Source organism: Leguminivora glycinivorella, chromosome Z (assembly GCF_023078275.1).
Source record: "Leguminivora glycinivorella isolate SPB_JAAS2020 chromosome Z, LegGlyc_1.1, whole genome shotgun sequence".
Lineage (NCBI taxonomy): Eukaryota > Metazoa > Arthropoda > Insecta > Lepidoptera > Tortricidae > Leguminivora > Leguminivora glycinivorella.
In genome coordinates this window covers 14,979,523-15,123,701 of record NC_062998.1, presented here as the reverse complement: position 1 = coordinate 15,123,701, position 144,179 = coordinate 14,979,523, and the positions used below count along the sequence as shown (strand labels likewise).

Below are 144,179 nucleotides of genomic sequence, written 5' to 3'. Positions count from 1 at the left end.
GCGGCCCCACCAATGCCGCTACAGCGGAGCTGCCTCGCCAAGGTCGCAGAGGGTAGGGAGAGTGTCGGCTATACCATCACCCCTGCGATCCCACCCCAGCTACCGAGGGAGGGCACAGAGCGGCAGGCATCCCATACTGCCGGATCTTCCCTCCCACCACAGTCCTCCCAGACGCGTCTCAACTCAGTGGGCTTTACAAGCTTTACAAGCCCACTTAGAGCGACCACCTCTGCCAGCCAGCGCCCAAAACATGCCGCCCCTGGGTACCAACCATGGGCTGACTACTGGTAAAGTGCATAAATATTTACGAGTTCGTTCCGCCATCTCTGACGTGGTCTACCTCTTGGTCTTGTAATTTGTGGCAACCAACGGGTGGCTGTTTATGCCCACAGGGCCACAGGTCATCGCCATTTGAGCCTGGCGGCAGTGTAAGCTTGAATTGAATTTTGATTTTGACAGGAATTTGACAAAAACTTTGATAATTCCAGCCCGAAATATGCAAAAAGGCTGACCACTGGCTACGATGTTGTTTATTAATTAATGTAGGTATACCATATAAGTGCTTTGGTGTAACACTGTAAACTTTTGTGTTAATACATACATACATACATACATACAATCACGCCTGTATCCCATAAAGGGGTAGGCAGAGCACATGAAACTACATTAATGTTTTAAATAAATGTTTAAATGGCTGGGCACTGGTGCTTTTACCCTATGGACTAAGAGCCCAGAGCCCCCAGACCTTCCTCAAATTCTCAAGGATGAAACATTGGGATAATGTGGAGTTCGTATCGACGTTTAATGTCTGCATATTACCTAGTTCAGCCCGTCGGCCATTTTTTTGATATAAGGTTTTTTTTAAATACACTTACTTTCCTTACATTCTCAAGGCTGATTTTCATTTATGTCATAGAAAAGACTATAAGGATTTTAAAAACTGTAATTATAATTACATTGTCCCAAAGTTTCATCCTTGAGAATTTGAGGAAGGTCTGGCGGCTGTGGGCTCTTAGTCCACTATACCAGGTGACGCGCTCTCTCATTGAACAGCTTCAACAGTTCAATGTTTGCTTAGAACAGATTTTAGAAAGATTCCAGCATTGTCGCCTGTAATAAACGTTTAAAACCACTCACATACTTATAATTATGCTTCCAGACGTTCCAGTAGCCAGAGCTACGAGCGCTCTAAAAAAGACCTAAAGCTGAAAATATCATACGTACTTGCTTTAACTTCGTTACAACAAGCATACCATGCAGAATTGTATTGGTACCTGGTCGGTTGTTGTACCATGCCAAACCCATAGCCCATAGAGTCATACCAAGTTAAATTGGCAGCGATTTGCCCCGCAGGTGCTAAATGTAATTTTAAATTTCTATGAAATTATGACGTTAACTCAACCATACAGAGGTATGGCTATCAAATGCCAATCAACTAATAATCCACTCAAATGAACAGTAAACATATTAAGCTTTGTTAAGGTAGTTAAGGTACACCATCAGTCAAACTGCAAACCGGGAATCCGGTAGACCATGTCAGCGATGGCGGAATAACTTGGACTCCTTTTTGAAAGACTGGCCAGATATTGCTCTAAAAAGGAATGAGTGGGAAAAGTGGAGGGAGGAAATAATAATAATCCCCCTGTAGTAGTGTAATGTGAATAGTAGTAGTGCCCCCGGGCAGCTTCTGGCGAACTGAATGGGATGGGCGTCCCTTGGGTCAGTGTCAGTGCCCTCCCTCCGGCATGCCTTCAATGCCTTTATTGGCCGGCAGGAGTAACTGAGCAGGGGCCGCAGACCAGGGGGCCGATTTTTGAATCTCACTTTCACTAAAATACCGGTTGAAAACGGTGAATTGCCTATTATTTTCAGTGACAATTTTCTGAATTCGAATGCCGTGAGACTCAAAAATCGGTACCCCCAGACCACAAGATACAATATTGCTTTTCTTGCACAAACAATAGATGGCGCCAAAGCACGCTTTGTAAGCTACTTGTTTACCTACTTGGTACTGCTACTCACCAACAGATGGCTGACATTCAGATCGTCGTTCAGAAAAATCATCTCGATTTTTTTGCGTCCAATCTGTTCCCTCAACATCAACAATTCACAAGACAACATCAGCTACGACAGCTACATCGAATGCAGTTCGCATTCACATCAATACGTAATTTTGTACTTTACAGTCATTATTTCTAATGTTTTTATAATCTTGGTAAGTTTTTCTATTCTTATATTCAATAATTTATGTACTTTACTTACGAAATAGATGTAATTTGTGAATTTACCTAGAAATGGCGTCTTGAGGTTAAGTTAGGTTTTAGTGTGTTTTCTCTACGTCGTCTCAGTTTCCGTTTCTCCGATTTATTCATGAATATTCTATTGTGAAGCTAGTTTTACCTTATTTCTAAAGACATCTTAGAATTACATGCAATGCGAACTCTGTGAATTCTGAACTAACGGGGTTTACGCGAGCTGCAAAGAACTTATGGGCCTTCCTTAGTTGCGACATGTTATTAAAATTCTACCAGTGTAATTAATGGTGAAACCATACAATTTTTGAAACAAAGGTGGACATTAACCTACCTTAATGTCCACTCTAGTTTTAAAGTTTTCAAAGATCACTTTCTAACAACTTTTTAAGGGAAACTTGATTTCAGCAAGACCTACAATTTCAAGCATAAGTTTTCAAATGGTTTTCACCAATTGAATTTTGTGTTTTTGTGTAAATGCAAACGTATTCACCTATGCTTGACGGGAACGGCAACCTATATAGCGAATTGTAATAGTTTTTGATTGTGTAAGCTTATTATGTTTCAAGAATTTAATTCCTTTACAGAATGCCTATATATCCAATGATTATTGTTTGTAGTCTTTTAATTTGTGTCACTGTCTATTAATTTTTACTCTTTGATAAATTGATATGTACCTGTGGTACATAGAAATGAACTTTTACATTTATTTATATTCCTCTTTATTTCTTTCAAATCTTAGGCTAGGTTATTTATAATACGAATATAAAAGTAAAATACAAAACCACTTACAAAACAATAAAAAAAATATAAACATATTATAAAAAACCTAACCTAGGGTGCCGCCAGCAGCGGGGCAGGGCCCAAGCTGCCGGTGGTTAGGGCTGCAGAGAGAGGAACCGTCGGACTATCCGCGCTGTGTCCAAAATCACCGCCTTCTGCATCTGACCCTTATCCAACCACCGAGCGAGAGTCTCTTAAGATGTTGGTCGAGACTCTTCGCTATGAGACCGTTCGCTGAAACGACTATCGGGACAATGATCGTTGAATCAACATCCCACATGGTGGTTATCTCGTGAGCCAAGTCTAGGTACTTACTGGACTTGTCCTTCTCGGCTTTCACGAGATTCTCATCATGGGGGATGGTGATGTCAACGAGCACGGCCCGGCGTTGCGGTCGATCTATTATCACAATGTCAGGCTTATTGGCTACAATAGTCCTGTCAGTGATAATAGATCGATCCCAATAGAGCGTGGCACGGCCATTTTCAAGAACTGGCGCAGGTAAGTACTTGTAGTACGGTACTTCGCGGTCCACAAGGTCGTATTGAAGAGCAAGCTGCTGGTGAATGATCCGGGCTACGAGATTATGCCTGTGCAAGTACTCACCGTTAGCAAGATGAGAACAACCGGAAATGATATGCCTGAGTGATTCTCCGGGACGGCGGCATGCCCGACAAATGTCGACCGTGCCGTCCTTCAGGATATATTTCCGGTAGTTGTTCGTCATCATAACTTCGTCCGCAATTGCACAGGCAAAACCCTCAGTTTCTCCGAAGAGGTCCCCGAATCGTAACCAGTTCACCGATGCGAGCAGGTCTACATCGGGTCCCGTGAGGGCCTTGTAGAACCGCCCGTGTAGCTGCTTGCTCTTCCATACCGCCTTGCGGTCCGCAGCACTTAGTACCACAGGTTTGCGCCAGTTCTCTTTCGCCAAGGAGAGCGGCGTGAGGTTTCCGTCCACTGCCACCACATCACGATGCATGCATGCCATATTTATATTTATTGTTACTTTTCTTAATATTTACTGTGAGTTTGAATATGTGCTTTAGCGAATTAACATCAGGGGGGTAATGTAGCTAGTAGTAGGCCACCCTCAGTCCTCATACTGTCAACAACTCTTCAAAACATCTGGGGTTCTGGCAGTTAACAATTTGGTGTTTCATGTAGTACTACTCAGTTTATTGTATTTGATTGCATAGCGTTATTGCAACTGCAAAGTCTACTTTGTGATTGGTGAACATTTTAGGTACTATTAATTATCTCAGCAAAAATCATACATTACATGTGCATCAACAATAAGTAAAAATATTGTGTAGACCTGTTATTATTGATTTCTTTAATTTAAAGGAAAGGTTCTTTAGGTTGTTGATAATTAATTTCTCTGAGAAACTAGTGTCTTAGCCCTTAAATGCATAGTGATGTATATACATAATGCATCATATATTTTTGACTCTCATCTTTATTAAACACATCATATATATTCAGACGGGCGATGGCTGAAAGACAATACCAGTATGTATATCTCATGCATTTGTTATGATTAATAGGAATGAATAGCTTGAATGGCTAACATGGTCTCATGTAATCAATCCAAGCCAAAATTTAAGGAAGTTTTTGGAAAAATAAAGAAAATATCAAATGTCATTCTGAATTATACCCACTTTGCCTACTTTAGTAGACACACAGGAAAAAGCTTGGGTTAGATAAATACCTTCAGTTTCTTACTGAAAATGTTCCTCCGAGACAATCAGCGATATCTAAAGCAGATGAAAACCATACACACTACTACATTGCATTTCATTCGTATTTTAATTACTGTATGATCAAATTCGTCCAGAGCCAAAAGTACTGATATTTATACATATAATCATAATCATAATCATTTATTTCTGAGAATATGGTACAGTTTTTGTTAGTAAAATAGGTGTTAGAACAGCATATTCTGCCGGCATGCAACGGCGTAGAAATATTTACATGAAGTTGAAGGGGAAAATAATGTAACATAGAATTAACATAATCAATTAACTACATAACAACATAATAATAATTCTAAAATTATTGAATAAAGTACAGCAGTAACATAATATGTCATAAAATTAACATAATCATAATCAACACAACATAATCAGTAAATAAAAACATTCCAAAATTAGCATAATCAGCAAAGTCATTCAAAAAGTTCGTGTGCCGAGTAAATATTTTTATAGCCATATGGTATGCATTTGACTTTGACACTTTCAGCTTTTGCATAGGTTGAAATTAGGGATGTCACGAATGTCGCATGTGTCACATTCGCGAATGCGAATGTGCGAATGCGAATAATATTGCTGAATTTCATAAAAAACCAAAATAAAAACCAAGCAATCACCCACAACCCGCTGGGTAAAAATGCTTACTATTGGTCAAAATGCCGAGTACGAACTTTACGCCGTACGAATTTGAGCTATCTGCGCATGCGCGAGTCGACAGTCGACAAGTAGCAATTGGAGCGGCCTGCGCGGGCGAGGAACAAGCTGCGACTTGCACATATTCGCATTCGCAAAACATTCGCATCGTTTGAAGCGAATGCGAATGTCAATGCAAATGTTTAAAAGAATACGAATTCAAATATTCGTAACATCCCTAGTTGAAATAGCTGAAGTGGCCTTCTGCTGGGCCTTTGCTTATTTATACTCATGTAAGAAAATAATTGTACGATCATTGATATGTTATTGTCTGTATGTTGTACGCCATGAAATTAGCTAAAAGTTTTCCAATACAACTGTGATGTTAAGTTTAAGGGTAAAGAAATTATGATAGAAAGTTTATTTTATACGTCGGTGTATGATGCATTTTGTCCGGCACTGTAGGTCTGTATCCCTTCCCTCCCTCGTACTCCCTCCCACCTCCTCGTATCATATCCTCGTACCCTCGTATCCTCGTACCCTCGTATCCTCGTACCCTCGTATCCTCGTATCGTTCCTCGTACTTCGTCCCTTTTTTAACCCCCGACGTAAAAACGAAGGGGTGTTATAAGTTTGATGTGTCTGTCTGTGTGTATGTCTGTCTGTCTGTCTGTGTGTATGTCTGTCTGTCTGTCTGTCTGTCTGTTTGTCTGTCTGTCTGTGTGTGTGTCTGTCTGTGGCATCGTAGCTCTCGAACGGATGAATCGATTTTGATTTAGTTTTTTTTGTCTGAAAGCTGAGTTAGTCGGGAGTGTTCTTAGCCATGTTTCATGAAAATCGGTCCACTAGGTCGCGGTCGGGGGTTTTTTCAAAATTTTAATTTTGTGGTTAGGTTATCTCAAACGTGAAGAAAAAGGGCATGTATAATATATGATCATATTTCTATGATAGTGTACTATCGGCCTAACACAATTTTATCGTTTCAGTTACCAGGATGGCAATGGACCAGGAGGTTGATGTTAAATTATTTATAACATGCCGCTTGTGCTTGGATGAACCTGGATCGTACCAAATTGTACCTTCCATTAAGGGGCAAATACTTTTCTGCTTTGGGATAGAGGTGAGATAAAAGTTTTCATAGCAATTTGATATACACCTTGTCCAATAAGTTTGAATACCATGCGAGTCCATACTTCCATACTATATAATATTATAAATGGGAAAGTGTTTGTCCGTCTTTCACGTCAATACGAAGCGACGAATTGACTTGATATTTTAAGTGGAAATAGAGGAAGGTATGGAGAGTGACATAGGCTACTTTTTGCCTCTTTCTAACCTCCCACTTACCTAAAATGGAGGGGGTGGACGTTTGTATGGAGCATTACGGTTACGGTCCCCTGCGTCACGCTGGTTTTATGCAAAATTATGCTACTTAAACCATGTGCAAACATGTATTTTTCTGGTGTTAACAACTCTCCTCAATTTGCCACCTACAAACATGGACTACATGCATGTTTGCATAATTTCAGTACTATAATTTTGCATAAAACCGGCGTGACTCAGGGGACCGTAACCATGGCAATAACAGGCAAGAAAAAGTTGATTCACCCTTTAAATAAGAATTTGATAATCTGTGATCCTTATATCTTTAGAGCTGAAATATTTAGAGGTAAAATATGAGTATTCGAACTTATTGGACATGGTGTAGAGTTAGTATGTTAGTTACCATTCAGCGCTATTTTGCATCCATATGACGAAAATTTTAATAAAATAAAAACACTCTTCACAATACTATGGTTCCTTCTTAGTAGACTATGGAACCCTAAAAACCCAATAAGTAGGCTACTCCTTCATAATTAACATGTATAATTCTATCTCCAGATTATGTTTTCAGGTTGATCCGTTTGATGGATTACCACAGCTGATCTGCAAAAAGTGCAAGGGCATGTTAACTGATTATAATGCTATGAAAACATTATATGTTCATAAGCAAAAACAGCTACATGAAAAGCTGTCTAAAAACGTAAGTATACCAGATAAATCCTAATAAAAGTGCCCAACAAACTCTTCAAATATCAAACAAAGAGATCATGTAAAACTCGGGTTTTACATGATCTCTTGCATGCATTAATAGCAGAAGCATCAATAAATTATTTTGTTGATTTATGATCAGGCATCGGTAATTCTGCGTACCTACATATTTACCTAAAGTTGCCAAAATCTCAACAAAAATTGAGCAATTATGGAGTTGCCTTATTAATTAAATTATTTTAACACGTTCGGCACCAAGAACCTGCCTGGTGGGCACTTGTAAACTGCTCGGATGCCGTGGGCACTTCTCGCCATACAAGCGGGCTGTTGCAAATTACGACCGGTTTGTGACCTAGTGCGCCGTGCGCCATTTTTTGTCCGGTAGTGAATGTGTATATACAAAATACAAATAATTTCCGGGATTTAGTAATCAATACTACTAATATATAATATGATAAAATTACTTTATGAAATCGTGATATAATAGAGAGCTTTTCAGTTAAGAACCGTGTTTAGCCCACGAAGCTTGCTGAGTGATACGAGAGTGAACAGCTTGATTATATCACTATTGTATACAATACTTTTTCTATGAGACATCATCATTATTATTAGAGAGCGGATTTCAGGTAGCCATTTAAAATATTAATAGGGATATGAGTCGCATAATGTATTATTTTTTCGATACAAAAAAAGGTATCGGACATAGCTGGGCACCGTTAATCAAATAGTTAACTTCGATAATCGTTAATCCGTTACTAAAAAAGTTAACTTCGTTAATCGTTAAACCGATACATTTCGACAAATTTAACGTAAGTTAAAGTTAATCGATAATCCGTTAACACGTGAAATAAATAAAATTTTACTGTAGGTATTTAGCTGTATAAGTAATTCACTATTATACATATGTATTACTATAAAAGCCCGAAGTACATCAAGCCTATTGAACTCTATGCTGCATGTGGAAGGCAGTGATCGCCTGAGCTACTGCCGAGAGCTGTGTCAGGAGGGCTGCAAGATCACAGCAGGCGGAGGCGTGATGCTGGTGGTGTCGGGACTGTTAGGGCACTTGGTGCGGTAGAGACTAAGGAAGTGAATCGCGATCGACATCGGCAAAACCTAGGAATTACCGGTAAACCCCAGGATTTTCCGTATTTCGGGCTTTTATAGTAGCGATCAGAACGTGTTTTTTCGCAGCACAGATGGCGCCTGCCCTGCTGGATTAACGATTAACGGACTCGGAGAAATTTAACGGAAGTTAACGAGTCTGTTAACACTTTTTGAAGTTAACTTAAAAGTTAATCCGTTCATCGGAACGTTAACTTCGTTAATTAACGGATTAACGAGTTAATGCCCAGCTATGGTATCGGAACATAAAAGCAAAGACACATATAACTCCGTATAGACAGATAAAGTCTAAGAAAAAAACGTACTTCAGTGCCATACAGAAAAAGGTACGGTGGCCTAGATGGCATTACACCTTTGAGGTACGCTCAGGCCCCAATTTCATATAGGTGACAGGTGCGACAATTGTCACAAAATATTACATATGTAGAATTATTGGTTTCACCACGCTGACAGGTGCGACAATTGTAGAATACAATTGTCACGCCTAACCATAGGGACAAATGTATCAAATTATTAATAGTAGTTGACTCAAATGGCAATAAGTAAGTAAATTTATTTAATGGATATTTTTATGTTTATTGGCTGACTATAAATATAAATGCCTTTATTAACTTCGATAAAACTTATTTAAAACTATTCATTACCTAAATCCTCTCCCACCATTATATAATTTTCTTCGGTAACATTATTTATGTGTATCAAGTAGGCATTGGTTATGTGTTAGTATTTTGCTTCAAAAACAATATTGCAGTATGGATATAATAAGAAAGATGACTATCTTAAAATTGATTTCCGACCGCAAATTCGTGTTATTTGATAAATTTGATAACAAATTAACATCCGCAATGAAAGTTAATACTTAAATATAAAGGAATAGCTCAACGTTTGATTGAAACGGGTGTATGACAAAGAAATATCTAACGTATGCGGAATGAAATTTGCACAAAGTTGGTAACCTTATAAAATACAAAAATCTTTAATATAGTAATAAAAAATATGTATTTCTATAAATGATATACTACAAATTTTAGTGTAAAAAGTAATTCGGCCCCATGCGTGCTGCTTTTCGACAGTTTGCTGGTACTTGTCCAAATAACTGTACCTAAACTGTACTAAACTGTACTTATAGCGAAAAAAACTGTACCTCAAGCAATCACGCATTAAATAGATAGCTACATGGACACGCCATTCTGACGTCAGGTTGGCGCGCATAGCCGTGTATCGCCCGAACGTGTGGGAACTATGTTCTGGATCATATATCAATAAACTGTACCTAAACTGTACCTCATAAAACTGCCAAAAATAATATTTAAATCACACGTGATATCGGTCAAATCAACGACAAAAAATTTTACTGCTCATTATGTTATTATGTATGTTTTGCCTATCAATTTGCAACAGGCGCTTGTTTTCTCGTAATACATGACGTATTAAATGCACATAAATTATTCATTACTTCTGCCTTAGTGCGTTTTCACATTATCCGATCCGATATCGGATGTCGGACCGTTATCCCATACATTACAGGCATCATATTGGATTTTTTCTATTGAAATCCTTCCGACATCCGATATCGGATCGGATAATGTGAAAACGCACTTACCTACGCATTAAAAATAATAAGTATCGTCAAATGCTGCAACTTTGCTTACCCAGCCTTCTATTCAAAATAGGTGTCCAAATCGAAGCCTTGGGAAATAGGACAGTGACCTCCATTATTAATAGCTAATTATAAACGGTTTTTCAGCTATAAATCACTATTTCTGTACATATGTAAGTATGTATATCGTCGCTTAGCATACCCATAGTACAAGCTTTGCTGCGTTTGGGGCTAAGTTGATCTGTGTACGGTGTCCACAATACATATTTATTTATTTATTTTTTGAGCAGAGTAAAAGCATTTGGCGGTAATAGTTAAATTCTTATCAAACATCACATTTGTGTGTAATTAGCTAACTCTCTCCAAACATGAACATAAAATAAAACCGCCTTCAAAAATAAGCGCGTTACAAAACACGGAGAAACTAAAAAGCAAAAAATAATAAACCTTTGAATTCAGATTTCTTATCGTATTGCAATAATCTAAACATCCAAATTATAAACAAATCAATTAAGGTCGTTACAAGATGTAATAGTCTGTCGGTAGATGGCGCTAGACGTCACCCCAAGACATGTGTACAAAAGGAAAGGCATGGAAAGATTTGCGAAGTCCGGCGTGGCTTCCGTAGCTCAATTGGTAAGAGCATTGCACGGATTGCAAAAATGGTGCGGGTTCAAGTCCCGCCGGAAGCGTAAATTTTTTCCATTTTTTCCTTTAATATAAAAATGTTTAGAATCGTTAGCAGACGTTTCTGCTTAATAAAAATTAATTTAGTATGGGTTAGCACATTGTTACTGGTGAATTCTCAATATAACTTGAGACTCCAGTGCCGTTACAAGATGTAATAGTCTGTCGGTAGATGGCGCTAGACGTCACCCCAAGACGTGTGTACAAAAGGAAAGGCATGGAAAGATTTGCGAAGTCCGGCGTGGCTTCCGTAGCTCAATTGATAAGAGCATTGCACGGATTGCAAAAATGGTGCGGGTTCAAGTCCCGCCGGAAGCGTAAATTTTTTCCATTTTTTCCTTTAATATAAAAATGTTTAGAATCGTTAGCAGACGTTTCTGCTTAATAAAAATTAATTTAGTATGGGTTAGCACATTGTTACTGGTGAATTCTCAATATAACTTGAGACTCCAGTGCCGTTACAAGATGTAATAGTCTGTCGGTAGATGGCGCTAGACGTCACCCCAAGACGTGTGTACAAAAGGAAAGGCATGGAAAGATTTGCGAAGTCCGGCGTGGCTTCCGTAGCTCAATTGATAAGAGCATTGCACGGATTGCAAAAATGGTGCGGGTTCAAGTCCCGCCGGAAGCGTAAATTTTTTCCATTTTTTCCTTTAATATAAAAATGTTTAGAATCGTTAGCAGACGTTTCTGCTTAATAAAAATTAATTTAGTATGGGTTAGCACATTGCTACTGGTGAATTCTCAATATAACTTGAGACTCCAGTGCCGTTACAAGATGTAATAGTCTGTCGGTAGATGGCGCTAGACGTCACCCCAAGACGTGTGTACAAAAGGAAAGGCATGGAAAGATTTGCGAAGTCCGGCGTGGCTTCCGTAGCTCAATTGGTAAGAGCATTGCACGGATTGCAAAAATGGTGCGGGTTCAAGTCCCGCCGGAAGCGTAAATTTTTTCCATTTTTTCCTTTAATATAAAAATGTTTAGAATCGTTAGCAGACGTTTCTGCTTAATAAAAATTAATTCTCGGATTATATGTTAGGATTTGAACTTACCTATACTTACTTTGTTGGCGCGACGATCCAAAGTGAGTCTTGGCCTCCAATACAAGAGCACGCCTGTTTACGCGGTCCAGAGCGACATCTCGCCAGTTCTTGCTGACGCCGAGTTCACGGAGGTTTGCATCCACACTATATGCCCAAAGATATTTATGATGGCCAGTAGGACGGCGCAGCGTCCCAGGTGGACAACCCAGGTAGGATTTGAACTCGGAGGTTCAATCAGTCATAGAAGGTCACAGAAGACATCGTTAAGCAGTATTTGTTTTTTTTTGGGACATTGTCAAAATAAAATTATATAAATCACACGTGACATCGGTCAAATCACCACATTTTTTACTGCTCATTTATTAACATGAATGACATGTCATGTATTGCATGTTTGCCGATCAATTTGCACCAGGTGCTTGTTATCTCGTAAGTAATACACTTGGTAGGTATACATAATTATAATATTCTGTGGCAATACATATGTATAATATTACAAGCTTTTGCCCGCGGCTTCGCACGTGCAGAAAAATACTGTAATTCTTAATTTATGCATCTTTTTGTGCGTGTATTCCCAAACGTGGTAGGCAGAGCACATGAAACTGCTCAAGGGTAAGTGCCATTCTTCTTAGCCATTAATGACATGAAAGAAAACGTTACTGTGATATTGATGTGACAAGTAGCCAGCCCATCGCCCACACCCCAACGTTGAAATTATTTTTCTTCCATTTTAATTTATTACCCTAAACACGAAGTTTCATGTTCATATGTCTAAAGAAACCTAGGTCCCCATAAAACATTTTAAACATGTATTACGAGAAAACAAGCGCCTGTTGCAAATTGATAGGCAAAACATACATAATAACATAATGAGCAGTAAAAATTTTTGTCGTTGTTTTGACCGATATCACGTGTGATTTAAATATTATTTTTGGCAGTTTTATGAGGTACAGTTTAGGTACAGTTTATTGATATATGATCCAGAACATAGTTCCCACACGTTGGGGCGATACACGGCTATGCGCGCCAACCTGACGTCAGAATGGCGTGTCCATGTAGCTATCTATTTAATGCGTGATTGCTTGAGGTACAGTTTTTTTCGCTATAGGTACAGTTTAGTACAGTTTAGGTACAGTTATTTGGTGCAAATTTTGTGACGATTCAGACATCGTTCACGCGATCCTGACGGACACTGGTACTTTACTCATGGCGGTTGTGTAAGTCGATGTTGGCATTTTCTTTATTTCTAATTTAATTTTTCGAATTAAAGCCTGTATAGTTTTCGGTCGGAAATTATTTGCATAAACACGCCTTTTTAAATTGGCCCAAAAATCTTCAATCGGACGAAGTTGTGGTACGTTAGGCGGATTTGAATCCTTTGGCACATATGGGATTCCTAGTTCGTCCATTTTAGCCAGGGTCTTTTTTGAATAATGGCTGGATGCTAGATCGGGCCAAAATATAACATTAACTCGTCTGTGATGTGTTTTCATAAAATCACGTACAATTGGCAAGCAACCCTGCATGTATCGTTCAGCATTGACTGCTAAACCAGACTCAATACCGGCTTCGACATGCCGCGAGGACTAATTGCAAGCCATAACAAAACTTTTTTTGGGAACTTAGTATGCTCCACGTATTTCACTGATTCTTCAGCTGGCTCATTGCCCTTTTGGAAAAAAAAGTTTCCCTGCCATTCATTGCCGTCTAAGGTGAAATAGGATTCGTCGTCCATAATGCACTCTACGTCGTTTTTTGCATGAAATATGTTTTGGACCAAAGTTGTCAGTCTCCTCTTTTGGGTAAGTTTTTGGTTTTCGGACACGGTGGGTTTTACTTTTCGTGCTCGTTTCACAATGCCCATTTCATGTAGATACTTTTTCACTGTTTTGCCATCACAATTAAATTTTTTTCCGAGTTCTCTGTAGGATTTAGCTACCCGACCTACCGTAATTTTCTTCAGTTGGCTTCTTTTCAAAGATTGGCTTAAAGAACACAGTTTGCCTGAACCTGGTTTTCTAGTAGTCGTATTTCGAAGAGAATAGGTTGATAATATATTATAAACCGTCCTTCGGCTCTCCCCCATTTCTGTAAAGTGTTTAACAATCCTCGACTTCGGCCAGTCTGGATGTGTGTCGCGAAAATTACACACGTTTTTTCGACGTATTTCTTCGAGATTTGCCATATTTTTTTTATACAAATCCTACAAGCGAATGAACTGTACAATACTTTGACAGATAATACAGTAAACAAAAGATAATATCTAATTTTAAATATGGAATCATTTACTCTTTAAACTTAGTATATAAACTTTGTGCAAACTTTATTTCGCATACGTTAAGATATATACCTAACTTGGCACTATACTAAGTATTTAATAAGTTTGAATTATTAATTATTAAGATATATAAAATTTATTTCTTATAAACGTGAATAAAAGAAGAAAAAGTAAAAACATTGACCATTACTACAATAAAAATATACAAATAAAACAAATTAAAACTAATCTAAACTAATAGTTAAAATGCTTAACTAAACTAAAAATATTTGAATTTGGAATTCGGTGTACCTAAATACGAAAGTAACTCGTTCATTTAAAAACGCTCAAATTAATTTGAGGGTATTTGTATAAAATGATATTAATGATAGCTATTTAGGTACATAGGTATTTAGTATTTTTTATGATACATAAGTTTAAAAACACAATTTAGTATAATAATACATATAACGCAGAGAAATCTCAAAAATATACCTAAGTACTAATAATGTTACGAAGGGGCCAATAGCGTTTACTAACAGCAACACTCTTAACTAATCATCGGTAGGCTTTATGCCCTTGTAATAAGGTAGTAACATTGCTGCCGACGGTACAATGATAAAAATAAATTGAGATATCCGTTTGCTACAAATTTAATTTCATATTTACGTAGCATTATTGAAACTTATATCGACGGTGAAGTAACAGGAACTCCTAACTATACCTTGTACTTTTAGCTGTTGAAAAAAGTGTAAACAAACCGGAGCCGTCAAATTTGACAGTTCCAGGGGTAGTGAACCTTTTCTTTTAAGGCCAGATCGAAGAACAAAATTGTAGGTCGCTACTTACTTGGTACTTTTTATTCATGGTGAGCCAATTTTAATGATTATAAACGCATAAATGGTAAGTAAGGTGAGAGTAACAATGCGATTCCTTGTATTTTTGAGTATTTAAAAAACTGTTAACAAACCGTCATATAGTTGTTTATCAGTAACGTTTGGTTCCTGTTAAAATTTTCGTATTCAAAAATAAGTAATTGACCTCACTAGTGTAGTCCGTTCCATTCCAAAAAAATATACCTACTTTCGCTTAATTTTACCAAATACACATGTACAATTAGACAAGACGAATGTAATTACAAGTTTATAATGGGTCGGCAAACGCATATTGCTAATGTGAAACCAGAAAACTGGAGAAGATGCGAAGAACATGATTGTCATCAAGGAAGAGAAGAAAATGAAAGAGTTAGACAACAAGATTGACGATTTAGCCGACAGAATAATAATAAATGTGACAGAATCATCTTCGTCTTCATCTTCATCATCTTCATCGTCCTCACCACAATAAAATAACGTGTATATAGTATTGCGTTTTACTTAAAAATATACATACATATATTTTCACCATTAAAAAATATGTCGTTCTATTCTATAATAGAACATATTTTTTTTCATATTTTTTTATTATTTCATGCACAGATAATCTTAATTTTATTTCTATCGCTTTTTATATTATTCTGAATTTCATCAAAATTTAGTGTGGTACCTATAAATATTACTGAATCAACTAAACTACATCTAGTATAAAAAAATACAGAAATATAACAATCATCATCTCATACGGAGAAACGGAAGCTCGAAAACACAAATATCAAATTTGGAACAGATGATGATGATGATGATGACGATGATTGATAATAAGCATGTCTAAATGTCAGATAAAATTAAAAATCGCGTAAGTGTTACACCCAGATTAAAATGCAACCAATATGAGTTTTAAACCTCTGCCAAATTGGGTACTTTTTGGTTGAAGATTTCCTGAAGAAAATAATTATATTAATTAAATGTAATGACGATATGCTTGTATTCATGAAGGTGTATTATGTTCGTCAAATTAAACGAAATTACATGTTAGTGGAATGAAATGGAAAATAGTAGTCAACTCAATTTATTTTTAAATAGAGAAAAAAAATCAGGAACCAAACGTTACCTAAAAAACAACCCTCAAATTTGACAGCTCCGGTTTGTTTACACTTTTTTCAAGAGCCAAAAGTACAAGGTATAAGTACGAAAACCTAAGTATATATGTAGGAATTACTGTCACTAATAGTGTCACTATACTACTCGCATGGGCAGCCATTTTGAACAACGCGTATGTCAACCACAAATTACTACAATTGTCACACAATTCGACACATCTTAATCCTCCTGTCGAGATTCACCGACAATTCTACAAATATGTCGCCTAGAAATAATAATTATTGTTTCACAACATCATTGTAAATATTGTAATACATACAATTGTAGCAAAATGCCTGTCATGTTTGTAAGCAATTCTATAGAAAATATTTTATAAAATTGTAATTTGTCACCTGTCATCGACAATTGTCGCTCGACATATGTCACTGACAATTACTTCCTTACAACTCAGACATTACTAACAAGAGACGGAAAGATTTGGTTTGCAACCGGCTGACTGACCAAAAGCATGCCTTTTCACAGCGGTTCTACATATGTCTGGGACCGCGACTGTACAATAAGTTAAACGCAGATTATCACATATATCATCTATGCTACGCAGAATGTAAAAAAGTTACAAAGAAAGCTCTAGAACTAATGTCTTATGAAGACACGGAAAACTTATTAACAGTTCTAAAATAACTAGAAATAACCTAGACAGAGCTACTTAATGTTTACAAATAAATACACCTACCTATGTATCCTTACGCTGATGCGATAAAGTACAACTGTTGACTCATTAAAATGCTAATAAGCAATAAGTATTACATATGGCTTACCATCTTTTTTTGCTGTACTTTTAGAATTATGATAGTTTTAAGTAGGTAACCTACTCTATTTATAAATCTGTAATGTAACTTATTTATTTTTTAGTTGAATACCTATGCAATGCACAGTAGCCTTTTTAACTGAAACAGGGGCCAGGTAGATGGCGCTAATATTAATATATGACATATCAAGCTAAGAATATGGGCCAAATTGTCAAAACTGAGGTCCAATAGTTTTAAGCCTGTGTCGAGAGATGGCAGTCTATGCACTGTGATTACACATTTTACTTCGACAGTAACTCTCTATAATACTCGATCCTCTTTGATAAAAGTAAACCCTTTTTGGATGCTTTTGTGAATATTGTTCATCTTTTGTGATTATGATGATAATAAATATATATATATATATATATTTTAAATAGTTTAGTCAAAACTTCTATTACGACTCAAAGAATAGAAAAATGAAAGATAATTCGAAAAGAAAAATAATTCGCTTCCTGTATACAAACTCCTTTATTTGGAATAAAATACTTTTCTTTAAATGCAGTTTGATGCAAAAATAACATTAATTTAATCTAATTATTGAGCGAAGTTTAAGGTGTGCAATGTAATGTAATAATAACACGTGACATTACATGCAAAAATCTTAAACTAACTTATATTATAAATATTCTAAACTACATCACTAATAATTAACTAGGATAACCCAATCATAACAAGAACACCCCTGTTCCGCCTGCGGCATGGTGCCGACACATCTCGGACACTGGCGATCAAATATGAAAGAGGCGTGTTCCTATTAGCACACATTCTAAGCTCGTGTAGGTGAACGCGTAGCATGCTTGTATGAGTGAGATATGACAGGTTGACTGTTCGCGTTTTGACAGGCGGTAACTGTGAGGTAACCGAGAGGGGGTGGGCAGCGCTTTCAGTGGGGAGCGGGAGTGGCCAAACTGTATGATAGTACTCTTTATTATACTGTGGTGCCGATTACGCTAGCAGCATATCCCCGCTGTATCGCCAGGGCAATACGCTGTGAGAAGTACGCGCCAGCCCTGGGGTCCCCTGTGGTGTCCACCAGCCGAGTCGACAGAGCCCTCACAAAGGCCTTCATGTCTGCTGACCAAGGGTCCAAATCGTTGGTGGTACCGTGACGGTATATACGGCCGGCGCTTTTTGCGCAAGACAGGCCATGGCGGCCCAGCTGATCTACCCCCTTGCCGCAAGCACACGTGTGGGGAACACATATCCTACACCCAAGCCTCAAACCAATAGCTATTCTTAAGCTGCTCGGGTCCAAAACAGTGCCTATTGGTTTGGAAGGGAGAGCCTGTAACCAATGGCCCGACTCGGGGGCCGAAACCGCCAGGGCGACAAATCGTCCTGGCTGCTTTCAATGAGCGAGGCATGAACTGCTTCCAGACGAGGGAAGTCCCAAGCCCGCTGAACGTGTCTAGCATCTGGGATGTCCGCACTCGGGCACGACTAGCACCATGCTTCTCTGGCCTCCGTGAGGCCCGCTGCCTCATCATCGAGTATCTGTGGAAGGTTTAGAATGACACCGATGAGAGATAGAGAGTCGTACACGGAGGACAGAAACGCAGGTAAAGCGGTACTAGCCGAAGTGCGAATTCCGAGCCCGCCAAATTTAATTGGGAGAACCGCCTGTGTCCATTGTCTAGTCTCAAACGATATATTAAATGGCCGCTGTACACATGTGGCCAACGGTTCCACCAACCCCTGGTGGAACCCCTTGGCCAAGCGTGTAGAGGGCTACTTGGCCGTATGTTGGCAGTTGGCGCTAGCGCTGGCCGGCCAACCGATTGGTGCTGTCGGTTTTTTGTCCACACATCATAGGATCTTGGCGCCAATGGCCAACTGCGTTTACACGTTGGCGCTTCATTCAGTTTGTCATCAGCCGTCAGAGAGGACAGTAGTGAAATATTTACAAAAATAATAAGTTTATCTATGCCAATAATAGTGTTGATTTTAGGAAATAAAATAACCTTGCAAATGTTTAATGTATTGCATAAAAAAGATAAATGTGCTTATCAGAATATTCAAATAATTGTTAATATTTCAAATAATTTAATTTTACTACGGGGTTATTATTTTTTAATCAAATTTTGCTGACAACGTAAATGACCTAGAATTTCCTAGCATTTTCCATTCCACGTCCATCTTTCATGAAGAGCCAATGCCAAGTGATTGGTTCGCCAATGTGTAAACAGCGGCTCTTATCTTGGCCAAGGGGTTCCACCAAGGGTTGGTGGAACCGTTGGCCACATGTGTACAGCGGCCATAAAACTTTGGATTGTGTATCCTAAAGGGAGATATCAATGGACGCAATAATTGAAGGATATTTCCAAACTGGGCAGCTACGGAGCAAGTACATAAACTTCGGGGTAAACAGGCAGAAGCGGATGATGTAATTCCGACGTACTGTTATATAAATTTAGATTGTAGTTAATGACGGGTGCAATGGACTCGTTAAAAATTGGTGAGCCTAAAAGGGTGAGAGTTGATATTGAACAAATTAAAATATTCGGCAAAACTGCATTAAAATTAGACGAAATCTCGTTTTTCCTGACATTTCGGAAGATGGTCATGTAACAAAATTTCGCACTTTGCAGGATTAAGTGACAATCCGATTTCCGAGAACTTTTCCATAATTAATTTTAAATCCTCTAAAACTGTTAAACCTTCTTCTCCCGGTGACCCGTGGTCTAAATACCACAAATTAAATTTGGATTTTAAATTTGATATGATTGGGTGGATGACTAGACTAAAGATGCCTGCGCCAAGCGGGTCCCCTAGTTGACATCCCATGCTTCACGAAATGACGTATTCTCCAAATAGCAACTTAGACGGCGCTCCGTAGCACTGCCAAGTATATTTGTAGACATCTATCAATTCGTTTTTCACAGATGTCTTATAATTAGTTAATTACCCTTTTTCTGCCCAGCATACCTTTCTACGTAACTTGCTACTTTGGAGTTCGTACTCCTTCAAGATTTATGTGAAAAAAAGTAGTAGTAAGCTTTTCATTCACACTTTGCTGTAAATGTGAAATATATGTCCTGTGAGAACCACGGTAGACAGGACGAATTTTATAGATACCTTATGTTTATTTTCAGAATAAAGATGTTCAATCGCCGATACCTTCAAATGCTGAAAGTGTTCCGAAAGAATCGCCAGCTTCGGCTGAAGCAGCCGTGCCTAGCGAGCCAGAGAGACCAGTGGCCGCAGCTCCAGATGTCGCCACTAAAGTTGCTCGACACGAGAACCGTAAAAAGAATAAATCTTCATGGAAAAAAGCATTTAAAAAACATTTTGTTTGTATAATTTGCAGTAAAAGCTTTCTAACGGCAAAGTCAATTAAAAAGCATTCCCCGACGCACAAAAGATTTATTAAAAAACATGAGAATGTTTTTAAGAACTATTTGACTGTGCGAATGAATAAAATAGATGACAAGAAAAATAGCACTGGTTGTTTACGAAATGTATGTATTAATAAAAATAAGATAATTGAACAAGGCAAAAGTCAGTATCATTACTCAATATATTTGAAGAATGACTTCGAGGAAGGCGCACCAGACGAAAACGAGAATTTGGCAGTTAAGAGGCTACAGTTATCGTCAGACTCCAGTGATGACCAAATCATCAAAGGTAAGAAAAGAAAAACTGGCCGCCTCGAATCAATTAGTTCCACAGAAACTGTTATACTGGAAGAAAACAAAGATTCCACCAACATAGCAAACGCGGATAACCAGACCAACACCAATGAAACAGGGGCCGACAACCCTGAATATATCAACCTAGATGATACCTCTTCTGACTGTCCGAAAAATCCTACAGAATTAGGTAAAAAGAGAAAAATGTTACAACGGCAGCAAATTAAAGCGGAAGTTGCTGATTACAAAGCAATCCAAAATATTGTTACTATGTGCCACAAAAATTACATTAAGAAAGTTCAGGCAGACACTGATGGTTTGAATAAATCGTCATTTTCTGAATCTTCACTTAAACACAAAGTTTTAAGCTTAGGTAGAAAAGTATTAAATAAACAGGGATTTGTTTGTAACGGTCTATTAAGATATATGGAACATAAAGATTTAGATATTACATGGACGCCTACTACAAATGAAATGCAGAAAAAAGGATCAAACTTTGTGAGAATTATGACAAAATTAAAGTCTCGTGAAGAATCAGAAAATGATGATGCGTGCTGGAAATACTTGCACGATGTTTCATTTTCTAGAGATAGCAGTGTAGAAGGGGCAGCTACAGCTCCCGAAGTGAGAAGTGACGATCTGGTATCACTCCAGTCCCAAACTGACGCAGATTCATCATTTGCTGGCGCTCTGGGTGAATCGAACGACTCCAACTATAGAAATAAATTGCTAAATAAAACTCCCGTTGCCAATCCGAGGCAACTGCCTAAAAAGACCAATGTATCTGAAACGAAACTTGTTGCTACTGATGAAGGACCTTTAATGCCGCCAAACTTAATCAGCAACGGCTTTGACAATGCGCCAGTCGATAACGATAATATGTGTTTGCCAGTCATAATGTCGACGACATCATTGTCTGTAAATGCCAGTGAAAAAGAAAAGCAAGAAGCTCCCGTCTTAGAAAAACCACGTATCAAAGTGAAGCCGCCGTCAGAGTTGATGACAGCGAGAGCTTTAAATAACCAGGAAGATATCTGGGCGTTTAACACTATCCAGAGTAGTCTGCCACATCATTTGGTCAACACAGCCGTCTCCGTCCAATCGCCCATTACCAACTCGCATAATGCTCTCGCCTCAAATAATTACTCTGAGGATGCACACATATTATTAGACAGCCCCAATTTCCCTAATAACAAAACATTGGTGCCATTTCAGTATTTTAGAAAAGTCTTGCTCGCCCACGGCTTACACTTATTAGATTTAAATGAAGATTTACCTGATCACTTTCATTGTCTCATCAAGTTTAGGCTAAAGCTTAGACAAGATACCAAAAGGCCCATCGAGGTTTTGTTGTCTTTGCATTGCTCAAAAGACTATTTTTGTTTTTCATTTAGAGACACTAATTCCAAAAAGTTTGACCCCAGTCAGTTATCTGCATTTTGGCAATGGGAGCTGTTGAAAATTTACAAATCCGATGTCACCGACAAAATTTTGGAGAATGCTATGAGAGCAGGAAAGGACGTTTATGAACATACAAAAATTTTCTTATGTTTACTTAAGTCAATAAATTTAATTAAGGAATCGTAGCACTACCAATGAATACTCACTTGCGAACGACCACATACTGCGGAGGCACGCTGTCTTCTATTATATTAGCCCCTAGTTGATTCAGAGTCAGACTGATATGCGGTAACATTTCTAATTATATAATTATATTACTTATAATTAATTCATAGTTAGTGCCGGTTTCGGCGAAAAAGTGATCTTGCTGTAATCGTTATAGACGTTTTAGTTAAGTTACCTTAAGTAATATAATATACGGAACATTTTTGTTATTATATTTGACTTATATGAAGACAGATTCATTTTTTTTTAGTTGTTTAGGTTCTTTAAATTTGACAGTCGATTTTAGGCACTGGTCCCACCCCACCTAATGCGAATTAGCCATAACAAATACAGTCATATAGTGATACAGTGTCGGTACAATTTATAAGTGTTGATCGCTGACTATTGAATTTCCTGGTGAGGAGGATCCTTACAATTTTAGAAATAAAAACTACTTATTATTTAATTTATCAACGATAAAACTAGCCTATTGGAACGGTGTGTGTGTGGATTGAGTGAGCACCCTCCGAAAATAAAAAAAAATATGCTGATCATTTAGTAAAAGTTCTAAAACAATTGTAAAACGAATCTCTGAATTTGTAAAAAGATAAATCAAAAGATACAGCCATTAACATGTGCTCACTCAGTTCTCACAAACTACCAACGAAAACAGTGAATATATTCATTTAACATATAATATTTATATACTAACATTTAGTAAAAAATAGGCCAACCTACCTCTATAAATATTAGATCACCTAGTGACGTATTTAATTTTTTACAAATAGTTTCTTATGCTCACTCAATCCTCACACTTTAGAAAAGCCGAATTTTGATGAAAAACATAAGATTTAGACCGCTATTATATGTGTATAGTTTAGTAAAAGTGAAATGGGAATTTGTAAAATACAAAACGAACCACTAACGTGTCAGGTTTTTTTATAATAAATTTTTGTAAGTGCTCACTCAGTCCACACGTTTTGAGAAAGTTAAAAATGTAAATATCTTACGATTTGTAGCACCTAAGACACTCGAAAGTACTTCAACATTTAGTAAAATTTTTACTAAATATCCACCATCTAATATTTTATATTCGTTGTCTGGTTTTAAAGATATTCAGACATAACTTTTCTCATACAAATGTATCAAGTAGGGTGACCACACTATGTCGGCTCCTGATTTTCCCCACCTTCCCATTGTCATATTGAGATTGGGGAGTTTCGTTCAATTTTGATAACAGTTTATATTAAACTAATACCATATTAATTCTCCATCTGCAAACTGTTTTTAGGTTATGTTCTTGGCCTAGTGATGATGTGTATTGTGTAATTTTTATCGACGTCAGGATAATAACCATATCGACATCTATATCGCTCGTGCGTACTGGCGCGACAGAGCCAGACTAACTGGCACGGCGTTTCGTTTTCGTTTGGCGTCGGAGTAATGCCATTCGGCTACGCACGCTGTAAAGCTGCTAACACATGACCGTACGAGCACCGTACCGCACCAAGGTCATCCATATGGATGCTTGCTAGCTTGTAAATGGGAGCGAGAAATAGTTATTATTTTCTCGCTCCCACTTACAAATCCGGTACGCTCATCTGTTAGCACGATTAGATTACCAGGTTCTGGTTTCTTACTAGTGAAGTATTATATTCTTTGTTTCTTACCAATTATCATTCATGTCCTTTTTAATGCATGAATGTCGATATGGTTATTATCCTGACGTCGATAAAAATTACACAATACACATCATCACTAGGCCAAGAACATAACCTAAAAACAGTTTGCAGATGGAGAATTAATATGGTATTAGTTTAATATAAACTATTATCAAAATTGAACGAAACTTCCCAATCTCAATATGACAATGGGAAGGTGGGGAAAATCAGGAGCCGACATAGTGTGGTCACCCTACTTGATACATTTGTATGAGAAAAGTTATGTCTGAATATCTTTAAAACCAGACAACGAATTTTAAATATTAGATGGTGGATATTTAGTAAAATTTTTTACTAAATGTTGAAGTACTTTCGAGTGTCTTAGGTGCTACAAATCGTAAGATATTTACATTTTTAACTTTCTCAAAACGTGTGGACTGAGTGAGCACTTACAAAAATTTATTATAAAAAAACCTGACACGTTAGTGGTTCGTTTTGTATTTTACAAATTCCCATTTCACTTTTACTAAACTATACACATATAATAGCGGTCTAAATCTTATGTTTTTCATCAAAATTCGGCTTTTCAAAAGTGTGAGGATTGAGTGAGCATAAGAAACTATTTGTAAAAAATTAAATACGTAACTAGGTGATCTAATATTTATAGAGGTAGGTTGGCCTATTTTTTACTAAATGTTAGTATATAAATATTATATGTTAAATGAATATATTCACTGTTTTCGTTGGTAGTTTGTGAGAACTGAGTGAGCACATGTTAATGGCTGTATCTTTTGATTTATCTTTTTACAAATTCAGAGATTCGTTTTACAATTGTTTTAGAACTTTTACTAAATGATCAGCATATTTTTTTTTATTTTCGGAAGGTGCTCACTCAATCCACACACACACTTGAAACGAGCCAACTTGTTTCTATACGTATAGTACTAATCTCTTTTGGGCCATCGTCGGCGGTGAGATCAGTGTAGAGCGCCTTAGTCCATTTTGTTTATTATTTCTTAGTATAATATCTACCTATATATATATATATGACGCTTAACGTCGCATCTGAACATGTATAATCAGGGTGATTCAGGAGACGTGAGCAGGATTGAACCTGCTTATTCAGTAGATTTCTAAGCAATTGTTTCTTATCCAAAACTCCAAACACAAACTAGAGTCCAAAAAAGTTTAAGGTAAGGTACAGCGGGGCAAATATCGAGTGGGGGGCAATTATAATTGATCCATTTTTCCCATTATTACACTATTAAGTTGAGGTCCACATGTATCCACTGAACACTGAACACTCGTGCCATATACCGCGTGGACTCGGACCACGATCCTTTCGGGAAATGGGAGATAGTGTGACAACAGGTGGACACTCAATTTGATAATGCAAAATTGCAAACATTGTAAAACATGGAAAAAAAATCGATCAGTTGCATGTAGTTGCATTTGTCCCCCAGTCGAAATTATCCCGCTATACCTTACTTACTATACAAGTATATATATATACATACCATTATTCATTTGTTTTCTAACCACCAGATTGAGTGAAGCTATCTAGAATTTTTGTACAAATATGTAGTTTCAAGCCGTGTAGAAAATCTGTGATATTTAGGGATGCATGGCAGTATTAGTATAAGTAGCACAAATGTGGTTTAGGTTTTTTAGTTAAGGGTTTCCATGGGCGTTTTAAATTTTCATACTAGGTATACGAAAAGCTTACTAAAAGTTGTATACATCCTAGTAACATATTACTTACTGCAGTGGGAACCTCAGTCTTGCTCATGTATCATGAATCAACCTGTGGGTAGATATTGAGATATGTTAACCTTAAATGCATGATTGTTACATGATAAAATGTGTACATAATAGATTCGTGACCTAACAGCAATAAAGTCACATGAACCTCTGGCGAAAAGGCCTTTATTACAAATATTTAATTTAGAAAAAACCGTGCTTTTCCTTGTTTTGTTTAGTCGGGTTTTGCAGTATAGTTATATTCTGTTAGAACACTTTGAATAGAAGATAGGGGTATCGTCCCATTTGTTTTTGTCAAGTTCTGAAACTAGTCCTATTCTTACTTATTTGTCTTATTCTTACTTCGACTTTCGAAAAACAATTACGAATAAGACAGAATGGGCAAAAATTAAGAACTTGAGGAAAAACGAGTGAGGCAATTGCAACTGATCCCTTTTTCCCCATGTTTGCATTATTAAATAAGAGTGTCCAGTAGTAATATATGGCACGCGTGTTCAGTGAATACATGTTGAACTCAGTAGTGCGATACATGGAAAAAATGGATCAGTTGCATTTTTCGCTGTACTTTATATGTATTTTATGTCTGTACATTTCACCTATCAACATTTAGGGCCGATTGCATCAAACCGTCTGTCACCGTTAAAGGGTTCGTTAAATTTTATTGTATGGGAAGTTCCATAGACGTCTGCTGCGTGATGATGATGTGTCTGTCAAATGTGGTTGATGTAACTGGCCCTTAATAATAAAATCCATCTGTCAAGTCTTCAAATAAAATTTTATTTAGCTATACACCTCCGCGCTTTTGGGTGTCTAAGACTTAGTTTTTTATCAATATTGTTCTAGCCTTCTAATCTCAATAGCGATATCTCAAAAACGTTAAGATATCTAGTAGGTTTTTTATGTACTTATCGCGTTTAAGTTAAAGGGCGGACACTGTGGTTACACTGTTTTTTTTTCTGTTATTCTTTACTTTTATATACATATTTTATGTGAAGTACTGGAATCTATTAACTATAGAGAAAGTGATTTTTTAATAAAGATGTTTTTGAGGTCTTTAGTAATTCATCCAATGAAATAATAATAATGTAGACAAATCCCCGAAAAGATAAAACCAATACGGACTTTGAGCGCCGAATGATGTAGGTAGGTCTGTATATGAAAAATGATTATTTCTTTAAAGGTGGGTACTGACCAACGTTACGAGGTGTAATGTAACATTCGCATCGAGCGTGTTACGCATCGAGCATGTTACGCAGTAACGACGAATCGACGTAACATGCTCGTCAAAACTCTGTGCTCCGCTTTCGCCGCCAGTTCACTCCAAGATGGCCGACAGCAAGACGTATTGGGATCTTTGATTCTACTTAGTTATTGTTTCATCCAAATGAAGAAAAAGAAAAAACGTTACTGGACATCAAACTTATTTAAAAATAGAGGCGTATGTGGTGGTTTGTCATTGATAGCAATATTAAAAAACCAAATGATTACTGGACAGTATAAAAACTTTGTACGCATGTCTCCGATTGATTTTGAAGAACTATTGAATTTAATTGGACCAAAAGTACATAAAAACGATACAAATTATAGAAAAGCTATCAGTGTCACGGAACGGTTAGCACTAACGCTTCGTTTTTATGCTACAGGAGATTCCTATACTAGTATGCAATATCTTTTCAAGATATCAAAACAACGAATAGGATTTATAGTGAAAGAGGTCAGCGAAGCCCTTATTGGAGCATTAACACTTTCTAAACCGGGCTCTACGCGGCGCTACGACATTTTCGCTACATACGGGGAAACCCATGTAATCGGCTACGCTTCTACGAGCGGTGTGCCCGACAGTCGGGTTCTTGGTAGCGAAAGTGTTAAAAGAATATGTAAAGGTATGTATTATGTATGTATTAATTAAGAAAATGTAGTCATTACATATCAAATTAAATTAAATCACCAAATTCTGACATAAATTGTTCGCTCATAGGTGACCCATAGTCACTTTGATGGGACGTTTCGGTCTGTGGCATCGATGAGGCATCATTGTGATGAGGAGTTTCAGGGCTTTGCTGTGGCTCATAGTCATTTTGATGGGACGTTTCGGTCTGTGGCATCGATGAGGCTCTTGAAGTTTGTGGTCGTGTAGAGTAGCCTGAATAACTGTAGCTGTTCATTGTATTTCCAACATAGTCAAACTGTCCGCGATCAGCACTAAACAATATATTTGATATGTAATGCTGCACATGTATTTGTGTTGTCTTTGAATAAGATCGTAATTTATTTGCCAAAAACATACCATAGGCTTCACATTCGTCAGGTCTGTGCGAAGTTGCCTCCGTTTGCTCGGTTCTCTTTTTTAATATATTTAAAGTAGATACCATTATCTCTTCTGGGCTTGGGGCTACTGATTTCTTCCTTTTTGGAGGCAGAGGGCAATCATTGTCGCTTTTTTTGGCAGGCGGAGGGCAATCATTGTCGCTTTTTTTGGCAGGCGGAGGGCAATCATTGTCGCTTTCTTTGGCGGATGGATGGCAATCATCAGGCAGTTGTTCTGAAGCACCTTCATGTCCACGTAGCTGAAAATTAATTATTATTAATTATTATTTCAGATGCCAGAAACACCGGAGCAATGGCTGGTTGTAGCAAATGACTATGATACTTTGTGGAATTTTCCACATTGTTTAGGTGCAATCGACGGTAAACATATTTTACTGCAATCACCGATCAACAGTGGCAGTGAATTTTATAATTACAAGGGTTTCTTCAGCATCGTATTACTGGCAGTTGTTGACGCGAAATATAATTTTTTGTATGTAAATATTGGGTGTCAAGGAAGAATATCGAGTAACGAAGCCAATCTATCCCAAGCGTCTTCTTTCTTTAATTTGTTATAATGCTCTGGGTGAGCTGGGTTCCACAACAGTGTTTCTTCTTTGTATTTTTCAATAAAATACAAAGTTTTTTCTTTATTCCACTCCATGCTTCACGAAACTTAAAATACGAGAGGAACAACGGGTGATCACTTGCGATGTCCACGTGCGCTCGTGACGACTCGCAACGGCGTACTGACTGAACCGCGTAACAGTCAAAGGATTCGTCAAAAAACCGACAGGCGGGTGGAGCACTCGAGGCGAGCAACGAGCGGCTCGTCGCTCGCTGGTTTCCCCGTAACACGACGTACTGACTACACGAATGCTCGCTATGTAACATGTTACATTACACCTCGTAACGTTGGTCAGTACCCACCTTAATACATTCAGGTCGACATACATTGATAAGGAAAAAAAATTATACTTCAAATCAGTTTTATTGAGCATCATAAAAAACATGTTTTTGTTAAGTACAGCAATCTTTTTTGATTAATAAATTATGTAATGTGCTTATCGTCCATATTAAATACACGTGTCAGCAACTCCCGGATAATAGTAATGTTTTGTGTAACACCTGCAAATAATATTATTTTAGTTTTATGTACCTAAAGGTAGATAGGTAAACCATCATTGTTGTAATTGACATAGCCTGTTACACTTTAGGGACCACCCCCACTCAGGCGACGCATGTCGTTAGACGCGGAACGTACGTCAGTGCCACGCCGCCCGAATGTAATTTAAAAAACGTCTCCTCAGTACATTTTGTATAGGAAGGACGCGCAATGGACGTCGCTTGGCGCGCCCCAGGCGGCGCGGTGCGCGCCAAGCGACGCGTCGCCGGGCGCGTCTTACGTCCTTCCTATACAAAATGTACTGAGACGTTTTTTTAAATTATTCTTCGGGCGGCGTGGCGCTGACGTCCGTTCTGCGTCTCAGGACATATATGCGTCGCCTGAGTGGGGATAGTCCCTTAAACAACAAATTTCGCAATACATTGCCTCTTTGAAAACTAAATGGTTAAAAGACAATAGTTATTTGTTTTACAAGGGGTAAAAATTGTTTAACAGCACGTGAAAGACCCGAGCAAGCGAAAGATTTCTATATCGAACCGCGAGCGTAGCGAGGGGTTCGAAAAGTGAAATTTTGAGCGTTGTGAGGATTTCAAGGCACGAAGCGAGGTGAGAGTGAAACACAACATTTTTCACCACACCTGCCGCCCTGCTGCTGGTATTATGGTGGCACACGTGCCTTGAAACTCTCGCAACGCTCAAGATTTCACATTTCAACCATTCGCTATGCGTGCGGTTATACAGTGTGATACTATACAGAACGACCACGCCACGGATGATTTTATATTATTTCTGTTGCGGTACAAATTCACGAAAACAAATGTAACCGCCGCCCCAAATCTCAAGCAAGGTGGTCCTCAATTCGTCTGTGTTTTATTTTTTCTAATGTTTGTTCCACGATATCTCCGTCGTTACTGGTCCGATTTAGAAAAAAATGTTTTTGATTGAATGTATATGCATACAGATTGGTCCCATTTTTATCAGAACCCAGTTCTGATGATGGACTCCTGGAGAAATCGAGGGAACTCCTCAAATCTGAAAGGCATACATATGGTGATTTTTGTGTTTTTATAAGAACAGCATGCATTTAAAATGTACTTTTTTGTACTTATGGCTGCTTTTAAAAAAAACGTCAAAATAATGTAAAATTGATAGTTTTAGTCGGTGGAATACTACACTTTCCGTTATACAATAGATTTATTTAATTCAAATTTCAGTTAGAGCATCTTATTATCTTGATTTTTATAAGACTGGATTTTTGAAAACCAAGTCACTAAATTAATTATGATTTTTTCTCTAATGCACGTTTAGAAAAACTCACGTATAGAGCTGAATTAGTCGATCTTATTTGTAAAATTTGCGACAATTTTGATTACTAAAACAGGTAAATTTATAATTCGTATACTCTGTACTACAAACTTCTCAGACTACATTTTGATTATAAGGTTTTAAAAAAGAGTAAACGAGGCTAAGACGAATTCAATTTTTTTCAGAAATTACCTAAAATTAAGTGACAATTTCTTTGAAAATCTAAATCACATCCAAATATTTTTTGTACTTAATTAATCTGCAATGTTTACTTAAATTGCTGGTATGCCTTAGTGATTATAAATTGCTATTATTTATTTTTGGCAATTTTTTGAAAACGAGCCTTCACCGGTACAATTATTACCACTTTTGGACATTTTCTCATATTTTGTTAGACCAAGTAGAAAAAGTCCTATAATGTGATATATATTTGTAAACTACTCGCAAAGCCCTTTAATTTGATACCACACACGGTATGATCAAGCGCTCGGTTGCGATTTCACTGTTTTTCACACGAAAGCCCTCTTATGTTTAAAACAAATGCACCCTTATGGTTTCGGAGCTTCGATATAGGGCCGTGGTCGTGCTAGGTAGGTACTCCCTGGCACGATCACACTATATTTTATGTTTTTAAAATTTCTGTTGTACAAATTCGCGAAAAAAGATGTAGGTACATTGCATGGTTTCGAAGTTACGACATGGGTTGGAGCACGACCACACTAAGTTTTTCAAGTAATGTAGATAGTACAATTTCAAAACATTTGATTAGCATTCATTTGACCATAAAATTAAACATAAATATAGTGTGGTCATGCCAGGGAGTACCTATCTAGCACGACCACAACCCATGTCGAAACTCCGAAACCATGCGGGTACTTTTTTTTTAAAGTTAAGTACAAATAGCTACATTTGTTTTCGTGAATTTGTATCGCAACAGAAATTTTAAAAATAATTAAATACAGTGTGGTCGTGCCAGGGAGTACCTACCTAGCACGACCACGGCCCCTATGTCGAAACTCCGAAACCGTAAGGGTGCATTTGTTTTAAGCATAAGTACAAAAAAGTACATTTTTTTCGTGAATTTGTACCGCAACAGAAATAATAAAATCATCCGTGGTCGTGCTGTATAGTATCACACGTTATACAACAACTTTACCTACTTTTAAAACAAATGACTATTTAAAAGTTGCTGAACATACTTATGTTGGTCGTCGTCGTCACAGAATGTAAGGCACCATCATTCGTGAGACTAGTAACTTGTGTGATAAGTTGATAATTGATATTATATCATTGGTTGGCAGTCTTGTGGTTATGTGATTTACCAAAAAAACCGGCCAAGTGCGAGTCGGACTCGCCCACCGAGGGTTCCGTACAAACTTTCAATGGTTAAAATAATCATACTACTCATACTCATATTCATTTATTCATTCAACGCCATTTTACACGTCAAGATTTGATTTAAAAAAATTATATTCATACAACAATAATACTTAGAGAATAAATAGACAGAAGATTAAAATTACAAAAAGCTAGGCAATATTCACATAAAAAATGCACAAAAATATTTTTCTAATTAGGTAATAAAAAAATTGTCATAAGTGTAGAACGGGTGCTCGACCAGCCAATTTTTTAAGCGATAGGTACTTAAAGTTCGACACACTAGGCGCTTCAACCACATATTGCGGCAATTTATTATAGACGGCAGGGTCCATCACATGTGTTAATTTGACCGTAAATTGGATTTCGCCAATTTACGGTCGATACCTACTAACTTTCCGGCATTTCGAATGTTGTACTTGGAACACATGTTGTTAGTTTTGTCACAGAATATATGTATAATAGTACAAGTACAGAAGGCTCACTCCTTTGATGTTCACAAAATGACGCTACTCTAAATTCTTACCTACATTAACAAACGGACCGCACGCGAGCAGCCAACATTGAATTTTTCCCCTCACTAGCTCGGAAACACGTGTTTTGTCCTTTAATACCAGCGGGTAAAAACGCATTTTATCCACTAGTGCTTTAAAATTGATAAAAGTAGGTGAATCTAGTAATAAAGATCATTTACCACCTGTGGAACTACTGGAAGCAGTGATAAAAGAAAATCTTGCAGTACAAAAGGCGGACTTATGCTTTAAGGCATTCTCTACTATGTTGATCTTTCTTTTATGCGGGGGGCTTCGCCCCCCGAGCCCTCCTTTCTATGCTCTTAAGGGTCTCAAGAAAACCCTATCCCAACTTATTTTAAATACTACGTTGATCTTTCTTTTATGCCCCCCGCATTCGCCCTCGAGCCCCCCTTATTCATGCTCTTCAGGGTCACAAGAAAACCCTATCCCAACTTACTTTAAATACTACGTTGATGTTTATTTTATGCGGAGGGCTTCGCCCCCCGAGCCCCCCTTTATTTCCTCTTAAGGGTCTCAAGAAAACCCTATCCCAACTTATTTTAAATACTATGTTGATCTTTTTTTTGTGGGGAGCTTCGCCCCCGAGCCCCTCTTTACTTGCTCTTAAGGGTCACAAGAAAACCCTATCCCAACTTATTTTAAATACTACGTTGATCTTTATTTTTTGCGGGGGGCTTCGATCGCCCCTGAGCCCCCCTTTATTTGCTCTTAAGGGTCTCAAGAAAACCCTATCCCAACTTATTTTAAATACTACGTTGATTTTTTTAGTAGTTCCAGTTCATATCTTCCGGCTCCATCATCAGACCTTGAAATCTAATCGTAGTCAAAGTTCATTACAAGACTTTTCTAAGAAACCCAAAAACTAATATGATACGATGTTCTATCATGTAGTTCCAGTTCATATCTTCCGGCTCCATCATCAGACCTTGAAACCTAATCGTAGTCAAAGTTCATTACAAGACTTTTCTAAGAAACCCAAAAACTGCTATGATACGATGTTCCATCATGTAGTTCCAGTTCATATCTTCCGGCTCCATCATCAGACCTTGAAACCTAATCTATGTCAAAGTTCATTACAAGACTTTTCTAAGAAACCCAAAAACAGCTATGATACGATGTTCCACCATGTAGTTCCAGTTCATATCTTCCGGCTCCATCATCAGACCTTGAAACCTAATCTATGTCAAAGTTCATTACAAGACTTTTCTAAGAAACCCAAAAACAGCTATGATACGATGTTCCATCATGTAGTTCCAGTTCATATCTTCCGGTTCCATCATCAGATCAGTTCAACAGTACCATATTATTGTACTATCATCAGAACTACATACAGCTGCCAATTATCATTACGCTACGATCCTTGGAAGATGGTTAAATTAGCCTCCGTAGATTCCATTACATAGTTAGTTACATACACGACGACCTAATAAAAGCGTGTTAATATTAATATTAGCGCCATCTAGCTGAGCCCTTCTTCTGTGTGGTACTGAGGTAAGTACGTTTTATTCTTAGACTTTATCTGTCTATACGGAGTTATATATGTCTTTGACTAGAAGTATAGGTACTCTAATGAGTATTATTGTATTTAGCGCCGTCTCTCGGCAAAATTTACTAAGTAATTTACGCGACTTGAGACTTGTGCGAACCTTTAGGCATGGAAAGTCACATGAAAAGTTGTCGAAACGAATAATAGATAGCGCTGCATTTAAATTTCTTGACTGATAACTCTAATACTAAATTGAATATACTCTAAGGTAGAGCAGAGTCTAATACCTCCGCTTTACAAAAGACCGCAATCAAGTAGCACTAGACTTTACTCATTGTTGTGTTCCTGCCGGTGAGTAAGGCAGCCAGAGCTCAACGAGGGTGCGGTACTCCTTCCTTCCCCCTCCTTCCTTCGGTCCTTTGAGTCGTCGGCACCCAGGCCCCTTCTAAGTATGTAGGTTTGTACAAGTTTCTAATGAGTCGAGTCGGCAACGCACATGTGCCACTCCTTGAGTGGCAGGCGTCCATATGTAACAGTCACCGCTTTTCATCAGGTGGACCGTATGCATGTTTGCCACCTACGTGGTACAAAAAAAAACTCTCGACGAATTCACCTTAAACATTAAAAACTAAATCAAAATCGATTGATTCGTTCGGGAGCTATGATGCCAGACAGACATGTCAAGCGTCAAGCCTATTATTATTATAATATTTTTGCGTTGGTGGTTAAAAACAAGAAACCTCCTTCAAAACTATAATAAAACACAACTTTCTATGAAAATCAGTAAAGTGCGAGTCGGATTTCGACATTTCCATACAAAAAGGTCATGAGCGCCTGACGACATGTGATAGCAACGTACACTAGATTTGTACTTTAAAGATTTTGCGTATATTTTGGAAACTATAAGAGATAGAGCAAATAGACTTCAGATTTTGGTTGTTGGTGGCACAATTTTTTTGTTTTCGTATATATACACCATTTTTTGGACCTATTAGGGCAATATTATGGTCAGTGCAGTTCTAAACAGTCGTAAGCGCCTCTTTTTTAGTAGGAACTTAAGTCATTTTGGCAAATGCTTAAAATTTTTAACAATTTCTAAACAGAAATGAATTTCTTTCTACCTGTCCATGGCGCTGACAAAATTTCAAAACATTTAGTAAGTATTTGCAGCGGCAGTGAGTGAAAAATCTCAATTTGAGTTTTTTTCTCTTAAGTCCGACTTACGCTTGACTGTAGATTTCTAATAGGTTTTCCTGTAATCTACAGGTACAGGGCTATCTCGTGTATTTTTTTGAAAATTTTACGCTAAGTAGTTTCGGAGATAAGGGGGGGGGGGGATGGTCATTTTTTGCTTATTTTCTTAAATTACTTCTAAATTACCAAAATAAAAACTATAAAAAAAATATATTTGAGATGCTTATAAAATGCTCTTTCATTTGATATGTAGCACAATATAGTTCTAATAACTTTGATTTTTAAGGGGCTACTAAAGGAGTGACTGACAGCTCATAGGCCACGCTTGTCAATTACCTCAGCCCCCGCAAGCACGCACACATAGAAGCGCCGAAATGCGTTCCGCGGAGCAATAGCCCAGCTAAAGCTCCATCTAGCTTCATAAATGTAAACTACAACTATCGGCAGTCAGCCAAAGAAAAATATTTCGGCAAAATGACATTGACAATTTCACGCTTCACAGATGGCGTTGTAACTAATATTGTATTCAATTCATTCGCCCAATGTCAAATAACAAAACGAATGGTTCTTAATGTTTCTATCAAAGCTACTATACGTTACTATAGCTTATGGAGTTTTTTCTACACTCCATATTATGCGCCTTAGGAGATTTATAGAGACAGCTATAATATCTATATTAACGAATTATTCTTGGGTATAGGTTTAAGTAGTTTATTTAACCCCTCTTACAAATAACATTTCCTTGCTACCTAGGTATCTAAATCGCGTTGTATTTTTTTTATTGTTTTGCAATACTTACTTTACTTACCCTTTGGAATATACCATACGTTCTGCAACACTGCTAGCCCCGTGATGTAAGTAAGTGCGTTTTCACATTATCCTATCCGATATCACATGTAGGACCGATATCCCATATACAAATGACCCAAATACAAAACACAAATATAAAGAAATACAAATATATTTACGCCGTCATCTTTAAATTTTTCCTTGTACTTCTTTCCTACATAATATCCGATGTCAGATTGGATAATGTGAAAACGCACTACGTACCTACAGCGAGTCACTAGCCCCGCAATTCCCGTTTAGTTTGTACATTTGGATCACGTCTCTGATTTGGATAAAAATTGGTAGTCCATGATGCTGAGCAAGATTCACTAGGTTTCCCAAAATGTCCTAGATTGATTGTATGAAACTTTCCTTTTTTGTTACCGAAAATGCATAGAAATCTGGTAACAACAAAGGAAGGTTTTTGCTCAGCATCATGGACTCTATCAGCCTACCAATTTTTATCCAAATCGGGGACGTGATCCAACTGTACAAACTTAATGGGAATTGCACAGCCGGCCTCTTCACCATTTTTTAGTTCTATTTTTCACACCCGTGGCGCAGCAGCTACCAGATCTTGCTATGCCACTATGCGAATACAGGTGATGCTATACGGAAACGGTCTAAGGAAACTTCTAGATTTGAAATTAATGAAAATTGGCGTAATTTACAGATTTTGCAAGAAAAAAACACTTCATTTTAATAACTGTCAAAATTAATTTTCTGAACTTTTTGCTGATACGGAATTTATATGAAATTGAGTCTCACTCAATTGTTCTAAAATGATCAATGGACTCTATTGTCAAATTAAAGGTGACAGCTAGTAACTAGAGTTGCCAAAAGCAACTGAGTAGCTACTGACGCCACGGCCAACTCATTTATTTACTTTACATATTTTTATCAGACTTAATAAAATTTTAATTCAAAATGTTCATGTTTCTCGAACAGTTGTCCCTTATGTTTTATTTCTGAATGGTATATAGTACCTACATTACGATACAAGTGCAGAAACTCGTGTCGAATTTTTGACAGCTTGTTTAGGATTTCCTCTTCGCACGTGTATCGTACGATGTTTTTCAGTGCCTACCCTACATATGACCCTTTGAAATTTCGACCTGACAGAAATAGCCTGGTATGCGAACTTGTTCTGAAAAACACCATACATGTAAGAACTGAAATAGTAGGTACATTATTAACATTTGGCATTTTCGCGAGAATAATCACCAAAAATATTTTTTCTAAGGTAGGTAAAATTTATGGTTTTCCTACTCAGAATCACGAGCCCTTTCGATCTGGGGCAAAAAACGAGAGATAAAAAAATGGTCCCGAAATTTTCTATTATTTCGCATACTTTTCACTTTGTAACCGCAGCACAAAGTGTTTGAAAAATGGTAACGAAGTGGGAAAAATTAAGTTTTTTTTGCAAATTCAACAAGCTGCAAATTCCACTTCATGCCAATTGAAATTTAAGAAAATTCATCTTTAGGTATGCAAATTCGTCATTTTAACACAACATGCTGCAAATACTTTTTTTTTTTGCAAATGCAACATTTCAGAAATTCAACTTCTGGCTGGACACCACCTCAACTCACTGGCACCTCAGATACTACGCGAAGACCAATCAACATAGACTTACATTAGATTATAATTATATTGTCTTCGGTTAGGATGATAGTTATTTATTACTCATGAAATAAAACTAGCTTTTAATGTCGTCGTCGGAAAACATCAGGATATATTTATAAGTAAATTAATTATACGCGATTTAATCTCTTTTCATTCTTAGAAAGAACGTTGAGTTTTCGGTCCCTTCATTGTTACACGGATCCGAATTAGGGTCCATGTAATGAACGTCCGTGTACCCGTGTTACGTCGTATGTCCAAATTCATGGAATTTAATTTTGAAATGAATATTGCTAATCACAACAATAAATTGCTGTAATATTAAAAAAAAAAAGATGATAATTGCTTATTAATAACAATAAATATGGCAGGGATGGAACTTGGCAGGAAGAAGAAGTAATAGCTTGTATAATTAATTAATTATGCAATCATGCGCTTATTGTTATGATTTTTTAATGTAAGGTACAGCGGGGCAAATCTCGACTGGGGACAAATGTAACTGGTCCATTTTTTTCATGTTTTACAATGCTTGAATTATTAATTAGAGTGTCTACTGGGGGCGGTACGGGATTTTGTCACTAAAATACCGGTTGAAAATAAGAATTTTCTGAATTCGAACGCGTGAGACTCAAAAGCCGGCCCGCTTATATATGGTAGGCGTGTGCAGTGGATCTATGTAGAACTCATCATCATGTATGTAATAAATAAACGTTTCTTAGAAATAAACAGATTTTTTTATCATAATATAAAATGGATCAGTTACAATTTCCCCCCAGTCAAGATTTGCCTCTCTGTACCTTACCTGGTACTATGATTATAACAGATATACCCATTTTAGACTAGCGGTCCCGTATGGTATCACTTAAATTCATTTGATTGAATTGATTGAAGTTTGTGTGTCTTGTAATTCGATAAAAGCTACTAACATTACGTACACTTTTTTTTATTGTAAATTATTAATTTTCTGTATTTACATTACAATTAGGGAACAAATCAAATTATTTTATTGAATATTTTTCGATTTGTTTTTTTTTTCAAGTAGTCACACTAGTTCACACTACTATATATAAATTATAAATTTAAATAGATATCATACACGAAAGAAAAAACGACAGGGCCCACCAGGGGCCACTGGTGGTTGAGCCGGGAATCGAACCCGGGTTTTCAGCTTACGCGGCTAACGTCCTTACCGCTAGACCACTCGCCCGCCCCCGGGTGGCGGGTGGCCCCCGGCTATATTTAAATTTTATTTAAATTTATAATTTCTTTATTTACATTAATTATCGCCTAGCCAACTTACTCCGAAGATGGGGTAGGTTAACTAAGAGTCTGGAGTTTAAAAATCGAATAGATACGTGTTATAATTGCAAATAAATACTTGCGTCAAAAATAAAGGGTTTAGAGACCCGAATAGTTCTTCTATCTGTAACAACAATTATTTTCATTAAATTGATTCAAACATCAAAGATATATGAGCTGAAGCCAAAAGTTAGTCAACTATCCCCGGTCTCCCCTAACCTACTTTTTAGGGTTCCGTAGTCAACTAGGAACCCTTATAGTTTCGCCATGTCTGTCTGTCCGTCCGTCCGTCCGTTCGTCCGCGGATAATCTCAGTAACCGTTAGCACTAGAAAGCTGAAATTTGGTACCAATATGTATATCAATCACGACAACAAAGTGCAAAAATAAAAAATGGAAAAAAAATGTTTTATTAGGGTACCCGATATTTTTTTTATTCCAACCCCAACGTGTGATATATTGTTGGATAGGTATTTAAAAATAAATTAGGGTTTACTCAGATCGTTTTTTGATAATATTAATATTTTCGGAAATAATCGCTCCTAAAGGAAAAAAAAGTGCGTCCCCCCCCCTCTAACTTTTGAACCATATGTTTAAAAAATATGAAAAAAATCACAAAAGTACAACTTTATAAAGACTTTCTAGGAAAATTATTTTGAACTTGATAGGTTCAGTAGTTTTTGAGAAAAATATGAAAAACTACGGAACCCTACATTGAGCGTGGCCCGACACGCTCTTGGCCGGTTTTTATTAAATGTAGTCTAACATGTCTACCTATTACATATTATTATGTTGAAAAGGTCTGTTTGTTAATAAATAATTATAACAGATTTTTATAGTATTTTCTTACTTTTACCAGGGGCGGCTCACTCCGCGCTTTTATCGCCGCGCTACAAGTACATGTCGGCGGCCGCGAATTCGCGGCCCATTCAGTGGTGACGACTTTCGCGCCGCGCAATAAAATTCAATGTCGCCTGCTCGCGTGCGGTCCGTTTGTTAATGTAGGTAAAAAATTAGAATGGCGGCATTTTGTGGACATCAAAGGAGTGAGCCTTCTGTACTTGTACTATTATATATTCTGTGCTTTTACCTCTGTGCGAGGCTAGCGGTCTCATATGGTACCAGCAATCATTACAAAAACCGAAGGTCACACATTTTTTTACTGAAATATTGTTACCTTTAGTCAAATAAACCATAGATATATTTAAAGAACTACAAACATTGGATTTAACAAAAAACACTCACTCAATGGGGCTAAGTATCTTGATTGTGTACACTTATGAGGACACCGTGAATCAATATACATTTTAAATAAAGAATAACGATTAAATGGCGGTATGGTCTCAGTCGTTGGAGGTATACATACAGTACCTGTACAAGATAAAATATACTACTGTGTATAATGTATAATACAAACTATGCCAAGCATAACCAAATAAGGATGTAATTCTGAAAATAAGTGATTGAAATAAACAATTTGGTAGTTATGTTGTTTTATTTTATATGTATTCAAGGAGATGAAGAATACAGGTATGCTATGTGCAAATTTCTTTTTTGATGATTTTTAATTGCAAGAATCCATTTGGCCTCAATGGTCTGGAATCCAATTAAAATCGTAGGCAAGCTCGGGTGCCAAGTAAATGATATTATAAGATTAGGAATAATAGGAATGCATCCTTAAAATTAACGTAACTAAGAAAACACCGTGTAGAATATTCATAATTATGTCTTGAGAGAATCTGTATCTCTCTCAGTTTTTCTCACTCAGAAGGTGGATCTTCAACACGTCTCGGGTAGTCCGGCGGTTCCTCTTTCTGCAGCCATAATGAAAGCGAAACCTTGTCCTGATTGTTGACATTTAACTGAAAGTTTAAAGAAATTTAGTAGGTAGTAAAATCACGTTTTTAAAACAAAGATGTCAAATCAGGTAAACAGCTGAACATAAAAAAATCTCTTTAATCGAACTGAAAGAGAGAGAGGCTTTATAACAACAAAAATAGAGTGTGAAATTATTGAGGAATTCGATACGACTGGACGATAATTTCAAGAACAGAGGATTGAGGCCCAAATTAATAAGTAGTTATGACTTATGTATGCTAATTGTTACCAGAACTGGTTTCAGACAATACGTATGTTGTCCCATAAACATAGTAAAAAATCTAGGTATTAGGAACCCTTTTACTCAAAAACTGTCCGTAGTTGAAGCTGTAGACAGATCCTTAGTCATTAACATATTATCTTCATCAATTTTCACAGCTAGGTAGTACCTATCTAGTACGTATAGAGTACCTATCTCTGCTGACATTAGAATCCCCTTAGTCAAAGTCCAATCCATCAGAAAGGTATTAATTTTATTTATTATTTTAAGCCAAGCTCAGTTTAGTCAAGACTAATTTAAAACTGTAAATTAAACATAAACGCACTGGCTAGCTCAAACTAACGTACAAGGTAAATCAACTGATGATTATTTTATTTTACATTTTGTCAGAGTTTCGTTTCCTTTCAACCCCTTATTTGCCAAGTCTGGCATAGAAACATGAGTAGTTTCATGCGCTCTGCCTACCTCTTTATGGGATACAGGCTGATTGTATGTATATTTGTAAATATTATTTTATGTAAACTTTATTGCACAATTCATTAAAAAAGTACAAAATTCGAACTTATTTACTGACAAGTTTTATGTGATAGATCAGTAAAAAACCTGAAGCTGTAAAAACAACCTAACAAAACCATCATATTTAGAATAAAACTGATGTAATATAAAACAAAATTAAAGTTTTTGAAATATAGAACGTTAACTAAGGTTTTTTTAGCAAAGTTATTTTTTAATCTTTAGTATAGTATGATTTAGGGGAGTGTACAAGTTTGTAATGGGGTGGCAACGCGCATGTGACACTCTTTGAGTTGCAGGCGTCCATAGGTTACGGTAACCGCTTTCCATCAGGCGGACCGTATGCTTGTTTGCCACCGACATAGTATAAAAAAATAAATAAAAAAAACCTAAATTATTTAGTTAAAAAGGTACAAATTTTGTTTAGTTTTTTTTTATATTGTGAGATGTGTATCATAACTCATAACCTAGAGGAACTACACTGTTCAGTTTTATAAATAGTGGCTAAAAATTAGTGGAAATTAATATATGAAATAAAAGTTTATCCTAATACAGACTTAGGTATATACCTACGCTTACTTTGTACCTTATGCTCGTTTAGCATGTCGTGTACTGGATATAATGAACTAATAAATATTATGCATTATTTGTATAAAATCCTTTAACTGATGGTATCTGAAATAAAAACTTAGGTACACAGTAAATATAGACTAACTTAAAAATAACCAAATAATCCACCAAAATGAATTCCCACGGGAAGTACGAGTAATTAGTCAACTATGCCTATTACATCAATATTACTCGCTAAATTCTATGGCCAAGGAATGGACCAAGCCTAGGGTTTCCTAGTACTATCGAAGAGGACCTTCTTTATATATTATCTGAAGTAACTCTCTAACTTCACCATACCAGTCCAGTCTACTACATATTAGTAATGATCAATCCTTCTAAGTAGTACTAGTACCTATCAAATACCAGAAGTGATGTTATGCCTTATCGTATACTCCTTATGCTAAGAAATGATGATGGTTACACGTCGTCCTGTAGAAACAAACCCATTCGTTGTTTGTGAAATTTCTTAAAAATATTTATTAACATGTAAATATTTGTCTCTTAACTATTTAAAAACGCACTATAGAATAAATAGCTTTTTGGTTTTTCACCGAGCAAGTTGCCCAGAGATTCCTTGTACTTACTTACTTACTTTTACAGACATGATTTATGTTTTAGTTATGAAGATGACGGTTAATGCAGTACAAGGATATTTTCCATACCATCTTTGATTCCTATTTCTATATACCTCTATATAGAAAAAAATGGAGTAGGTATATATAATTGGTCGCTTATCTACCTAACAAATAAATAAAAAGTGGTAACGGTTCGGGAATCAGCAGATATCACATACGTCAGTATACCACAGGTCGATATTCAAGTCTCTACACTTTTTATTGCATTTTTCTAAACACTCTCACATCCGTCACTATTCGATGACATCACGGCGCTTTTTAGTGGCAAGGACGAACCTGTTTAGTCGGACCTGATTACAGTCTTCTAATCACATGTAAAAGCTACCACATAAGTACCATTCTTTAACACATGAGCTTCTTCTACTCCATGCTTTTAACATTGTGCTTAAAACTATAAACTTAAAACTATACAACATACATACAATCACGCCTGTATCCCATGAAGGGGTAGGCAGAGCACATAAAACTACTCAACTCCTCTACTTAAAACTATGTGTATATTAAAAGACGTAGTACCTTGAAGTTTCTGGGCCTTATAGTATTGTTCGAAAATAAATGAATATTCTATTTATGAACACCTGAACCTTGCAAAAAAAATTTACCGGATTATCAAATGAAAGTAAGAAAACTAATTAACGTTTGCCTCCTAGATAGTTATGATTACCAAGACCTGTTCTCTGTCAAAAGAAAAAGGTACCCGTTCTAAATGTCTGCTTGTGTATTCGTGTAGTCCCGGCAGTGCTAAGTTGCCGAGGTACCGAACCCGTCCTTTACAGAATGATTTACATTCCTCACTGTTATAAAATTAAAAACGCATCCATTCTACTGTACGTAGAAAGCAAACTGGACTGTACTTAGAATCCGTGAATCCGGACATATTAAACTTGGGTACCCGGACCTTGATAACACGGACCTAGCCACAAATCCGGATTTATATAACACTACATAAAAGCGAGCCAGGCACCTCATACACGAAACGCACATGCGACTGCGATCGATACTGAAGAAATAATAAACTTTAATGTTTAGAGACACATGAAATGATGACGACCGGTCTGGCCTAGCGCGTAGTGACCCTGCTACGCCGCGGTCCCGGGTTCGAATCCCGATAAGGGCATTTATTTGTGTAATGAACACAGATATTTGTTCCTGAGTCATGGATGTTTTCTATGTATATATTTATATAATTAAGTATATCGTCGTCGCCTAGCACCCATAGTACAAGCTTTGCTTAGTTTGGGGCCAGGTTGATCTGTGTAAGGTATCCCCCAATATTTATTATTTATTTATTTATTTACATACACACAAACGCATAAATGAGCAAATCCCTAACATGAGCTATGTGTCACTGAAGGGCTCCTAATCGGATCATCATCAGCAGTCCTTTCATCAATCTCTTAACACGAGCTATGCGTTTTTGAGGAGTTCCGTTCTGATCATCATCAGTTCCACTTCGTCAAATGTAAGTCCTTGTCCTTATTCATAATCCAAAACATTAGAGAGACTTTGGTGATAATACAAAAGTCACTACAAGTGTGCCGTTCAAATTTGAGAAGTTCCCTTGATCTTTTATGGATTGGTATCCAAAAGAGATCACCAAAACTCCAGCATGATCGAAATCTGACTTGAAACCTCAAAGTGCTTAAAAAACTTAACTCGTTAAATTCGTCGTTGAAGAGTTCCGCTCTGATCATCATAAACTGTTCCACTTCACCATATGTGACTGTTTTGAATGGAAATGCATGATGTTCTAATAAAACACAAAAATCACTATATATTATGCGCCTTTCAGACTTTAGGAGTTTTCTCGATTTCTCCAGAATCCAATTATCAGAGCTTTCAATAATATGTACATACACTAAAAAAAAATCGAAACCTGTCTACTTAGTAACAAACATCAAACATTACACACGAATTGATAAATGATAACCTCCTCGAAATTTGGAAGTTGGTTAAAAACACAAGTTTTTAAAATTGATAATTAAAACTAGGTACCTTATATTATTTAAATTACCTTTTACAATTTTTTTTATACCACGTCGGCGGCAGGTAAGAGGAAAAGAGGTCACCGGAAACTATGGACACCTGCAACTCAAGGGGTGTCACATGCGCGTTGCCGACCCATTAGAAACTAAGTACACTCCTTTTTTGAAGAATCCATACTGTAGTTCATCGGAAATACCAAAACTATGCTTAATTTCGTGCTACCCTAATAAGGAATTCTGGTAGTGATCGCATACATCGATAAGACCGCCTGTTGCTGCCTTTATTTTCAATGTAATTCTGTTATTAAATTTTTAAACCTGTTATCTTTGTGGGGCAATAAAGAAGATTAACTTATTTACTTACTTAAAAAGTAAAGTAGTGTGTAAGTGCGTTTTCACATTATCCGATCCGATATCGGATGTAGGAAAGATTTCAAAATAAAAAAATCAAAGATGGTGGCGTAAATATACGGGACATGGGATGGGTCCGACATCCGATATCGGAACGGATGATGTGAAAACGCACTAAGAGAAACTATGTAAGAGACATAGAGTCATCGAGTATTTTGCCGAACACGCAGAAAATAGACGGGCCGAACCGCACCAGAAAGGTTCCTTTTGTGCCTATGTTTGGTATGAAACCCTAAAAAAGAGAAATTCTTAGGTTTATTTTACAGTTCTGGATTAAGCTTGAGTCTAGCTATATATAAACAATAATAATAACATTTGTCGGACACTATCCCGGTGAGTCACTCGGGCACATTGCACAGACATGACCTCATAACTAGGATAATTCACCAGCAGTTAGTATTTTCCATACAATCTTGTGGACCGCGAAGTACCGTACTACAAGTAGGTACTTACCTGCGCCAGTTCTCGAAAATGGTCGAGATACTTGGTTGATTCGACGATCATCGTCGTTTCGGCGAACGATCTCATAGGCAAAAGTGAGCGACACTCGCTAGGGGTGAGATGCAGAAGGCGGTACTCCTGTACACGGCGCGTAGGTCGGTCACCTTGGGCCCTGCCTGCCCCGCTGCTGGATGTATTTAAAAAATAACCATGTACCTGGAGTCTGTCTTTTCCCTTTCTTATACCATTGTTTTTGTATCTTTTGTATTTTTAGCATTAGCTACAGAAAATATTTTGACATACTAACGTCAACGAGTTTTAATCACAGACAACCGCAGAACAGAAAGATCACTGCACAGACCATACAGGTTGTTTGATAGCGAAGTAATAAGTAATAGAAGTAGAAGAAAATATCAAAGAATTATAGCAGAGAACGACATAATTACTTATGTTTTAATAGCCAAGCCGAAACGGCAGATTTAACATTTTAAAATTGTACTGAAACACATCCAACTTATCAGTACGTATAAAACCATGAGTCGTTTATGTAAATGGCCTTGGAGATGATGAAATGAGAAAATGAGCCAAATAAATATCTGTAAGTACTCCTCACACTAATAAATACCCTTGGCGGGATTCGAACAAGGGACATCAGCTTTAGCAGGCCGGCAGGGCCAGTCCAATCCAATATGTACAAGGATTTCACTCCAGAGTTGTGGGTTCAAATCCCGTTGCGTGGCCAACCAACTTAAACATTGTAATTTTTTTTATTGCAATATCTATTCTTATTCTTCAATGAATGTATTTTTTTATTTTTGTTTTATTTTATTTCACTTATAATTGTGTAAATTATGTACAACACACAAAACAACATTGTATACATTAGGTTAGGCTCCCTCAGAAAAGGTTTTCTTCTTTTGAAGATGAATTAATATTAATTTCTTTATTTTATAATTTATTTGGTATAATAAGAAAGAAAAAAAAACAAAAAGTAGAAATTTAGAAATAAAATGGAAAAAAATCACCTAGAAGTTAGCATATTTAGCTGATGGCTGGTACCACAGGGCCACGGACACATTATCGTTCCTGTCGAAATTTCATAGCATCTTGTAACTCAAATAGTATAGAGTTTGACGTAGCTTTGGCAATACGCACACATGCGTATATATAATAAATATACAAAATGAACGTAGTTTATGGAAAAGGATCTAACCCACAAACATTGCCAATAGAATTTAAACTTTCTGACAATAACAATAGTCATTCATTTCAATGGCAATTTTATGGAGATAAATCCTTTTCGCTAAACTACGTCCAAATTTTCGTAATTATAAATTGTCAAAAACGCTGCGCGATTTGACATAGGTCTTGCCTCCTCGAGGCCCGCCGGCCGTCTGACATTTTTGACAATAAGGACACATGTATACGATTGACGTATGAAAGAAAGAGAAACGAAACCGCATAAAATGGCCGTTTTCTGTTGAATTCATGATATCGTAAATGATGATAAATCTTTGTATATACGATAATAAAAAATATTTCCTTCTACGAGAGACTAGATAATTTGGAAACCTTCACTTTAAAGTAGGTTAGACTGATTAAAGTTGCATATTTTTTTCACAATGTTAGTTAAACGAAAAATTAAGGCCTTACTTTGGATTAAATTTCTATCGAGAAAATTGTAAGCATTCGTGTTTCGAGCTGTACAAAAATTTCAATCATATAGTCAAGATATACATATCCAAAAATCAGATCTCTAGGTTTCCGGGGCTAAGCACACCAGTGAATCTAAAATCCTAATATTTATCGATGCATGGCCTTAATTTTCAATTTTACCCCCCAAAAGTGGCCCCTATGATTAAATTTCGTTTAATTTCATTTAATTATATTACATGTCCGTCTTTGGGCCACTTGTTTACATACGTGTGCCAAATTTCAAGTAAATCGGTCTCGTAGTTTCGGAGAAATCGGCTGTGACAGAGGGACAGACAGACACGCGAGTGATCCTATAAGGGTTCCGTTTTTCCTCTTTGAGGTACGGAACCCTAATAAGTTAATAACGATTGTAAAAAGAAGAATACATTTTGTTAAAACATACATGTGTTTGAATATCATCCCTATTCATAGCTCATATCATACCATTGCCTTTGCATCTCTATTCGTACAAATTGTATATAAACTATTGTTCACAATAAAGTAGTTATTACTACTACTACTACTACTACTACTAAAACAGCATAAATATGATGGTGAACGATCATTATTATTAAACTGTGCGAGGGCTTAGTTCTGTTCGTTTTATGGATAAGGTACAGCGGGGCAAATCTCAACTGGGTGGCAATTGTAGCTAATCCATTTTTTTTTTCATTATTACACTATAATGTTGAGTTCTACATGTATCCACTGAACACGTCTACCAATTTATATGTATAACTGGTGTACACTCTATTTAAAAATGCAAACATTGTAAAACATGAAAAAAATGGACCAGTTACATTTGCCTCCCAGTCGAGATTTGCCCCGCTGTACCTTACCTTGTTTTTACTAGGGATCATCCACATATTACGTCACACCAAATTTCAGGTTTTTGGACCCCTCCCCCCCTATGTCACGCTTTTTTGTATCCCTTTAACAGGGATTGTCACATTTAGTATGACCCCCCCCCCTACACTGTGACGTAATATATGGATGGCGCCCTATAGTCCTGCGGCGCTGGCTATATTTTGGGTCCTAAGTTAAAAAAATATTAAAGTTGATTTTGTTTTCGTTTATAAATACTTTGCTAACATATAAAATTTAATATTTCGTTTTGGGTCACATTCCTAGGGTGCTTTTTCAGTAATTTGGTAATTTGTGGTTATAATTTTTAATTTCACCTAATACACCGGTCAAATCTTACATGAAAATCGGCTAAAAAAACAAAGTGTGATGTAAAGCTGGATTTTTGGTATGTTATTTGGAGTCCTTGGGGGAATGTAAGACTATATTTTGCAAGCAAAAAAAAAGTGTGCTAACTTCGTAATTTAAAAAAAAAGTAAAAAAATCGGACTTTTTTTTGGTTTTTATTTTTTTATTAAAAAACTATGCGTTTTTGGTCAAAAGTGCTGTGTAATGTTGAAAGCGCATTAAATTTCAAACAGTTTGACATCTTTTTTATCAATGTCCGTCAAATAGTTTTCGAGATATGAAGCGTCAAAAAAGGTTAATTTTTGACGCATTTATAAAATGTAGCGTTTTGCCAATATTTTTAGACAAATATCTGCAAAATACTTCATGATATGATATATATTGCAATATAACATTGTATAAAATTTATTTTGCTTTAGTTTTAGTGTAAATAAAGGTCAGTAAGACAAATAGTTACTTTGGTAAACAAAAAAAAATCTATAAATAGAGAAGCCAAGAGTCTGGTAGATTGGTTAAGGTAAAATAGTTTACGCTAAAAGTTTTAGGTTGAAAGTGCTATATATTCGATCTTACTTTCTTTGATACCCGTTTTTCTGAAAAAATTGTCTAAGATAACTTTGCATCGATTTGACTATTACTAATGAAGAAATAAAATACAGTAAAATTTTGAAGTTTAGTAAATTAGAAAAATAAAACAGAATTAGTTACATTTTACTTTTTCCTTTTTGAGGGTCCTGGTTCTGCATCTTGATGGCACAACTCCTTTAGTGATAGAAAGTCCACTTGAGTTGTATTTGACCACCAATTGCTGTGGAATAAACTACGGGAACGGAAAGCGCCCACGCCAATTATTAAGATACTGGAGAAGTGGTATTCCCAGCAGAAGAACGTAGGAAGATGGAAGTCAACTCTGTCCACAGCCAGCGGGCTAAACTGTGGCGTGAGACAAGGAGGCAGTATGTTTCCGGCTCTCTTCAGCGTGTACATGGATGGGCTGTCGCAGGCTTTGACCAGTACCGAGGTTGGCTGCTCCATCAATGGGCAAATGATAAATCACATCGCATATGCAGACGATATGGTCCTACTAGCACCATCTGTGGGAGCTATGCGTAAGTTACTTGCAGAATGCGAGAGATACGCCAGCCAGCATAACATGAGATACAATCCGGACAAGTCTGAATTTATGCTCATGGAGGCAGCACATATGCCCACACATGTACCACCTCTTTTGCTTGATGGAGTTCAATTGCGGAGAGTACACGAAGTCAAATATCTTGGCCACATCTTGTTGTCCAGTTTAAAAGACCAGGGGGACATAGAAAGGCAGAGGCGAGCCACCGCAGTAAGGGCAAACATGTTGGCTAGAAGATTCGCCAAATGTAGTGACAGCGTAAAAAGACAGCTGTTCCTCAGTTTTTGTACAAGCGTGTATACTGTCGAGTTATGGTCCGACTACACCTGCGCGGCGGTGAGAGACCTGCGCGTGCAATACAACACATATAGTACTATGTACTGATATTTCGTTAAACGGAGAATACTATGATTCGGGCACGTCCATGACAACGCTCGTGAGATTGCATCGATGTTATTGACCCTCAGTGATATGCTTTAAAAACCAGTCCGTACAAGAACAATTTCGGAACAATCTGATTCAATTAATGAGGGTTTTCTACTCGTAAATATTTTTTTCCGCCAAGCGGCGATCCTGAGGTTTTTCTGACCGTAAACTTAACTTACTAAATAAATGTTGATTTGATATACGCAAATATGTGTCTGAGTAATACTTGAACAGCCCCCAAATAATAATAATTCGTTCTCCGCTACGCCTCCTGTAAATATATGTAAACTATCCCATTTGGCCATTACCAATTATAATCCTATTTTTTAAATAACTGGCACTCTTTTGGTCTTATTGAAATTTTCTACATTTTCCTTTTACAATTTATGTAATAGCCTGAGTTGTTTTGCTGATATCTGTCTCAAAATATTAGCAAAACGAATATTTTCATAGAAAGGGGAAAAATGCTCTTTTTTTGACGCTTCATATCTCAAAAAATATTTGACGGACATTGATAAAAAAGATGTCAAACTGTTTGGAATTTAATGCGCTTTCAACATTACAAAGCAACTTTTGACCAAAAATGCATAGTTTTTTAATAAAACGGCAAAAACCAAAAAAAGTCTGATTTTTTACTTTTTTTTTTTAAATTACGAAGTTAGCACATCATTTTTTTGCTTGCAAAATATAGTCCTACATTCCCCCAAGGACCCCAAATAACATACCAAAAATGCAGCTTTACATCACACTTTGTTTTTTTATTTCTCTTTTTGACCAGTGTATAATGTGGTCAAAAAAATATTCGAGAGAAAAAATGTAACTGTAATGCATTTAGTATGACATTTTTAGCGTGTATACGTAGTTTGTGTTAATTTCCTCGAATGCTATATGACAATTTGTCATACCTAGCGAAACAGACGCAAAAAAATATTCATGTTAAAAAAAATTAGTAAAGCCGCATTACCTCCTTTAAATATATCAATAAACTGAAATTGTGTTTTTCTACTCCAATGCTTTATAAAATTTGCGATAATTTAGCTAAAATAGGTTCTTACCATTACAAAAAAATATTAAAGTTACTAGAGTTCACATCTTAATAACTAAAAAGACAGGGTAAATAAGATACATGAATTTGGGTCAGTTTAATAGAATGCTTCGAAAAATAATACGGTATTAATATTTGCGTTCGATCAAGTCAAGCGGGCGCGTCCGCGCGGCCGTGGCGCGGGAGCAGGGAAGGGCAATGACCTCTCTCGATATTCGACAAACCGCACGTTGCGTACAAAACGCAAATTTATTTCAACTGTGCACCCGAATCACGCTATTTAATGCTAAGCCTGAAAAGGTTGTATTTGATAAGACCACTAGAGTAGCAATTTTAATTAAATATACCTATTTTCCACATGCATCAATAAAATAATTTCATTTCTAAATAATAAATTTAGTATGCAACGTGGAATCTACTACTACTACTGCCAAATAATTAGTCGATTTATCTTCTAAGTACTTTAAAATTATACTTATATTAAGCGTGTCACTCACTATGCAGATTGAAGAGCGCTTATCTTTCAATATGAATCCACATATATTGGGTTGGCACAAAAGTAATGAGACACTTGGTTTACGTTTTATATTTTTTATTATTATTACAATACAAAAAACTTAGTCGATGATGTAATCACCATTAGCATCTATGACTTCTTGCCAACGATCCGGCAAAGTTTGGATGCCTTTCGCCCAGAACTCTGATGGCTGTGCCTCGAAAAAGTTGTTCAACTCCACCTGTACATCATGGAAATCATTGAATTGTTTACCCCGCAAATGTCGTTTCAGGGCTCTAAACAAATGAAAGTCTGATGGTGCGAGGTCTGGAGAATAAGGTGGGTGGGGTATCGTCTCCCAGCCCAAGTTCTGCAGCTGTTGGCGAACGGTAGATGCGACATGAGGTCGAGCGTTATCATGTAGTAAAATTACAGTGGCTCGTCTTCGTCGTTTTTTCTTGATAGCAGAAGATAGTTCGGTTAGCTGTGTTGAATATTTGTTAGCGTTTACAGTTTCATTGTGTAATAGTTCATGAAACAGCATGCCTTGCGAGTCCCAGAAACAACAAAGCAAAACTTTTAAGCGGTTCTTTTGACTCAGCACCGGTTGAGTTGGTGGCGTTTCTTCTCGAGGCAGTCAAAAAGCACGACGTGTATCGTTCTCATAATAAATCCATAATTCATCTCCCGTAACCAGATCAGTCAAAAACTCTTTACGTCGGGGTCGCAGCAAAAGTGATTGACAGGATGGCGACACGGACTGCACGACTGGCGTCGGTAAGGATGTGTGGTACCCATCGAGCCAAAACTTTTCGATACCCAAGCTCATGCAGAAGGTATTCCACAGCGTGGTGACTGCAGTTAAGTGCTTCCGCTAATTCACGAGTAGTAGCATCAGGATTCGACTGTAGTTCGCGGCGTAAATCGTCATCATTGAATGCAGGTGGTCGCCCTGAGCGTGACTGACTTTCAAGGCTCCTGTCTCCTGATTTAAAACGGTCAAACCATCTGGACACCGTGGCATGGCTTGTACTTCCAGCGCCCAATGCAGTGTTGATATTGTCAGCCGCAGCCCGCGCACTGTGGCCTAACAAGTACTCGTATAAGTAAAGTGTTTGAACTTGTCGCTCGTCCATTTTATTTCAATCTAACTAAACCAATCACGAGGGCGGCTTTATATACCCTCACATTAGAAGTACCTAGAATGTTCTACAACATACTAGAATATTATCGAAAACAATTAACTTAAGAAAGGAAATGTATAGAGTTTTGTAGAGTGTGTCATTACTTTTGTGCCAACCCAATATAAAATAATATATAATTCAATGAGCTAACACACGCACCGCCGATTATTTATATTTTATATTGAAGTACATGTGGGCATCGACGTAGGTACGTCTATGCCCACATGTACTTCAAAATATTATATCATAAAACGGTGAGGAATTTATCTGTATAAAATACAGGATTATAAAGCAAAATACAGGATGTACTTTTTATAACCGGCAATATTTAAGGAGGTGAAGTCATATAACTGTTACCGAATACAAAACACTAAGTAAAACTGCATCATAGTAAAAAAAAAACGCCCAATGGACTTGCCTCGCGTGACGTCACGTAGTGTTTTTAACCGTCGCCTCAAATCTTTCAAGAAGGACGGTTCTCAAGTCGTCTGTATGTTTTTTATTTTATGTTTGTTCCTCGATATCTCCGTCGTTACTGGACCGATTTTGAAAAAAAATTTTTTTATTGAATGAATATGCATACAGATTGGTCCCACTTTTCTCAGAACCCAGTTCTGATGATGCGATCCTGGAGAAATCGAGGGAACTCCTCAAATCTGAAAGGTGTACATATGGTGATTTTTGTGTTTTTAAAGGAACAGCATGCATTTACGTACGGAACAGTGACATTTGGTGCAGTGGAACTGCTGATGATGGCCAGAACGGAACTCTTCAAATCTGAACGGCACGCTTATAGTGACTTTGGTATTTTTCTAAGAACAGCATGCACTTACATCCAGAACAGTGACATTTGGTGCAGTGGAACTGCTGATGATGGTCAGAACCGGACTCCTCAAATCTGAACGGCACGTTTATAGTGACTTTGGTATTTTTACAAGAACAGCGTGCACTTTCGTCCAGAACAGTGACATTTGGTGCAGTGGAACTGCTGATGATGGCCAGAACCAAACTCCTCAAATCTAAACGGCACGCTTATAGTGACTTTGGTATTTTTACAAGAACAGCGTGCACTTTCGTCCAGAACAGTGACATTTGGTGCAGTGGAACTGCTGATGATGGCCAGAACCAAACTCCTCAAATCTGAACGGCACGCTTATAGTGACTTTGGTATTTTTATAAGAACAGCGTGCACTCTCGTCCAGAACAGTGACATTTGGTGCAGTGGAGCTGCTGATGATGGTCAGAACCAAACTCCTCAAATCTGAACATTGAGAAATAATACATAGATTACAAAAGGACTTTTAAATAAGACAATTTTTAATCATGTATTTCTTATATTTAAAAAAGAAACAACCCCAATGAATGATCGATTAACGTTACACCGTTACGCCACCGTTTTTGACTTTCCCAAAAAAAAATTCTCATTCCTATTTTTGGCCTCCGGTTTTACCTCGTGCCAAATTTTACCGCGCTCGGACCGAAGATAAAAAAAATCAAAGTCGGCCATTTTGAAATAGTGTAGTTCAAGCTTTTTTGAACTTTTTCCAACCGTTACGGAGATATGGTTATTAAAAAAAACTTCCATACAAATTTCAATTTGCCTTCAAAGACCGCCACTTTGTATACTAATCTTGAGGCGGCTGTCCACCCGTGTGCCGAATTTCAGCGCGCTCGGACCATTTTGAAATATAAAAAAAAGTCGGCTATTTTGTTTTATTTTTAAATGTCATTCGATGGATCTCAGATGACTGTACAACATTTGTTCAAGCACTTTTAACTTATTTGTATTATTATGGAACCATGGCGACTAAAAAAAAACCTCCACACAAATTTCAATTGGCCCTCAAAGGCCGCCATTTTGAATTTTTCAAAAATATTCTTTTTGAATACTAATTTTGAGGTGGCCATCCACTCGTATGCCAAATCTCAGCGCGCTAGGACCATTTTGAAATAAAAAAAAAGTATTAGTAGTATTATTAGTAGCCATTTTGAATTATTTTTAAGTACAACTTTTTTCTACTCCGAGACTTGTATGACATTAATTTGGTCGAGCACCCCCGGCTAACTCTTACGATTTAAAAGTTGCCACATAAAACAAAAGTGGCCAGTTTTCTCACATTTGCAGCAGTTTTAGGATTCCGTAGTCAACTAGGAACCCTTATAGTTTTGCCATGTCTGTCTGTCCGTCCGTCCGTCCGCGGATAATCTCAGTAACCGTTAGCACTAGAAAGTTGAAATTTGGTACCAATATGTATATCAATCACGCCGACAAAGTGGTAAAATAAAACGTAAAGCGGGGACTGGTTTTCTTTTTATTCCAACCCCAACGTGTGATATATTGTTGGATAGGTATTTGAATAACGGTTAAATAAAATCGTTTTTTGGAAATATTAATATTTTCGGAAATAATCGATCCTAAAGGAAAAAAAAGTGTGTCCCCCCCCCCTCTAACTTATGAATCATAATATGTTTAAAAAATATTTAAAAAATCACAAAAGTAGAACTGTATAAAGACTTTCTATGAAAATTATTTTGAATTTGATAGGTTCAGTAGTTTTTGAGAAAAATACGGAAAACTACGGAACTCTACACTGAGCGTGGCCCGACACGCTCTTGGCCGGTTTTTCCAAAAAAATTTATTTCATTCCAATCAAGGCTGCTTGGAGATTCTACGACCAAAATTTGAGTGCTCTACGACAAACTTGAAAAATCGTCAAAAATAGTCGGCCACTTAGAAAAAAAATGGCGGCGTCAAAAACAGCCCAAGATCCTCTATGACATTTGGTCGAACACCCCCCGGCTATCTCCCGCCGTTTGGCCAGGCCGTCCAATATTTTTTTACCCGGAATAGGTAGACCGACGGTCGGATTTCTATAGGGTCGCAGGACAAACCTCTATACGGCCACACTAAACACTGCCACCGGCGGAACCTCCTTCTGGCTATTTTTGGAAAAATGTCAGTCGTGTTGCAGCTTTATATTATTGGGTTGGCACAAAAGTAATGACACACTCTACAAAACTCTATACATTTCCTTTCTTAAGTTAATTGTTTTCGATAATATTCTAGTATGTTGTAGAACATTCTAGGTACTTCTAATGTGAGGGTATATAAAGCCGCCCTCGTGATTGGTTTAGTTAGATTGAAATAAAATGGACGAGCGACAAGTTCAAACACTTTACTTATACGAGTACTTGTTAGGCCACAGTGCGCGGGCTGCGGCTGACAATATCAACACTGCATTGGGCGCTGGAAGTACAAGCCATGCCACGGTGTCCAGATGGTTTGACCGTTTTAAATCAGGAGACAGGAGCCTTGAAAGTCAGTCACGCTCAGGGCGACCACCTGCATTCAATGATGACGATTTACGCCGCGAACTACAGTCGAATCCTGATGCTACTACTCGTGAATTAGCGGAAGCACTTAACTGCAGTCACCACGCTGTGGAATACCTTCTGCATGAGCTTGGGTATCGAAAAGTTTTGGCTCGATGGGTACCACACATCCTTACCGACGCCAGTCGTGCAGTCCGTGTCGCCATCTGTCAATCACTTTTGCTGCGACCCCGACGTAAAGAGTTTTTGACTGATCTGGTTACGGGAGATGAATTATGGATTTATTATGAGAACGATACACGTCGTGCTTTTTGACTGCCTCGAGAAGAAACGCCACCAACTCAACCGGTGCTGAGTCAAAAGAACCGCTTAAAAGTTTTGCTTTGTTGTTTCTGGGACTCGCAAGGCATGCTGTTTCATGAACTATTACACAATGAAACTGTAAACGCTAACAAATATTCAACACAGCTAACCGAACTATCTTCTGCTATCAAGAAAAAACGACGAAGACGAGCCACTGTAATTTTACTACATGATAACGCTCGACCTCATGTCGCATCTACCGTTCGCCAACAGCTGCAGAACTTGGGCTGGGAGACGATACCCCACCCACCTTATTCTCCAGACCTCGCACCATCAGACTTTCATTTGTTTAGAGCCCTGAAACGACATTTGCGGGGTAAACAATTCAATGATTTCCATGATGTACAGGTGGAGTTGAACAACTTTTTCGAGGCACAGCCATCAGAGTTCTGGGCGAAAGGCATCCAAACTTTGCCGGATCGTTGGCAAGAAGTCATAGATGCTAATGGTGATTACATCATCGACTAAGTTTTTTGTATTGTAATAATAATAAAAAATATAAAACGTAAACCAAGTGTCTCATTACTTTTGTGCCAACCCAATATAATAGCTTTTGCACGCGGCTTCGCTCGCGTTAAAAAGAGACAAAAAGTAGCGTATGTCACTCTCCATTCCTTCAACTATCTCCACTTTAAAAAATCACGTCAATTCTTCGCTCCGTTTTGCCGTGAAAGACGGACAAACAAACAGAAATACTTTCACATTTATAATATTAGTATGGATAGATAAATGTGAGTAAAAAAATTACATACCTATTTTGATTACCATTTTTTTTTAAGGTAGGGTTAAATTCTTAACCAATTGGGATAATGTTGAAAGTCTGTGAAAAGGATTCTTATGCCATATAATGAGAATAATAACAATAATGGCTACCGCAGTCTCACCACCCGTGTTTGCACACACGCGCGCGCACACAGACACACGCGACTTTTGTTTTATAAGGTGTAGAGATATATTAAGTATACCGCCGTGCGCTTCGTGTCCATTATAAATGAAAATTAAGGAAAATATGGGAAATAATATTCAAGTTACAATTTATTTTACTGTTTTTGGGTTTTGTATTTATTTGCAGCCATAAATATTTACCGTCATAAAAATTACACCCTGTATTGTGTAACTAAAAACTGAAATCAATAGTTACAATAATATTAATCACGGTATATGAATAGGAGTGCCGGATCGAATTAGGCACTTCAATATCGGAACAAAGGGTTCCGGAAATTCGAGGGAAATGTAAAATAAAATAATAGTGCATTAGGGTAATTCCGAAAGTCGTCTAATTACGAAAGTCACATAAAAATCACCATTATTTCCATCATATCAAGATTCTCTTTTCGGAATTACCACAGCATTTTTGTCATTCGGTATTACCCTAATGCACCACAATAAAACTTAACTATAGTTTAGCTAGTTTAATTCGTTTATTTTAGATACCTTTACGTGTTTTCGAGATTTATAATTGGTCTGTTTTCATTACTAATGTAATATAGTTCTTAAGGTTAGTAATGTATAAGTTTTAATTGGGAAGACATGCAAAAAAAAAAATCAGGAGAATCCCGCCAAAGCCCGAACTTCTGGCAGTTCTGGCAATCTTAAATTATGTATGACTGCGCACGAGAAGTAGGTACCTACGCCTCGTGTCACAGCGCGGCGTCGCACCAGCGGCATGCGCCAACCTGATTGGCTATCGGTTGCGCGCCACACAGCGCGAAAATTTAAAATACTATTGCGTTGCGTTTTATTCTGCCAAATATTGAAAACCCATGGATGAAAGTGACCCAAATTAAAAATGATGACTTGATATCATATTATAATTATGTAGACGTCAACTTTTTAACATGAAAATTTTTTTGAGGCTTTGACAGGGTTTTTATTAAAAAAAAATTTTTTTAACCTAAGCATTGGATGAATGTGACACACTTTTAAAATATATATATATAACAATGTCCTGAATAGTATAAGACTTCACTTACCAACTCTAATATTTTATTAGGTGTTTAAGGGCCAATATTAGACATTTTTAAAATATAATTAAACCCATCTATGAAAATGACCCAAAATGCATATGTACATCGGCAACCACGTTGTTTTTACATAGATACAAATAATTTCTTCTCGAATATTTTTTTGACTGAACACTGCTTAAAAATAGAAATACCTAAATTTCGAGCTAAGCAAGTACCTAGGACGACCCAAAATATTATTTTTATATTTGACTACTGGAAATACTACCTACACCGTTGCCATGATATCGGAGCGGCGAAGATTGTTATAAATACCCGGATAAATACTGACCTGGAGTATGTAATGTTTGCCGACGATACATGTATGTATAATAGTAAATGCCGATACTGTATCCAACTTAAAAAACAAGGTGAAAGAGGCAATTGATAACATATCGTCATGGTTTAAAGCAAATGGGATGCTTCTGAATGCCGAAAAGACGCACATCATGCATTTTCAGCTGCGTAACACCATAAAGGAAAATCTTAATATACGATCAAACAACGTGCTCGTGCCTCAGGCGGAACAGGTAAAATACCTAGGATTTGTTATCGATGCTGGTCTCACGTGGTCGCCCCATATAGATGACGTCTGTAACAAGCTAAGCTCCGCTTCTTATGCCCTATCGAGGCTGGCTCCTACCTTATCAGCTGATAACATGAAGAAGGCATATTATGGCTACTTCCACTCCATACTGATCTATGGTGTCGACCTATGGGCCACTGCAGCTGATCGCGATAAGGCATTTAAAATTCAAAAGCGCGCCGTTCGGATAATGTGTAACAAACCTCATGATCATCCCGCTCGCAGCCTATTCAAAGAACTGAGAATACTCACATTACCTAGCGTATTCATCCTTGAAGCTTGCCTGCATGTCCGTCACAACCTCGGGTCATACCCGACTCGCGCGCAGCACCACGCCCCGGGCAGGAGCACGCGCGGCCAGCACCTGCTGGTCGTGCCGGCGCGGAGACTGGCTAAGGTTCGAGGGTCACTCGGTGTACTCGGCCCTAAATTGTACAACTGCCTTCCAGCTGACACGATAAACGCGCCTAGTGATGCAGTCTTTAAAAATAAACTCAAAACCATCTTGCTGAACATGACGTGTTATACAGTCGATGAATACTTTGAACGGATTTCATTGCCCCACTCATAGTAGTAAACAAAATAGAATTTAATAATATTAATTATGTTTTATAATAATAACTCATAATGTTATTAAATTCATAGTTAATGTTCTTTTGATTTTACTCATATGTTTTAGATTTATAACTATTTGACATGTAAAAATGTATTACTTTTTACCAATAAATGTCTGAGTCTGAGTCTGAATGCAGCTTAATGTTTATCTAATACCGTTAAATGAGCAATTCTTGAATATACCGGTCATCTGGGAAACAGCTCTAACGCTTTCGCTTATATTTGCTACGTGGGGGCTTTCGGGGATGAAAAATCGATCTAGCTTTATGTGTCCTACCCTTGTTTAATTTCTAAACATCTTGATCTCTCCAAATATCTGATGGTTACTGCTATATACACTTAGGGACAGTCTTCCTGGCAAGGATACATAGAAACGCCTTATTTACTTTATAAGATCATATTATTAATAAATAGTTAACCCTTCGAGTCCCAGCGACATCATATGATGTCAGTAAATATAAGTAAATACATATAGATGCTTGGGACTCGAAGGGTTAATATATATTATATTACTTTGTACAGGTACTGGCTAAGAACACGCGCCAGTTAGGGTTGCTCATATTATTTTTCGCTAACCCGGTGATCTGCTCCGTGCAACAAGGCCGGCAAGCGGATCTTCTAAAAAATCTAGTGTAAACACGCTCCTAAATACAGTCGACATAATAAATGCTACTTATGGTACTTTAGTTTACACCAAAATGTTGCGAATGTGTTCGCATTCTTCTATCTCACTTCTGCTGTATTGTATATCTACAGCGCAAAAAGATATCTATAAAATATTCAAAATGATGACTAATTCTTCGGCCAGAATCTTTCATACGCTACTTACGGCGCTATGCTTCATATACATATTATGGCAAAATCCCCTTCTAACGAGGTTGAAAACAGTGCGTTTTTTAATTTTTACAAGATGTTCCAACTACGAGAACGATGTCTAACCTAATTACTAGAATCTGTCTTGATTCCAGTGGTCTAATTTCTGTCGATTCAACTGTGGGTTCACTGCGGGCAAAGCGCATGGGGGCGCATGAAGTCTGTATGCATATTTATCCAAGGGTCCAAATCGATTCGAAATCTTTCACCACTTCGGTTGGAGGCGAATGCTTGTGGAACATAAAGTAGCCTTGTATCTGAGCAGGGCTGACTTGCTTGTTGTTTCTCATAACACTGAAAGAATAAAAATATATATGGAAATATGACATATAAAAGAACTGATAATATCAAAGTTCAGTCCACATTCTTGACTAGTGAAATAGTAGTTCTCAATACTGTACGTAGGTGCCCGTGGAATCCCACCTGAAGCAGGGCAATTTACTTGTCTGACTGTTCGTGCATGTATTCCCGAGGACCGGAGATATCTACTCGTATTTGATTCCAGTTTACCTATGTTCGAATTGCGTTAAAGTTTGCTTACGTAATATTTTATAACTTACTTCTCGGCAAATATCCTCGCATGCTCGGGAGCTCCTTCTCCTTTGTAGAACCTCAAAAACATGAGTTCAACTTGCTGCTGGTCGCAGTAGCCAACGTACTCTTTCATATCGACTCTGCCGGGCCTGATAAGCGCGGGGTCCAATCTGAAAGGATAATTCATTCTTAATAAACTAGACCGAGAGATTCCATTAACATTCAGTCATACATACATAAACTCAAGGCTGTATTTCGAAACGGGGTAGGCAGAGCACATGAAACTGCTCAAGTTTCTGTGCCACTCTTGCTGCAGGTTACTAGCCTATCGCCTAAACCATAGTTGAAACTCACAGTGGACACTCACAGTCTCACAGTGGACTTTACGGAACGGGGGGAAAAGAGGTGGGAAAGTTTGCAATCCATCATTACACGGGAGGTTTTGTTAGGTTACTGTTTACTATTTTTTGTACCCTTAGCGCTCAAAAGTTTAATGTTAGCTATTAGCCGACTATCGATTAATCACAACTAGAGCGTTGTCTTTGCAGTAGTGTTTTGACACATTCTCTAGTTTCTTGTCCGGCACCAGAGCAAAGTTCACGAATGCCCACCAGGCGGGTTCTTTTAGCCGACTATCGATTAATCACAACTAGAGCGTTGTCTTTACAGTAGTGTTTTGACACATTCTCTAGTTTCTTGTCCGGCACCAGAGCAAAGTTCACGAATGCCCACCAGGCGGGTTCTTGGTTGCGAAAGTGTAAAAGTACCTTTCTAAATAGTTAGTGGTCATGAAGACTATCCTCGCCTCCGTGGACGCGACGCCGTCCAGGCAGTTGAGCAGCCCGCTGAACGTGACGCGGTTGAGGCCGTCGTACGCGGCCTTCTGCGAGGGCGTGTCCTCGCGGGACGCGAACGCTGCGTCGATGTCCTCCAGGAGGATGATCGACTGTTGTGGGGCTACGCTGAAAGTTGTAGCATACATGTAATTATAGGTCGTTTCACAAAAGCTGGCATTGTAGCATAGTTGTAGCTATAGGTCGGTTCACAAGGGCTGGCAAGAACTTGGCATGGTGTTACATTAACCAATAAAGTAATAAATAGTTCTGGCTCCAGGTAAATGTATTTGATCAATTTTATGTGTAAGTCATACAGGGTATAACATGAGGAAACTTCTGATTACAATACAAGACAAAACAAAACAAAAGTATATTTTTATCTTTACCTTCTTTTGGCTTCAGAAATGCGTGAATAATATTCTTTGACTCATTGTATAGGTAATTAGTTTTGTAGTAAGGATCAAACCTGAGTAGATGGTTCAGTCTGTCATCAGTAAGGCCCCTTTCAGACAGATTAAGTACACAAATGTTATACTCCAATTCTCCCGCTAAGGCCATAATGAATGACGACTTTCCACAACCAGGAGGGCCGTGCAGTAGGTAACCTGAAAATATGGAAACAGTGTTTACAGATGTAGTATATCTAATATTTTTTATTGTATTTCCTAGTAAAAGTTCTTATTTCTTATGCTACTTAATCGCTACGCTACGTCATCCCCAGTACTTTTTGTACAAAGACTGACTGAATGGAGTAAGAACTTTTCGTACATTTCCGGGAAACTACGATGGTAAAGGATTATGCACTACATCTGTAATAATTATAATATATCATCACATAAATTATAAGGAAGGAATAATAATGACTGCAAGGGCTTGTCCCAAATAACTCAAAAATTCAACAACTGCAATAGTTACCTCTTCTGTAAGGAATCCCCCTTTCTGTATACCATTGTGGATGGTTGATGAAGTCCAGACAATCTTCCAGGATCCTGTCAGTCAGGCCCGCGCGCAGAACCACACTGTGCAGGGGGCGCCGGCGCCGCGGGTGCCCGAACGGGCGCCACTCCGCCCCCATCGCTGTGTACATGATGGTCATGCCTTCATGCTGCTTCAGTGCCATCGTCCGAGCTGTGAATGATGAACTTCAGTAAGTAATTAATTTGTACCATGTGCATTTTAAGTTGAATGTAAAAAAAAATAGAAACCTAAACATGAGCGTTTTCATAAAACAGTAGGTAATGTTGGATTTTAGAAGGATTATTAATTACAATCTTAAGAGTTTTAAGACATCTTATCTTGTCCTTCATTTAACAATATTATTTTGTTCATAAACCTGGGAATTGTTTAGTCAATCGACATAGCTTTTTGGAAACAAATGTGATGTTCCATGCTTTTAGGGTCCAACAGTAATTTATCCTTCCTTATTGCAGATGAAGCATGGATTCTTTAGGCATGGTCTTAATCCGGGCTAATGGCATACACTCCTGGCCATGGTTACTCCATCACAGTGGATCTTCTAAATCCCTTCCTTTCAAATCTGGCCTGCGCGGAGAGGAGTTCATACTTCCTTTGTCTTTTTACGGCATAGACTGTCTATCTTGTGTCAATTACTAACCAGCAGTGGTCCAAAGTTGAAGTGAAAAATCCCATATTAATTAATATTTGATCATATGTTGCTATTGTTTACCTTCTTCAAGTATATCATAATAAAGTTGCTTATTGCTGCCAAAGGATGTCAAGGTGACAGTCTCCCAAGGAACACCCATATGCAAATCCAGAGTGTGTTGTTCCCTGGTGCGGTCTACTTTGATCCAGGCTCCACGATATCTGTTATCAGGATTAGTGGAATGAAGTTTGGTAATGTGGATATAGCAATTATATAACAAGATATTATTATGAAATTTCTGAGTTTATCTTATGGACATATTGATGACGATCTGAGAATCATATTGAAGGTCAAGATAAATATTAAATAAAGAAAACAAAAATCTTTAATGGGGATGTATTTTAGAAGTTGGATTCAAAACTTGTTGGAAGATCTATTTATTTATTGTGACACAACAGCTAAGGGGTGAAGAGTTATGTGTGATCGTTACTTCTGGATATAATTTACCTGAAAAAATGCTGACCTACACTGGGAATAAAGTCGTATTTAGTTTTGATTTGTCCAGTATCCTTTTGGAGGAATGAAGTTTCTACACTTAAATGTTGCGTCTGTTTTGCGCCTTTCTGAGTAATCCACTGCAGCAACCATTGGTAAGACTTGTCTCTACATGGTACTTCCAGCGTGATCATGCAGTGCCGTCGAAATAATATCATAGAAGTTTGAAATCCTTTCCGTAAAATTGCAGCACTCGCTCCTACGCCGAACAAACCGAAACCTGCCCCGAAGTAAGGGTTCTGAGCCAGCGAAGTCACATATTCTACGATCGTCATGGTTTAAAAGAACTAATGACTCCAATTTAATATGTTTAATTCATGTTATTTCAATAGTTTTTCAGCAATACCAATTCTCTTTGATTTTTTAGGTTATAAATGGATCTTCGCTAATGTCACTGATGACATTGCTGTCACAGGAGAGCGTTCAGATATATGTTTCATTTTACCTTTAATAATAACAGAAATCATCAAATCAGAATAGAATAAACCACTGAAAAAAGAAGCAGAATGATGTTGAAAATCACAAAACTTCAGTAAGCATTATATACGATAAGTTTTTTTTCTACTCGTCGACTGTAATCTATTAGGACACCACAGACTAAACTATAAGTGCTAACTTTTCAGTGTTGGATACTCTATGGCAGTTCCGACTCAACTATAATAATCTCATTAAAGTTGACTTTTAGTTAACTGTAATAATTTCAAAAATAGAACTTCATACAATTTCTATACTAATTTGCGATACCTGGCAAATTTGTCGGCATCTGAAACACATTTTTTTATCTGTCGCGTTATCGGCCAATCAGAGACGGTTATTACAAACAATTGGTTGCTAGGTATTCGATGTTGATACAACGGTGAACGACGCTATTTTAACTTGCATGAATGATGATATTTCCGTCCATTGATGATGGAGATGATGACTCGTAGAAAAAGTATTGTATACAATAGTGATATAATTAAGCTTTTCACTCTCGTATCGTACTATTAGGCCACTCAGCAAAGCTTCGTGGCCTAAACATGGTACTCGACTGAAAAGCTTTGTATTATATCACGATTGTATAAAATACTATTATAAGTGTAAACAGAACAAATATGTTGCTTACGTAATGGTGTTCCCACACTGGCTGTTATATGACGCCATCGCGCTGTCCCTCTCACATCATGTTATATAACAGCCAGTGTTAGCACCATAGTAACTTACAGGTGTAAAGGCGGCCTTATAATATAGTTGGTCATAAAAGTTTGTCACTACAAAAAGGCACGAAATTCAAATTTACTTAGCACCAAATTCCAATGACTCTAAAATCAGCCTGGTACCCGAGGAGATAGGGAGACAGACAGTAATTTTTAGGGTTCCGTATTTTTTTATTTCCGTAGTAGGTCCTTTGGCAATATTTGGACGGCTAATCACATAAGCAGTATAGTAACAGTGTCTCCAATCCTCCGAGAAATACGGAGCTCTATCTACCTATAGATTCTGCTCCTGTAGGCTTCCAGAGTCCGAAGATACTACGATTACGATATTACGATTTTCGTATTTCGAGGTAGGCTTTCTAGGTCCGGAAACATTTTGACCGCTAAACGGTGATGAAACATGAGCTTTTAGATTGTATATATGTATGTATAAATAACTACATTTAGGGTGAAGTGAAATCTATCAGCATTGAGCCGAATCTTATGTATTAGAAATCGCTCGTTAGTATGACGCTAAAAAAGCTAGGTATTTCAATGTTGTTTGCGAACCAAGAGCCTATAAAAAGCGAGGAGAAACTGTCACACAGATGATAGGTACGGATCATACTGCGTCTATCTTGCGTCTTATATTCCAAATCATCAAGGCGGAGAAATAAAAGCCGAAGCCGCATTATTATGATATTAGTAATAAGTGCTATTACAGCGTCAAAATGTAGTCGGGAAGTTTTATGCCTACGAACAATAGTTAGGGTCCCCTGTTGATATGAGAACAGCTTATATTAAAAAATGTTTGATGCGTTGCGCCGTGCGGGTCACGCGACCCCCATCGTTCCCGCGACGCCGTCATGCCACGGGTTAATTTATTATTACAACATCGCGGCTGTGACTACGGGCGTACGGTCAACTTCTAAAGTACCTACCTACAGCCTTACCATGCCACTTGCACCAATTACATTTAGCGAACACAACGTTAAGCAGCAGGGAAATATACATAACTAGCTTTTGCCCGCGGCTTCGCTCGCATTACAAAGAGAATAATTTTTAAGAAAAAAAAACCGCCTACCTTTGGGGTTCTGGTGATAAATACTTTCAAATGTTGGATTATGTTATCAATTCGTCTGTATATATGTTTGTTATTCGATATCTCCGTCATTTCTGAACCAATTTTGAAATCTGGATGATTCTGAAGTACTTACAGATGAGAATGATTATCAGAACGGAACTCTAACCAGGGGCGGCTCACTCTTCATCAGCAGTTCCACTGCACCAAATGTCACTGTTCTGGACGTAAGTGCATGCTGTTCTTATAAAAATACCAAAGCCACTATAAGTGTGCCGTTCAGATTTGAGGAGTTCCGTTCTGACCATCATCAGCAATTCCACTGCACCAAATATCACTGTTCTGGACGTAAGTGCATGCTGTTCTTATAAAAATACCAAAGTCACTATAAGTGTGCCGTTCAGATTTGAGGAGTTCCATTCTGACCATCATCAGGAGTTCCACTGCACCAAATGTCACTGTTCCGTACGTAAATGCATGCTGTTCCTTTAAAAACACAAAAATCACCATATGTATGCCTTTCATATTTGAGGAGTTCCTTCGATTTCTCCAGGATCCCATAATCAGAACTGGGTTCTGAGAATAATGGGACCAATCTGTATGCATATACATTCAATCAAAAAAAAAATTTTCAAAATCGGTCTAGTAACGACGGAGATATCGAGGAACAAACATTAAAAAAAAAAAAAAAAAAAAAAAAAAAACATACAGACGACTTGATAACCCCTTCCTTTGAGATTTGGAAGGCGGTTAAAAAGTAGCCTATGTCACTCTCCATCCCTTCAACTATCTCCACTTAGAAAATCACGTCAATTCGTCGCTCCGTTTTGCCGTGAAAAATGGACAAACAAACACAAACGACACACTTTCCCATTTGTAATACCTACTATTAGTATGGATTACAAACATAGACGCTGAAAACAGTACCTACAGGGGGACAATTTCGTCTGGGACCCAAGTTTCACTACCTACTTAATCGATTTTTTTCCATGTTTTAAAATTTTTGCGTTATTAAATAGTGTCCAGGCACGCGTGTTCAGTGGATATGGAACTCAAGTTAATAGTGTAAAACATGGAAAAAAATCGATCACTTGAAATTTGGCCCCCAGTCGAAATTGCCCCCCTTACTCGTGTAAAAATAATCTCATCTCGACTTGTAATATAATTTAGCATCATCGACAGACAGTTTGATGCAACCAACCCTTATTTATTACTAGCATTTGCTTCGCAGCATCGGCTTCGCTCGCGTTAGAAAGAGACAAAAAGTAGCCTATGTCACTCTCCATACCTTCAACTATCTCCACTTAGAAAATCACGTCAATTCGTCGCTCCGTTTTGCCGTGAAAGATGGACAAACAAACACACACGACACACTTTCCCATTTATAATACCTAAATACCTACTATTAGTATGGATTACAAACACAGACGCTGAAAACAGTAAAATACAGTACAGGGGGACAATTTCGTCTGGGAGCGAAGTTTAACTACCTACTTAATCGATTTTTTTCCATGTTTTAAAATTTTTGCGTTTGGCCCCCAGTCGAAATTGCCCCCCTTACTCGTGTAAAAATAATCTCATCTCGACTTGTAATACAATTTAGCATCATCGACAGACAGTTTGATGCAACCAACCCTTATTTATTAATTATTTATTATACACAGCTAGGGATTAGGGTTGTTAAAGCCTGACCAGAAATATACAGGGTGTAAACCTAATACGGGCGAACCTATTAACGGTGGTGAGTATAGGACATAAAAAATGGAATTAGATAACTTTTATTATTAAATTAAAACGGGACTTAATCGCGTAACGCTTTACGCGATTAAGTCCCGTTTTAATTTAATAATATGAGTTTAGATAACTTTTACTTAAAATCGAAATATTTTTTTTATCCATACAAATTAATTCGGCCCGCAACGTAATGCAAACACACTCGTGGTGCTCGTGTTAAACGCTCGTTGACAGTTGTCATTGATTGTCATCGCAACCACGTTTACAGGACATTGCCGCTGGGAATTTTTGTTCACACCGCTGGAAGATTTTTTGTGTAAAAAATTAGCATGGAACATATAAAAAAAGTGCTATCGACGTTCAAAAGTCGGTTTTGGTCCTATTCAGCACAAATTCCGGTAGTTCATACCCGTTCCGACCCCATGTACCCAAAATCTTTAGAAAACGATGTACTAAGTAGCCCAAATTGCAGCGCCGTCTCTAGATGAATTGGGTTACTAATTTATGCAAACTACTTAAGTCGCAATAAATGTCATTTCATTTAGTATTTTAGAGGTAACTAGTAAAGATAATTTAGTTTTACAATTGTGCGAAAAAAGATTCTAATTTGGCCAGATTTTTTAACCGACTTCCAAAATTCAAAAGGTTATAAATGTATAGTTTTTTTTTTTAATATCACTTCTGGTCCAATTTCAAACCCCACAAATATTAACGGCAAACTGATAATGACATTAAGTTTTTTTGAAATAAATTTGTGACATATGTGGGTAGTTTAGTAATTATAGGCACCGATTCAAAAATTAATTATGGGCTGAAAATTACTTAACTTACTTACTTAACTCAATAACACCTCTTAATTAATGATAACAATATTGAATTATATGCCTGGTTTCATTTATCGCCCTTATTACGTTTACGCACTGTATGACTACGCATAGTTAACTGAACTGTCACCGCATACATTTGAATAACAGCGCCTTATTAACAATCTATATACTATTATACTATTAATATACTATTTACTATTATTATTAATTAATCCATACTAATTTTATGAATGGGAAAGTGTGTGTGTCTGTTTGTTTGTCCGTCTTTCACGGCAAAACGGAGCGACGAATCGACGTGATTTTTTAGGTGGAGATAGTTGAAGGGATGGAGAGTGATATAGGCTACTTTTTGTCTCTTTCTAACGCGAGCGAAGTCGCGGGCAAAAGCTAGTTAATATTTTAAATGGGAAAGTATGTGCGTGTCTGTTTTTGTGTCCGTCTTTCAGGGGGGTTACCATGACGTACTAAAGACGTTCAGTTTAGGTTGAGAGAAAGGGACACAGCTATAGCAGTTACATAGCTCCGTCCCTCTCTCTCAACCTAAACTGAACGGCTTTAGCACGTCATGGTAATCCCCCAGGGCAAAACGGAGCGACGAATTAACGTAATTAGGGTTCCGCACCAAAAAGGTACAAAAGGAACCCTTATGGCGCCGCTCTGTCCGTCTGTCTGTCTGTCTGTCACATTATTAAATATCTCGAGAACTACTTATGCTATCGCTTTGAAATTTTGAATACTTATGAACATCGTTAACCTCTACAAATTGAAAGTATTATTTGTTTAAATTTATTAATATTAATTACAGGAAATGGCCAAAATGAAATGGGCAAACTGTAAATTTCAAGTATTAACTAGGTCAAGTGAGGTATCGTTAGAAAGAGCTCAAACTGTACATATCAGAACTATTTTTTATAATTTTTTGGTTTAGGAAAAAAAAATGTTTTTGAAGGACAATGTAAAAAAAAAATACCGTTCCCCCCTTATCTCCGAAGTTTACCAACATAAATTTATGAAATTTTCATCAAACATGCCTATTATAATGAATATTACAGGAAAAATAAAATCGTACACGTGTCTTGAAAACTTTTTATTTATTTATAAAAAACCTTTCAGATTTACATTTTCAATACCCTTGCGGGTGTTTATTGTGCCTGTATTTTTTAACAAAATAACAATGAAATTACCTGCTTTCAAATAGAGGCAAAATGGTTACAATCGGTTCACGCAATAAACAATTATCCCATAACAATCATCTTCCATACTAGCTCGCGCGCATTAGTTTACTTTTACTCAATTTGCCGATAGATGTCGCTGTACGTTGAACACTCATTTCCTACATCGCGTTTTTCCTGAATAATGAGGTCGGTTCAGGAGCGCGTCCTTGCGACATGTCGTAAATTATTGAAGTCGAATAGTCTTGATTTTATTTGGACGTTGTCTAACAATAAAATTGTATATTAAAATATTACTCGTTATGTGGGAAATTGAGTCTTGAGGGATTTAGTCAAGTTTGTAGAGTTCTATGAATAACATTTTGATGATTCAACTATTGAAAGTTTGTACGGAACCCTCGGTGAGCGAGTCCGACTCGCACTTGACCGGTTATAGTTGAAGCGATCGGAGAGTGACATAGGTTACTTTTTATCTCTTTCTAACCCCACACTTCCCTAAAATGGGGGGTGGAAGTTTATATGGAGCATTCCACAATTTCGATTTTAACGCGAGCGAAGCTGCGGGTAAAAGCTAGTAGTCATATATTTCTGGCCAGGCTTTATGTTCCTTAAACCGTATCTTAGACCAAAACTGTGACAATGACAATCAAACTGTTAATACCATAAAGTCTCGCATTACAAATCTAGGTGGCTACGTGAAGATTTGTCTACAATGTGTAATTTATCCCACATTTGGATGGTATTGTGGTGTGCGGCCGGCTCGCTCGGGCTGCGCAGCGCGCCGCAGTACGCGCGCGACGTGTCCGAGCACTGCAAGCGGCGCGACGCGCTGCCCTCGGTGTTCCTCAGCCGCAGGGTCATGGACGCCGACGCGCAGGTGCTCCACTTCTCCAGGCTGGACCTGCCTTATAGCTGCTTCACTACTGTGAGGTACCTACTGCAAGGCTGACGAATCTAGTTGTTGTAACTTTCACTGAGATTATGAGAGCAGCCAGTGCTTGCCCTTAAAACACTCAATGGCAGCGCAAGTTAATCGCTACTTACGTGGAATTGCAGAGTTCGCGACTAATACCTATACTATAGGTCACTGGCACCGAATGTGTTAAGATGAGTCTTGCAAGTTTATTACGTTATGGCCGCTGTACACGTGGGGCCAACGGTTGGACCAACCCTTCGGCCAATCTCTTGGCCAAGCGTGTAGAGACTACTTGGCCGTACGTTGGCAGTTGGCGCCAGCGCTGGCCGGCCAACCGACTGGCGTCGGTTTTTTGTCCAAACATCAAAGGATGTTGGCGCCAATGGCCAACTACGTTCACACGTTGGCGCCTCATTCAGTTTGTCGTCAGCCGTCAGAGAGGGCAGTAGTGAAAGATTTACGAAAATAATCAGTTTATCTATACCAATAATAGTGTTGATTTTAGGAAATACAATACCCTTGCAAATGTTTAATGTATTGCTTAAAAAAGATAAATGTGCTGATCAGAATATTCAAAAAAAAATTGTTAATATTTCAGATAATTTAATTTTATCACGAGGTTATTATTTATTAATTAATCCAAGGGTTGGCCCAACCGTTGGCCCCATGTGTACAGCGGCTATTGGAGCAGCCCCTTGGCCGAGATAAGAGTCGCTGTTTACACATTGGTGGTTCACCAATCACTTGGCATTGGCCTTTCATAAAAGATGGACGTAGAATGGAAAAGGCTAGGTAATTCTAGGTCATTCACGTTGTCAGCAAAATTTAATTAATAAATAATAACCTCGTGATAAAATTAAATTGTCTGAAATATTAAACAATTTTTTGAATATTCTGATAAGCACATTTATCTTTTTTAGGCAATACATTAAACATTTGCAAGGATATTGTATTTCCTAGAAGTAGAATCAACACTATTATTGGCATAGATAAACTTATTATTTTCGTAAATCTTTCACTACTGTCCTCTCTGACGGCTGACGACAAACTGAATGAGGCGCCAACGTGTGAACGCAGTTGGCCATTGGCGCCAAGATCGTTTGATGTGTGGACAAAAAACCGACACCAGTCGGTTGGCCGGCCAGCGCTGGCGCCAACTGCTAACGTACGGCCAAGTAGCCCTCTACACGCTTGGCCTAGGGGTTGGTCGAAGGGTTGGTCCAACCGTTGGCCCCATGTGTACAGCGGCCTTTAGGATCGATACAGCAGTAGGTGAATTGAAATCAATCGGTATCAGCATAATAGTCGCATTTTATCGTCTGTCGCGTCGTACGTTCTTTTTACACGCTTAATTACACATATGTTAGAACGCGACAGGCATTGTTATAATATAAATGTTAACAAAGAGGCTACCTTGTTGACACCGACTGTATGGGCCCTTATATTTGTCGCGCAGAATGATGGTAGCTCTGACAGTTCCCTCAAGCAAGTCCCTTTTGATCGAGTTTAATACATTGAGTGCCAGAAAGGCGTCGATGAAGTATCGTCTACTAAAAACAGTTTCGCTAAAGATGTACCGTCGCTTATTATTCTTCAGAACGGAGCCTGGCCATAGTATAATCATGGTGGTAGAGGTGTCGGCGGAAGATTCCCTAGAAGATTTCTGTATCAATGGATATCAGCTTGCGGTTTTTGAGTATACTGAAATGTTCGGCGGTTACTGGGGCCCAATACCAGAAGCTGTTATTAAACAGGACCCGGACGACCCAGTGTACACTAAGCAGTACACGCTGGCGACAAAACCGACGCCGCCTGTCACAAGACAAAAAACAGAAACTACATTCTGGTAACTTTGATGCTGTACTGTACACCTTCGTCGAGTGGTCGATAACTAAATATGGATACAGAAAAAGTGCTAAAAATATGTATAAATACACGACGAAGATATAGTGTGTACATCTTTTAGGCACTTTTCCTTGCCTATATTTAATACCTTGTGCTCATACTACTCCCTTCTCACTTCACAGCTTTCTACTTTGTTTCGAAAGTATGACGGACACTATGTGCGATCATGTTATAGGATTATTAATTTAAGTTTGAAGCGATTATATGGCTTTATAATTTTATTTCAGGACACCTAATACGACAACTTCAAGGTCTAGTGTCCCTACGGCTACGACGCAGGATTACATCACAATAGATGTGCCGTTGGTCAACCTCTCGGCTACTTTGTTTCCCATACGAGTAGAAACTCAATACCAAAAACCTTTCGACGTAGACGAGTTTTTTGATCAATTTTATGATGTTGTGCCGAGGTTTGTATAAATACAGCCTATTAAAATTGCCTGAAGACGTTCCGACTCCGACTAGAGCAGCGGTTCTCAAACTTATTTTCCCATGGAACCCTTTTAGAAAGTAAAACATCTGACGGAACCCTTAATTTTTTTTTATTGCAATCTTTATTTTAATAAGCAATCATGATAGTAAAATCTAATCACTAGATTCTAATGTGAGGTATTACATGAAGCTGTTTTTTTATTTTTTAACAATTGGTGAATATTTGGTTTTATGGAAGAGAGTTGAAGTTGCATATCAGGTACCCAAAATTCACACGGAGCCCCCAGAGAGGCTTTGCGGAGCCCTAGGGGTCCCCGGAGCACACTTTGAGAATGGCTGGACTAGAGCATAATTAACTGTGGACATAATCGCATTCGAAATTATATGAGGGAGATGTGACGATGAAAGAACTTTTTTAAAAGGCGCTTTAAGACGCTGACAGCACCCAATGGCCTTGACGCTAGCGTACACTGTCTAATCGTATGGGAGTAAGTGAGAGCGCGATGTCACTAAAAGAGGGCGGCTTGGTACGAAAAGTGCGGAAAAAAATTAAAATAAAATAAAAAGATGCATTATTTGTGCAAAATGTTTCGTTAGTGTTTTAGATATGTATATTTTTGTTATTGTAATATTAATTACAGACAACTAAGTGAATAATTGAACGACACAGAACCGTTTAATGACGAACTCGAGACCAATCTTTGCAATTTTTTTCTATCGAGCCGATTTCATTAAATCGTGTATCGAGTACGGCTATGTTCGTTGAAATATAATGAATAATAACATATATTTACTTGCCTTACTAAGACAAGTAACATCAATTTCACGCAATTGGGTGTTGTCAGCCCCTTAAGTGTTAAAAAGGAGTTTGTAGAACTTGGCTACGCCGCCGTAGGCCGTAGTTATTTGATAATATTAAGTGAGACTTTCCCAAAACATTTGAGGATAATTAAGAGATTCTTATTACAAACGTATACATACTTTAAAGTCTCAAATTTATAGTAAATAAATACGACAACTAATTCAACGGAATACTAAGTAGGCACTTACTCATAGCAAACAAAATGTCGAGTTTCGTTGTTCTCATTAACGGGTGCTATTTTTCAAACCAGTCCAAAACAGTGAATTGACAGATCGTAAAAATCGAATGAGTAATTTAATTTTAACTTTTAGCAATTTATAGGCTCTCATTTTCAGCTATACTTCACTTTCATACAAACGCATGCATATTTTATTCAATAAATATATTAACCGAGCTCAGTACAACTACTGCACACGAGATGGCGCGCGAAGAAAAACGCATGAAAACTCGAAAATTCGCGTTTTCCGGGACCTAAGGATAAGTTAGACCGATTTTTCACCCCCAAAAACCCCCACATAACAAATTTCTGCGAAATCGTTAGAGCGGTTTCCGAGATCGTCAGTGTAAATAAATATATATATAAATAAATAAATAAATAAATAAATAAATATACAAGAATTGCTCGTTTAAAAGTATAAGATATATTTTCCCCTCACTAGCTCGGAAACACGTGTTTTGTCCTTTAATAGCAGCGGGTAAAAACGCATTTTATCCACTAGTGGGTAAAGTAATTTGACCTTGAATAAAGTCAAATTAACTGCCTTAAAATTGATAAAAGTAGGTGAATCTAGTAATAAAGATTATTAACCACCTGTAGAACTACTGGAAGAAGTGATAAACGCATTTTTTGCGCTGTAGTTTCCTCGCTATAGTGAGGGGAAAAGTTTTGTGTTACACTCGGGCGCAAATGTATTTTACTTCTCGTGTGTTAAAAAACTCGCAAGTTCAGGATTCTATTCACGAACCACTCGCTTCGCTCGTGGTTCAACTATAGAATCCTTTCACTTGCTCGTTTTTCAATTTCACACTCGGCGTTAAAATACAACTTTGCCCCCTTGTATAACAAATAACTATTATTTTTCTTAATTCTTGATTCCAGTACAATTTTGTTACAATTGTTACAAAAAGCTTAACTGTCCAGGCCGGGGCAGTTGTACAAGACCAGTATATTGCCTCTGGTGCAAATAGCAGTGAAGCAGCAGGAAGGCTTACGGGAAGGCGACGGCGAACCCAGATACGAACTTGATTACGAAGTGGGCCCATTTACGCCAGATCATAGGTTAGATGTATACCTAGCAGTGGCGGAGCGTCAATACAACTCGATTCCCAACGGGTTCCCCAAAATTCTCTAGTATCTGTAGAAGTCTATACAAAACAAATTCCAAAAACCCCTCAAGCTTTACCAACGAAAATTTTCACGCCCCGCCACTGATACCTAGTTAAATAAATTATGAGCTGACATCGTACATTTTCTATCAAATTCGGCGAAGCATGGTAGATTGAAGATTTATTCAATCATTTTCCAGACAGACGATCAATTAAGGTTCATATTATTGTTATTAATCCTAATTAACTACCTACTTCATATAGTTTTGGACATATTACTTAAGCCATAAACGCGACAATGCTGCACCGAAAGTGCTAGAAAATCTCACATGACAAATGCCGATCGAATAAAAAAAAATCAGTCGAATTGAGAACCTCCTACTTTTTTTGAAGTCGGTTAAAATTACCATATTATGACATTTATGACAAACAAACATAGATCGTTGACAAAGATGCCAAATTTTACTATTTAACCTTTAATGGCATGACAATACGTTTTAAGGCATGCGTCTTCGTGAGTTATATAAAAATATTAAGTACATAAATAATTAAGCCCTACAGACAACCGCTCGGTTTACCCTAGTTTGGTTCTAATTAGACTAATAAACTAACCTTTGCCCAGGTTGACGACACCTGCACGCTCAATAGCAACGCAAATAAATAAAAACAGGAATAATAACAGGTGGAAAAAGAAGAAACTGCAGGATAAGCGTGTGGAACAAAAAACGTACTCGCCACGCGCCAGACCTATAGAATCTCGTAAATTGTATGAACCTTTAATTTGGCACAAAAAAACAAGGCCTAATGGCCTAATTTTTTCTACAAATTTAATACTATTTGGTGGTGCTATTTTACCACACTAGTGCGATAATAGCACATTACGTAACTGTAGTGAGGTCGAATATTTAAAAGACCGTAATAGGTGCATTGTATTTAGCAGGTGCGAATAGGTATTTCTCTAAGGTAACTTATAGCAACAAGCTGAGATAATCCTATTTTTTCCACGTGCATTGCAGGTGCACGTGTATCATACAGTGTGTGTACAGTACTGAAATATAATTTTCCTCTCACTAGCTCGGAAACACGTGTTTTGTCCTTTAATACCAGCGGGTAAAAACGCATTTTATCCACTAGTGGGTAAAGTATTTTGACCTTGAATAAAGTCAAATTAACTGCTTTAAAATTGATAAAATTAGGTGAATCTAGTAATAACGATGATTTACCACCTATGGAACTACTGGAAGCAGTGATAAACGCTTTTTTTGCGTTGTAGTTTCCTCGCTATAGTGAGAGGAAAAGTTTTGTGTTACACTCGGGTGTAAATGTATTTTACTTCTCGTGTGTTAAAAAACTCGCAAGTTCAGGATTCTATTCTCGAACCACTCGCTTCGCTCGTGGTTCAACTATAGAATCCTTTTTACTTGCTCGTTTTTCAATTCTACACTCGGCGTTAAAATACAACTTTGCCCCCTTGTATAACAAATAACTATTTCAAGTTTCAGGAAAGAGTTCTCACTCCCAACAACTAGCCTCAGGCCATCCAAACACGTGGACAAAGAAACGGAACCATTCAACCTGGTAGATGATGTCATAAAATCACTCAACGAAAGTGGGAGTTTGAAACCACACAAACCCAACGACAGTCATGTTTTTACGATATTTAACAAGTGGGATAATAGTTACCGCAACTTGAGTGGTATGTATATTTTAGTTTTTTGATTCATTATTCATTTCATTATATAAATATTCCTTACAAAACCCGACGGTTAAAAAATAATCAAATAGAATCAGAAGACAAACTTTTACCAGTCTCTGTTGAGAAATCCGTACAAAACTACATAAATTACCTGAGATAAACCTTGGACGAACGTTATCACTTCCGTCAATCAGTAGGTAAATATAATGTGCATCTTCTTGTAATTTCAGTTTATTTGGACCCGTATCCTAATGTAACAGTGATTCCTTTCCGAAAAACAACGGAAAGTGTTTTGGGAACGTAAGTAATTTCGTTAAGGTATTTCTACTACTCTAACCCTGGTAGCCGTTGAAAACATCACGGCTCAGCCAGGACATTGGTCTAAGCGCGACAGCGGTGAGCGGCGGCCATACATTGGAAGATGGGACTTTTCATTCGCATATGGCTGCCGCTCGCCGCTGCCGCGCTTACTTAAAGGCAACTTAAAGGACTTAAACGAAACTTTACGTATACATTACTTATTTATTTATGTACGTAAATAAGTCACTTAATTAAGTAACGTAACTTAAATAACTTATAGAATCGCAAAACGAATAGTTTATTATTTTCGTAATTTTTATTTAATAGAGTTTTTCTTTACCAGCGTGCTTAGTAATGATGAATCACAGAATTCGTCGGAAACCACTAGAATCTCATCTGCACTGGCATACAATACAAACTCATACGAGAAAAAGCAAAACGATGAACACAACTCGGTTAAAGTTGAGACCACAACGATGGAAGGAATCACAAAGTCGACAGTCGAAATGACAACGACATTTTTACCACTATCGGCCGAAAGTCCCGAAACTATGAAGAGCATTACAATTGGAACAAGCACCAATTCGAGCTTTGAAACAAACGTCCAGGGCAAGTTAGAATCCAGTACCCACGACGTTGAAGATAGCAGTCGCCTTGATTTGCGTCGTTTAGGTAGGTAAATATATTCTTTAGTTATAGAGGCTATAGAGCAGTGGGTAGAAAAGTTTTAAATTTTCGACGTGAACTCTGCGATTGATATTAATTATGAAATCTAGGGTCCGCCGTTATGATAGTTTTTAACCCAGATGTAATTTGCGTATTTATTGGACCGCAAACGAATGAGAAAACGTTAAAACATATTTTTCAGTACAGATGGTGTTTTTTTTACTTTTTTCATTACGCACTAGTGCGAGTCGTAATACACGTGGTTCAACTTATAAAACACTCCCTTCGCGTGTTTTAATTTATCGCCAGTTCCGTCGAAACTTTTCGCAGATGGTGCTCATCTGTTCATTATATGCTGAAAAGGCTCATCTCTATCGTACGATACACGTGCGAAAAGGAAATTCGTAACTCGTGTCGATTTAAAACACTCCCTTCGGTCGTGTTTTAATTTATCGCCACTCGTTTCGAACTTCCTTTTTTTCGCACTTGTATCGTAATGTACTATTTTTCATCACATTTGTTGTTTAATTAAAGGTCTCATTGCATCTACGTTTACTGAAAAATAATGTACTATTTTATTCGCAAGGGACTTATAAATTAAGTTTTAAAAATTAATACCATCCGTACAATACTTCAGGCAAAGGATTTCAAGGTTTCAATCATCCAAGGATTTTTGTTGCACTACCAGATTTCGACTATTAAGACGATACGGTAGGGGTCAATTCTCCATACAAACGCTCTCGACTATTTCCTCCCTGGTTTTTGAAGATAGAGCAATGATTTTTTCAACACAGATTGTTATTATTTTTATCTGTGTCGGACCGTTTTGATTTTTTTGATATTCTGCTTTTTAAAGACTCTAGAGCCAATCAAAAATTACAAAAAACGGCCTTTTTCATTGTGGCGCAAAAAAGGTGTGATACTCAAGATTGGTAACAATTAACCAAAAAAGCTAAACGGTCCGACATAGCTTATTTCATTGTTATTCAGATTCTCAAATTTCGTTCCGATTGATTAAGTTTTGAAGGAGGAAATAGTCGAGAGCGGAACCTCGATTTTAAAGAGTTCTTCTTAATGGACAATTTTTTTTCGATATATCTAGTTAATAACACTTGTATATTTAACTAAAATTCCCAAGTTGAAAGGGGGGCTCCTTTCCATTTTAGCATTTTTGCTACCGTATCCTCTTAAGCTACTTAATAGAGAGTAAGTTAAATCGCGGCGGCTTGCCAGAGCGATTTAAAGACTCGAGTTTGTAATATTCATACTCCCCAAGTTGAACACAATGTTTTTCATCACACTTGCAATATAAAAATATGTAAAAAGATAAAAAAAGTTAAATACGGTACTAGAAATTTTATAACTCCCTCGGGAGAATGATTTTTCTATAACTCACGCTCCGCCTGCGCGCAAAATCACATTCAGTGGGCGGGTGTGATGAAAAAAATATTACACATAATAAAAAAGCGTGTTACAAAACACGGAGAAACTAAAAAGACAAAAATAATAAACCTTCGAATTCAGATTTCTTATCGGATTGCAATAATCTAAACATCCAAATTATAAACAAATCAATTATTTTTGTAGTCGGTACCAGACCTGTTTGTCGCCTTGCTATTTCCTGTTTGCCCTACCCAACCATACGCAGGCTGGTCCCGACTCCAAAAATAATTGATTTGTTTATAATTTGGATGTTTAGATTATTGCAATCCGATAAGAAATCTGAATTCGAAGGTTTATTATTTTTGTCTTTTTAGTTTCTCCGTGTTTTGTAACACGCTTTTTTTTTGAAGGCGGTTTTATTTTTTGTTAAAAAGTTAATTTATTTGTTGATTTTTAGTGGTTCCTAGTGATATTATATGTATCAGTCCGAATATATGTACAGTAGTGAAAGAATTGTCCTTTAACTCCTAACCATTGAGGAGTTGACCTTCCATCATCAGCTCAGCCACATAAAATTATTACCATCAGGCGCAAATACTGGTGCACCTTTGAAAAATACACAAAAAACATTACATGTGCCTATAACATTTGAAGAGTTCCCTCGATTTCTCCAAGATCCCATCATCAGACCACGACTTGGTGCCAATGGGACCATCTCGGGGTTATACCCGTTCGATCAAAAAAAAAATTTTGAAAATCGGTCTACGATTCTCGGAGATATCGAGTAACATACATACAAAAAAAAAATAAAAAAAAAAAACATTCAGTCGAATTGAGAACCTCCTCCTTTTTTGAAGTCGGTTAAAAAAATGCATTTTATTTATGTTTTACAATTATTTCAGTGTGTTTTTCATTTATTTTGTAAATTTCACACAGATAAATCGTTATAATTTGCAATCTTACAGGAAATTGTGGCGGCCATCTCGATTCGCGCTTGACCACGCGGTCATAGCAACGGGCAGTAAAACCGAAACTTAAATCAAAAGAGGTTGACAAAATATTTTGACGGAGACGTAAAATGAGTTCAATTGTATGCTTCTTTGAACATCGCATTTAATTTATATGCAGTATTTTAGTGTTAGTTTGTGCTCAAAAAGCGTTTGTAATCAAGGACAATGGTTTTATATCAAGAATCCGATATAGGTGAAGATAGACTACTGGTCGCAGCGGCGCGCCATCTATTGAAGGTTTTGCCTTATGATTTTTTTCCTCTGTGTTTTCCTCTCAAGTGTGATGAAAAACATTGTGTGTAACTCAGGAGGTAAGGATTTTGTAAACTCGTGTCTACCTACGGCTGTCGCGAGTTATTAACACTCGTTGACAAAATCACCCTTACCTCGATTGTTGCACAATATACTATTGCGTTTTAAGTATTAATGACAATCAGAGAAAGATCATCACCTATCTCAAATTTTCTAAGTTTTGGGACAATGTGTACAGTACAATAGTTAAGAATGTTATAATTTTCAGAAAACCAAGGAATACAAAGTAGTCTAGCTGCTACACGACTTTTAATCGACGACATCCCGATTCCTGTTATCACTACAGAGTACGTATGGGTAATTGTTTCTAATTTAATTATTTACTGGTGCCGTCACGGAAGTATAACTAAGGTGCCGTAGCCGAATGGCATTTCTGCGACGCGAAACGAAAACGAAACGCTGCGAAAGGTAGTCTGCCTCTGTCGCGCCAATACGCAAGAGCGATAGAGAAAGATATCTACGAGCGTTTGTGCCATTCGGCTTCGTACCCTGTAAAGAAATAACCACAAAAATATATTTAGAATTACTACCCGTATGCCAAACTATATTTTTTTACTTAAGATACAAGGCTGTGCATAAGATTCACGCCACTCCTTGCAAATACAACTCTTTGTTATCTAAGGAATTGTCAATAATATAACTACAGTAAGATTCTGCTTCTAACAAAAACAAATTTGTAGACGATCTTTGTCGGGGACGTTGGTGGATCACGAGTCGTGGGAGAACGTTGTACAGTCAGCGCCAGTGATGGCCGGATTGCTCAACCAACATGGGCCTCAGCTTATAAAACCACGTAACAAGCAATGGTATGAAAGTAGTGAACTTAAAAAAAGTTAATTGCGATATCTAGTAGGCACGTAGTATGACGGAACTCTACTAAGACACAAAAACTCAGCTAATTAATTACTGCATTGTTAAAAATAGTCATTTAATTAGTACAAACGGATGTTCGTTTACAATTGTGTACCTAATTAGAGTTGCCTATTAACATATTTTAGGAACTAGGACAAGTAGCGCGATTCCCAACTTCATTATTCACTAATCACATTATTATTTAACTGTTAGTCGGAAAACCCACATGAAAATTAAGGTACGCGGGAAGACCATTTCGACTGGCAGGTAATTTCTACTAATCGAAATGTTTTCCATGTGTAAATACTGTAAACATGAAAAAAATATATTTGAAATTGCTCGTCAGAAGAAACTAAACCCTCTTTACCTTAATTATCATTAAAAGTAGAGACTTAGGGTCGGTTGCACCAAACCGTCTGTCACCGTTAAAGCGTTCGTTGAATTTTATTGTATGGGAAGTTCCATAGACGTCTGTTGCGTGACGATGATGTGTCTGTCAAATGTGGTTGATGCAACGGGCCCTTATTCTGCCCACGATGGCTCACAGGCCTCACAGCTTACGGCGGCGGAGGCGGAGGCGGCACATCTCAGCCATCATGATCGACGACGCGCGCCCGCACCGGCGCGTCACCACGAGCCTGCCGCCGATGCACGCGAGCGCGTTCGACGCCAACGACGTGCACGAATTCGCGCGACTCATGGAGCTCCCGGATGACCAGGCACTTATTCACTTAGCTTGTTTATTATTTTATGATCCGAGCTTTAGCTCCGTCACTCACGATTGCGGGCATTTGTGAGGCGCCCATTCACGGTACGATATATCTGTATGATCCGTCGCAACAGATTAATCGAAACGACCGATCGACAGTGTATGTCAATATTGTCAATATCGTTAACGATTTACTTGATCACATACGATATCGGACATAGCAACAAAATCCCGTGCAAGCACGAATATATTATTGCAACGATGGATCGGAAGTGTGTGGACGCTTGCGACCAATAATTCGATTTTTATCTCATTCTTGCCTACTTACTTTATTATTCCATTTCATTCGCGATCAATCGCTTCGTGTATGGCTGGCACTTTCGATGCAACCGATTGTCACGATATCTGTCCGATCGATCGAAGCGATGAATCGTACCGTGAATGGGGGGCTTTAAACTGTTTTAATAGGAACGAATGTCTGCATGAAAATTCCTTTAGTAAATTGAACTTTGTTTTGAGCAGAGGAAGATCGATGTAATAGGAAACCAATAGAGTAAAAGTAGATATGCAAAAAGCATTTGCGGTGCAATTTATCTGTCAACTTGTGTTGCACTGTAACTTCCCGGTTGCAACAATCTACAATATAACATTCTGCATAATAAATAGATGATGATGCTTTCAATTACAAGTGCTTGATTTGCAAGACCGAAGTGATCAATACTTAAATGCTTTAATAGGAAGGAACAAATTACCAATTTACTCGAGTAGATATTTTAGTTTTAGTTATTTTACAGATGAATAACCACGTGACGATAAAAATGAACACCGAAACGAATACGCCGTTGTTCGATATGTGCACCGCGTCTAACCAGAGTAAAACACGATTCTTAGTACTTTTTAACTCGTCGAGGATAATATTGAGCATTGAAAACTTTACAGTACGTATTATTTTTTCTTTTACACGTTATTTTTATATCATTGTGTCTATGTTTGGGCTAAAGGGTTTTCTGGGATCCTTCAGGTATTGATTGAAACTTTACTAATAAATAGTAGATAAATAAATAAATAAATATTATAGGACATTCTTACACAGATTGACTGAGCCCCACGGTAAACTCAAGAAGGCTTGTGTTATGGGTACTCAGACAACGATATAAATACTTATATACATAGAAAACATCCATGACTCAGGAACAAATATCTGTGCTCATCACACAAATAAATGCCCTTACCGGGATTCGAACTCGGGACCGCGGCGCAGCAGGCAGGGTCACTACCGACTGCGCCAGACCGGTCGTCATAAAGTGGCGGCACGTAACTTTAGCGCTGAGTGAAATGTGGAGGGGATGGCTGCGCATGGGGACGCCTGCCAGACCTGTTTTTGACTTCTGCGTAATAACGGTCAGCGCTAAAGTTACGTGCCGCGACTTGTACCTATATTTTTAAACGAATGAATACAATATTAATACAAATTGAATGAAGCTTATGCAACAACTTTGAATGTAACCAACCTTTTAGAAATCTCTGTCAAATACCACTACTCTTATTATAAAGCCTTGTGTTCCTGTTTTTCAGTAAGGTTACTAGAGCTTAACGTGGGTGTGATATATTAGGGTAGGCAAAATCGACATTTGAATTTCCACTGAGACTGCTTACCACCCTGGTAGACCGACACTTGTTTGAAGACGTAGAGTAACAAAGTAGGTATACTCGTAAATGAAAGATTATACTCTATACCATCTGTATATTTCCAGATGTCCCACGTGATGGTGGCGCTGACGACGGCTCGGCCACTAGCGCAGCTGGAGCCGCAGTGCCCGGGCAGCCTGGTGGAGTGCCAGGTGGAGGGCACCCGCCTCTGCATCGACAGCACCAACTCCTGCGACGGCATACCCAACTGCGGATCCGCATGTGATTGCTTTTCTGCTTACGTCATTCTCGCTAGCAGCTTGTTGGTTGTCCGAAGTGCCGGCCGTGAGGGCTGGCGATACTTCACGACCAATATTTTAAAAATATGTGCATATAATACTTTGACGCCGACTGATCAAAGCTTGGAGCGTGATGGGCAGATGCTGCTTGATGTTTTATTTCGATGAAGCAGGCCAGTACGCGCCTGCTACCAGACATGTGAGTGGTTTTATCATTTTCTTGGATCCAAATTCCTGCGAATTACAGGTAGGTAGTAAAAGTAAGCGCCTTCGAATAACTTTTTAAGTTCTTATATGTACCTATTGCTGAGAGAGTGATTAGGTATCACGTGTTGTAGGTAGATATGTGAAATATAGGTAGGTACTATTAAATTTTTTCCGCGCCGAAAACTTGAACATCCTTTGAAGAATACTTCGCTTCACGTTGGAGTCTGTATGCCATTATTGTGAGGATGTAGTACCTGCGGCAATAATAAGGCAATTTTAAGAATAACAAACAAGATTATCAAATCTTACATTTAGAAACAAATACTTAAGGCTAAACTACAGCTACACATAAATATTAAAATGGAATTGCATTCAACTGTCTTTTCATTGAACGCAAGAAGTGCAGATTATGAAATGAGAGAGTGCGTAATATAAATATAATCACTGTGTTATAAGTATGGTCTCATTAAGTTGCCACAGTTAATTATGCATCCAAAGGCTGATTTAGACGTCGTGCGAGTTCGCAAACGATTTTAGTTACATCGCGGACCACTTAGATTACGTCAAGTCAGCCCACCTCATGTAACTTCTCGCGGCGTGTACCTAAATGGGTCCTAAACCTTACTGCCAAATAAGGTCCATAAATAAGTTTGTTTATGTATAACGAACCACCGTCTGTTATCCAGATGCGTATGACGAGGACCGCGTGCTATGCGGCGTGATCGACCGGCAGCGCAGCGTGTACCTCGCCGCCGCAACCTGCCTGGCTGTGCTGGTCACCATGCTGTACATCACGCACTACTGGCTCAGGATATGCGTTCCTCAGGTGGCTGAGGCCTTCTTCGTCTACTACGATAGCGCTGACAATAAGTAAGCGAATGATTTTGATGCTTTACGCAAACATGCACGAAGCGCTTTGCCTCTTCTTTTACGCGCACTGCCAAGTAGTAGTATTTAGTATTAGGTACATAACTGGGCTCTTTCAACTCAGTGAACGCGATGATAGTTTTCTTATATCACGCTACGAATAAGTAGAAATTTCACGATATGATGACGGCGATGTTAAGTTTGCGATATATCATTTACTTTGTTGCAGAATTAATATAAATGACATAATGTATGCCTACTTACTATTATATTATTTTCAGATTGTATTTGGACTCAATTATGCGCTCACCAATGGATCCCGATCGCGACCAATACATGTACAATAGCGCTCTTTTTGACGAAGAGAATATGTTATATTCCCATGACGTTCAAAGATCTTCAAATATTTTTCACCGTATGTTTTCTATATTCCACAAAATACACTTATTTAAGCAGCGGCGACCGTCGAATAAATTAGAAGAAGAGCAAGGAGCCGGGAGATCGTTGTCTCTAGAAGTTCGTAGGAATACCTCGTTGACTGAATCCGAACTATTAAGTATGATGAGCGACGGAAGAGATCAAGAAGTGCAAACAGGAGAAAGTCTAGAAATGGCTTATTTAAAAGTGCTTAACGCGAAAGAAAGAGAATCTGACAAGAGACAAACCAGACAACGCTTGCCCTCGGTTCACGATATTGTATTTAGAGATTACCTTAATGCCCAACTATCCAGTTCTTTGGATACGAGTTTAGAATCAGCCGGTCCGTCCGGAAGGCCAACGGTTCTTGCTCCTTCGTCCGGTTTAGAAGAAAGAGAAATTCACAGCACTTTATATGATCCCGGTACAAGGAAAGATTCAAAAATAGATAAAAAATCTTCGGGTGGCAAACGTGGTAAGAAGTGTTTGAGATTCAACGAGCGTGCTACTTTCATACCGCGGGAGGACGAGGAGGGCGACGAGCCCGAGGAGACGGAGGAGTTGTCGGCGGGGAAACGTTCACATAAAGGCGAGAGCAGTTCCGACCACGGAGTATCAGACTTCAGAAATTTCTTTAGAAAGAAGAAAGATCATAAGTAATAGTTTGTAATAAGTACTTTATCTTGTATCTGGATATAAAGTGTAGTTTTGTAGGTTAATCTTCTTTGATTTTTATTTCCCAAACAGCGCCAGTAAGAAGGGCAGGCTGACATCATCAAGTTACTTAGTACAATTTTGCGAGATTTGGACGTCTGATGACGGAATGATGTTTACATGTGACAACCTCAACTTATACTCGTTGACTTGAATTGACTAAATTAGAAATTTTATAACGCAGGTAGACACTTGCAATTCCGGACTACGTATAATAATACGTAGAATAATAATTCTTTGTTATAATGCTACTTTTCGTTGAGATGGTTTTGGTGTCCCAGGTATCCCATTATATTGAATTGTAGATATGAATCGGAATGTATGTAGGAAAGACGGCAAGCTGACGCAAGACTCGCGCGTCCCGCACCGCTGTTTCCTAATTAAGACCAATTGTGAACCGGATAGGACACGTGCCAAAATGTCGTGCCTCTTACGTCATGTACATTGGTAATAATGGGTAAACACATTAGCAGAAAGTATGGTTTTTGTGGACAGGTTCATAGTTATACACCGAAGAGAGAAAATAGTTTAAAAAAAAAATTCAGTCGAATTGAGAACCTCCTCCTTTTTTTGAAGTCGGTTAATAAGGGTAGTTTTAAATTTTCGCCCAATTATAGAATGGGTAGTTAGTGAATATAGGTTTACTCGTACTTGAATAAACTAAATAAGCTTTTATATAATACCCCAATAAATAAAGTAGGTATCCGTCTGTTAATGAAAGTAATTAAAATGTGTCCTGTAATATTTATTTAAGTATTTATTCTTTACATACTCGTAGGTTGAAAATCTTTAGAAAGATTTGTGCAAGAATACGATAGTATAACTCGAACAAACATTTTACAATTTTTTAGTATACTTACTACTTAATACTGAGTTACTTACGAATAATTACCTAAATCGGCTTCTGTCAAAACCTTCATGTCGATGTCGGAACACCTAAGAGAGGTACTGAGTTCAAATTAAAACTATATATAGTCCCTTGAAGCTGTAAAGAAATCAAACGTAAGTTACAGCCTTAGTGCAACTTTCATATGTTCCGATCCGATATCGGATGTAGGAAGGATGTCAAAGGAAAATGTCAAAGATGGCGCCGTTAATATATCCGATATTCGATCAAATAATATGAAAACGCACTTACAACTAATAGTATATACAAGTGTATGGCGCCAACGATATCAATTTATGCGGATTAGACGTCTGATACGATACCGGTCGAATATTTTCTACTGAATTAACTCGCGACTCAACTAAGCAATCAAAGGGTTTTCGATTCCAAAGATCGGGACCATTCGTAGGCTAGTAAAGCATGCCTTCGTGGATTCGGGATTGTGCTTTATTGGTGCTACAAACTCTACCTACAGAGATGCAGAAAAAGTATAGTCTAAGATGTTGTTGCCTATTTAACACTTGACAGCGGCCGTCGAACGTAAACGCGCACGACCCAATAAATCCTTACATATTGCACAATATACACGGTCAATCTGAGTAACCTGACTAATTTTAACCACGCATTTCTCAGACCAAAAAAAAGATGAAATGTTATTATGAGGAAATTTTGTCGAAAAAAATGTATTTTATATTTTTAGGGTTCCGTACCTCAAAGAGGAAAAACGGAACCCTTATAGGATCACTCGCGTGTCTGTCTGTCCCTCTGTCACAGTCGATTTCTCCGAAACTACTAGACCGATTTACTTGAAATTTGGCACACGTATGTAAAAAAGTGGCCCAAAGACGGACATGTAATATAATTAAATGAAATTAAACGAAATTTAATCATAGGGGCCACTTTTGGGGGGTAAAATTGAAAATTAAAAATCAAAGTTATTAGAACTATATTGTGCTACATATCAAATGAAAGAGCATTTTATAAGCATCTCAAATATATTTTTTTTATAGTTTTTATTTTGGTAATTTAGAAGTAATTTAAGAAAATAAGCAAAAAATGACAATTCCCCCCCCCTTATCTCCGAAACTACTTAGCGTAAAATTTTCAAATAAATACACGAGATAGCCCTCTACCTGTAGATTACAGGAAAACCTATTAGAAATCTACGGTCAAGCGTAAGTCGGACTTAAGAGAAAAAAACTCAAATTGAGATTTTTCACTCACTGCCGCTGCAAGTACTTACTAAATGTTTTGAAATTTTGTGAGCGCCATGGACAGGTAGAAAGAAATTCATTTCTGTTCAGAAATTGTTAAAAATTTTAAGCATTTACCAAAATGACTTAAGTTCCTACTAAAAAAGAGGCGCTTACGACTGTTTAGAACTGCACTGACCATAATATTGCCCTAATAGGTCCAAAAAATGGTGTATATATACGAAAACAAAAAAATTGTGCCACCGACAACCAAAATCTGAAGTCTATTTGCTCTATCTCTTATAGTTTCCAAAATATACGCAAAATCTTTAAAGTACAAATCTAGTGTACGTTGCCAATGTTGCCATCACATGTCGTCAGGCGCTCATGACCTTTTTGTATGGAAATGTCGAAATCCGACTCGCACTTTACCGATTTTCATAGAAAGTTGTGTTTTATTATAGTTTTGAAGGAGGTTTCTTATTTTTAACCACCAACGCAAAAATATTATAATAATAATAGGTTTGACGCTTGACATGTCTGTCTGGCATCATAGCTCCCGAACGAATCAATCGATTTTGATTTAGTTTTTATTGTTTAAGGTGAATTCGTCGAGAGTTTTTTTTTTGTACCATTTTTATTGCCACCTACGGGCAAACATGCATACGGTCCGCCTGATGGAAAGCGGTGACTGTTACATATGGACGCCTGCCACTCAAGGAGTGGCACATGTGCGTTGCCGACTCGACTCATTAGAAACTTGTACAAACCTGTACTTAGAAGGGGCCTGGGTGCCAACGACTCAAAGGACCGAAGGAAGGAGGAGGAAGGAAGGAAGGAGTACCGCACCCTCGTTGAGCTCTGGCTGCCTTACTCACCGGCAGGAACACAACAATGAGTAAAGCCTAGTGCTACTTGATTGCGGTCTTTTGTAAAGCGGAGGTATTAGACTCTGCTCTACCTTAGAGTATATTCAATTTAGTATTAGAGTTATCAGTCAAGAAATTTAAATGCAGCGCCATCTATTATTAGTTTCGACAACTTTTCATGTGACTTTCCATGCCTAAAGGTTCGCACAAGTCTCAAGTCGCGTAAATTACTTAGTAAATTTTGCCGAGAGACGGCGCTAAATACAATAATACTCATTAGAGTACCTATACTTCTAGTCAAAGACATATATAACTCCGTATAGACAGATAAAGTCTAAGAATAAAACGTAACTGGGTAATTCCATGTAACAGAGTAATGTAAGTGACCAATTATTTGCATGTTTTTTTATTCATGGTGCTAATTTAAATATCAATATATCTAAGGATTAAAAGTAGGCTTATCTAGAGATAAATTAAGATTTCAATTTGCATCATAAATAAAAAAACATGCAATGAAGTGGTCACTTACATTACAGTTACGTGGAATTGCCATACTTACCTCAGTACCACACAGAAGAAGGGCTCCGCTAGATGGCGCTAATATTAATATTAACACGCTTTTATTAGGTCGTCGTGTATGTAACTAACTATGTAATGGAATCTACGGAGGCTAATTTAACCATCTTCCAAGGATCGTAGCGTAATGATAATTGGCAGCTGTATGTAGTTCTGATGACAGTACAATAATATGGTACTGTTGAACTGATCTGATGATGGAGCCGGAAGATATGAACTGGAACTACATGATGGAACATCGTATCATAGCTGTTTTTGGGTTTCTTAGAAAAGTCTTGTAATGAACTTTGACTACGATTAGGTTTCAAGGTCTGATGATGGAGCCGGAAGATATGAACTGGAACTACATGATGGAACATCGTATCATAGCAGTTTTTGGGTTTCTTAGAAAAATCTTGAAATGAACTTTGACTACGATAAGGTTTCAAGGTCTGATGATGGAGCCGGAAGATATGAACTGGAACTACATGATAGAACATCGTATCATAGTAGTTTTGGGTTTCTTAGAAAAGTCTTGTAATGAACTTTGACTACGATTAGGTTTCAAGGTCTGATGATGGAGCCGGAAGATATGAACTGGAACTACTAAAAAGATCAACGTAGTATTTAAAATAAGTTGGGATAGGGTTTTCTTGAGACCCGTAAGAGCAAATAAAGGCGGGCTCAGGGGCGATCGAAGCCCCCCACAAAAAAGACAGATCAACGTAGTATTTAAAATAAGTTGGGTTAAGGTTTTCTTGTGACCCTCCAGGGGAAATAAAGGGGGCTCGGGGGCGAAGCCCCCGCAAAAAAGAAAGATCAACGTAGTATTTAAAATAAGTTGGGTTAGGGTTTTCTTGTGACCGTTCAGAGTAAATAAAAGGGGGGAGGGGGGGGGGGGCTCGGGGGGCGAAGCGCCCCGCAAAAAAGAAAGATCAACGTAGTATTTAAAATAAGTTGGGATAGGGTTTTCTTGTGACCCTTAAGAGCATATAAAGGAGGGCTCGGGGGGCGAAGCCCTCCGCATAAAATAAACATCAACGTAGTATTTAAAGTAAGTTGGGATAGGGTTTTCTTGTGACCCTGAAGAGCATGAATAAGGGGGGCTCGGGGGCGAAGCCCACCCCATATAAGAAAGATCAACGTAGTATTTAAAATAAGTTGGGAAAGGGTTTTCTTGAGACCCTTAAGAGCATATAAAAGAGGGCTCGGGGGGCGAAGCCCCCCGCATAAAAGAAAGGTCAACATAGTAGAGAATGCCTTAAAGCATAAGTCCGCCTTTTGTACTGCAAGATTTTCTTTTATCACTGCTTCCAGTAGTTCCACAGGTGGTAAATGATCTTTATTACTAGATTCACCTACTTTTATCAATTTTAAAGCACTAGTGGATAAAATGCGTTTTTACCCGCTGGTATTAAAGGACAAAACACGTGTTTCCGAGCTAGTGAGGGGAAAAATTCAATGTTGGCTGCTCGCGTGCGGTCCGTTTGTTAATGTAGGTAAGAATTTAGAATGGCGTCATTTTGTGAACATCAAAGGAGTGAGCCTTCTGTACTTGTACTATTATATACATATATACATATATTCTGTGACAAAACTAACAACATGTGTTCCAAGTACAACCTTCGAAATGCCGGAAAGTTAGTAAGTATCGACCGTAAATTGGCGAAATCCAATTTACGGTCAAATTAACACATGTGATGGACCCTGCCGTCTATAATAAATTGCCGCAATATGTGGTTGAAGCGCCTAGTGTGCCGGACTTTAAGTACCTATCGCTTAAAAAATTGGCTGGTCGAGCACCCGTTCTACACTTATGACAATTTTTTTATTACCTAATTAGAAAAATATTTTTGTGCATTTTTTATGTGAATATTGCCTAACTTTTTGTAATTTCAATCTTCTGTCTATTTATTCTCTAAGTATTATTGTTGTATGAATATTATTTTTTTAAATCAAATCTTGACGTGTAAAATGGCGTTGAATGAATAAATGAATATGACAATGAGTAGTATGATTATTTTAACCATTGAAAGTTTGTACGGAACCCTCGGTGGGCGAGTCCGACTCGCACTTGGCCGGTTTTTTTTATTTATTTTGAATGTGTTTTCTCATACATACTTAGTTAAAGTTATTATCTATTTCACATAAACAGAAAAATGCCACTTAAAATTAGTTTTTTGAGACTATTTTTTTTCTTAAAACCTTGTTTTACTTGTTACTTTTTGAAATCTGAAATAAGGATAGTGAGACTATTCTCCATAATGGCATCAACGTTGTCAAAAAGGCTCTGAAACTTATTTGACATTTTAGTCTTATAATGGGACCAGGAATACGCTATTATTTGTAAAGTTACTCAGATTCACTGTGTATTTAAACATTTTAAACGTCCTGAAACTCCCGACTGACTGTGACTTAAATTGACGCACAACCTAACCGCTGGTGCTAGGGATTCCAAATTTGGCACGTAGGTTTTTTTTTACAAGCCTTAGGGCACCACTCAGAAAGGATTCTATAAACTTAATCGTCAAAGGGGTGAAATGGAATCCTAAGTTTTCGAAAAATGGAATCTTGAGCATTGCGAGGGTGTTAATTAAATGAATTTTGCCACCGAGTGAAACAATTTTTTTTACACCATACCAACACGAGGGAAATATTAAGTCCAAAACATCAAACTCAATTCATCTATATTTTTAATTTTTTTATTCAAAACCATCATTTAAACGTTAAACTTAAATAGCATTAAGTAAAATTTTCATTCTCATTTAAGTGAATAATGTTACTTATGAGGATAAATGTATTAAACCATAATCATATAACGTCAATTCTACCAGCCAGTTTAGGCATCATGTTAAAATTTGTATGAATTTACTTTGCAATCATGTGGATCAAATGCATCTTTGTCATTTGTTTTTGAAATATCAGGAGAGCCTTTACCAGTGAGTTGGAGTGGTGAAAAGATATTTAATGAAAAAAAATCATTAAAACTGCTCCGTTGTGTAAATATGTGACTTTTCGTTATAATAATATTACTTTTTTTCGTTAATTATTAATAAATTCCATTTATCTTAACCCTAAGCTAGAAGTTACATTTCGTTATTTTTTAAATTTGAGTAATATACCTAAAATTACGCCACGAATCAAACTACGAAAACATAACGATTACTATGAATAGGTATACAAATATTCATCTAACATGACTTTATGTCAGTTCCAAAAAAAGATAAATGTCAGGCTAGTGGCGGGTTACAGTCGGTGCGTGCGAGGTCATTTCAATTGAAGTCAATTAAAGCAATTGAGTCCAATTGAGCGAGCGGCAGATTCTGTGCTCGCTACGTCGCCAGAGAGATTTTATGTGCGACGCCTACGCCCCGTCACATGATTCTTCACATAGACGCCTATACCTATGAGAACATTTACACATGTATAGGTAATATAAAAATCAATCCTGTCGATAGAATTGTACCTACTTATACGAGTGTCGACTGATATCAATTGCAAGGTGAAATTACTTAGTCTTCTATTGACTGGTTTGTGTAGGTGCTTAGTGCATCCATTTAAAAATATATATTCGCCTATACCAACCTATACTAACTACAAGAACGATTTAATACTGGACTGACAAAGCCCATACAAAAAAGCGTACCATTGAAACGTATGGGCCGTTTAGACAAAACTAGATGGCGCTCTTCGCAGCCTTGGAAGTGGCCAAAATCATATTTTCCCCTAATATTTTTGCATGATTTATTTTTTATAAGAACAAATGACATATTTCTTTATTTTAAAATCATGATATCACGTCAATACACATAAAAAAAATTGTAGGCATCATCAGTGTAGTTATGATAGTATTTAATAGGTGGCGCTAAAAAATCCAGGTACGATTCTTAGTATGAAGTATGTAAGTCCTATACACCGTGTTTCACTTAACACTAAAAACCTGAAAACAGTTTGTTCAGAATCGAGAGTAGAATCGATTGAGCTATATCTTGATGGGGGTAATATTTTTATTTAAATTAGTATTATTAGTTATTTTTTACGTGCCCATTCTATTGTACTCGTAATACAACATTGTGTATATCGCATTGCTAGAGGTTGTTTACCTTTTTTCTGTATTTAGGGGTATTAATACTGGCTGGTTACTTGGACGATTATTTTTTCCGCTACTAGTTTGACGTTGTTTGTCAGTTTAATCTTAATGTTTATCATAAGTCATAACAAATTGAACTCGTACCTAATTACAACCTTGTCATTTTGAATATTGAGTTTATTTGCTTACTGCGATTACCTGTCCAATTTGAAGTTTACTGTGACAAAGCTTTAAAGTGTTTTACAGTGACATCTTAGCTGTCTATTGGTAAACCTTATGTCGTTGCAATAACGTACACAAATAAATAGTCTTATGGTTTATTTATTTATTTATTTATTTATTTATTTAATCTTTATTGCACAAAAGAAAATCTTGCAGTACAAAAGGCGGACTTAATGCTTTAAGGCATTTGGGGGTTTATGATGGTAGTTAGCAATTATTTTATTGAGTGTAGAGCTAAAAGTCAAGTAGAGCTGTACAGAAAATTAAAAATTTAATAAAAAAAAAAGTAACGATCAGATTAAAAGATGAATACTCTAGATGAGTTTAAAAAAATAAAAATCAGTTGGGGTGTCTGAGGTTTTGAGTGATACCGGAAACACCGTGTATATATAGATAATCCTTGCTAACTATATGTTAAGTCAGGAGTCCACCAATTTCTAGCGAAGAGGAAGATTACAACGGCTTCTGACAAACACTCTATGCACTCTACTAGGCTTTCTACTACACGTGAGTGTCAAGCTACGAAATGAAGATCATTTGTGGCAACAAATCGTAATACTTTATTAGGTACCCCATAAGTATTAGCTAACTGGCGAGTGACCGGGAAATTTGTTACTTTTTACTGTGGCGGTTCCGACATAAAAGGTCTTGACAGACAGAAAACAAAGTGATCCTATAAAGTACCTACCCTAAACATGATTAATAGTTATTTGTTTTACAAGGGGGCAAAGTAGTTGTTTAACCGCACGTGTCAATATTGATACCCGAGGAAGCGAAAGATTCCAATATTGAACCGCGATACGCTCGCGCGAGTGGTTCAAAAAGTGGAATCTTGAGCACGAAGGTTAAACAAACTTTGCCACCGAGTGAAACACAAAAATTTTCACCACACCAACACGAACAAAATACTGTCTATAAAACATCAGACTAAATCAAATCCATCAATTTATTCAATATTTGTGAGTGTGCACGGGAAAACGTCCCACTTTGTCGATTGCTATAAAGCCGCTTTGTCAGTTTATTCAAAGTAAATCTCATCTTAATGGTAACCGATAAAGTGGGACGTTTTCCAGTGCACACTCACAAATATTGAATAAATTGATGGATTTGATTTAGTCTGATGTTTTATAGATTTATATTATTAACATATTTTTCCACTTTTTATTTTACCACTTTGTCGGCGTGACGGAACCCTGAAATGTGAAGAGGACCCTTATAACATAACGCATATTTTATTAAATGAGTTTCTTTTGGAAATGGTACAAGCTCTGAGAAACTATGGTTCCGGAAAACACACAAAGGTGAGCCATAAACACTCTCCTTCTTCATGAAATAGGAGGCGAAAGAGCAGACGGATCTCCTGGTGGTAAGCAATCATGGCCACCCATGGACACCCTAAACACGATAAGGGTTGTAGGTGCGTTACTGATTTATGGAGCCTTGCTCGATTTTGCCGAGACCCGGCAAGTTGTGGAATGATATACCTTCTGAGGTATTTCCTTGCGCTATGACATGGGGTTCTTCAAGAATCAAATTTAGTTCCCAAAGGTCGCCAACGCCTAAAGGTGCTGTTACACGGGTAACACAATTGCCAGCAATTCACATACCACTGTCGCGTTTGCTCCATAGTTCGTTGGTGCGTATTGAAAGAACACGGCAATAGTATGTGAAATGCTGGCAATTGTGTTGCCCGTGTAACAGCACCGTAAGTGGCTCGCCTGATATTGCTTAAGTCCATTTGCAGCGATGACTACTTCCCATCAGGCGCCTGGACTGCAAAACGCAAAGTGGGGCTGCTGGAGAGCATCACATTATTTTTTACATAGGATCTCCTTTAGGATTGTGTTTTGTGACTTTGAGCGTCCGTCCGCATGTCGGTCAGACATGAGCAGTTATATCTCATAGGAACGCGTACAAATATCACGTTGATATAAAAACCATGCCTTCCTAATAATCTTTCGTTTGTTTTTATAACGTTAAAAAGCACATTCGATTTTTTTTGTTTTTTAGCTTTGGCTGTAAAATAGTCTGCGTAGATGCGCATATTGAGTTACAATAATTACAACAAGGTATGCATCGCAACAAAAGATTTTGTAAGATATACGACGCACGCACATAAGGGTATTTCACTAAAAAGCTGGCATATTTGGATTGACACCAAAACTAATGTAAAATACCCTACAATGGACGGTGATGTCATTATGGACAAAAAACACACAAATCCTTAAAAATAAGTATCTAAAATTAGTTTTTAAAAACTGACAGCATTGTTGTACCATAAACAAGAGTCATAGTTTAGTTTAGTTTTATTTATTTCATAATGATAAATTACATTATAAATAAATTACGCTATGTTAACCTATACGAATTTACATTATGATCGTCAGTATAATTATAATTATTTCACATGCATTCATTCAATAGCTGCTTAATTGAAGTTCTGAAGGATTCGGCGGCAAGATTAAAATGATCAGTTTACTGAAAAAAATATCAGGACGAATTCTTAGTAATGTTGTTAGTAATAATGTTCTTAGTAAATAATACTCGGTGTAAACTTGAATGAGTTTTACTTACTGTATTAACCATGAGAGAAGGTATAAAACATACTAGTTTGTTACTCCAAAGATATAAAGAAATGGTGTTATTTTGCGAGTATCCATAACTGGAACCGGAAAACTGCATATCTCCTATGATGAACAAGGAACAATTTACGAAACCAAAATTTACAAGAAACAATCCTATGTTAAAAATAACGCAAACTAATTTTATTTGGGGTATATATATATCTATATAAAATTGACTCATTGAGTATCAGTTGGCTTTAAAAGTAAAATTTTAAACTTATTTCACTGTCCATAATGGGGGATGCATTACTAGAGAAAAATGTTTGTTAACCATGAGGAAACCATTAGCAGTATACCTATTCTCCAATACGCTTGAAATATGTAAAAAGAAGGATAGGACATTCAAGTTTTAACACGCTTGGCGGTAGAATTTTTACATGTATCAGTGAAATATCAAAAATAAGCAGAATTTATTCTTAAACTGTCCATGATTGGGTCCGTTACCTTACTTATAAAAATAATTTTGGCCAGCTTTTTTTAGTGAAATACCCTTATGTGGCACGTAGGTATATTTTATAGCATAGGCAACTCTCTGCACTAAATGTTTTAAGACTAAATGAAAAAAAAAAAACAAATCAATTAAATAAGTAGCGCAAAAAAATTATAAATGATATTCGTCTAAAAAGTTACTAGATCTTGTAACTATCAAGTTGATCAGCCGGCTTAGCCGAAATGACAATCATTGACGCTAGGCGCCAATCGAAACACAGTTCGGCTCTGTAGCGCCAATACGGAAGTACGATAGAGATTTATAGCTACGGCAACGATATTATCGTAAGCATTTGTGGATTTCACCACGTATCCTGTTAAAATTAAGCAAACTTAAAGAAAATAGAGCGTGGGTACACTGTCTACGTCGTAGCATGTGGCACGGATTTCCCGGAATATAGCGATAACGTTTTGTAGACGCGAAACAACAATTACCTAATACTACCTAAGGTAACGGACCCAATCATGGACAGTTTAAGATAAAATTTTATACATGAACTCAACTCTCTTAGCAACATTACTAAGAATTTGTCTTGATATTTTTTAAGTACACTGATGACTTTTATCTTGCCGCCAAAACCTTCAGAAATAACCGAATTAAATGAAACTTCAAAATTAAACAGCTCTATGACTTTAGTTTACGGTACATTGCCGCCAGTTTTTATTAAAAACTAATTTTAGATATCTAAAATTAGTTTTTAATAAAAATTTAAGGATTTGTGTTTTTTTGTCCATAATGGCATCACCATCCATTATAGGGTATTTTACATTAGTTCTAAATGGTTTATTAGTGAATAAAAATGTTTCACGGAAATAATATTTTTCAGATAGAACATACTCGTAGTTGCTAGAAAGAAAGAAAGTTAAATGGAGGAGTTTTACAAAAGTCATTTAGTTTTATCCACATAATAATTGAATAATAAGTACAGGCACACCACGTTTTGAACAATATTCAAAGATAAATAAATAAATAAAGGAAAACGGTACCCAAGTTAAATACATATTGCAAAAGAGAGTACCTATAGATTTAAATACTGTACAATTCTATAGCCCTGAGTTAAACACAGCGTCTTTCATCACAATTTCAATAAAAATATATGTTAAAAGAGAAATCAAGTTTAGGTATTAGAAATTGTATAACTCTCTAGGTAAAAGCTGTTTCTATAACATCCGTTACGCCTACGTGCAATCGATCGTAGCAAACCGTGCTCGTGTGTACAATATTTGTATGCTTTGGGCATGAATGGCATGATTGTAATGCAAATCTTTTAATCAATTAAAATAACACAATTCTCTGTATATGTGTATTTAGCTATGAAGTTTTACAACATACGCAACTATTTTGAGAGAATGCTATTTTCCGGACGCTATCTTTTATACATAGCTTTAGGTACTAATAGCATATAAGTACATACCTATAAAATATCAAGGGTTTGTCGTGTGTGATTTTTCTTGTGAATTCTGACTCAGTAGGTACTTCCGGTTACATCGTCCCGCGCATGACACATCCATCAAAATGTCCGAGAGCCGACATGCACGCACAGGATGCTATGCACATCGCGACAAACGTTCCCAGCACGTCCACCATAACAACGCAATCCCAATCCACGGGCACACAAGGTCACTCATGAAAAATACACAGGTACAACGGTGAGCCACCTTCCGTAGTCACGTCGACCCACTTTCCACGAACTCCGCCAGTCCGAATGCGACAAAGTGCATCAGCGAGTGCAATTCGTGTTGTCTGAAAGTCACCAATAAGCCCAATGAAGCCGAGATCCCGCTGGCGAGCGCCAGCACCAACCTAAATAGACTCTGATCATCTAAATTGACTTCAATTAAATAACAACCGAAATTGCTGAAATGCGCCATTACTCCCTCGACGTTAATCTAAGTGCCAATAGTCAGGGCAAATGTTTTATTAATAATCCCCAGTAATAACCGTTAATGAATAATTAAGCGGTGGCTGCGGCGCGTACGGCGCAGTGCGCCCGCGCCGCGGCCGCCGCGCGCCGCTGCTGACCGTCTCGGCCGAGCGTCTTGTCTCACCTCGGAGACTACTTTCTTACCGTAACATCTTTTCTTCCTTCCTTTATTTAAGTAAAAAGAACGTAAATGTAAATATTAGTCAATGTTATTATTGCTCTAATCTTGATTCGAGACTTTTATGATTCATAATGCAGCTTGCGGCACCGGAAAATTTTATATAAAAAATAACATTCACTAATCTCAATGTTAAGAGTTTAAAATAAAAATGGCAAAATCAACTTTTTTGTAGATTGTTGGTAATTATTATTGTAGATACTTATTTAAACGCTGTTCCCACGGCTATAAATCATGTAAGAGACATATGAGTTGCGCTGATACGGATTTACAATGAAGTGCTATGGACTTTTACAATAATGATGTGGGTGTTCGCGCCCCACAATACCATCGAGACAAACAAATATATCGGGTGAGGTTGTGGGAATCCCGCATGGTGCGCGGCGGCCGCGGCGAGCGGCGGCAGCGCCGAGCCCGCAGCCGGCGCTCGAGGGGGACCTGCAGGGGGAGTGGCGCCGCCGGCGCGCTATTGGCTCCCGCGCGGCTCCGGCCCGCGGTCCTAACCGACCGGCGCCTGCAACGCAAACCCTCCCTCGCCGCCTGACATTACGAACGAATATGCCGCACCCGCGTGCACGCGGCGCGTCTCCGTCGCCCTACTCATTGGCTCAACAGCCGTGCGGAGAGACATATTATGATAATATAAATTGACCAACCGTAGAGCAAATTCGGTTAGTTCGTTAAAGTTGATTAAAGTCACTTAACCGGGACGGACGCGACGAAACGAACGGCGCGCGCGTTCGTCGATCCCGAGGGCCCGGCTAAATGAAGTCAAATTGTTTAATATAGCAGTCGATAAATCGGTCGACGCTAGGTGTCGGGTGTCGGAGACACGGAGGCTAGAGGTGCGGCAGGTAGCTCGCCGCGACGGAGCCCAGCGAGGTGGGAACGGAGGTAGCGGGCCCGCACCCGCCGCCAGCCGACGGCTACATGTACGTGTGCGGGGACAGCGCGCGCTACGAGTGCGCCTTCGAGCCCGGGGGAGGCATGGAACAGCCCAGCTTCGAGGAGCACATGTTCGGGGAGTTCGGCAAGGAGCGGCACGTGCAGGTGGTGGTGGACGCGGGCGGCGAGCTGCAGTACCGCCACGAGCTGCCGGTGTTCGGCGAGCCCAAGCGCAAGGACGAGCCGCTGCTGCTGCAGGGCGCGGGCGCCGAGCACGCGCTGCCGCTGCCGCACCCGCCTGCGCCCGCGCCGCCGCCCCCGCCCGCGCCTTCCACCGCCACCAAGAAGAGCGATAAGAAGAAAAACGACAATAATGGCATCAAGAAAAAGAAAACCAGGTGAGCCTCTTCATTTACTGAAACTACTATATTCTATTTCTTTTAATAACTGTCCATTGCTTTTTATTTAAGATTTTTATACATATATGCTCTGCGCGGCGATTTGTTATATTTTTTGTGCTTTTGCGAGTATTGCGACTATAAAGTAATAAACTATACCTAATTTTACGTTAGGTACGTCATATTTATTATATTATGTCTATAAATTTACATAACTATAGCGTATTTTGTACAAAACGAGTGCGTGTGTGAATGTGCATGTTACGACTGTCAAAATAATCACTAGAGTTAATATAAGGTATAGCGGGGCAAATCTCGACTGGGGGTCAAATGTAACTGGTCCATTTTTTCCATGTTTTACAATATTTGCATTATTAAATAGAGTGTCCATCGGTTAAATATGGTAGGCATGTTCAGTGGATACATGTAGAACTCAACATCGTAGTGTAATAATACTAATAATGGAGAAAATGGATCAGTTACAATTGCCCTCCAGTCGAGATTTAGCCCGCTGTACCTTACTAAGAAAGTGTAAATCTCAATACTAAATATGAGGGTAAAAAAAGGAAAGGCGTGTGAAGTCTACAAGCGTCTTCGTAGCATGCTACGGTTGCTACGCGCTACGAAGACGGTAACATAATGGGCTCGTGTCAAAACAAGAGTTTACGAAAAATACAACAGTGATTCAATGCTAGAGCTCCACGGCTAGAGCAAGAGGTGAACTAAATTTTGATTTGATATATAGAATACAGGTCGTTGTAAAATCGTTATTTTGTAATAGCTTAGAAAAAATATGACTTATCATTAATAAAGATACATACTTAAGCGTATCTAAACGAAATGATAATTATCAACCAAATCTTGTCACTAGAAAAAGGCGGCAAATTTGAAAATTCGCGGGCTAGCAACACTAGTTTTGAAAAACGGTGGAAGTTCGCGTGTCATTTGTATCTTATCTGTGGAAATCTCCGACCTACCAAAAAGAGAAATAACTAGCATATATCAGTCCCTTTTTAATACATTATCTAATTCGTAAGGAAGGAGCGAGCCCCTTGAAAAAAAAATATCTGTTGCTGTTCGACGTGCACTGCTGGTTTTTGTTCGTTTCATAGGGATACCATACTTTAGTTTGATGTACATTGCTACTGCCAAAATTTGGTTGACAGGCTATAGATATGGGAAAGAAGATCTTACCGACGGAATAGACAATACATGTCGACAGGACAGTCGACTGAGCTGGAGCTGAGCGTAGCGAAGACAGAAAAGGATATGAGATGTAGCAACCACTATACTCCTATAATGGATTTCTACACCATTCAATAAAACAAAGAAAATGTTTAGTGCATTTAGTTCAATGTACTTACTTAATATTTTATGAGGTAATCAAAGATTTAAGAAATTCATAAAAAATGCTAGAAATAGGTACGTTTACTGCGAAACTGCACAATACTTTTTTCATCACACCCGCACTTTAAATGTGCTATTGCACGCAGGCGAAGCGTGAGTTATAGAAAAATCGTTCTCCCAAGGGAATAATGAAATTTCTTGTATCGTACTTAACTTTTTTACATCTATTTACATATTTTTTACATTGCGAGTGTGATGAAAAACATTGTGTGTAACTCGGGGAGTATGAATATTACAAGCTCGAGTGTTTAAATCGCTCCGGCAAGCCGTCGCGATTTAACTTGACTCTCGTTAGTAATATTCAACTTCCTCCCCTTGTTGCACAATGTACTATAGGTAGTATTATAGTATACTTGCAGCTGCTATAGGTTATAGGCGTTCATTTATTTTGACTTTGACTTCGTACTAAATTCTGAATTAGCAGTCTACATTGTAACAAAATACGACTGGCTTTAGTACTATTAGTATTACACTGTCGACCACAAACACTTCCGATATATTACGATTGACTTATCTTCTGTCGATGTTTTACACAATCGAGTCCTAATTTCTGAATAATAAGGAGTAATCATCGTCATAGTTTCAATGTGTGGAACGTTCAGATATTTCCGAGCACGTAGCACGCTTCAATATATGTGATGACAAATAGAGCACGTCAGAGTTGCGGGGCGGCGAAGTGCTGGCACGCGCGGTCACAGGTGGCGCATGCGACCCCTGTTTAAATGTTCTACTCATCGCGACGCACCCCAACACTATTATTTGCATAGCTAATTCAATGATTTTTAAATTATGACAACATATGGTGGAGGGATTCCTTAGGTATACGTTTTAACTCGATAAAAATATAAACGAATTGATAATTTGTACAAGTACCTACGAGTACCTATGTACTTAGGATTATTTTACTTAGCTTGAGAGTTTTCCGACATCTATTAATTAGATACTATCATTTTACCTATAGTTTCAAAAGATTCAGGGTTTAATGTTAACAGACCTTATTATTGCTTGTTACATTAAAATACAGTAAAAATCTATTGACTAAATAAGCCTTCCTAATCTTCTTATAGCGGGCTAAATAATGGAACAGTCTTAATGGCAAGCCTGTTAAGTGAATCCGGTATCATAATAAGGTACGGAAACCACTATCTGCACTATATCCGTTAATATTCACTGAAATAAGAAGGGGTGCCAATTTGAGTAAGAATATCAATAACACAATCAGCAAGATTCCAAGACTGAGATAAGAATTTATTTCAAATTTTAACGCGCACCAACAATACGTTCATGCAGGCGTTTTGTAAAACGCTCTTGTGAGACATTAACAAAGAGATCTTTGAACTCTGATAATGCGTAGTTGTTAAGGGGCTAAAGACCTTTTATACTGGTTCGGTCTAAGCGTGTGCTTGGCGTGTGAAGAGAACGACACCCCAGCAGCCAACACCGACTGAGCGATTAATTACCCGTATGTCGGCGGGAGGGCAATTGCTCTATCGCGCTAGCCATCTCGGCTGCTGTATCCCGGGAAGCTTAATAGGGTAATGCACGCAGTGGCCTAACCCCGGTTCAGGACATAAGGGTATGTTGATGTTTTATGTAGATATAAGTGACGGAATTGATTTAGATAACAGCGGAGAGACTTGACAGAGATGATCGAAGGGGTCTTTTGTTTTTGAGTGGTCTTCTTCTCATTCGTCGTTACGTAAACACTTGGTTTTATAAGAATTTCGGCGCTGTTCCTCATCCTCCCTGACAAAACGGCGATTAGGTACGACGGGTAATACGGGTGGTAAAATTTAATAGCATAGCTATACTCCTAATTTTATTGGCAGGCAATTAGAGTTCTCCGTGGGGTACATTTCGTTTCACGCTCAATCAATTTCCGCGCGTCGCGTGCGCGTGCGCCCGCAGCCATATTGCACGCGTCAGATGGTGGATGCGCTGATAACATCCATTATTTGTGAATATTTAATTGAGCTCATATTTATGCAGGTCGTTTAATTGGCCACGTTTCGTGCGTGTTGACCTGTTAGCTGGTTAAATGCTTTCGTGATACGTTTATACCCTGAACTGAACTATTTACTCTATCAACTTACTGCGGGCCTGTGACTCTACGAGTATGTGAATACTTGATTACATTCCATCAAGCTATGACGGATATCAAACAAACTATTAGCGTAAATGAGGGGTAAACCAAAGTACTTAATAGAAATTATCTGTTTGACTTGTAACTCGTCATAAGTTGCAGTTGCAGTTTTGTGGTGATGTATTTAAAAATAATTTATAATTTAAGGAGGTCGAAATAAAACTGTTTAATTTATAAGCACCTACTAAAGATTAGCCAATTATTATAATTGAATTATTGTATTCAGACGACGCAACGAAGCCTCGACGTTACGTTGTCACCTAAATCTAGATAATTTGTGATGTGATTTTTTCTCACTTTGATGTGTTTATTTGTTATGCTTTTATGTATTTTAGTTACTCAGTGCTTTGGTTTTTATTGTCATACTGTATAACGTATTTGAAATAAAAATAAATAAATAAATAAATTGTTCCCAGAACGACATTTACGGCATACCAGCTGGAGGAGCTAGAGCGGGCGTTCGAGCGAGCGCCCTACCCGGACGTGTTCGCGCGAGAGGAGCTTGCGCTGAAGCTCAGCTTGTCTGAATCAAGAGTACAGGTACATAGATTTGTTTGCTTTAACCAAATACAAGAATACTTAACGTTATTTATAGAGGGTCAATTCTAAAAATCTTTCTTACCTTTTAGGTATGGTTCCAAAATAGAAGAGCGAAGTGGCGAAAGCGCGAACCTCCACGGAAAACTGGGTACATAGGTTCAAGTTCACCGAGCTCCACCACCCTCGGCGGCGGGTTCTCCGGCATCGGCGGCAACCTGCCCGCCTTCCCGCAGAACGGCATGCCGGCGCCCGCCGACTCGTGGTCCTACCAGCACTCGTACGAGCTGCCCTCGCACCACCTGCTGTCGTCGGGCGGCGCCGGCTACCCCGGGTTCAACGCGCAGCCCGCCTACTCATACACCACGGTGCTGAACGGGCACGACGGGCAGATGTTCGCCCCGCGGCACTACGAGTACGGCGAGGGCAGCCCGCCGCCGCTGGGCGTGCGCGACTACCCCATGATGGCGGCGCACTCGCCGCAGCTGGAGCCGCACGAGGACAAGCTGGAGTACCGCGCGCACGAGCACGAGGACAAGTACCCGCCGTGCGCGCTGCACGAGGAGGCGCCGCGCTACCCCGCGCCCGACGACTTCCCCGACAAGCACGCCCCCTACGACCCGGAGCGCCACGCGGACCTCGCCCAGCCCGTCGTCGTCAAGGTGGAGCCCACCTCCCACCAGCCCTACACCGCACTTCCCCCTTTTTTGAATTGAAATACTCCTTTTCGAAAATATCCATGATTCAAGAATAATTTCGAAAAGGAGTATTATCTAATTAAGTCGAAAAGTACGAGATCATTATGGCGCAGTCGGTGGGATAGAACCTGACTGTGCTGATGCTGATAAAACATGTGTAATCAGCCTATTACCGGTCATGAAAAACGATTTTATTTAGATAAGTCCGATTAGTCGTGTTACGTTATCATGAAAGAGCATTTTATATCTTAACCTAGTAATAGTAGGCACTCGATAGGTAGGTAAGTTTAGATATAACATTAAATTATTATATGGCTGCGATTTACTATGAATCAAATATTTACTTACTCGTTTAAAGTTGATGACATTAATTAGTAAGTATAGTATTTTTTATATTGCTCTATGCTCGCTGTGAGCACACACGTGCAATTGAACATGGATTTCAAAATATCAGCTATAAAATTGAATATTTCGTTATGGATGTTGTTCATATTTAGTAATATTAAATATTCTCGTGCATTCCTTGTGCCTTATTGTTTTAGGTTAAACTTATAATAAGTTAGGAGACAAAATACTAGATTTCAAAAGCCTTCGGGTAATAAGTATATCCGGATATTATTACATTTTTTTCGTAAGTTAATTACTGTCTACTTGAAAAACACTGATAACATTACTCGTCATGGTTTCATTATTTATTGTCATGACTATAGTATTTTTCAAAGACAAAGGGTACCTATACTTACAGTCTGACCAAAAAGAGTGGAAATTTAAAAGTGCCAACATCGTAGTGTTATCCCTTTCAAATAAATATGTGTGAGAAAACGGGACGACACTACGACGTTGCCACTTTTGAATTGTTGCATTGATGTTTCAGACCAACATATTTTAAGAAAAATGATTAGAATCCTAATAAGTTAAATAAATCTTGGTGGCTTTAGAGTACCTCTTATCAAAATCATTTACTTGCACCTTTTAACTGCTTCTTGACATGGGCCACCCCGCCCATGTCCTTAGAGTTTAAAAAATACTATAGCTAAATGGGTAAAAGACACGAGTATTTTCTCACTGCTTCTGTTTTCAAAGTAAAACAGGTTTAAAGAGTAGGTAGGCAGAAAGAGTAAAAACAGAGTTTATGAGTAGTGGTCGATTGTGTGGTGGGTGCTACAAAATATGACATGTTCTTAACTGGCCCTCTAACCAAGCGTGCGCTATATGCCTCTCCGCATCGTTTCATGGTTTTCTCTCTCTATCGTGCCAATACAGAAAAGCGATAGAGAGAGAAACTACGAGACGTTACGGATCGTCAACGATTGCTCGCTTGGCTAGAGTGCCCGAGATTGTTACGAAATATTTGTATTATTAGGCTAGTATTTTCATTAAGTTGCCTTCTCCAGTCTACAGCTAATATAACCAAAGAACAGTAATGATTTAATTGTAGATAATTGTCATGATTATTTAATGTAAATATAAGTAAATTGCGTGAATATGATGTGCCAACCGTTTAAGATGTATTAATTAAATGCATATTTACAATTATGCAAAGATATTTTGCAAAGACTATATAAAGAATTATATTTGTAAGTTTATATGTTCAGATTAATACATTTATATTTAATTTAAGTGGCAGATTAAAAAAATCCTATAGCTAACAAATGCATTGAAAATAATACAACAGATCTCCTTGTTTGATGTAGTTAATTAATTGACGAATTGTTGACGGCGAAGAAAAGAAAATTATTAGTAGTAATAGCCATAATGTTAGTACTTTTATACAAAGTTTTTACTTTAAACGATGTAGTTAAGTAGGATAATAAATATAATTTAAGGCAAGAAATTGTAATCCTAGCTATACATTACTTATTATGTTTTTACCTTTTGCATGTCTATGTTTACATTCATACATATTTTAGCTTAAGATTTTGAAAGCAATATTGGATATAAATTTAATACACGACGTTCGAGAGATTGCAAATGTTGACGCCAGTTTGCCAATTTAAAGGATTGTTCAATAATATTAATGATGTGCTTAAACGAGTCTTTTATTTACATAAATATATCATTAATAACATACCTATGACGTTTCATATATTAAATAAATGAAACAGCATTATATTTATTAGGCATTGAAATATGTTTATATTTCAATTAGGCACTGGTCCCACCGCGAGCTAGTAAGCTATGAGCTATCGGCTATAAAAACGAACAAAAGATAATCCCTCCCGCGTAAATAAAAGAGACACGGCGATGTTTATAGTTTCTCGCCCAGGGGTGAGCTATCAATATCGCCGTGTCTCTTTTATTTGCACGGGAGTGATTATCTTTTGTTCGTTTTTATAGCCGAAGATTTTGAAAGCAATATTGGATATAAATTTAATGCACGACGTTCGAGAGATTGCAAATGTTGACGCCAGGTTGCCAATTTACAGGAATGTTCAATAATATTAATGATGTGCTTAAACGAGTCTTTTATTTACATAAATATATCTCCCTGACAAAATAATAACATTAATAACATACCTATGACGTTTCATATATTAAGGTGGTTCGCTTTCCATACAATAAACATCTCCCATTTATTCACCGCACACAACAACTAAACAAAAATATGCTCATACATCTACTATACATTATCCATCGTCGCGGTATTGAATGAAATACATTGTTTCATACAGAAATCATGGACAAATCCATGTGAATTTGTTATTAATTTTACGTAAATGTGCGTGCCAAATTTTGTGTACAGACACAGAGCCGTCATATTTCGCGCATTTTTAGTTGACATTGTCATCAGTGACACTTGGCTCTTGACAAGTAATTATTAAAGATATTGGTTTAGTTAACTCAATGACTCAGAAATAATGACGCATTTTGTCAATAAAGATACATATCATATATTTCGATACTGCTAGTGTAAATCGAAATGGCGTCTCGGTCAAATGCACCGACTATGAAGCAGGAGATCCTGAGTTCCATTCCGAAGTTTTTTTAAATTATTTGAACTTTTTGGGATTTATTAAGTTTTCTTTATATTTTTTTAATGGAATATTTGACTATTACTATATTGCTTTCCTATTTTTTATTTTCATACAAAAATACAATAAACTCCTTTATTATGCCTTTGTTGATAAAATAAAATATTACACGTCAGGTACATAGTAGGTCATAGTGTGGGCATAGTATATGTGCTAGTATATATGCAATGTGCTATACTCCTTGCATTTACTGAGCTGGTTGACCTATGTTATTGTTGTGTGAATGTTATTCTTCAACAACTAAATAGTTATTAGTTATGAAATAAAACTATGGAAACGGATTAAATCGCCTATAATGAATTTAAAATTCATCCCGACGTTTCGAACACTTTACAGCGTTCGTGGTCAACGGGTGACAGAGGAAAAATTACAAGAATATGTATGTATGTGGGTAGCTTTTGCACATTGTAATTTTTCCTCTGTCACCCGTTGACCACCAACGCTGTAAAGTGTTCGAAACGTCGGGATGAATTATAAATTCATTGTACGCGATTTAATCCCTTTTCATAGTTTTATTTCATGAGTACCTATCGCGATAACCGAAGACAATATTAACTAAATGGTTACAAATAATAATTATCATCAAATTATCATCAATATAACCTGGTCCAGGAGTACTAGCTTTTGCCCACGGCTTCGCTCGCGTTAGAAAGAGACAAAAAGTTGCCTATGTCACTCTCCATCCCTTCAACTATCTCCACTTAAAAAAACACGTCAATCCGTCGCTCCGTTTGGCCGTGCGTGAAAGACGGACAAACAAACAAACACACATTATCTTTGGTGAAACAACGAATTCTTCCACTTCAGATTATAGAGTAATTTGACATTATTATTTATATTTAAATAATTATGTATGTATAGCCTAATTTCGTCGGAAACAGCGTGTCTAGTAATGGCGTCGTTGGTGAACAGTCGTCTGTCACGCCGTGAAGCTGCGTTCGAGTCCCGGGTTGGTATCAACTTTTTGTATTTTTTTGGATATAAATTTTCTATTTTTTTATTGATCGAGCAAGAAGGGAGAGCCGAAGGTATCAATTTTATCTTAGAGAACATATTGATTTTTTTTATTGTCATTTTGATTTTCCATCTATTAAGTTAAGATATAAAACACAACTTGTAATACCCTCGCTCAATATAATATTTTCCCGAAATTACTCGTTAGATAAAAAAGACAGAAGTCCACTTGAGTTTTTAAAGCTTTACGTTACTCAGTTAACTATTGCATTTTCATTTACTAAAGCGATTTGAATACCCTTGCTCAATCGAAAATAAACAATTAGAAAAAATAATCACTTGAATCGTAGTTTTATAAAACCACGCATTTAGAAAACTAAAATTTATCTATACTTTTCCGAAATTTTTAAAATATCAGATTAGGATAATTATGTTAAAAATTTTGAGTTGGACGAACCCAAAAAATATTACGATTTAAGAGAATAGGTTTTTAATATTTTTTATGGAAAACGCTCAGTAACTACTGTACATAATATACATTTATGTATAATAATAAAACAAAAAAAAAGGGAAACTACTGGATTCGAACCCACTCCACTTCCATGCAAATCATGCGATGCCACGTATTTACCGCAATGCTATTTAAACAAGCTGTCACCGCGTGAAATTATCGGCTAGAAGGAATACAAAAACACTGTTTGCATGTGTGAGTGGTACTTAAAAATAGTGTAAAATAGTCAATTAAGGGGATTTACGTTAAAATAAAAAGTATAATGTTTGTTTTAATACATCAATTTTAATATTAAATGTTCGCGAAGCATACTTGAAAGTATATAAAAGCCTGTACGACTTCACAAAAAAATAAGACTGCTAATTTGCAGATGTAACGCCATCTAACACAGCCCGAGCTTCGCGTAACCTAGGCGAACCACCTTAAATAAATGAAACAGCATTATATTTATTAGGCATTGAAATATGTTTATATTTCAATTAGGCACTGGTCCCACCGCGAGCTAGTAAGCTATGAGCTATCGGCTATAAAAACGAACAAAAGATAATCCCTCCCGCGTAAATAAAAGAGACGGCGATGTTTATAGTTTCTCGCTCAGCGGTGAGCTATCAATATCGCCGTGTCTCTTTTATTTGCACGGGAGTGATTATCTTTTGTTCGTTTTTATAGCTGATAGCTCATAGCTTACTAGCTCGCGGTGGGGCCAGTGCCTTAGTAAAGCACCAAATATTGACGATCATATCGACTTTTATAAAACGACAACTAAATCAAACCTGAAACCAATAGCTGGCCAAATGTTAAAAGAATTTCATTCGGTTTATCGGCTAAGCGCATATGACTTAGCATCTAGTATTGTATGAATTTTACCATAAAGCTTGATCAGAAGGTGACAAATCAGTTTAGTATGAAGGAAATACTTGTAAATGAAGTCCGCAACATGGCGCGTAGTCATATATTTCCGGTCAGGCTATACCTATTATAGGCTACTTGACCCTTTTTTAAAGTTTGTCTTATATTATTACTTACTGTCCAATTATCTGTATAATATATTATTATATTTTATGTCAAAAAATATCACTATATTTTATTACGACTTTTAACCCCAAAAAATATTTTTAAAGAATACTTTTACGTAATCAGGCAAAAACATCAGCCATGTCATGTACATATAGATTTTCTGTGAATGAAGTCATTCAGTGCGAAAACAACACTTTCTGACGCTTTAAGTACGAGGCATAAAGGTAATTTTGTCAGTGATTGATTCGACATGAATTCTATGACGTGCCCAAAATTTAAAAAAAAAAATACTCACATTTTTGGATTCAAAATACGTAGTCATCGTACACATTTAATACCCAAAATCATTAAATATTGGTTTCCTATGTCAAATATTACAGAAGACAATCATTTATTGTGCCAAATTAGATATGAGTCTAGTAGCCTATTGTCTTGCCATACTTATAAACTAGCCTGATAAAAAGGCACATCTTTCAGTTCACTTCTTACCTACTAAGAAAGATTAAATAAAAGTACTAACGGGCAAAGGTCAGCTGGCGGAGGCGCTCTCAATCTTGACGCCATCTTGTCGAGCCCAGATACCGTCTCCGCTGAAGTGGTACTTCTTCTCGATCTCGTAGAGTGCGAGGCTGAGGATTTGGTCGTCGGTGAGCTCGCCGCACTGAAGGTTGTTGTAGAACCCGTCCAGCTTCACCGAGCCTTTGGGAGATGCGCCACTGCGCAAGGCGAGAAGCAATTCGACGTATTGTTGGATTTCCAATCTGAAAGTACGAGTATAATTATTTGTGATTCTCAGTTACAAAAGGGCTCTTACAAAATGAGAACTGAATGCCAGAAATCATTTTGAAATTTCAACAGAAATTCGGCCTTATTACAGACTAGCTTTTCCCGCGGCTTCGCTCGCGTTAGAAAGAGACAAAAAGTAGCCTATGTCACTCAGGTCACTTTCCATCCCTTCAACTATCTCCACTTAAAAAATCACATCAATTCGTCGCTCTGTTTTGCCGTGAAAGACGGACAAACAAATAGACACACACACTTTCCCATTTATAATATTAGTATGGATTAGTAGGGTCAAAGAGGATCGAGTATTATAGAGAGTTACTGTCAAAGTAAAACGTGTAATCACTGTGCAAAGACTGCCATCTCTCGACACAAGCTTAAAACTTTTGAACCTCAGTTTTGACAATTTGGCCCATATTGTTAGCTTGATATGTGTCAAAATGTCAAATATTAATATTAGAGCCATCTAGCCGAGCGTTCCCCAAAGGTGTAACGCCATCTAGGCCACCGTACCTTTTTCTCTATAGCTTTGAGGTACGTTTTTTTTCTTAGACTTTATCCGTCTATACGGAGTTACATATGTCTTTGGTAGGGTACTTATGCTTGGACCCTTCAGAAGTTACAACTTTACAGCAATCTTATGCTTTTTGATTTTATTAAATTAATAAATACAGATGTCGAAGTACCTATTTTATTTTAAATAATCATGTCTAAGCCACTGTAGTATGTTAGCCATTATGCATGTTTATACATATTGACATAAGGCATATATTCTTTGTTTTGAAAGCACAAATTGTTGTGCAGAAATGTCAACATCTGTTTCATTTGTAAGATATTGAGCAAGAATATTTGTAAAAGTTTTATTAAATTACATAATATATAAACGTTCGATCCAATATTTACTGAGATATACTTACACAGGATATAACAACAGCTGACAGTTATTAATTATGTATTTGTTTTGGAATCGCCGTTGCAGAAACTTAATATTTTCATCGACAATATTTAAAGCAGCATGCAGCCAGAACTTGTGTCTTCTTAATTGACTTAAAACAAACTTTAGCGTCTCTGTCGACCTTTGGGACATGCTATTGCTCCCAGTTAGGGATGACACTATAAGTACTGCGATGTCTCGGCCGCATACCTTGTTTCCAAAGCTGCTAATGTACCTGTAAGAATAGTACATTTTACAGTGAGGTCATTTATTATTCCATTCCTGAGCATATTGAAAGATTCAAGCATTAACCCAAATGTATCAATGAATTCATTCATAATTTCTCCATGCACTTTTGCAGTTGATAGTACATACTGCTTTTCACATAATGAGGAGGCACACTCAAAAGTTATGACAGATTGCGCTACCCTATTAGTCCATTGCACTTGCATTGCACAGATAAAGAATTTCATACGTGAGAGCGAGAAGATGATATGTTTTTTCTCTCTCTCACATATGAATGACAGTGACATGTCTAGACACTTGCACAGGCGCCGCCTGGCGGGATAAAATGTCAGTGTGCCTCCTTATTATTGTTTTCAAAATAATTACTGTTAGGCACTTACTCATTGAATACTTTGCTAGAGGAAACCAGATGGTTAAGGCTAAAACATTGTTTTTTAGCTGCTTGTATTTTGCTAAGTCGGCTCATCATTTTTCGTTTGTGTATCACCATCGATAGTACCTGCAATCACAAAAACGAGATCATAATTTATAATGGCAATTGATTTAAAGTAGAAGCATTTTCTTACTAATTTTAGTTTATGTGGCTTACTCTTGGGTTGGTGGATAATATATTGTATTCCTTTTGGTTTTGTAATTCGTCCAGTCTCTCGCGCACTGTTGCCGGGCGCATGCAGAACACTTTCAAACATCTTTGCTGTGCCTCTTGTCCTATTCTGAATTCCTGTAAATGTATCATTTATTAGAAATGGAAATAGAAAAAGACATGTCAAGCTTTTAGAATAATTTTACAGAGGAAATTTTATAAAACACTAGCTTTTGCCCGCGGCTTCGCTCGGGTTAGAAAGAGACAAAAAGTAGCCTATGGCACTCTCCATCCCTTCAAATATCTCCACTTAAAAATCAAGTCAATTCGTCGCTCCGTTTCGCCGTGAAAGACGGACAAACGAACAGATACACACTTTCCCATTTATAATATTAGTATGGATTACCCCTTTAATTTTTTCTTAAGCATATCTGGAGGTTTTTTCTGTAACTTTTATAAATTGTAACTATATTATAGGACATTCTTACACAGATTGACTGAGTCCCACAGTAAGCTCAAGAAGGCTTGTGTTGTGGGTACTCAGATAATGATATAATATACAAATACTTTTAAACATAGAAAACATCCATGACCCAGGAATAGGGCTGCCATCCGTCCGGGTTTCCCCGGATTTGTCCTAGTTTGGAGGCAGTCCGGGGGCCGTCCGGGCGGGGAGTCAAGAAGTGTCCGGGGAAAACCTGGACACTTTTCTTGTAAGGAAGCACCTCATTGAATTTAAGTATTTATCAGCGAATTTCAGTTGACTGATTAACTAATATCTGTTTACATAATAAAAAACCTGCCAAGTGCAACTCGGACTCGCCCACCGAGGGTTCCGCATTCGTACAAACTTTCGATGGGTAAAAAAAACTGTTCATATATTTGTAACTCTAATGATTTGACTAGAAGTATATGTACTAATGAGCATTATTGTGTATTGTACAGTGCCAAATCTCGGTGAATTCTCTAACTAATTAATAGAGCGACCTGTATTATATGATGGTTTTTCAGGGATAATAATTCTATATAATGATAACCGATTTTGACAGTTTTTACTTTATTTGAAAGATAATGTTTTAGGTAAAATCTCGTATATTTTTGAAATATGATATGGATGTATAATATGTATATACAAGGGTGGTAAACTTGAAAGTTAAAATTGAAAAGTTTTTTGTCAATCAAAAAAACAGTTTCTAAGACACATTTAATTTTTCCTGTAGGTAATATTTAGCATAAAGCCAATGTTTCGTAAAATTTTCACAATTTTTCGTTGGTAAACTTCGGAGATAAGGGAGGCGGGAGAAAGACGTGGGGGAAGAAAATGGGATTTTTTTAACATTTTCCTTCAAAAATGTTTTTTTCTTCAACAAAAAATTATAAGAAACAGTTTGATAATTATGTGAAATTCGAGCTCTTTCTAACGATAACCCCATTTGACCTAGTAACTTAGTAACTTAAAGACATTTAATTTTTTTGTAAGAAAAATTGTTTTGTTATTGTTATTGTTTACAAATGGGCATATTCGCGAAATGAGATTCAAAAACTTTTTTTTTGTAAAATAACTAGGTAAATTTAATGTTTTTCCTACTCAGATTCACGAGTCCTTTTGATCCTACTAGGTAAAAAAGCGTCTCAATTTTTTCCACTACGTTACCATTTTTCAAACACTTTGTACAGCGGTTACAAAATAATAGAAAATTTTGTGACCACTTTTTTGGCTCCTGTTTTTTGTCCTAGATCGAAAGGGCTTGTGATTCTGAGCAGGAAAAACATAAAATAACCTACTTTAATAAATTTTTTTGGTGTTTCTTCTCGCGAAAATGCCCAAATTACGTGGGAAATAAAAAAATAAATGGATGAAAATTAAAGGTTAAATTTTTTAAAAATATATTCTGACTCGTCCGGGGAAAAATTGCGATTTATGCCAAATGTCCGGGTTTTTTTATATCTTTGTCCGGGTTTGGCGAAATTCGAGATGGCAGCCCTACCCAGGAACAAATATCTGTGCTCATCACACAAATAAATGCCCTTACCGGGATTCGAACCCGGGACTGTGGTAGCAGACAGGGACATACTATCATTAAGAGTTTGAGATGTCATAAAGAGTCTAAGTAGCATGCTACTTTGAAACAGTAATGTCATTACAGTCAAGAAGAAGAAACATTTGAGATATGGGTGACAAAAATTATATGCAATATATTAGAATATTTATAATATAGGTACATACTTCTAGAATATCTCTTATTTCCAACAGAGCATTGTAATTATTCTTTAGAATTGCAGGCTCTATGCGGAGTGCTTCCCGGATATCAAGGCCAGCCAAAGATGTAACATTTTCTAAAATCAGTTTTGTGTTTATAGGGTCTGCTGATATGACAAAACCATTTCTTCTTATTGTTTGGAGGTCAAAATTGATTTCCTTCTCTGCTATGTGTAATGCTTCTTGTATATCGTTCATTGGCTTGTGTTTTAAGGGCAAATAGTTTCTGCAATATTTCTTGAACTCCTCTGGTGTTATAGACAGCTTCCAGGTGAGATAGCTTTCCAAGACACTCAATCTAACAGTCACTGAAAGTTAATAGTGTACAATACATATAAACTTGTATGACTACATCTAGTATATCATGAAAGAACATTTTTAACAAAAGAAAGTAGACAAGAATTTAGCTAGAGATTTGGTTCTATGATAACAAATGAACAAAACCTGAACAAACCAACTATTAACTTATTTTAATACGGCATGTACATTAATCACAAATAGTTACTTACAAATAGATGTAGTAGAATCATCAAATCCATGTGTTTTCTTCTGAGTAGATGGCCATTCTTGGAAACAATTTAGCAAAACTTCCTCTAATTGTGTATCATCCCTAATTAATCCCTCTTTTTTGTGATGTGCTATTGTCCGGGATCTGACTAGTGTGTGATATCTATAACATTAAAAATGTTTGAAATCAAAGTATATACCAGGTGCCCAGTAATTAATGGACAACCTTTTAACCACCAAGAGGGCACCTTATACTGGTCCAGAAAATCGACATTAAGGTTTAGTAAAAGTCACCTGGTTTTCGAGATTTTCACACTTTTTAAAATTTTAGGTAGTATTAAAATTTATATGCTTGATTGATTATTGGCAATAAATAATCAATCAAGCATATAAAGGAATTTACTGATTCAAAGTATAAAGCAAACAAATAAAAACAACAAAACTATTGTCATGTCAAAAAAAAATATACAGAAACGAATATATCTAAATATATACTTTTTTATGGTTAATTATTAGGACTCAACTTTATGAAAGATTTTGAAAGGATAAACAAATTGGAATACCTTATTAGATGTTTTGGTGCAATATATGCAAACCTACATTCCTTCAGTATTTCGCCATAGTTATCTAATGATATTGGATTCATACAGAACAAATGTGGATTCGCACAGGCGTCTAGGGGGTCTACTCCAAACTTTTTTAGTATTTGAAGAGAGCAGTGCAGTTGCTCTCGACTTAGTGCATCTAATGTAGGATTTTTCGTCCTTAGTTTGTTCATCATGTACTGGGACAATGATTCACCTGAAAAAGAAAACAGCTTGCCTTTAGATATTTATTTTATAAGTAATGTAAATGAAAACTGTGTTGGTAACTTTCTTAGGTTTTCCTAAAAAACAATATTCACAAGTGCACCTTACCGGTAGTGTATTGATAAAAGTCGTAAAAGGGAATCCCATGATAGTGTCTTATTAAATTATGACCGAGTAGAGATGCTAAAAGTATCGTCTTCATTTTTAGAGTTAATGGACATTGGATTTAAGACCCTACTAATTGTATTAGTCGGTCAGCATTAAATTGAGTTAACTGCATCGGCAATTGAATACACAGATTTTTTTTATCTAAAAACTAGTAACAGGTGGAAATTCACAAAGTAGTAATTGCAAATCCCATGCTAATAATGGTAAACACTAAACAGAAACTATCGGCACTATCGGCAGACCGGCACTCGGAACTCGGCCCTCGGCCACTAAGCTATCAAGTGTCAGTGTCAACTCGCAGTGCCAGTTGTACGTTTAGAATGTGCAATTTCGTTTCCTTTTAAAGATCTGATACATAGTATGACTCATTAATAACATTTTTGAGTACTTAATTAAAATACTTCACAAGTAAAATATTTTTGATAAACGTATAAATATTGCAGCAGTGATGAGTAATATACACGGTGGGAACGAGTATACCGACAGACTTTAAAAAAATCAATTAACGATGGTCTTCCTTGTGAACAAATCCTAAGTCTAAGGAGTGATAAAGAAAACTATAGGTACATTTCACGAACGGCTCCGACAAGATACGTGATAAGAGACGAGTGAACTTCAGTATGACACTTGATTTTTTACGAGTTCAAGCGTTTAGACAACAAACGTCGACTTTCGCCGCCATATTAGTGTGATCCATAGACTTAGAGACAATACGACGAAATTAAAAGTACGTTTGGAGTATGTAGAATGTTCCTGACAGCAGACAAGAACCTACGTAATTTGGTCGAGATGGTACATAAGAAAAAATGAGACTATGTAAGTTCAATAAGAGGACCTCATCTAGCATCGAATTATAATAGATAGACGGCGGGATTATAATGTTTTGTTGATATTTTTTACCTATGACTTAATTTTGGTATTACTATTTTCATAGCTGGGCATTAACTCGTTAATCCGTTAATCGTTAATTAACGAAGTTAACATTTCGATTAACGGATTAACTTTTAAGTTAACTTTAAAAAATGTTAACGGATTCGTTAACTTCCGTTAAATTTCATAGAGTCCGTTAATCGTTAATCCAGCACCCCAAGCGGCTCGCTGCGCCGCGAAAACCACGTTCCTACTGTTACTGTAAAAACCCGTAGTACGACAAAACCTAGGTTTTATCGGTAAAAGCAGATCCGTCGGATATAAACAGTCTAAAGACCAATTGGCGACTTTGGATCACTTATTCGAGATCTTCTAAATCTTATTAGGCGTGCTAGATCGATCACTAACCTGGGAATGGAGTGCAATCATCAGGCATGACAGACAAATCGCGCAACCGACGCATCGAGTTAGAGTCCGGCGCGGGCCTTAGTAATTACTAGGGCTCTGGATACACGTGATTCACGCCGAACCGTAGCTACGTGATCTTAACACCGGCGGTACTAAGATCACGAATTTCACGAACACGGCAAGGTACGTACCTCGTACGCACGTACGTACGTACTTGCCTTAGCGCCCGGATTCACGTGACACGCCGCGGGCCGTGACACGCCGCCGCCCGAACTAAGTTCGTGTGCAGAGTACTTATCGTACGTTTTGTAGATTTAACTCGCCCGGGAGAAAACCAAATCATGACTATTATTGAATTATCACTTAATACCTATACTTAATACTGGACGAAATTTTTTTTACATATGAATTAAACTTATATTTATGTTTTGCTTCGATTTTTATACAATACATATAACTAGCGGCCCTCCCCGGCTACGCACGGGGATTATGATAAAAATTGTTATAATAAGTTATCCGTAAAAGATAGACATATGCCATCGCGGACTTTTTTGTAGACCTATTAGAGAGACACAATTTTCCAATACATTATTTTGATATAGCTCAAACGGTTTCGGCAGCGTTTTCGATTAAAGCTCTCAGCCAGCGGGATTTTGTCCAACTCGATTAGAAAATATCGTCATATTTCAACCAATTCAAACAAAACTTTAACAAATTATATACCTGAACTTTCCTCAAGAATTACTCTATTCATAAGTGAAAACCATATGAAAACCCGTTCAGTTTTTGAGTTTATCACGAACACACAGACAGACGCGGCTCCCCGGGAGTTTATTTTATAAGAGAAGATTAAGTGATTTACGGCGTTATTCTGTTTCCGATTTTATTGAAATTAAAACTAGCAAACTGTCCGATGCCTTACACTATCTATATACCTGTATGGTAAATGTCAACCTGTGTTACGTTACGTCTTAATATTGTTTATTTTTTGACATGTGCCGTCAGAATCCTCAAATACTTGACACTAACTTAAAACTGTATGTGGTGACAGTTTAGTATAGTATGGAGTAACTATTGTCCCAGAGCTGTAAGAAGTGTAAGAACCTCTTTTTCACACATGACAGCGTCCACAAAACGTAAAATCCTGTAATAATGGTTAAAAAAATCAAGTACTTAAAATAGTATTTTATACAATCGCGATATAATACAAAGCTTTTCAGTCGAGTACCATGTTTAGGCCACGAAGCTTTGCTGAGTGGCCTAACAGTACGGTACGAGAGTGAAAAACTTAATTATATCACTATTGTATACAATACTTTTTCTACGAGTCATCATCTTCATCATCAATGGACGGAAATATCATCATTCATGCAAGTTTAAATTAATGTTAATAGCGTCGTTCACCGTTGTATCAACATCGAATTACCTAGTAACCAATTATTTGTAACAACCGTCTCTGATTGGCCGATAACGCCACAAATAAAAAAAATGTATTTCAGATGCAGAAAAATTTGCCAGGTATCGCAAATTAGTATATAAGTTGTATGATGTTCTATTTTTGAAATTATTACAGTTAACTTAAAGTCAACTATAATGAGATTAAGTACATATATTATTATAGTTGAGTCGGAACTGCCATAGAGTATCCAACACTGAAAAGTTAGCACTTATAGTTTAGTCTGTGGTGTCCTAATTGACAGATTACAATCGACGAGTAGAAAAATAATATTTCCCTTACTTTAAACATAATCTAAAACAGGTTACATTTTTGCGGATCTTCGTTAGTAAGTATTTTACGATATTAATTTATAACGCAAGATTTACTTATTAAACCATTTATCATTAATTTTTATTTTTAAACTAGTGCTGTGGCAGAGTGTAATTTCGATTCAAATGACATTTCAGTAAGTTGATAGAAATCGTATATTTGTTTAAGCGCCTCCTTGTCCATAGGGCCTAATCGATTCAACCAATTCGAAATTAATCGTTAGATTTGGCAAACGATACGCCTTAGCCACATCGCAACATATGTACTTCAAAACAAATGTGTCAAAAATGTGAACTTACGGATCCGGGACAATAGTTCTGATGAAATTCAGCAACACGACGCTTAGCCATATATTTCTGGTCAAGCATTATTATGTTATTCTTAAGGTTTTCACATTTATTCTTTCATTTATTATGTATGAAAATGAAAACCTACCAAGTGGCTTTAATTAATTAATATTTAAGCTTGCTCTTATGTAAGCATATAACGTAATCTTATTTAAGATAACATTTACATTTGTAAACAAGACAAACAGGAGTGTAGGTGAACAAAAGAGCAAGTTTATGATGACTATTATACTCCAGGCAAAAAATATGCACACATGTGCGCGGGGCCACGGCTAAGACAAAAAAAATGACAGCTGCAGTTCTTATCAGTTTCGGTACATTAAATAATACTTTTAGATAGTATATTCCTTTATAGCACTGTATTGTTTGACGAACGAGCTCAGCTATCTTACTGTGGTGGTATTTTGCAAATAATAAGCGCAGTTCCACCACGTGGTAATAAAGACAGTAAAATTTACGAGCAGCCTTTTGTACGTGAAGCTGAGTGAAGTGAGCGATGTGTTATTTTTACATTTTAGGATTTTTTATTTAATCTGGATGAGGCAGTTTAGAATTTTAGTTTATTTCAATTAGTCACTTGTAAGATCCCAGTTGATCAACACTTGAAGGCCTTGACATTTTACTTTAGCGGTGAATTTAAAAGTTATTGTCTTGTCGTTTTGTTAATTTTTTGTATTGTTACTGTTAATGTTTGAAACTCTTAACAACGAAGAAAAGTTTGATGTGGAGATATGCCACCAGAGTCGGAGATTCAACTTTATGTAGTCTCTGCAAGGATCGGACAAACAATGAGTTTCCGTGTCGTCATGGTACTACAGGATCTATCGCGAGGCAGTTGACGTCAGTTCATTTGAAATCTGCTGTTACTGTTACGACATCAAACGAGTAAGTCAATTTTTTAAATAGGTGTAATCCATAATAAGTAAATGAAAGCAGCAAAGGTCTAAGTTTAAATACCATGAAAAAAATATTTTAAAGTTATTGCATGTAAATAGTATAACGAAGCTCACTTTATTAAGCAGTGCCTATTTATTATTTTTGAAACAATATATCAGTCATAAAACAGTGTTTACATCTTAATAAAATGATAATCCTGCGCCTTGAACCCTCTTAAAGTAGACTTTTTTTACTACCATCAATCTTATTACTATATAACGTAATTACACTAATTACCTAATTAAATAGTGGCTATAACAGTTAAGTAAGTTCGCGTAAAATGTATAACATAATTATTAACTAGGTATGTGTTAAAATTACGTTTCCGTGGATGTCATCCTATCGTCACATTCTTAATTTTTATACTAAATTGACAAATGTCTTACTCCTTGCATCAATAATTGAATGGTACCGTGAATACTTATCTTCCTATTAAATCTTATTAATCAGAGGGTAACTAGAGAGTTTTTGTCAACGAACATTGCAGACACATAATAAGCAGATTCAAGGGTATCACGGTGCACGGTTAAGCCCATATTACCACGTTAACGCATGGTATTTTTCAACCACAACCACTCAACAGATAAGCTTAACAAAGGATAAGGTATAGTCATGGTATAGTGCCATTTTAATAAACATAAAAGTAATATTTTAGTGAAAGTATAAGCATTTTTTGAATTTGTACTCGAAGCGTCGGTTGTAGCGTAGAGACAATGCTAACAGTGGTTATTTAATAATAAGTCGAATTTAGAATTATAACTGTTGAAAACCTTTGGATAGAGTAAAAAACTCAAATGACTGGAAGGAAACTTTATCTGAAACGGTTACCAAATCTAGCAGTTACCCTTACAAAAGGTTACCTACCCATATCGTTGGTATTTTTATAACCACTTCTAAATTAAGCCTATCGGAAACCCCGGATCGTTTATTTGGTTATATTTATTTATTACTTACATATTAATATTTGAAAAACCGCAGTATTGAATATAAATTTTAATTCAAAAGTAATTAAGATATAACCTCACGATACCTACATTTTTATTCATAACTTATAGAGACTGCATCCGATCTTATCTTCTCTCATGAAACGCCGCTGGCGGACCGAACGGGCGTGTCACGTGAATTCGTACGTACGTACGGACGGATCTACGAACGTACGTACCCTAATTTCACGTGATTTATTTTCACGTGACGAACGAACCAGAAATCCGTTGCCGTGTATCACGGCAACGTGCGTACGGCTACGTGTTCACGATACACGGTCACGACCGGGAGCCCTAGTAATTACTCTACAAAGTTATCGTGGCCCACAGCATCGAGTTGTCATCTCAAATCTCAATCTGAAGAACCGACGCACCACGATCGCGACCGCATGAATGACCCAATAATTACCAATCCGAAGTAAAACCTAGGATTTAGCCAACCAGCGGCGGTAAAAGCTGAAGAGATCGTAATTATTACATTTCGGTTTTTTACCGATTGGCGACACAGGTTTTAATGGTTTTTGGTGGATACTTAGTAAATAGAAATACATAATACCTACAGTGTAGTCCCATTTTTATGAAGTGTTAACGGATTATCGATTAACTTTAACTTCCGTTAAATCTACCGAAATGTATCGTTTTAACGATTAACGAAGTTAACTTTTTAAGTAACGGATTAACGATTATCGAAGTTAACTATTTGATTAACGGTGCCCAGCTATGACTATTTTATCAAAATAAGAAATTTAAATTCTTTTTACCAAAGGTTGGATTTGGTATTTTTTATTATTAATTAATGGGATTATTGTAATTTATAAATAACTAAAAACTATGTACTTTTTTTTTCAATTAGAGTCAGTCCAAGATAAGTTGGCAAAGATTTTAACAGACCCGCATGTGTAAACGTAATAGTTTCATAGAAGTTTGATACCTATTTGAAATATCATTTGCACCGGCGGGGCTGTCAAAATCACTGCCAGCTTATAGCTTGATACGACTATCAAAATTTGAGTTCAAAATCGACACATTAGTCGTAACGCAAGATAACTAGACTACGTATGAGTTAGGAAAAAAATACGGTTAAATACCACATACTTTTTATTATAATAAATTTTCGAAATGCGAGCCTTCATTTGCAACACAAAGAGCTAATCGTAATCTGATTTGATGATGTAATAAGAAATTACTATTTCTTATTTCATCCGAAGCTGTCATGATCCGTGCCAATAATTCTTCTCTTGTATTTACCGGCCTTGCGTACACCTTGTCCTTCAACGTTCCCCAAAAAAAAAAGTCTAAAGGGGTGAGGTCGGGTGATCTGGCCGGCCAGGCTACCGATTCACTTCCACGTCCTATCCAGCGGCGAGGATATGCTTGATCCAACCAATTTCGCACTTCACGGCCAAAGTGGGGTGGAGCGCCGTCATGCTGAAACCACATAGTGCGTCTGGTTTGCAAATCGATGTCTTCTAGCAAAATATTCAATTCATTCCTCAAAAAATTTAAATAATTTGCGGAATTTAGGCGTGGTGGAATCTCAATTGGGCCGATCAGAACATTATCAATGATCCCAGCCCACAAATTAATGGAAAATTTGTGCTGGTAAGAATGTACCCACTTTGCCTTTGGATTTTCTTCAAGCCACATATGCATATTATGCGAATTGAATATTCCTTCCCTGGTAAAGAGGGCTTCATCTGTCCATAGTATTTTTCTTGTAAAATCCGGATCTTCCAAAAGCTTTTGGTGTATTATTTGACAGTAAGCCACCCTGGCTAGCCCATCACCAGGTATTAGTCCTTGAACTTTTCTGTAGTGATATGGACGAAGGCCATACCTTTTCCATACAAGTAAGACAACTCTGTAGTTCACATTCACAATTCTCGCTACTGCTCTAGAAGACAACGTGGGATCTTCGACAATTAAATTCATGATCCGGTTTTCTGTACGCAAGTCTAAATTAATTGCTCTTTCTGCATGCCCCGCTTTTAAGCCCTTTTCACGAATTTGTCTATGAATACTTGCAAAAGTAGTATGGTGCGGAGTGCGACGATTAGGAAATCGTCTCCTATATTCGGCAACTGATCTGCGTCCATTTCCGTTACAGAATCCATATACAAAATGAATATCCGCTATTAGGTTATTACAATAATGTTGCGGCATAATAACTTATTATTTTGACTTTGGTGACAATCGGTTATGATTTTATTGTCATAATATGTCAAGAACGTTTCCTAACTGATTAAAGGCCAGTAAACGTACACAACCAGAAAAGTCTGCATATCGTTGAAAACAGGTGGTAAAACATAAGACCAAACTAATAGTGATAATATTATTCTAACTTTTAAGGATATCTTGAGCACAGCTACGTTCATACAGAGCAATCGTTACGTTCGAGTGCTAAGTTATGGCAGCCATAAGTACATAACTTAACACATAATCCTCAATAATTAAAACTCTTTGCTGTTGAAATTCAACTATTAACAAAAAGTTTCACAAAATGATTAGGACTGGCAGGCAAGTTTGCTATTACCCATTTAAACTTCGTGTGTGCATCCTTGTGCGGATGGTTACGTCACATTATAAAGGCGTGGTACCATGGACATTTTTCAGCATGCGAATTACTGAAATATTTTAATATCTCGAAAACTAAGGCTTTAACTAGCAATGTTTGTATGAACTTTTTGAGTCGAAATGGGCCCTAGAAGCGTTAGTTAAAATCTGTCGGTATACTCATTCCCACCGTGTATAGAATTTTGATACACTTTTATAAATTGTTCTTAGATTTTTTTATAGTATTTGAACGGGAGCAAACGACATCACATTGTAAAATTAGGTCCAAATTATACAAAATGTTCACAAAATCATTAGAGACTTTAACTAAAATTGAAGCATTGAATAAAGTAGATTATATGTAGTTAATTTATGTTTTTTTATTTAAACAGAACTACACAATATTTAATTTGCTGTCTAGTATTAGTATTATTTGACATCACTACAATTTAACGATGAAATCAGTAGTTAGTTTTGGAACTACAAAACATTTTCGGCGAGATTCTGCCGAAAATAGAATGGACACTTTGTAGCAGAGGCAAAGCTGAGAGACGGGAAAGATTGTATTTCATTAATTCACTTAAGTTTTATTGTATTGTTTTGCGCTGTTTGTTCAATTCAATATTTCCTATTTTTGTTTTGTACTATATACCATTTTATCATCGCGTGTACCTGTTTATCGTGTTATAACAGCGATCGACAGTTTGGCTGCATCAAAATAACATTAGTTTTTGCCATATAAAAACTATAATAATGCCGGTAAGTACACCTACGCCTTACTCTGCTCTCATACGTACAATACCTGGTGTAGGTGTGAGCTCGTCTCATGTTTATTTACCAATTCATATCAAACTCCACGACACCGGGTGGTTTCGCTGATAATGGTATACTTATTTAAAGATGATGGTGTAAATAAATCAATTTAGCAAGCACTTCTTTTTGCTACAAAACTATCATCTCCCTGGGACAGACTTAAAAAATGTTGTGTGTTTGAATTGCCAATGGCAATTGGATTGCCATTGAAGTTAAAACTTAAAGATTTGTGTTTATTCTGTAGACATTTCAATGATTTCTTAATGTAATAACAACCCATTTTACTGTCTGTATCTTGTTTTCAACATTGCATTCTATTACATTTAAAGGAATCTTGACATTTCAGGGTGGTATTTTTACAAATCTAACTTGCAAAATGTAACTATCCAGTCTCTCATCATAGGCATTTATAGACTTTTCCATTATATTTTCCTTCACTATTGAGAGATATTTCATACATTGTGTTGCACAACACATGAACAACTAGGTTCTTAGCTGATCTGCAAGTTTCTGTTACTTTCATCAAAAATAACCCCTCGGAATTTCATGTCATGCAAACAAACAGACCTGTTAGAAATAAGTATATACTTAACTTACAAGTACCGGACATAAAATTGACAATGTTACGTAAGGGGATGTATTATTCTTGTATTAAGATATACAACCATTTGCCAAACAACATCAAAATGATGTCTGGAAAGAAATTTAAAGAAATGTTTAAGAAAATTCTCATTAAAACAAGTTTCTATAATCTAACAGAATATTTAGAAATTAATTTTGATGAAGTATTGTATAACAAATAAATTCCAAATATTGCAATAGTATGTTAGTAATAATTTTATAATAAGCATAAAAATTGTTAGACAATTATAATGAAAATATTGCATGCTCTTGATGGGTAGATTATGTGTTACTCAAAAAATATACCTTACACCTTTACATTGTAAATACCATAATCTTGCAATAAACATTTCTGATTCTGATTCTGATATGATTACTGACTAACCATGTACCTGTAGACATACAATATTGAACTATTACTTTTTTTTGCATATTAGATCAGATATTTGTTGTTTCAGCTGGATTTCCATGCAATCAAGAATCAGTTCAAGCAGACATGGCTGACTACTCTCTTGAGTTTAGTTCTTTTTGCAGGTGTTACATACTTCCTTTTATGGGCAGAGGTAAAGAAAATCCTTAAATAAATAAGTTTAAAGATTAATTTAAGAACAATTATTTCCTATAAAGATATCAATTTAAGCACATGAAATGTAACAGTAGAGCGGAAAGTACAATAAAATATTCAGTAGTGTTAAATAGTGGACCTCAAATAATGTTACAGCACTTAAATACAATGATTCACCTTTACCTTATTAATAAATTTAAGTAATAAAAATTCTCTTTTTATAATTCATTAGTATCCAAATATTCCAGTGCATAATCTGTTTCAACTTCACATTCTCATTCATGTTACATCCTTGTAGTAGATGTTACTTATGCTTATGATAATTTTTTACAATTTAAAAACATTAATTAAATATATTTATTTCTAGAGCCACACTATCCAAAGCAGTTTGATGCTGGAGGAGCTGGTCTCATCAGCTGAGAGCATTGATGTTCACACCGCTAATGATGCAGCACGGTACGAGGGTAGAGTAGTTCATGTCATTGGGCCTTTGCGGGTGTTGGAGCCCATATCGGAGCCCGACTACAACATCCAAGTTCAAGCGGTGAAACTAAGGAAAAGGGTTCAAATGTATCAATGGATAGAAGAGGCCACGTGAGTGTTCTAGTAAAACAACAGCCATACAACATGTAGTAATTATCTTAGACGAGTCCAAATGTTTTCTTGGCATTTTGTCTGGTTAGGGCCTTTTTGCTATAATATATGGTCTAGAGTGTGGGGTGAGGCAGGAGGGATAACCTGTCGGAGGGCTTAGCAATATGCATGTAGGTTGTTACATAGGTAAGTTTTTTTTAGCAACATTAGCTATGCTGATGACATGGTATTGGTGAGCCTCTCGGTTGGTGGCCTGCATATGCTGATTGAAAAGACTAGAACAATGCATCTAACAACATTTTTTGTTTTCAGGGAACAAGATAACTTCCTTAGTGAGCCTGCAGAGGAGTCTCAGAAAACATACTGGTATCACAAAGACTGGAGAGACTTTGTTGTTGACTCCAACCTGTTCTACATAAGGCCAGGCCATCAGAATCCAACTTCAATGCCGCTGTTCAGTGAGACACACATTGCTGAAAATGTCAAAATTGGCTGGTTATCCTTAGGTATTATATTTTTTTGGTTTAATATCAACAAAACATTGGGTATATTATTAGTAATGATTGATATCTACTAATCCTAATTACTATCAATCCTTATATTCCCTATTCTCATGGTCAATTCACTACTTTTAAATCCGAAAGAGAAAGCATGTCTGTCTGTTATCTCATCGTCTTGCAAAAGTCACCTTTAAAATTCATCCACACCTTTAAATTCATATTAATATTATAAAAGCTAATGACATGGTCAGTTCATCAGTTTGTTTGTTACCTCTTTACTTATCATTTAACTTTTAAATCTAGTTTATAAAGGGCATCATTTATTCCAAAAGCAATAGAAGGAGCCTTATTCACCATACACAATTTGTAACAAATTTTTAATTTTATTTTTCAGGCGTAGATGTGAAGAGAAAAGTGAACGACTACTACGAGATCTGGTCGGACTCGCGGCCCGACCGCGGCGACATCAAGCTGCACTCGGGCTTCTATTACCACGGCGAGAGCGCACTCCATCACGAGGTGGGGGACCTGCGAGTGCACTTCTCCTACGCTGGCCGGGAGGACGACATTGTAAGTGTGACATGGGATGGTATACAACTGTTTTTAGTTGATTTTTAAGATATAGTCTGAGACCAATCATTTAACTTTAAAGAAATCGATCAGAAAACATTTATTTCTTTAAATAATTTCCGCCTTGCCTGTAAATATGTTGTCTCAAATATGACATGAAATGTTGTCATTACGTTCGTTCAAATAGACTATCGCGTTGCTGGCGGCGCTACTCCAGAGAACAGTAAAGGAAGTTCATTTTTTTTTTTAATTTTTAGTCACAGAATTTGTGAACAACTAGGTAGGTTAGGTCTAAACAGTAGGTTATTTTTAGTGCGTTTTTGACATTTATATTTTTATTTTATACCATGTTTGTGAAAAGCACTATACCACATCTCGGACACTGGCGATCAAATATATGAAAGAGGCGCGTTCCTAGCACACATTCTAAGCTCGTGTAGGTGAACGCGTACCATGCTTGTATGAGTGAGATATGACAGGTCGATTGTTCGCGTTTTTGACAGGCGGTAACTGTCAGGTAACTGAGAGGGGGTGGGCGTCACTTTCAGCGGGGAGCGGGAGTGGCCATACTGTACGATAGTACTCTTTATTATACTGTGACTATACAGTATACGTGCCTCGCCGTGAAAAACTGCTTCGTATCCCTATCTTGTCTGTAACAGTCTGCTAGTAGCTGCTTACTTTCCAGTGTCTGCATTAATGTACTATTGCTAAAGAGGGACGAGTAGTTGTTGTCGCGGGCGAAATACTGCTAGGGCACTCGTGTTAAGACATCACAAAATTCTGAATATTTGTAAGAAAATAAACGCTAAAATTATTGAAAATTCCAGTACACAGCGGTCGGTATAGTGGAGAACGGCGTGCTTCAGTCCTACAGCCCGGCGGGGTTCCCCACGGCCGACCCCATCTCCGTGCTCCGCAAGGGCTCGTTCAGCCTCAAGCAGCTGCATGAGCTGGAGAGCCGCGCGGCCAATGCCAACACTTGGAAGTACCGCGCGCTCGGCTTCGTCCAGGTCTTCGCTTCTGCCATGACGCTGCACCCGGACTGGGTCACTTTGTGTAAGTAACTACACTCTGGGAATAGAGAGTTGCAATGCAAGGGCTCGTTCAGCCTCAAGCAGCTTCATGAGCTGTAGAGCCGCGCGTCTAACGCCAACACCTGGAAGTACCGCGCGCTCGGCTTCGTACAGGTCTTTGCTTCTGCCATGACGCCGCACCCGGACTGGGTCACTTTGTGTAAGTAACTACATTCTAGGAATAGCGAGTAATATTGGAAAGTTTTGCCGCCAAGATGGAGCACATGTCATAAACTGTTGAGTAACTTTATACACGTTGTGGTTTATGATGGGCAAAATGATTTAACAGGTAACCTATCGATGTTTCGAAAATCCTTTGTCCGAATCCAAATACATTGTTTACCATATTTTTAAAATGTCGCTAGTTTGCTACCCCACATTATCGTTTTCCCGAAACTCAATAACCAGAAGAACGGTTGCCAACTTTATCATTTGACAACGGATTTGTTACCCACCTTTTCATAAATCCGATGCTACGTGACATGGAAATGTCATTTTTCCTAATATAATTTTATAGAATCTCAATAACCAGAAGAACTGTTGCCAATCTTATCATTTGACAACCGTTTCTTTAACCACCTTTTCATTAATCCGATGCTACGCGACATCGAAATGTCATTTTCCCTAATATCATTTTATAGAAAAATTACAAAAAAAAAAAATAGGTTAGGTTAGAAATGCGACCCTCACGGGAACAAACTTTTGCTAGAAAAGTGGGTTAGGTTAGGTTAAACTGCGACCATATATGTAAGTACAGAAACAAACTTGTGCTAGAGAAGTGGTTAGGTTAGTTTAGAACGGCGACCCTCACAGAAACATACATTTACTAGAAAAGTGGGTTAGGTTAGGTTAGCACTGCAATCCTCACGGAAACAAACATTTGCAAGAAAAGTGGGTTAGGTTAGGTTAGAACTGCGATCATACAGAACCAACTTGTGCTAGAAAAGCGGGTTAGGTTAGAACTGCGACCCTCACGGAAACAAACATTTGTAAGAGAAGTGGGTTAGGTTAGGTTATAACTGCGACCCTACAGAAACAAACCTTTGCCATAAACTCTTATGGCAAGGACTTTTAGGTCAAGTAAGAACTGCGACCGTGAGGGTCGTGAACAAACTTTTGTTAGAAAATTAAGGGTTTATTGCTTCATGAACTTCTGATACAGCGGCTTATTAATATTTCGAATAATAAAACTATACGCCATACAAAATAGCTGTCAAATGATACTTAGGAATTTTAATAAGTGTTAATTCGAATTTCGAACTTTTGATATAGCGGCTAAATAATAACTTTACGCGACAAAAAGTAGTTGTCAAATGATTCTTAGGAATTTTAATAAGTGTTGACTCGAATTATAAGCGAAACAAAATAACAGCGAAATAAGAATGGGGAAAATAATAATAGGGGAAAAGTACTTTCGGGCAAACAAAACTTAGGCCAATTAATAAAATGGGAAGCGTTTTCGGGCTACTAATATTCGACATTACAATTTTCGACTTTTTAAAAGGTAACCGTTTATTCAACGATCATTGTTGCGGTAGTCTTGTCAGCAAACGACCTTGGCCAACACCTATAGAGATTAGCTAAATGGTAGGTTCAAAGGTCTCGAAGGTTATCTTGGACACGGCGCGTATAGTTGATATTTTTCTCTGCATGACAACTGGCAGCTAAGGGTGCTGCTTCGCTATTACTAATATGTTCTGTGTAATATGATTATATGTAAAAAGAATACATTTTATGTCTAACAATAAAAATTAAAAACCTAAAGCGAGACAATATGAATAAATAAAGGAAATAAGTTATAATAAACTGTAGTTTGTAAACGGTGGCTAGTAATGTCCTCGGTCACTGCCTCGGATCATTTTTTCGTCTGTCGCGAGGCGAGACCCGAATCGTGCGTCTGTTATTGCGCAATTCTTAACTTAATTTTTTTTTAGATCGGGGTCACTGTAAGATCACACATTTTCGACACGACACCGATAACCTCTACGCCTATTGAATATTTGGTTGTGACTTGTTGCAGTCCTGCAGTGGGCGTGGATCTCGAGCAGCCTGCGCCGCTGCACGCGCGTGTGGGTCAACCTGGTGCTGTCCTTCTCCTACACGCTGCTCGTCACTTCGATCCCATGGTGAGCTTTGTTGCAGTCTTTTTGACCATATGTATAACCCACAGATCACCTTAAAGTCTAGTTGGATGGAGCAAAGTCACCACTCACGATGATTTCCCGTAGTATTTAGTACGGGAACGTAATGGCTCTAACGAAAACTCGTGTAATTTAAGTATATTTATAAAAAAATAGTTTTATGGTTGAAAATAGTGCGATAGGGACAGCCTGATGGTTTTATCATTTATCGCGCGACGATGCTTGCCTGCCAGGGGCCAATTCTTGAAGCTACAAGTTACAATTTACAAGCGGTCGTCAAAGTCTAATATGACAAGTTGGAAAGAGACTTCTGATTGTAACTTGTAACTTTCACTTGTGAGAAACGGGCCCCTGGTCTACCTGGGCTGAGACTGGTTTCCTGTGATGTAGTTTTTTTAAACACTGCATTGTTTGATGATAGAATGCAATATTTTTACGTATGTTTCTATCTTTACAGGTTAGTGCATAAACCTTCATTTGGGGCTATCATGCTTGGTGGAGCCATGCTTCCGATACTACACTACTCCACGCTGCTTACCCGCCGCCCTTAAGGTCAAGCAAAGCTGACCATAGAAAACAAATTAGTACATGGACTTGTCATGATTCGAAAAACTTCACAGGGAATGTGTAAGGGCAGTGGGACTCCGGCTGGTTAGTTGAAGTTGATATTGAAACATATTGTTTCACCTTACCATAATATTGGTATATGAGTGTGGGGACAAAGGGAGCGTATTTACACATACTGTAGCATAAATACCCATTTTATCACCTATGTACTATCGAACCAACTGATTCATGATTCATGACCCTCTTAGCAGGTAATTCGTTTGAAACTTTCAAACCTGTAAGGTCCGCTTATGAGTTATGATGCACTTAGGTCAAGTGATAACAAGTTCGTCACCAAGGAAACCCTATCTTCAAGCGAATTTCGATCTACTTGACGGTTTGGCAAAATGAGGTTATGGTGGGTCATGATTCAGTTGGTTCGATTGTATATTGACGTTTGCCCCACGCGGTGATAAGTTAAATTGTTTTAAGCAACTACATGTTGAGGTATATGGCACTTAATTATATCTCAGGAGTTCATAAAACTAAACGAAATCGTTGACAATTGTATATTAGGAACGTTTTAAAGATACGGGCTTCATGAAATTAGGAATTGAAAAATATTTTATACCATTTTTTATTACCAGCTTTATATTAAAGCATCGCAGTTTTAGGAGTAGTAACAAGTAAGAGGTATGACATGAACAAATATGATCTACTTAAAAATTTACCAAGTGTAACAAAAAATACGATTATTGAAAAATGGTTATGTGTATACTGTGTGTAATTACGTGTACTTATATGTGTCGCAGGGAAATGGCCAAAACCGAGATTTGATCAAATCTCTAAGGGATTTGATCAAATCACGCAGGATGTCAAAATGGCGAATCCATTTCATCATTTCTCTAGAAAATTTCAGTCATTTGACTAAATCCCTGACTCTGTTTAGTGATATCACAAAATCGGCTAATAGACACGCCACGTTTTGTCATTTCACTAGATTTGTTTAGGGATTTGATAAAATCCCTGAACAACGACAGTGAGTTGACGAAACGAACTCAAAAAGTCAACTAGTTTTAACATTTCCCTAAACAAATTTAGGGAAATGATAAAGTCTCAACTGGTGATTTGATCAAATGTCTGAACTGGTTTCGTGAAATGACAAAACCAATAATCTAATATATCCAATTAGATTTATTAGACTCTTGCCTTTGTCACTTGATTTGATTGAATCCTTAACTAGATTAGTGAAGTGGTTTTTTGAGAGTTTTTGGTTTTCTATAAATAAGAAAAAAATAGAATAAGTGAAGAAACAAAGCTAAAAATGTTTCATTTTAAATTATTTTCATATTTATTAAAACATTTTGTCTTTTCACTGAACTTGTTTAGCGAAATGATAAAACTAGTTGACTTTATAAGCTCGTTTCGTCAACTTACTGACGTGGTTCAGGGATTTTATCAAATCCCTAAACAAATCTAGTGAAATAACAAAACGTGGCGTGTTTGTTGGTCGATTTTGTGATTTCACTAAACAGAGTAAGGGATTTAGTCAAATGACTGAAATTTTCTAGAGAAATGATAAAATGGATTCACCATTTTGACATCCTGCGTGATTTGATCATATCCCTTAGTGATTTGATGAAATCTCTGTTTTGACCATTTCCCTGCGACATATGCATCAATCAGAACAAAAATATATAAAGTCTGAAATTTAAAAATTATGGGTAAAAATTCAAAGTTATTATTTAATTTTTTAAGTCTAGTCCTATTAAGGATTTTGGTATAGTTCTCGGCGAAACATATCTTGTTCTTATCGAACAAATCAATATGTATGTCATTTAAAAGTGATCATATATCATGTTATTGTTAAAGCAGCGAATTGACAACGTTTCAAAATTTTCAATGTCCCTAAATCGAAAACCATTTCGAGATATACGCCTGTAGATCACAAAAATATATAGTAGTATGTATAATAATATAATATACACATACAGTGTGTTGATTCCATTGTCGTAAGACAATTAAGACGCGTCCGGTTTACTTATATAGGTAATATAGGTATATATATAAAAACATTATTTGTGCTGAAACTCAATGAAAGAACATTTTCTTTGTGTATGATGCCGCCAAATGTGATGTTAAAGACCACATATTGCATAGTTGCATACACTGATGGTTTATCACTTGGGCAGACTTACATTTCGCGTTGTGTCTCGTCAATAGTCGTGGTAATCGCACCAAATCTGTACAGGGTGGCTAGCCGAATGGCACAATCGCTCACGAAACGCTCACGAAACGAAGCGCTAGTAGATATCTATCTCTATCGCGCTTGCGTATTGGCGCGACAGAGCCAGCGGCGTATCGCTTTCGTTTGGCGTCGGAGAAATGCCATTCGGCTACGGGGCCAGTCCGCAGGCAGAAGTATCATAGTATAATTATTATAATATATGTATAGACTAGACACACAGCTCTTTTTGTTTAGCGGTTACAGAATGGCAGACACTACTGAAACGTCGTTTGATCAGTTACTTTTGACTGCCTGTAGTTGCAAATTATGACAGAGAAAAAAGAGCAAAAGCAAATAGTGCGCTAGTTTATACGTATAAAAACTATAATAATGCCATTGCTCAGTCGTTGATAGTGTTAACCTGAACAGGATTCCTAACTGGCTTGCTGGACCATTAGTGGCACGGTCTTTGCTCGAATAACAGATCATTGCATCTAACGTTTACGTTACGGGTTGGAATATAGTGAAGTTTTCGGATGATGAAAATTTATTGGTGTATGATTTATTGGAGTTTTTGACGACCGGTCTGGCCTAGCGCGTAGTGACCCTGCCTGCTACGCCGCGGTCCCGGGTTCGAATCCCGATAAGGGAATTTATTTGTGTGATGAGCACAGATATTTGTTCCTGAGTCATGGATGTTTTCTATGTATATAAGTATTTGTATATTATATATCGTAACTACTTTTAAAAAAACTTGTATCTTTGTCTGTCAATGAAAAGAAAATTGTAGTAAGTACTATGGAAGGCATATAGACTTACTGCGTTTTAACTTTGAGGAACAGCGTGAGATACGAGATTTTTTAAAAGTAGTGACGATATATCGTTGTCTGAGTACCTGCAACACAAGCCTCCTTGAGCTTACCGTGGGACTCAGTCAATCTGTCTAAGAATGTCTATAATATTTATTTATTTATTTATGAGTGAGGTATAATATAGCACATTACGATACAAGTGCGAAAAAGAGGAAGATCGAAACAACTGGCGATAAATTAAAACACGAGTTACGCTTTTCGCGCGTGTATCGTACGACGTTTTTCAGTACAGGTGGCCCTCCGAAGTTTCGACCTGGCAAGAAATGAACCACTTCTCGCACTAGTGCGTAAAAAAAAGCACCATCTGTACTGTACTGCAAAATAGTACATTACGATACAAGTGCGTAAAAGAGGAAGTTCGAAACGAGTGGCGATAAATTAAAACACGACCGAAGGGAGTGTTTTAAATCGACACGAGTTTTAATTTATCGCCACTCGTTTCGAACTTCCTTTTTTACGCACTTGTATCGTAATATACTATTTCAATTGTATTTTCGCGGAAACCTGTAATGCTATTTCCGACAGTCCATACTAAGTCCAAATTAAGCCCAGAAGAAGTATTGACACTGACTGAGTATGACAAAGTTGAATTTTTCCGAGAATATGCGATGTAAAATTATTATGCATTACATTTGTAGTGTCCGAATAGTTAATATTGTTCAATTTCTGTACTGTTATGTGAATATTAATATCTAGTCATTAGGAGGATTAACTCAATACGAGTTTGATTTATTGATTACAGTATTATTGTAAACCCCCGACAAAGTGTCTAAATAATAGTTATTTGTAAGGAATTGAAAAACGAGCAAGTGAAAGGATTCTATAGTTGAACCACGATCGAAGCGAGTGGTTCGAGAATAGAATCCTGAACTTGCGTGTTTTTTAACACACGAGAAGTAAAATACATTTGCACCTGAGTGTAACACAAAACTTCCCCTCACTATAGCGAGGATACTACAACGCAAAAAATATCGTTTATCACTGCTTCCAGTAGTTCCACAGGTGGTAAATCATCTTTATTACTAGATTCACCTACTTTTATCAATTTTAAAGCAGTTAATTTCACTTTATTCGAGGTCAAATTACTTTACCCACTAGTGGATAAAATGCGTTTTTACCCGCTGGTATTAAAGGACAAAACACGTGTTTCCGAGCTAGTGAGAGGAAAATACAATTTCACGGTTATACTAACTCATTATTCTCATTAAAAGACCATGTGTAAATATGTAAGTACGTATATTATAATGTCCATAATGGGGAGTAAGTAAATAAAAAGCGATGTTTTTGTTTATATGTAAGTATTATTTTATTTGTTGGGTTTTGAGTATTTTATCAGGTTTAAGGTGGCTCGCTTTCCATACAAAAAACATCTACCATTTATTTAGTCACCGCACACTACAACTAAATAAAAATATGCGCATACATCTACTATACATTATCCGTCGTCGCGGTAGTGAATGAAATACATTGTTTCATACAGAAATCATGGACAAATCCATGTGAATTTTTTATTAATTTTACGTAAATGTGCGTGCCAAATTTTGTGTACAGACACAGAGCCGTCATATTTCGCGCACTTTTAGTTGACATTGTCATCAGTGACATTTGGCTCTTGACAAGTAATTATTTAAAGATATTGGTTTAGTTAACTCAAGCAGACTCAGAAATAATGACGCATTTTGTCAACAAAGATACATATCGTGTATTTCGACACTGCTAATGTAAATCGAAATGGCGTCTCGGTCAAACGACCGACTATGATGCAGAAGATCGTGGGTTCGAGTTCGAAGTTTTTTTTAATCATTTGAACTTTTATGGATTTATTAAGTATTTTTAATTTTTTTAATGGAATATTTGACTATTACTATATTGCTTTCCTATTTTTTATTTTCATACAAAAATACAATACAATCCTTTATTATGCCTTTGTTGATAAAATAAAATATTACACGTCTGGTATAATACATTATACATAGGTCATAGTGTGGGCATAGTATTAGTAAAGTATTGCATTTACTGAGCTGGTTGACCTATGTTATTGTTGTGTGAATGTTTTTCTTCAACAACTAAATGGTTATATACAAGAATATGGGTAGCTTTTGCACATTGTAATTTTTCCTCAGTCACCCGTTGACCACGAACGCTGTAAAGTGTTTGAAACATCGGGATGAATTTTAAACTCATTATACGCGATTTAATCCGTTTTCATAGTTTTTATTTCATGAGTAACTATCGCGGTAACTGAAGACAATATTAACTAAATGGTTACAAATAATAATTATCATCAATATAATCTGGTCCAGGCAGGCAATTATGGTCGCGCGATAAATGATAAAACATCTGGCCGTCCCTATAATCGCACTTGCTAATAGTGCGACAGGGACGGCCTGATATTTTATCGTCTATCGCGCGACCATGCTACCCGTGCTGTACTAGCTTTTGCCCGCGGCTTCGCTTGCGTTAGAAAGAGACAAAAGTAGCATATGTCACTCTCCATCCCTTCAACTATCTCCACTTAAAAAACATGTCAATTGTCGCTCCGTTTGGCCGTGAAAGACGGACAAACAAACAAACACACATTATCTTTGGTGAAACAACAAATTCTTCCACTTCAGATTATAGAGTAACCAGCTTTTCCCATTTATAATAAACTAGCTTTTGACCGCGGCTTCGCTCGCGTAAGAAAGAGACAAAAAGTAGCCTATGTCACTCTCCATCCCTTCAACTAAATCCCCTTAAATAATCACGTCAATTCGTCGCACCGGTTTTGCCGTGAAAGACGGACAAACAAACAGACACACACCCTTTCCCATTTGTAATATTAGTATGGATTTGACATTATTATTTATATTTAAATAATTATATATGTATAGCCCAATTTCATCGGTAACAGCGTGTTATGTAATGGCGTCGTTGGTGAATAGTCATCTGTCACGCCGTGAAGGTGCGTTCTATTCCCAGGATTCTATAAACTTTTTGTATTTTTTTGGATATAAATTTCGTATTTTTTATTGACCGAGCAAGAATGGAGAGCCGAAGGTATCAATTTTATCTTAGAGAACATATTGATTTTTTTATTGTCATTTTGATTTTCTATTTATCAAGTTGAGATATAAAACACAACTTTTAATACCCTCGCTAAATATAATATTAAATTACTCCTTAGATAAAAAAAGTCCACTTGAGTTTTTAAAGCATTACGTTACTCAGTTAATTATTGCATTTTCATTTACTAATTTAAGATTTCAAAAGCGATTTGAATACCCTTGCTCCATCGAAAATAAACAATTAGAAAAAAAAAATCATTCGAATCGTAGTTTAGAAACTAAAATTTATCTATACTTTTTTGGAATTTTTAAAAATATCAGATTAGGATAATTATGTTAGAAATTCTGAGTTCGACGAATCCAAAAATTATTACCATGTAAGAGAATAGGTTTTTAATCTTTTTTGTGGAAAACGCTCAGTAACTACTGTACGAGTACATATACATTTATGTATAATAATAAAACAAAAAATAGTGTCTCATAGTGTTGTGTTCCTGCCGGTGAGTAAGGCTGCCAGAGCTCAACGAGGGTGTGGGGTGCTGACGACGGGAGGACTTACGGAACTAATTTGTTCCGTCTATTGTCCTTTGAGACGTCGGCAACCCAAACCCTCCTTTAAACTTGTACACTCCTTTTTGCTGTGCACACGCAGCAAAGGGGAGTGTACAAGTTTCTAATGGGGCGGCAACGCGCATGCGACACTCTTTGAGTTGCAGGCGTCCATAGGTTACGGTGACCGCTTTCCATCAGGCGGACCGTATGCTTGTTTGCCACCGACGTAGTATAAAAAAAAAAAAGAGAAAAAGTCCTGGATTCGAACCCAGTACTTCCATGCAAATCATGCGATGGCACGTATTTACCGCAAGGCTATTTAAACAAGCTGTCGCCGCGTGAAATTATCGACTAGAAGGAATACAAAAACACTGTATGTGTGAGTGGTGCTTAAAAATAGTGTAAAATAGTAAATTTATCTACATTAAGGGGATTAACGTTACAATGAGAAGTTGAATGTTTGGTGTGATACGTCAATTTTAATATTAAATGTTCGCGAAGCATAATTGAAAGTATATAAATGCTTGTACGACTCCACAAAAAAAATAAGACTGGTAATTTGCAGATTAACGCCATCTAACGCAGCCTGAGCTTCGGGTAACCTAAGCGAGCCACCTTAACTAAAATAATACAATATTTGAAAGTCCGTTTTTATAAAAACCTGCATATACGTATGTAGTTTTATCGTCGTTAGGGAAATTTTACTTACACGAGTATTTTTATTTAACACGATGAGCAAATACCTAAAGTAATCTTATTATTAGGTATTTGCTTTTCAATTTTACCGTTCAAAGTTCCGGGTTACCTCATGCTTTTTCTGCGCATATGTTTATATATTTTACTTAGAATAGTTTTTTATATTTAACTTATAAATAATCTTAAGTCGGGTGCACTCGGTTAATATCGAAAGTCTGATAAAATCACCATTATTTCCATCATATCAAGATCTGTGTAAGAATGTCCTATAATATTTATGTATTTATTTATTTATTTATACCCCTTTCGTTATTACCCTAGCATTTCTGTACTTCGAAATTACCCCAATGCACTATGTCTATGAAATAAACTTAAACATTAAAGCAAAGTTAGTGTAAATCGGTGCATTGTCGCTCAAATTAATGATACAAAAAGAACCAGTTTTAATTAGGGACTAAGTACTATATGATATTACCTGTCATCGTAGTTTCTAAGTAACTGTAAATAGATAAGTAATTGTTATAGGGTTATGCGGGCAGTACGTAATACTTTACAAGGCAAAAGGGCGGCGGTGCGAACCATGCTTGCGTTTCTGTTGCGGCTCGCATTGTGGTGTTTCCTCTCGATGGCAAAAAATAGTAGAAATGAAAAAGTTAATTCATTTTAGTGCCGGTTCCTTCAAGTCAATATATGCAAAAAGAGAACGGGACGATCCTACGATATTGCCACTTTTTAATTTTTACTCTTCTTTGCTTGGCAGAATTTTTATTTTATAAATTTATTTAATCTAAATTATCTATACGCACCGTTGGCTATCTCGTGCAGCTGGTCGTTGCTCGAGAATATGATACTGTGTATTGTGTCGTAAAATAATACTACCAAATGACTTTTAACGTCATGATATTGATTAATAAATATTTAATAACAGTTCGTTTGAATTTGTTTCATACTTTAGCGTGAAAAACCTAACAAAATTCCTGCAACGCTCATGATCCACTTTTAAAATTTTTCGCTAGTCTTTTGGTTGAATTTTGGAATGTTAGTAACATTTATTCAACACTAGCTTTTGCCCGCGGCTTTGCTCGCTTTAAATTCAAAAATTGCGGAATGCTCTATAAAAACTTCCACCCCCATATTAGGGAAGTGGGGGGGTTAGAGAGAGACAAAAAGTAGCCTATGTCACGCTCCATCCTTTCAACTATCTTCACAGTTTGACACATTTCGGTTCAATTGTTTATGTACAATTAAGAGGGGGCAGAGGAGGGAAAATTTTGAGATTCTGCCAAATTACCCCATTACACACACAAACACTCTTCACTCACACTACTGTGACACTGACCGTGACCGTTAAATTTTTTTAAAGGTGTTATATTGAGTTTATAGTTAACTACTGACCTCCTTTGAGGAATTAAATAGACAGAGAAGATGATAATCCGTGTCATCTAGCTTTCCATGTCAGACGCGAGTATTGTCACAGTATATGTTTTTAAAATGACGTACTGTTAATACCAGCGTAATGAAAATTTATTCCAATGAGTAAAAGAAAACTTGAAACTTGTTACAATCTAAGCGAAATAATTTATACACGTTCGGTTGTGTTTGTTATTTTCTTTAATACCTAATATTATGGAAATTAGAGGTAAGGAGCGAAAGATAGGTGGAAGTGCACATATAAAAGAAAAGATAGGTGGCGCTGCAATCGCAGGTACATAACTTAAGGGTTTGACAATCTCTTAGCCTTCTCGGTAGTGACCCCGCCTACGGAGCAAGAGGTCCCGGGTTCAAATCCTGATGAGAGCTTTTTTTATATTTTTTACTAATATTTACTCCTGAATCATTTTATTTTTTTAATATCCAAAATTTTGTTTTGTTACGACTTTTCAAAATTTCATTCGCAAGACTTACATACAACATTACCTAAGAATCCTAAGATGGGGCAAACAATGTAAAAGGGCTTAAGTTGACATATTTGTATAAATAAAACAATAACTAAACACAATTAAAATACACAAAAAGAAAATTAAAATATAAAAAAAAAACAAAATACAAAAAGATCGCTGTCACTGTCAGGATCGAACCTGAGACCATCTGCCTGCATACGAAGCCAGCACACTACCACGTCATTTTTGCTACTGTTCTACTTCGACAGACTTTCCTCCTTACCTCTATTCTCCCTGCCTAATCCATACTAATATTATAAATGGGAAAGTGTGTGTGTCTGTTTGTTTGTCCGTCTTTCACGGCTAAACGGAGCGACGAATTGACGTGATTTTTTAAGTGGAGATAGTTGAAGGGATGGAGAGTGACATAGGCTACTTTTTGTCTTTCTAACGCGAGCGAAGCCGCGGGCAAAAGCTAGTATGTTATATTTTTGAAGGAGCATGATGTGTAAATTAAAAAAAAAACTTGAAATGAGATTTGATCTCCCTCTGACATTATTGATGTACCCTTTTTAATTTGAGCATAGTTTTACACTGGTATGGTTTTTCGTATACGTACATCCAAAGGTACCAGTGGCCCGTTTAGCCTAGGAACCATCCGGTCTTGCTACTACTGGGAAAATAACTTAATTCTATAACAGTACTTTTTATGTCACCAAAAATTAAGTTTGGTAATTTGAAATAGTTTTTTTAGTTAAGCCACCAAAATTTGTGACAAAAAACATATAATAGAATTAAAAAAATATTATTTTAATTCACTAAAAATCAGGCGAAAATGGAATCAGGACTTTTGTTTTAAATTCGACTACTTTAATTTATGACCTTTATAACACATTAAGAAACCACCTATTTTTGTAAATGATACTTCGTAGTAGCAAAAAGCGGACTAATTAAATCAGTTATGACACAAGCAATAAAAGGACAAGTGAAGTTATGGTTGTTTTGTACATACATTATGTGTTGAAACACTATGAAAACTGAAACCACCCCAAAAACAAGACGGATGTTCAATATTTTACTAGCTCGGAATAACATTCACGGCAAAAATTACATAAGCAAAAAAATTGGAACAGACTTTTCGTTAGGATCATAATAAAGAAGAATAAAAATTAATCCACCTTTAAATGCTCGCCAAGAAGCGCTAAAACCACATACGTACGTACTGAAATAAGTATTTTCATATTCTTCTTACCTACAAACTCTCTACCATTGACGATGTAATTTCCTGCATTATTTCAAAAGTGACTCATGTGTTCAACCGCATTTTCATTACATCATGGTATAATAATATATTTCGTCACCACTACTATCGCTTAAATAGCTCAGGTTGTACTAGCGTAACGTAAAATGACGGACGGTCCTGATGTCGTGGGTTCGATTCCCGGCAGTTGAAATGAACTTTTTTTGGTTTTTATTTTTATTTTATTTTTCTTTTACCGCCTTTTTACCCCCTTTATTTAAAATATTGTTTTTTTTTGTTGTATTATATAACATTTTATTTAATGCTGTGAGTAATTTAGGTACAGTCAAGATATTTAATTCCCGTTCCTCCCCGCAACCGCAATACTCTGGCTAACCATCGCTAGACGTTATGCCCTTGTAATAAGGATTACAAATGTACAGTGACAGTTGTCCGTTATGACTCATAGATTTATATATTATTATTAAGCTAGATTGAGTTGTTAGGCCAAAAAGTGTGTCCACATGAGAGGGTAAAGTTGGGGCTGGTGTCCCTCTCGCACTTATTGCCACTGTCAAAATTATTTGAATGACGTCATCACTGTCATTATTTGGGGATACCAGTCAATATTCAAAGTTACTACCAAATCTACTAATACCGAATTAAAGGTTTTTTTAATTGCGCAAATCTTTGGTTTTATGGCTTCATAATAATGACTTACCAATTCGCTACAAGGTATTAATATCCTTGCCTCGATATAATACAAAAATCATTTAAGAAGTTTATTAACTTAGTTATCATACAAGTAAAATTGGTAAAAACACTACTACTATAGTAATCTCTTTAACACTGGTCACACGTGCGAGAGGGACACCAGCCCCAACTTTGACCCTCTCATGTGGATACACTTTTACTATCCTAATAAAAACGTTTTTCTGCACCGGTGATAAAGTTCAATTTATTATGGCAAAAAAAGTGTGAGCTCAGTCCCTATGGAAAGTCCATGGTATGACTCAATGAAAAATTGGCTAAATAGTAATCAGAAAACAAGCAAAAAGGGTA

The 144,179-nt window shown here is 37.2% G+C and overlaps 6 protein-coding genes across 8 annotated transcripts; 4 read left to right on the top strand and 2 right to left on the bottom strand.

Moving 5' to 3' along the window:
- Window positions 1-2,085: 2,085 nt before the first annotated feature.
- LOC125241709 (protein ANTAGONIST OF LIKE HETEROCHROMATIN PROTEIN 1-like) lies at window positions 2,086-29,277 on the top strand. Its single transcript, XM_048150311.1, has 6 exons — window positions 2,086-2,215; window positions 6,406-6,539; window positions 7,314-7,442; window positions 20,086-20,617; window positions 26,830-27,384; window positions 28,244-29,277. The coding sequence occupies exons 5-6, from the start codon at window positions 26,926-26,928 to the stop codon at window positions 28,532-28,534; spliced, it is 750 nt and encodes a 249-aa protein (XP_048006268.1). The 5' UTR covers window positions 2,086-2,215; window positions 6,406-6,539; window positions 7,314-7,442; window positions 20,086-20,617; window positions 26,830-26,925; the 3' UTR covers window positions 28,535-29,277.
- Window positions 29,278-59,686: 30,409 nt separating this feature from the next.
- On the bottom strand, window positions 59,687-64,316 carry LOC125240714 (mitochondrial chaperone BCS1). Its single transcript, XM_048148741.1, has 7 exons — window positions 63,871-64,316; window positions 63,445-63,584; window positions 62,673-62,885; window positions 62,224-62,362; window positions 61,689-61,883; window positions 60,948-61,091; window positions 59,687-60,681 (listed from the first exon to the last, which is right to left on the bottom strand). Exons 1-7 carry the CDS (start codon window positions 64,191-64,193, stop codon window positions 60,561-60,563), a joined length of 1,275 nt encoding a protein of 424 aa, XP_048004698.1. The 5' UTR covers window positions 64,194-64,316; the 3' UTR covers window positions 59,687-60,560.
- Window positions 64,317-64,350: 34 nt separating this feature from the next.
- Window positions 64,351-86,414, top strand: LOC125240712. 2 transcript variants are annotated; one of them, XM_048148737.1, is made up of 16 exons: window positions 64,351-64,450; window positions 70,595-70,837; window positions 72,421-72,669; window positions 72,956-73,138; window positions 75,164-75,301; window positions 75,971-76,114; window positions 76,845-77,044; window positions 77,275-77,344; window positions 77,688-78,016; window positions 80,924-81,002; window positions 81,396-81,521; window positions 82,115-82,286; window positions 83,071-83,214; window positions 84,031-84,187; window positions 85,098-85,281; window positions 85,560-86,414. In XM_048148737.1, the coding sequence occupies exons 1-16, from the start codon at window positions 64,425-64,427 to the stop codon at window positions 86,353-86,355; spliced, it is 3,240 nt and encodes a 1,079-aa protein (XP_048004694.1). In that variant the 5' UTR covers window positions 64,351-64,424; the 3' UTR covers window positions 86,356-86,414. The 2 variants fall into 2 exon arrangements, with proteins under 2 accessions (XP_048004694.1, XP_048004695.1); XM_048148738.1 differs by lacking the exon at window positions 64,351-64,450 and having other exon boundaries at window positions 70,428-70,784.
- On the bottom strand, window positions 84,384-117,569 carry LOC125240713 (transcription termination factor 5, mitochondrial-like). 2 transcript variants are annotated; one of them, XM_048148739.1, is made up of 9 exons: window positions 117,253-117,569; window positions 116,899-117,136; window positions 116,338-116,498; window positions 115,796-116,136; window positions 113,575-113,706; window positions 113,366-113,484; window positions 112,723-112,974; window positions 111,543-111,783; window positions 84,384-84,665 (listed from the first exon to the last, which is right to left on the bottom strand). In XM_048148739.1, exons 1-8 carry the CDS (start codon window positions 117,344-117,346, stop codon window positions 111,552-111,554), a joined length of 1,569 nt encoding a protein of 522 aa, XP_048004696.1. In that variant the 5' UTR covers window positions 117,347-117,569; the 3' UTR covers window positions 84,384-84,665; window positions 111,543-111,551. The 2 variants fall into 2 exon arrangements, with proteins under 2 accessions (XP_048004696.1, XP_048004697.1); XM_048148740.1 differs by lacking the exon at window positions 84,384-84,665 and adding an exon at window positions 110,249-110,426.
- LOC125240715 (retinal homeobox protein Rx-like) lies at window positions 100,147-107,677 on the top strand. The gene is made up of 3 exons (XM_048148742.1): window positions 100,147-100,723; window positions 104,690-104,813; window positions 104,903-107,677. The coding sequence occupies exons 1-3, from the start codon at window positions 100,371-100,373 to the stop codon at window positions 105,524-105,526; spliced, it is 1,101 nt and encodes a 366-aa protein (XP_048004699.1). The 5' UTR covers window positions 100,147-100,370; the 3' UTR covers window positions 105,527-107,677.
- An 8,167-nt stretch (window positions 117,570-125,736) lies between the features above and the next one.
- Window positions 125,737-133,153, top strand: LOC125241019 (transmembrane protein 43 homolog). The gene is made up of 8 exons (XM_048149287.1): window positions 125,737-125,936; window positions 127,070-127,174; window positions 127,544-127,770; window positions 128,083-128,276; window positions 128,665-128,840; window positions 129,671-129,899; window positions 131,937-132,042; window positions 132,515-133,153. Exons 1-8 carry the CDS (start codon window positions 125,931-125,933, stop codon window positions 132,606-132,608), a joined length of 1,137 nt encoding a protein of 378 aa, XP_048005244.1. The 5' UTR covers window positions 125,737-125,930; the 3' UTR covers window positions 132,609-133,153.
- The last annotated feature ends 11,026 nt before the right edge of the window (window positions 133,154-144,179 follow it).

Bases quoted from the DNA above. Each gene is read 5' to 3' on its own strand.
- LOC125241709 (XM_048150311.1), top strand. From the start codon at position 26,926: ATGCTCGTCAAAACTCTGTGCTCCGCTTTCGCCGCCAGTTCACTCCAA. The intron at 27,385-28,243 runs GCATTAACACTT...TATTAATTATTA, and splicing joins TCAGCGAAGCCCTTATTGGA to TTTCAGATGCCAGAAACACC.
- LOC125240714 (XM_048148741.1), bottom strand. From the start codon at position 64,193: ATGACGATCGTAGAATATGTGACTTCGCTGGCTCAGAACCCTTACTTC. The intron at 63,585-63,870 runs GTAAATTATATC...TCCTGATAACAG, and splicing joins GTAGGTCAGCATTTTTTCAG to ATATCGTGGAGCCTGGATCA. The intron at 60,682-60,947 runs GTAAGTTATAAA...TTATTCTTTCAG, and splicing joins GCGAGGATATTTGCCGAGAA to TGTTATGAGAAACAACAAGC.
- LOC125240712 (XM_048148737.1), top strand. From the start codon at position 64,425: ATGATGTTGAAAATCACAAAACTTCA. The intron at 64,451-70,594 runs GTAAGCATTATA...TTACAAATCTAG, and splicing joins TTGAAAATCACAAAACTTCA to GTGGCTACGTGAAGATTTGT. The intron at 84,188-85,097 runs GTGATTGCTTTT...TCTGTTATCCAG, and splicing joins ACCCAACTGCGGATCCGCAT to ATGCGTATGACGAGGACCGC.
- LOC125240715 (XM_048148742.1), top strand. From the start codon at position 100,371: ATGTACGTGTGCGGGGACAGCGCGCGCTACGAGTGCGCCTTCGAGCCC. The intron at 100,724-104,689 runs GTGAGCCTCTTC...AATTGTTCCCAG, and splicing joins ATCAAGAAAAAGAAAACCAG to AACGACATTTACGGCATACC. The intron at 104,814-104,902 runs GTACATAGATTT...CTTACCTTTTAG, and splicing joins TGTCTGAATCAAGAGTACAG to GTATGGTTCCAAAATAGAAG.
- LOC125240713 (XM_048148739.1), bottom strand. From the start codon at position 117,346: ATGAAGACGATACTTTTAGCATCTCTACTCGGTCATAATTTAATAAGA. The intron at 117,137-117,252 runs GTAAGGTGCACT...TTTCTTTTTCAG, and splicing joins CTTTTATCAATACACTACCG to GTGAATCATTGTCCCAGTAC. The intron at 116,499-116,898 runs GTATTCCAATTT...TTAATGTTATAG, and splicing joins GCACCAAAACATCTAATAAG to ATATCACACACTAGTCAGAT.
- LOC125241019 (XM_048149287.1), top strand. The intron at 127,175-127,543 runs GTAAAGAAAATC...ATTTATTTCTAG, and splicing joins ACTTCCTTTTATGGGCAGAG to AGCCACACTATCCAAAGCAG. The intron at 128,277-128,664 runs GTATTATATTTT...TTTATTTTTCAG, and splicing joins AATTGGCTGGTTATCCTTAG to GCGTAGATGTGAAGAGAAAA.